General features: G+C 41.2%; 5 protein-coding genes across 11 annotated transcripts in view; 3 read left to right on the forward strand and 2 right to left on the reverse strand.

Moving 5' to 3' along the window:
• Positions 1-6,306, reverse strand: part of PPP6C (protein phosphatase 6 catalytic subunit) — a 36,600-nt gene extending 30,294 nt beyond the window's left edge. Inside the window, exon 1 of the mRNA XM_077768221.1 lies at positions 6,186-6,306. Coding sequence (XP_077624347.1) covers positions 6,186-6,260 — 75 coding nt within the window. The 5' untranslated portion in view covers positions 6,261-6,306. The remainder of the gene's footprint in view (positions 1-6,185) is intronic.
• Positions 6,307-6,557: 251 nt separating this feature from the next.
• RABEPK (Rab9 effector protein with kelch motifs) lies at positions 6,558-29,785 on the forward strand. 2 transcript variants are annotated; one of them, XM_077768223.1, is made up of 9 exons: positions 6,558-6,581; positions 11,181-11,461; positions 13,547-13,605; positions 16,028-16,185; positions 19,788-19,940; positions 23,999-24,160; positions 26,671-26,820; positions 28,755-28,904; positions 29,465-29,785. In XM_077768223.1, exons 3-9 carry the CDS (start codon positions 13,553-13,555, stop codon positions 29,755-29,757), a joined length of 1,119 nt encoding a protein of 372 aa, XP_077624349.1. In that variant the 5' UTR covers positions 6,558-6,581; positions 11,181-11,461; positions 13,547-13,552; the 3' UTR covers positions 29,758-29,785. The 2 variants fall into 2 exon arrangements, with proteins under 2 accessions (XP_077624349.1, XP_077624348.1); XM_077768222.1 differs by lacking the exons at positions 6,558-6,581; positions 11,181-11,461 and adding an exon at positions 11,691-11,769.
• A 1,242-nt stretch (positions 29,786-31,027) lies between these two features.
• HSPA5 (heat shock protein family A (Hsp70) member 5) lies at positions 31,028-35,499 on the reverse strand. Its single transcript, XM_077768224.1, has 9 exons — positions 35,411-35,499; positions 35,110-35,329; positions 34,775-35,006; positions 34,236-34,373; positions 33,813-33,925; positions 33,324-33,714; positions 32,961-33,198; positions 32,481-32,648; positions 31,028-31,800 (listed from the first exon to the last, which is right to left on the reverse strand). Exons 2-9 carry the CDS (start codon positions 35,229-35,231, stop codon positions 31,238-31,240), a joined length of 1,965 nt encoding a protein of 654 aa, XP_077624350.1. The 5' UTR covers positions 35,232-35,329; positions 35,411-35,499; the 3' UTR covers positions 31,028-31,237.
• A 317-nt stretch (positions 35,500-35,816) lies between these two features.
• On the forward strand, positions 35,817-44,906 carry LOC144234885 (hypoxanthine-guanine phosphoribosyltransferase). Its single transcript, XM_077768226.1, has 2 exons — positions 35,817-36,216; positions 41,318-44,906. The coding sequence occupies exon 2, from the start codon at positions 41,410-41,412 to the stop codon at positions 42,064-42,066; it is 657 nt and encodes a 218-aa protein (XP_077624352.1). The 5' UTR covers positions 35,817-36,216; positions 41,318-41,409; the 3' UTR covers positions 42,067-44,906.
• A 3,260-nt stretch (positions 44,907-48,166) lies between these two features.
• GAPVD1 (GTPase activating protein and VPS9 domains 1) lies at positions 48,167-112,461 on the forward strand. 6 transcript variants are annotated; one of them, XM_077768227.1, is made up of 26 exons: positions 48,167-48,194; positions 69,635-69,852; positions 71,936-72,779; positions 74,569-74,655; positions 76,245-76,379; positions 76,496-76,685; positions 80,518-80,678; positions 83,178-83,307; positions 84,659-84,784; positions 87,036-87,209; positions 88,851-88,991; positions 90,059-90,193; positions 90,663-90,782; positions 93,631-93,708; positions 93,843-94,213; positions 95,189-95,276; positions 96,269-96,349; positions 99,898-100,020; positions 101,561-101,690; positions 102,676-102,785; positions 102,982-103,141; positions 104,010-104,197; positions 105,235-105,448; positions 107,421-107,493; positions 108,443-108,640; positions 110,391-112,461. In XM_077768227.1, exons 2-26 carry the CDS (start codon positions 69,668-69,670, stop codon positions 110,529-110,531), a joined length of 4,383 nt encoding a protein of 1,460 aa, XP_077624353.1. In that variant the 5' UTR covers positions 48,167-48,194; positions 69,635-69,667; the 3' UTR covers positions 110,532-112,461. The 6 variants fall into 6 exon arrangements, with proteins under 6 accessions (XP_077624353.1, XP_077624357.1, XP_077624354.1 ...); XM_077768231.1 differs by having other exon boundaries at positions 93,981-94,213; XM_077768228.1 differs by having other exon boundaries at positions 90,663-90,737.
• The last annotated feature ends 9,919 nt before the right edge of the window (positions 112,462-122,380 follow it).

Raw genomic sequence — 122,380 nt, forward strand, 5'->3', positions numbered from 1 at the left:
AGAAGGGGGGGAAAGAGAGAGAGGGGGGGGGGGGGGTGAGAGAGAGAGAGAGAGAGAGAGAGAACACGAGTGGGGAAGGGGCAGGGAGATGGAGACACAGAATCTGAAGCAAGCTCCAGACTGAGTTGTCAGCACAGAGCCTGATGCAGGGCTCAAACTCATGAACCATGAGATCATGACCTGAGCTGAAGTCAGATGCTTAATCAACTGAGCCACTCAGGCGCCCTTATACTTTTTTTTTTTAAGTTTATTTATTTTGACAAAGAGAGCATGTGCCCAAGTTGGGGAAGGGCAGAGAGAGAGGGAGAGAGAGAATCCCAAGCAGGCTCCATACTCTCAGCACAGAGCCTGATACGGGACTTGAACTCACGAACTACAAGATCATGACCTGAGTTGAAATCAAGAGTTGGGATGCTTAACCGACTGAGCCACCCTGGCGCCCCACAAAAACAGAATACAACTAAATTCAATAAACCTTAACTGTTTGTCTATCACATACAAGGCAGTGTTCTAAGACTATGGAGAATACAAAAATAAACATACATGATCCTGGGCCTCAAGAAACTTGTAGTCTAGGGGCACTTGGATGGCTCAGTCAGCTGAGCGTCCAACTGTTGATTTCAGCTCAGGTCATGATCCCAGTGTCATGGGATCAAGATCCATATCAGGCCCCCTGCGATGAGCGTGGAGTCTGCTTAAGATTCTCTCTCTCTCCCTCTGCCTCTCTGTTTGTGCTTTCTCTAATTTAAAAAAAAAAAAAAAAGAAGAAGAAGCTTTGCAATCTAATGGTAGAAACTGATATATTTGCTATCACAGAAGGTAAAGCGGTAAAATGGAGCAATAAGGTGCTATGTGGCAAAGGTCAGTGCAGGAAAAAAAGAACGGGATTTCTTTTTTAAAAATGTTTTATGTTTATTTGTTCTTGAGAGAGAGAGAGAGATACCCACACAGAGTGCAAGCAGGGGAGAGGCAGAGAGAGAGAGAGGGAGACACAGAATCCGAAGTAGGCTCTAGACACAGAGACCGATGCAGGGCTTGAATCCATAAACAGTGAGATCATGACCTGAGCTGAAGTTGGACACTTAACAGAATGAGACACCAAGGTGCCCCAAAAAACAGGAATTTTAATTTTTTTAATTTTTTAAAATGTTTTATTTATTTCTGAGAGAGAGAGAGAGAGAGACAGCATGAGCACGGGAGGGGCAGGGAGAGACACACAGAATCTGAAACAGGCTCCAGGCTCTAAGCTGGCTGTCAGCACAGAGCCCGACATGGGGCTCGAACCCACGAACCATGAGATCATGACCTAAGCCAAAGTCAGATGCTCAACCGACGACGCCACCCAGGCACCCCAAAAACAGGAATTTTTAAGAGCAAATAAATTCAGGTGTATACTCTGCTGAGTCGCTGCAGCAAAACCCACTTAAACTTCATCAAGTCTTGGCTCTAATATTTGTTCTGCCTTACACAACAATTGTGTAAATGATAGAATGAAAATGAAGGTACCCTGAAAACTGTAAGCAGCTACGTACATCCTAATCATTGCTAATAATTCTGACTGTGGAATCCAGGAGCCCTGCATGGCGAAAGTAGCATCTAAGCTAAAGCCCAAAAGGGGCAACAAGGGCACTGTATAGAGGAAATATGAGTGGTAGTTATAGATGTGAACCCTAGACCCAGACTACCTAGGTTTGAATCCTAGCTCCTCCACTTACTTCCCAGCTTTGTACCTTTGGAAAGTTACTTAATCTGTCTGTGCTTCAGTTACCTGTCTATAAAATGGACCAAACATTATACATAACTCATAGAGTATGAAATGAGTCCATATTTGTGCTATGTAAGTATTTTAAAAGCAGGTGATAGAAACAGACTGAGCAGAAGCAAAGGAGGAGGAAAGTTCAGAGCGTGTTGTCAGAAGAGAGCAATCCAATGTGCTTAGAATGGAAACTAAAAAGAAAAGTGATGAAGTGTAACACGTACCTAGAAAAGCGTGCTATTTGTCATCCTAAAAAGCTATTAACTGCATCAGAAAAAGAGCTCTCCTAGGGAGGCTTTCCAACCTAGTTCATTGATTATGTGTACATCCTTAGGCAGATCATAAACTCTATGGAGCTCAGTACCCCTCAGTGAAGTAAGAAGGGTACAGAACTAGAAGAACTCTGATTTACTCTTAGCTCTGAAATTCTAGAAAAGGGACTAGAGAGTCATTAGAGACACGCACTATCCCATAGGACACCTAGAGCTACATGTAATTAGTCCAAATTGGGATGTGTCATAAACGTCAAATATTCACATTTCATAGACAGTACCCAAAAAAGGGTAAAATATTAAATTAATAATTTTTTTATAATGTTTTATTTATTTCTAGGAGAGAGAGAGAGAGACAGCATGGGCAGGGGAGGGTCAGAGAGAGAGGGAGTCACAGACTCTGAAACAGGCTCTAGGCTCCAAGCTGGCAGTCAGCACAGAGCCCGACGCGGGGCTCGAACCCATGAACCGCAAGATCATGACCTAAGCGAAAGTCGGACGCTTAACCGACTAAGCCACCCAGGCGCCCCTTAAATTAATAATTCTATATTGATTACATGTTGAAATTGAGTTAAATAAAATATTACTAAGATAAATGAAAAAGGGGAGTACCTGGGTGGCGCAATCGGTTGAGTGTCCAATTCTTGATTTTGGGTCAGGTCATGATCTCACGGTTTGTGAATCAAGCCCCTCGTTGGGCTCTGCACTGTTAGTGCTTGGGATTCTTTTTCTCCCTCTCTGTCCCTCCCCTGCTCGCTCTCTCCCTCAAAATAAATAAATACACTTTAAAAAAAAAAAAAAAAAGATTGATTTCAACTGTTTTTTTTTAACGTGACCGTTTGAGGCTCATGTTTCTGAGCATTTTATTTCTACCAGACAGCACTGCTGGAGACTATTTTCATAAGACATAGGAGAATATGATTCTGTGGCCAAAAAGATAAACAAAATGGCAGGTATTATCAGAAAGGGTCTTGAAAACACTGAAAACACTTTTCTAGCCCTATACAAAGCCATAGTGTATTCCTAACTGCCGCACTAGGTTCGATTTTCTTTGCAATACTTGAAAAAGATACAATGAAAAACCAAACTCAGGTAAACAATGATCAATAAAACAAGCACTAAGGTGAGTGACTAAACTAATGGGTTGAAGACTACTGTTTGTAATGAGAATCTATAAAATCAGAGTTCAAAATGAGGAGGTACAAAATCTCAGAAAAAAGCCAGGCAGAATTTTTTGAAGCTTTATGGAAGTATCTGAAATAAAGGTACAACTTTGCAGACCAAGGAGCCTATGTAAAAAACTCAGAGATGGCTCAAACTAAACAAAAGTGAGTTCCAAAAATATTACATTAACTATTAATTCAAAAAAGTGATTGTTATGGAAATGCACAGTTCCTTGTACAACTTCCTTACTTATATGTCACGTTTAAGAACCGTTCAAGAGATCAATCTACAAGTTATAGAATCCCTACTCCCCCAAATTCTTCAGTAGTCAGTAAACCTAGCTTTATCATTCATTCTTCCTCTTGGCCAGATATAGAATCTATATCTCCTATGATCCTCTCTGAAATCTTTATTGTAGATGAGAACCACATGAGCTCTTTTATAAGAAAAATTATGTTTTCATATATTTCATTTATTCCTACAAAACAGCTTTGAACATTCAATCTAATACTAGTGATCTGACCACATTCAATTCAAAATAGAGAGATTGTGATTAGATCTAAAACATCCTATGCATTTATTATTTTATTTAGTGCCTCCAACTTCTAGTCAATTTGAAAACACAGGTGAGGGGTGCCTGGGTGGCTCAGTCCGTTACGTGTCCAACTTTGGCTCAGGTCATGATCTCACGATTCGTGGGTTGGAGCCCCATGTCGGGCTCTGTGGTGACAGCTAGCTCAGAGCCTGGAGCCTGTTTCAGATTCTGTATCTCTCTCTGACCCTCCCCTGCTCACGCGATCTCTCTCTCTCAGAAATAAAAAAATTAAAAAAGAAAGAAGAAAACACAGGTGAATTGCTGTCTTCTTTTCTACCAGAACAAATCTCTTCCACACAAATATCCATTAAGTAGCCCCAGTGATTTGTATTCTTCCTCTGACACAATCTTCTATTTTGGCTCTAAAGCCTCAGAAAAGGTGCTCCTGGAATACTTTCTTGGCTTGTCTAATTTTAGTTTCTAATTCATGCCAAGAAGTAGAAACAAAATTAAATTTTTTTAAAAATACTCCAGACATGAACAACACAAGTACATTAATCTGGTCAAACCATTTCCAAGACAAAGAAGAAAAGCCTCCACTTAAGAGAGAAAAATTCAGAATTCTCTTTTCCCAATAGTTGCCCAGAAGATTAAAAAAAAAAAGTATTGAAACAGATACACACTAAGTACAATTTAATAGTATCACAAAGAGAAATGAAATGGTTTGACACTTATACTTCCTTAAGATGGGAAGAAAATCCAATGTTTATTAAACTAAACGGTCTGAAGAAAATCCAACTGATTATCTTTCAAATAATTTCAACAGCCAATCTCAAATTAATATCAAAACACACTGTAATAATAAGCAACGTTTTATTAATTATATACACAAAGCTTAAAACAGCTTTACGCGTGCTAAAAAAAAAAAAAAACCAAAAAAGTCCACATCAAATCGCTGGTATGAAAAAATCAACTTCATGTAAGGAATTAACAATGCCACCACAAGACATCTGGTTAGTTTTCCACTAATTAGGGCCCAATCTTGGTTGTATCCTCATTTCCTTAAAAAAGCATGTAACAGAGGAAGCCACAAAACTAATGTCTGAAGGACTCAGATGAACATAAATAAAAGCTACATTTCTAGTACTGGCTTTGTCCCCATTTTGATCAAATTATCCTATGAAAAAGGGGGAAATGCACAAGAATGACTCCCCCATCAAATGGCACATACAGCTAACATGTAAGTACACTTAACTTACATCCACCAGAGCTGATGTGACCTTAAACATTTTGCATACTTGTTGACTGATGTTAAATATCAACTTCCTGTATCAACAGAGCAGAAAAAAAAAAAGTAGTATCTTCCTTAAGAGAAAGAATTTACAAAGATACATTGCTTTAAATCCACAGATGGAAGGGAAGAAAAAGAACTCAAAACTAGAAACAGTTTACCCACTTAGCACACAGTAAATCGAAGTTAATTGAACAAGTGAAACAGGCACTAGCACTCATGGCTAAACACTGTCAGACACCTTAGCACTGGTTTTAACAAACGCAAGGGAGGACTTGTCAGAAAAGCAGTACACCAAACACTGACATTCCTCCTCGCTTTCATCCATTCCTTTACCCACACATACCTGCACTGTCACTTGGACTAAGCAGTAACAAAGAGCTCATCTCCTTGGGGAAACCAAGAAAATGAACTCTTGAGTTAAAGGATTATAAGGAAACAACCTCAGGGGCAGAAAAGTATTTGTATGGAAGGCCTACTACTTTATCCACTGAAATTGGCTCAACAGCCTACTGGGAAACGGTTCATATCTGAACTAGAAGTACAGCAACACTCGTACCAAGGAATTGGGACGCCGGGTACGGAAAGAGGGACGACCTGACGCTCTCTGACATCGCTACCCGACCGCTCTGGCCCACCGTCTCCCCGTTCCGCCGGGACCTAAACACACTGGGACTGCGTTCCGGGAGCAGGTGGTATCTCCTGTCAGACGCCGGCCACCCAGCGCTCTTGTCACCACGTCTGAGGGATGACCCCATCTCGAGGGCACTGTCCACTGGGACTCGGTCGGCCTCCGGGAGACCGGGGTCGGGGTGAGCGGAGAGGAGTCCTCCAAGCAAGGCTGTCAGGGGTCAGAGCCCTGGGGTAACCCGAAGGCCAAGAGGGGCAACCCCGGGGCAGAGGCCGCGACATCCCTCGGGATCCCCTCCGAGGAAACTGGAACGGCATTCGGGGGACTCGGGCTCTCCCCACCCCACCCCACCTCGCTCTCCACGTGACGCCTAGTCTGACCGGGTCGCTTCGCCCCGCAATAGGCCCTCCACCGGAACCGGACCGGACGGGATGCCGGCGGGGGTCCCGCGGAGAGAGGAAGGGCGGGTCGGCGGGAGCCCCACAGCCGGAAGGGGCGAGCCCCGCAAGCAGCGCTCCCGTCCCGGCTGGACTCACCTTCAGGTCGTTCTCCGGGAGGTATTTGCACAGCCGCGCTATCTCCACGTACTTGTCCAAGTCTAGGGGCGCCATTTTAGAAATAACAAGCCCCGACGGCGGCGGCGGCAGCGGCGGCGGCAGTAGTNCAGCGGCGTAAAGCTTGACCCGATTCTCCCCGCTGCCTCCGCACTTTAACATCCTCTCTCCTAGCTGAACCCAGGCTGCAGGTCCCTAGAGGCGAACCCTGGTCCAGACCGTGAAATCTGCTGGGACCCGTAGTTGTCTGCAGCGTGGAGTTCTGGGATTTGTAGTTTTCAGTAGTGGCCCGCTACTCCACTTTTTCCTCCCCTTCCCTTCCTTTAGACTTTCACTTCTGTCGGCCCAGCGAGGCTTTTCCGATGCAAAAAATACAAAGTAGGTGACTCTAGCCATTCCTTTGTTTCTCACTTCGACCCTTCTAAGCATTCTTTCACCAAAACCTCTTAAATTAAAAATTGGGTAAGCCTGGCCGTAATAACCTATTTGCACGTCAAGCCCTTGTGAAAACATTGTCTAAGCCTGTCAGAGACATCAGGCTACCGATCTTTCAGCCTTGAAGGAAGGGATACAGTGATTAAGCGTTTTTTATGCTAACTGCTATATAAATGCTGTTTTTCCGTTTAATTCTCATAACAATTGATAGGAAACCGAGGTTCAGAGAGGTTAAGTAACTTGCCCCCAAACTCACAGGAATTAGGCATGGGAGCAGAGATCGGAACATAGGTGTAGCTGGTTTAAGTGTACTTCAGAGTGAGTCTCATAATGGCAGGGAGTCTTTTGTTCTACTCCCAGCGGGGGGAAAAAAAAACAGAACCTGGCACTTAGTATAACCAACAATTGTTCATTTAACAGCTATTTCTTGACCGCCAGATACTGTTGCAGGCACTTAGGATATTTAGCAAGCAAAATAGACGAAGATCCCTATCCACTATCTGTAACTACGTTCTAGAATAGGAGACAGAACATAAACAACATAATAAATAACTACAGCATTTTAGAAAATGATAAGTGCCGGGGGGGGGGGGGGTTAACAGTATAAGGGAGATGGAGTGATGTATTTCTAAGAACCAACAGACTTAGGGGAGTTAGCCATTCAGACGCTAGACGGCAATTATAGGGAAGAGGCTGACACAGAGGCCTTAAGATGGAAGCATGTCTAGATGGAATTTTGGAAATGGAAAGATTAGTGTAGTTGGAGCAAGAGGAGAGAAGATGAGAAAAAAGAAAGGTTTTACTTTTAATCTAATAGGGATTTACTGCAGGGTTTCAAGCAGAGGAGTAATATGTATAACTCATTTTAAAAGGATCACTCTGGCTGCTGTATGAGACTGTATTGGGCAATGTTTGCAGTTGAGACACTACTTACGAGACTTGTAAAATATAATAGTAGCAGGTGCTCAATATTTGTTGTTCAGGTGGCCCTTGACCGGATCATCTTGCACTAAAGTTTATTTGGGGGGACATTTGACTAAACTTTAATGAGATCTCCAAGTGAAGTTCTTTGCAACTATTCTGTAATTATAAAATTGTTTCATAAAATTAAATTTTTTAAGATTTAATTTTTAAGGAATCTCTACACCCAACGTGGGGCTCACACCCACAACCTCAAGGTCAGGAGGTACATGCTGTAGTGACTGAGTTAGCCAGGCACTCCTAATTGATTTTTAGTTTGTTGCAGGGCGCCTGGGTGGCTCAGTCTGTTAAGTGTCTCACTCTTGGTTTTGACTCAGGTCATGATCTCACGGTTCTTGAGTTTGAGCCCTGCATCTGGCTCTGTGCTGACAATGTGGAGTCTGTTTGGGATTCTCTCTTTCTTCCTTTCTTTCCCCTTCTGTGTGTTCTCTCTCTCTCAAAATAAGTAAACTTAAAAACATTTTTTTATGTTTGTTGCAGAATGAATGATGCCCACAAGCATACATTTCTTCATTTAGTTATATAGCATTTATAATGTGAATGACAGATATGATTCTTGCCCTCATGGGGCTTACAGTCTGACAGAGAGACAACAATATACATATAAATGAGCAAATACTTAATTATAGAGTGTTATTTGTGCTAAAAAGGGAAAGAAGGGGTACTGTAAGAAAAATGGAGTAGAAGAAGCCTACTTTAGGTTGGCAATATATATTTTTTTAATTTATTTTTGAGAGAGAGAGAGAACAAGCACACTGGGGAGGGGCTGAGAGAGAAGGGGAGAGAGAGAATCCCAAGCAGGCCCTGCACTGTCAGTATGGGCCCAACTGGGGGCTTGAACTCACAAACCGTGAGATCATAGCCTGAGCCAAAGTCAAATCAGATGCTTAACCGGCTGAGCCACCCAGGAGCCCTAGGTTGGCAATATAGTAGAGGTAACGTGTGCAGACTCTAGCACCAGATGGCCAGAGTTCGAGTCCAGGCTCTATTATTCGTACCATGATTTTGGCAAGGTTATTTATCCTTTCTGTGCTTGATTTTTCTTGGCTTCTATATGGAGATGATAACTGCCATCATATCATATGGAAATGATAAGAATAATACTTACTGTATAGACTTGTATCGAGGTTTAACAGAGTTAATATATAGAAAGGATTTAAAAAGATAACATGTACAGAGTGAGTGAAATGTGACTGCTAGCTCTTATATTAGGTGAACAGAAAAGGCCTTTCTGAAGAGGTAACATTTGAGATTTTAGGGAAAAAAACAACATAAGGAGGACATGCTCAGAGTTTCTTGGAAAAAAAATTCCAAATGAGGAAAAGATGCTATTGTTTTTGACTCTTTAAAATTATTATTATTTTTTTTTTTACAAATAGTTTATTGTCAAGTTAGTCTCCATACAACACCCAGTGCTCATCCCCACAAGTGCCCTCCTCCATGCCCATCACCCCCTCTCCCNTTGACTTTTTAAAATTATTATTACAGTCCTCTTTAGAAAGATGGCAATTCACTTTTTGGCTCTGAACCTCAATAACTGGGAATTAATTCTACTCAAGATACTTTCTCAGAAGTGGGAAGGAAGGCAAGCAGGGAAATGGACATGACTGTTCTTTATAAACCATAATGTGCTTGAAAGGAAGATGTCATCAGCATCACTGCTTCCCTTGCTGATAAGTCCATGAACAGGTAGATGATGAAAGCACATGGTATCCCCTGGCAGCAAAAGCAGGTGGCAGTCACGACATCACCAACTGTCTGGTTGACTCCCTCCTACAGCCCCACCTCATTCAGTGACCCTCACTCTTGATATCCACAGCAGAGAGACATGAGGAAAGCATTCTTCAGAGTGTTGGATGAGCTCTTAGATGATAGACACATTGGTCATTAACTTTGAAAACAGTATACAGAACTTGCTGACTGTAAAGTGTTCTTTGTTTTTTGTTTTTTGTTTTTTTTTAAGTAGGCTCCTCACCCAACGTGGGGTTCAAACTCAGGACCCTGAGATCAAGAATGGCATACTCTACTGACTGAATCAGCCAGGTGCCCCTGGAATGTGTTCCTAGTCTTCTTCTGGCAAAGCAGGAAATCCAGGCTTCCGTTTCTGCCAATTTTGTAGGCTAGTTATTTGTCAGTTCTCTGGGCCTCAATTTCCACTTGTTTAAGTTTTTTTTTTAATGTTTATTTAATTTTGAGAGAGAGAGAAAGTACAAATGGGGAAGGCGCAGAGAGGGAACCAGGCTCACCCAGGTGCCACTTACTTTCCATTTTAAAAATAGATCTCAAAATTTCCTTCCAGAAATTCCTGAAATGTGATTTCTAGTGTAAAGCACAGGTCCCACAATAAAAATTGGTTGCCATTTTACCCACAGGCCTCTTCCAATTTTTCTTGTTTATGTGCAACTCCAGTTTGGCATCTTGAAATGGAGCTAGCCAAGACACAGGGCCAATCAGAGCATTACGCAGCTCTGAGCAGAAATCTCCATCAAGATGTACATGGACATATGGCAGAGCCAACTTAGCTTTGGTTTTCCTTCCTGAAGGAGAGCAGAATGACTGAATGTGGTAGACAGCAATGGGGATTTTTCTATTAGTAATGGTAACTCATAAAGGCTCCAGGTGTTTGAAGTCATATATTTGAGCACCAAGGAGAGCTGCAGACCCTGAATTCCATTTTGTCAATAAGTTCCTGTTATGGGGTAGCCTGAGTGGCCCAATGGGTTAAGCGGCAGACTTCAGTTCAGGTCGTGATCTCAGGATCCGTGAGTTCAAGCCCCACATGGGGCTCTCTGCTGTCAGCACAAAGCCCACTTCAGATCCTCTGTCCTCCTCTCTCTGCACCTCCCTGGCATGATCTGTCTCTCAAAAATAAACATTAAAATAAATTTTTTGATGTTAATGAATTCCTGTTATAATTTCAAGAATTGGTCCTCAAGGTATTACAATCCCTATTCAAGAAATGAGGAAAGTAGGGCTCAGAGAGGGTCATGAACTTGTTAAATATCAGGGCTAGATGGTTGTGCTGGAGCCTTGATTTGAACCCAAGCATGGTTGGTTCCCACTAGACACTTTATACTTCAGGAGCTCCTGAGGTCTCCTTCCTTAGCTTTTTCCTCTATTTCCTATGACATAACAACTGGCCTCAGCCCTCCTAAGTGTTTGTGGGATTCTCTGGAACATAAACATAGGTGAGCCACTTCTCCATTTTCAGGAAGGCTGCAGGGAACCTATGCTTATGGAGACCAGAGGTAATGCAGATGAGCAGTCTAGCTCAGGACTAGTGTCTAGAGTTCATTTATAGCTAGGAATAGCATTATACTTTGAGGAAGACCAACCCTAGGCTAGCCACTGGCAACTGAGCGTTTTATATTCATTAGCTCATTTATTCCCCGCCATAACCTTGTGACAAAAGTCTTACCAGCTCCATTTTACTGATGGGTGACACTGAGGCCCAGAGAAAAGTAACTCCCCAAGAATACTCTCGTTGATGAACATTTTATTCCTTGCACTTTTTGCAAATGTACCTAGTTACTTGTTTTTCTGTTTAATCTTCCTCTCAAGTGAGACTGTAAACTCCAGGAGGCAGGGGCCACGTTTGGTTCCGCATAGTGCCTGCGGAGTTACAAACGCTAATTATGGAATGAGTCACCTGTTTAAGACACCAAAGCACGAACGGACCTGAAGACCGCACACGGAGATTTCACACCTAGGAAAGGGTCTTTGGAACCATCTCAAAAACCATTTCTAACAGCCGCTGGGACTGAAAAGCTCCTTCAGGAGAGCCCAGCTGCCAAAGGAATTTGGGTCGTCTCAGCGGATGTCCAACCCCCTGCACTTCGTTTGTAAGTCGTTTCCAAGTAGCCCTGGCTTATTTACTCCGCTGGGGAGAAACGGCCCCAGGGACGGCCGGCCTGTTTGGTTTCCGAGGCACGCACAGCCAGGCCGACGTTCCTGGCGGGGAGGAGCCCCCCACCCCACCCCACCCCATCCGCGCCCCCCCCCCTTTCCAAAGGNGACCCGGCCCACGATGCGGGGAGATGGCTAGCGGTTGGCCCTCGCGCTCTTCCGGGCCTGGGGGTGGGGCGAAGGCACAAACCCCGCCCATGTTAGGGGCGGAGCCATAGCCCGGGACCGTCCTAAGCTGCCGCAGGTAATGCGGTTCGGGTCTGGGGGTGTCCGGGCGGTGGGTCTGGCGCGATCCTGGGCGGGAGCCACCGCATCCTTTAGGAGAGTGGGCCCGGGCCGGGTGAAGAGCCCTGGGGAGGGCGTGCTCGGGCTCCGGCCGGCCTCACTGACGGAAAAGAACCAGCCTGTTCTCTCCCGACGCTGTCTCCTATCCTCTGTCGCTGCCACGCGGGGATGGGACTGGGGGATGGGACTGGCAGAGGTAGCTGCAGTAAGTCCCCGCTCACACGAAGTTTACCCACTGGGATTTGGGGGCCGCGGTCAGTGGCTAGCCCAATGGTTGGATTTATCCGTTCATCTCCCAGAAGTCTCATCCATGTTCTTTCTTCATTCACTCATCCCTCAGTTCTACTGTAAGCCAGATCCATTGGTAGGTTCTCTGAATGAATCTGAGAGGTCCGGCGCTATTAGACTTTAGTCTGGAATCTAATCTAGGGACTTTTATTAAATAATTACATTCAGAGTGATCCCTGCAATGATGGTGACTTAACTGATGACCTTCAGAGGGAGAAAGAAGTCACTTGAGGATGTAAATGGAAAGCAACAAATCAGGGAAGGTTATACTGAGGGAGGGAGTTCTGAACTGGGCTTTGGAGGCTAGGAGTTCCCTAGCTGACAAGAAGGGAAGGGACATTTCAGGTACAGGAAGTAGCACAGGATGTGAGATATGAAAGGGCCTGACATGTTAAACAACAAATATATCAAGACCAGCTCACTATGCAAAAAACTGTGGAGGTGAGTCCCTGGGAAGAAGGTTGAGTCCAGAAGGCTTTGGATGCCATGCTGAAGCCTGGATTTATCCCAGACAGCAGTATTTTGGAACCTTTTAAAATATTTTATATTTTGGGGTGCCTGGCTGGCTCAGAGAGATGAACATGTGAGTCACAATCTCAGGATTGTGAATTCGAGCCCTGTGTTGGACGCAAAGATTACTAAAATAAATTAGTAAAGCTTAAAAAAATAAAATATATTTTATCTTTTGATGAGTATAAATATATTACGACCCTTGAAAATATTTTTTAATGTTTATTTCTTTATTTTGAGAGAGAGAGAAAGAGGCAGCGAGAGAGAGAATGAGCAGGGGAGGAGCAGATAGAGAGAGGAGGAGAGAGAATCCCAAGCTCTGTGCTGTCAGTGCAGAGCCTGACTTGGAGCTCAATCCCCCCAACCATGAGATCATGACTCCAGCCAAAATTAAGAGTCTGGTGCTTAACCCACTGAGCCACCCAGATGCCCCACCCCTCGAAATTTTTTTGACATATATCTGTTCTCCATGAAAATCACAGTCATACAGAAAACTTTAGCCAAAAAAAACCTCTGTAATTGGGGACCCCTGGGTGGCTCAGTCAGTTAAGCATCAGACTTCAGCTCAGGTCATGATCTCACAGTGTGTGAGTTCAAGCTTGGCATTGTGCATGGCGATCTGTGCTGACAGCTCAGAGCCTGGAGCCTGCTTTGGATTCTGTGTCTCCTTCTCTCTCTGCCCCTCCCCTGTTCTTGCTCTCTCTTTCTCAAAAATAAATAAAACGTAATAAATAAAATTTTTTAAAAACCTGTAATTGTGTCAGTAAAGTTGTGTTATATTTGCCTCCCAAATTTAAGTTCATATCAAAGGGTTGGTAATGCTTATTCAGATTAATCAAGCCCTGGAAATTGGCACATCAAAAGGAAAGTTTTTTAAAGAAGGAAGTGACCTGATTTGTTCTATGTGTCTAAAAAGTGCCTTTCTTTCTTATGCATAGGACACCATGAAGCTGCTGCCAGTCTTGGAGCCTGGAGACAAGCCCAGGAAAGCAACATGGTCTGTAAGGAAGGATTCAGACAGAGAAAAACATGAGTTTTTGTTTCATTTATAAGTAGTTTACTAACATATTTGATCATCTCTGAAAAAGGGTAGAGACGAAGCTGTAGTTGCTGGTAATTAGACTCAAACTGTCGAAAAGGCCTTCAGAGGAAAGATAGTGGGGCAATAATTATCACAGAGCAGATGTTGATTTTATTAAAATCCATTTATTAGGAAGAGTAAGGCACTGACCATCTGGCATCCACAGCTCCAACACTGTGTCTTCCCTCAAGCTGTGACTCATTTTTAAGATTTTGAGGGAATTGGATTTGGATTAAACTGGCCTTACTGTTTCTTAGTTGTTTGCTCAACCAGCCCTTTAGTCAACTAACAATGGCCTGACAGGGACCGCTGCTGTGTAAGTGCCCAGGGTACAAAGGTGAAGAGTCTTCTAGTAGTGCAGGTTACAAACTAAGCAGGTGATGGTGATGAGTGTGATCAGTACTGAAGGGGGGTGCACAGAAGGCTGTAAGGGGGAGACAGTGCTTCTGAGGACCTTGGAGAGGAGAGTCTCTAGTTTGGCTCTCCCATTCCCACTCTTGCTCTCAAGCCAACGTAAAATCTGTTCCTGGCATTCCCTGGTTTAAAACCCTTTTGTGCCTCTTTGATCTTAAGATAAAAACCAGAGTCCTTAGAATGGCCCACTGGACTCTGCATGATCTGTCCCTGCCTGTCTTTCCAGCCTCAGGTACTCTTATTCATCCTTTGTGCTCTTTCTCATCCTTCACATGCCTGGCACTGCCCATTCAGGTCCTGTATGTGCTGGTCTCTACCTGGGTCACTCTTTCCCTCCATCTTTCATCCCTCTCTTTGTCCAGCTAACTTCTGCTCATACTTCAAAGCTCAGTTCCAATGGTGCTTCTTCAGGAAGCCTTCTCTGACGCCCTCCCTCTCACACCTTTCCTTACAGGCTAAGGTCCCCTTAGGATATGCTCTCATAGTATATATCCCTATATATATCCTGTACTCCTTTATAGCACAATTAAAATAAAATGGGTATTTGTAAAATTACCTGTTTAATGTTTCTCTTCCCAACTGGTCTGTGAAGGCTCTTTGTCTTATTCACCATGTATCTGGGTGGCTGTGTGCTCTTGGGTGAGTTACTTAACCTAAGTCTCGGGTTCTCAGTTGTAAAAATCAGACAATAGTATTGTCAAAGGGGTTTTGTACAGATTAAGGGAAACCAGGATTGTAATGAAGTTAGCAGCATGCATGGTACATTGTTAGTAATCACCCTGGTGATTATAGGATTTGTGAATCTGGTTATCAGAAGAGGAATCTGGAAAAGAAATTGAGACTGAAAATTGCTGATGAGTATATAGATGGGTGGTAAGTTGAAACCATCGGTGCAGATGAACTTGACGGGGTAAGCAAACATGGATTGAGAAGAGAATCCCAGCATAGTGAGGATTAGGAGAAAACTGGTAGGAAAGGAGTCAGAGCAAGAAAACAGAAAAGAGCAGCCAGAAAGATGGGTAGAGAACCAAAAGGAAGGGATGTGGGGAAGCCAGGTGAGGAGAAAGGTACAAGAAAGAGGGAAGAGTCAGGAGTTCCAAATGCCAGAGAGGCCTAATGAGCCAGGGCTTGAAAAATAGCTACCGAATTTTCTTTTCCAACCAGGAAGTTGGAGGTATGTTTTTTGGTTGGCATTCAGAATGACTTTAGAGAATGAAATGAATGGATCCTGTATTTCATTTTTTCAGAGTCCTAGCTCTGGCTTCCATCAGGTCAAGCTTTCTGAGTAATCTGGAAAAGCTCTTAAAATCAATAAGTTTTGGAGAATATTGCTTGACAAAGCATCATGGGTTAGTGGCAGGGCCAGCGGGGCCGTAAGTTCCTACGTGAGCGGCCATAAAGCTCCACCCACCATTTACTGAGTCCTTCCCTCCACTTACAAGACTTCATCTTACCCTTCCCAGTGAAGAACTATGGCCATCCTCACTTTCCAAATGAGGAAACTAAAGTGCAGAAAGGTTAAATGACTTCTAAAAGGACACACATCTCAAAAGCACCTGAACTGGGGCTCGAACCAGGTCTGCCTGAATTCCCAAACCATATTCATGAGTACCATCTCATGCCAGGACACACCACTGAACTTTTCTGGGTATCAGTTTCCCTGTCTGCCAAATGGGGACAATTATGAGTCCAGTGCACCCCCATTAGGTTAATGTGAGCTACAAGTAGTGACAAAATTGAAAAGTCAAAGTTTATGTGCAAATGGAAGGGACAAGCAGGGAAATACTGCTTTGGTGGATACAACTTAAAGTGGGTGTATGTATAAGACTCTTCCTTCTAGTGAGTATTTCATGAGGAGTAGAAAGAACACACGGCCCCATTTATTCTCTGCTCAGGTCTCCTGAATACATCCTTCCTTTGGCAGGTACACCTTGACTCCCCCTGGAGACAGCCCCTGTGCTCGGGTTGGCCACAGCTGTTCATATTTACCCCCAATTGGTGATGCCAAGAGAGGGAAGGTCTTCATTGTTGGGGGAGCAGATCCATACAGGAGCTTCTCAGATGTGCACACCATGGATCTGGGTAAGACCAGCAGCTGCGAAGCACATGCCCTGCGGCCAGAGAGCAGGCCTTGTGCTACTGGTCATGACCAGACCATTCAAAAGAACACCCATTCAGACCAGAGAGCAGGGTTTTCCTCTAAGAAAATGAACATCACTGAGAGGACCCTAAGGTCTCAGCAGGCATCCACCAACCAATACCTCATTTGGGGCGGGGGGGGGGAGGGCAAAAAGTCTATATAGAGCCCTGGACATCCAACCATTCCTTCATCAGATATTTCTCTGGGAGATATTGATGGCTCCACCTCCTCTTCCATCCACATAATTCATTAATCACCAAATCCTAAAAGTCTCTATCTTCATCCACATCTGTCCATTTTCTATGGCAGCCCAAGCATTATTAGTTCTCTCTCTTTTATTTTAAAGTTTATTTTTTAAGAATTTTTTTTGTTTCAAAATAAATGTTTATTTATTTTGAAAAAGAGAGAGCAAGCCAGGGGGAGGGGCACAGAGAGAGAGGAGAGAAAATCCCAAACAAGCTCCACATTGACAGTGCAGAGCCCTTTGCGGGGCTCGATCTCAAGGAGCATGAGACCATAACCTGAACTGAAACCAAGTTGGGCACTTAACCGACTGAGCCACCCAGGTATCCCTAAAGTTTATTTATTTATTTGTTTGTTTGTTTGTTTTGGGGGGGGTGCAGAGAGAGAGAAAATCCCAAGCAGGCTCTGCACTGTCAGCACAGAGCCCAATGAGGAGCTCGAACCCACAAACAGTGAGATTGTGACCTGAGCCGAAGTCAAGAGTCAGACACTTAACCGACTGAGCCACCCAGGCACCCCTAAGCATTATTATTTTTCAACCGGACATTACAACAGCCTCTTCTCTGGTCTCCCTGCTTCCAAGTTTACCCTGTAAATGCACCGTACGTGCATTTTCCATACCTAGACAGAGAATATTGTCTAAAATACGAATCTGACCAGGTTATTCCTACATTTCAAACCTTTCCCAACTCCTTTCTTGGCTCCCCCAAACCCATATCTGCTACCCTGAGTATCCTTCAATTCCTTGAACACGTCTTAAACCCTGGCCCCCAAGCCTTTGCACATACTGTTCCCTCTGCTTGGAAGGCTCTTCCCTTTCCTTATCACCTGGCTACTATTCCTCTTTCAGATCCCAGATTAACTGTCATTTCCATCAGGAAGCTTTCCCTGATACTTCTGGACTAGTTTAGGCACTACCCCTGGAAAGGAGAAACCCTTCTGTCTTCTACTCCTGTCTCTCCTCCCAACACTAGTCTCAATATTTAATTTCTGGCCACCAAATGTCTGAGAGTCTTTCCCCACACCAGACAATTCTGCAACACCCTGCTGAGTGTCCTACAACTCGATTCAGTTCTGACAAAATCCACCTGGACTTAGCATCATGTTCCCACAGGTTGAGGGCTCAGTCCCATAGAACTTTCCTGCCCTTGCCCCACTGTAGATGCTAACCTCAGGTCCAGCTGACCTACCAGCTATAAATCGGAGATTCCCATGATCCCTACGGGTTCCATTAATTTGCTAGAGTGGTTCACAGAACTTAGGAAAATAGCTTACATACTAGATCACTGGTTTATTATAAAAGGATCTAATTCAGGAACAGCGAGATGGAAGAGATGCTTAGGGAAGGTATGGGGGGAAGAGCATCCATACCTCTGAAGGTGCACGATCCTCCCAGTACCTCCACATGGTTACCGACCTGGATGCTCTCCAAACAGCTTCTGGTTTTTTCTGGAGCCTTCTTTACACAGGCATAATTGATTAAATCACTGGCCGTTGGTGACTGATTCAACCTTTCTCAGAGGTGGATGTGGGAGGCTAGGTGAAAGTTCCAACCCTCTAATCATATGGTTGGTTCCTCTGGCAACCAGCCCCCATCCTTAGGGCTTTCCAGAAGTTACCTCATAAACATAAACCCAGGTGTGGTTGACGGGGGCTTTTTACAAAAGATACCCTTTTCAATTTTATCACTTGGGAAATTCCAGGGGTTTTAAGAGCTCTGTGCCTAGAACTGACAGAGATCACATATGTATTTCTTTCTTTCTTTCTTTTATGTTTTTTATTTATTTTGAGAGAGAGATGGGGAGAGGGAGAGTCCCAAGAAGGCTCTGTACTGACAACCGATGTGGGGCTTGATCTCAGGAACCGTGAGCTTGTGATCTGAACTGGAATCAGGAGTCAGATATTTAACCAACTGAGGCACCCAGGCGCCCCAAGACCACATATATATTTCTTAATATAAACCACAATGTCTCAACCACCGTCTATATTTCCATAGTATCCTGTACTTTCTCATCCTTATTCCACTTCACAACTCTTACCACATGTGATTGTTTCTTGTATGTCTTCCCCACAAGAGTATAAGCTCCTTGGAAACAAGGAACATGGTTATACTACTCATCACTGTATTCCCAGCTACTACCATAGCACCTGGCACAGAGTAGGTGCTTTTTAAGTATTTGGATAGATGGATGATGAATGGAGAATGAACGAATGGTGAACACCATGTGCTCTGCACAATGGCAGACCCACATACGTGTTTTGTTAGGCCCATGCAATGTTGCTACTATTATTTTAATCTAAGTTGTTTACCAACCAAATGTACAAGGGTCTACATATACAAATTGAAATGGTTTGGCTTCTCTTGATGATTTTGGAAGATCTGACCTCACTGGGCTGTATGTCTACATGGCAACAGGTTTTGGGCACTGAGCTGTCCCGCCTATCAAATGGGGTCCTCATCCCCTAATTTGCCCCATCCCCTCCTATGTGGCCATTTGAATTTCTACACCCTGCACTAGGAATTCAAAGGCAATTAAAATTTCTTCCAGCCTTCAAGGAACTCACTGTCTAGCCCACTTACATTTTTGATGTGACCTATTACTAGCTTTGTGATTCTGGCTAACCTGTCTAAACCATTTGGGCTTTAGTTTCCTGTAAAATGGGGATACTATCTTTCTTCCTTTAGCAGTTGTAAACTTGTTTTAGCTAGAAATCATTTAGTTGCAGGTAACAGAAACTCTGAAACCAATAAAAAAAGGAAGAATCCAAACATAGGAGATAGAGCCTAGACACAGGAGAGAGGAGAAGCAGGAATTGGAAAACTGTCAGAGACCATCTACTTCCTCCCTCACTCTCCAGGGAAATCTTTATGGAGATGTTTCTTTCTTTCTCTTCTCCATACTTTGGCTTTAGCTGCTTCTCCATACATGCGAGAAGAAATCCAGAAATCTGTTTGAATTCCAGATTCTCCAGAGGGAAGATCTTATTGACCCATGTTGGGTCAAGTGACTACCTTTGACCTAATCAGCTGAGACCAGAAAGTAAGGTGTTATAGTACTAACAGATCTTCTGGGACCTCTACCCTCTCACTTTCCACAGCAGAGGGTTTATGGACTAGGCAGAGAGACCCTGAAGTTCTATTATAGAACTTTTGGGAATTTGGCCATATTCCCTGTAAGTGATCTGATGGTTATGCACTTATGCTTTTGACTTTTTCCTCCTCACTACCCTCACCTAAGTTTGTCAACTGGCATAAGCAGTTGACAGTCCCAGCGTGGGAATGGAGTGAAATGTTTTCCAGGAACACACCAGTGGGATTTAGCCAACTCGGAAGGCCTCTTGCCCCGCTATGAGCACGCCAGCTTCGTTCCTTCTTGTGCTCCTCATACCATCTGGGTGTTTGGAGGTGCTGACCAGTCAGGAAATCGAAATTGCCTCCAAGTTCTAAATCCGGGTAAGTAGCCAAAGGGTCTTTTATTTACCTAAATAAAGAAATCCAATTCTAATTCCTGTAGCAAAACTCATTTGGATTGTAGCAAATAATCTGTTTTGCTTGCTGGCCTCATAGGACACAGGAATTTTAGCTTCTAACAGAATCTGAAAATAACAGAGTTACATTTACCCCACCTCCTCATCTCATAACATGTACAAGTATCAACTTGTTAAAAGCCAAAGCTGAAAGAAACTTCAGAGAACAGTTATGCCAAGTGGGCGACCGAGGTCCATGGGAAGTGACTTTCTTAAAGTCAGTCCTTAGCTGAGTCAGTGACTAACCTAGCCTAAAACCTGTCAGCTGGATCGGGGGTNTTTTTGGTGATCAAACATGGAGCATAGGTAGTTGGTACCGGCATCTAGTAGGCAGAGGCCAGAGAGGCTGCTGTCCCCTCTCTTGCCCAGAACAGCCCCCACCCCCCCCACCGCCGCCACCATAATAGCAAATTATCTAGTCTCAAATGCCAAAAGTGCCAAAGTTAAGAAACCCTGACCTAGATCCTCCTATTATATTATGTTTCTTTTAGCCAAATAGTGCAAAGTTCTGGCCCAGTCTCACTGGCAGTTTTCCCACTGACAAAGCAGTTTAGGAACATCTCTTCTGAGAGATTGCTGCTGAACCACCCTTGGGAGGTGGACTTGTCTTTTTGTTACAAATTGTAGTCAAAATTTTTTGTTGCTATTTTCTTTTTACAAATATAATAAGGGGAGCCTTGGCAGCTTAGTGAGTTGAGCATCCAACTCTTGATTTTGGCTCAGGTCATGATCTCACAGTTGTGGGATTCAGCCCCATGTCAGGTTCTGTGCTGAGTGTGGAGCCTGCTTAAGGTTCTCTCTCTCTCTCTCTCTCTCTCTCTCTCCCCCCTCCCCCCTCCCCTCTCCCTCTCTAGCGTGGGCGCTCTCTCTCCTTCTATCAAAATAAAATAAAGTAAAATAAACACAATTCATTTTAAAATATTTGAAAAGTGTGAATAAGTGGACAAAAGGTATATACAATCCTATGACACTAAGGCTATTGAGAACATCTCTCTGTACTTCCTTTCTTTTATTTCTCTGCATTTTTGTAAACCTGAGTTCATACTGTTTCAACATCACACTATTGTACCTTTTTCCTTTTAAATTCATAATTACTGCAGAAATTATTTCCTATTCACTGGGTGTTATATGGAAACCAACTTGACAATAAACTATTAAAAAAAATTATTTCCTATTGACATTGCTGTAACATCATTTTTAATGGCTGCATGATACTCCATTTTACAACAATACCATAATTTAGTTGTCAGATTTTTACTATTATAAATAACAAAGCAGTGAACACCTTTGTTCAGAAGTTATTGGCAATTATTTGCTTAGAATTCATGCCTAGAACAAAAAGACTATGTAAAACACTGAGGCAGATAGCTCTTCCACTGCTGTCCTGCCCACCACTCCATTGTGGCATATTCAGTAAACTTCTGTCTCCTTTGTTCTTCTAAGACAAAACAAAGCAAAGCAAAGCAAAACAAAACACTGAGAACTTTAAGACTTTTGATACATGCTACCCAATTGCTTTCCAGAGTTTTCCACTGCTTCTCTCTCCAGCTGTGTTTAATAATGCATTTTCACTCCTGGCTGCCTTTGAAATTATCTTTTTTTATTTAATGTTTTATTTTTAAGTAATCTCTATAGCTAGTGTGGGGCTTGAACTCACAACCCCGAGATTAAGAGTTACACTCTCCATTGACTGAACCAGATAGCCACCCCTGAAATTATCTTTTTTTTAAGCTTATTTATTTATTTTGACAAAGACAGAGAACAGGGAAGGGGAAGTGAGAGGGGGGCTTGTGGAGAGAATCTCAAGCAGGCTCCACACCCAGCATGGAGCCTGACATGAGGCTCTGTATCACGACCAGGAGATCATGACCTGAGCTGAAATCATGAGTTGGATGATTAACTGACCGCGCCACCCAGGCGCCCTTGAATGTATCATTCTTAAACACTGCTAATTTGTTAGCCCAAAAAGCTTAAATCTAATTCATTAAATATGCATTTTGTTAATGATTAGCAACCTGGGCATTTTTCACATGCCAGTCAACTCTTGCCCAGTGCTCTATCACTAAGATGCTTGTTTGCAAACCATTGATCTGTCATTTTCGGATAGTAATACTTCTTACCTTGTTAAGTTTGACAAGGATTTAAATTAACTCAATTTCTGACGCATAGTTAATGCTCAATAATTGTGGTGGTGGTGGTTGATGTAGCTATAGCTTGGCAGATGGAAATCAGTTCTGGAACCTTGGGCTTTTGACTTCCAACGATGGCATCCATTTGAATAAAATACAGAGAATTTGGAAAGCGTCTGCAGGGGACTTCATTTTCCACCAGATCCCTTTTCTCTCCTAGAGAGTATAATTTGACACCATGCCTGAAATATAGGAAAAATGTGAGTGAATCATTAGGCGTTTTTTTACTAAGGCCGGTCCGGCAAATGGCTTAGGAGTCCTTTGTGATTATTTGTGCTAGCGTTTGACTTGGCAGCAACACAGTCCCAGGATCTTCTGATCTTGGAGGTTGAGAACCATCTAACCCTTCTCCCCCAAGATCTAATAGCTCTTCAATATTTATAGACATAATGACATTTTGCTATAGACATAGATTGAGACTTGTCTCATCTCCAGGTTCATGGTTGAGTCCCATAGGTACTACAGACGCTTCCTGTGGTACTCACAGGAAGGCACAGAAATTTACAAAAGGCACAGAATTTTCCTAGGCACGAAATAATTCCTGGTGTGTGTGTGCACGAGTGTGGGAGTCTTGACAGATCTTGAGTTCAAACCTCTGCTCTGCTACTCACAAGCACTGTGACCTAGGGTAAAGAATTTAAATGTTCCAAGCTTCAGTTCCCTCATCTGCAAAACGAGGATACTTTTGAGCCACCTGCTAGAGTTGAGTGGGGATGATAAGGTAGAAGGCTAAGGGCAATGGTTCTGCATAAGGAAGGTGCTCAACTTAATGCATCTGTTTCTATAAAACTCATGATTCACTCTAAAAAGAAATAAGCTTCTTTGTACCTCCCCAGGTAGTGAAATTTTTATTCTCAAGTCAGAAGAGTGGGAAATACCTAGATCTTAATGTTATCCAAGTGGAATCTGAATCCCAAGTCAGCCATTTATTAGTCATGTTCCTTTATTTTTTATTTTTTTAAGATTTTAGCTTTAAAGTAAATCTCTACACCCAACACTGGGCTCAAACTCACAACCCCAAAATCAAAAGTCACACACTCCACTGACTGAGCCAGCCGGGCACCCATAGCCATGTCACTTTAAACAAATGACTTCATCCATCTCTGCTTCAATCCCCTTATCTGTAAATTGGAGTAACTAATATTTACTTAGCACTTACTATTTAGAGGGAACTATTATTATTACTTCTGAAACTGTTATAACTTTGTCTACTTCCTTTTAATGCCACGTATTCTGGGTAATCTGGCACATTTAGTTCTCGCCTCTAGCGGGGATGCATTTTAGCAGATGCTGGGCTCCTCTGAATGGGCACAGGGCAGGGTAGTCAGCAACGTAGAAGGGCGTTCAGAGAGGATGTTTGAAGGAAAGCCTCCAAAATCAAATCGACCTCATTCTTAATTGTGTCTGTGACTTTTCAGTCTTGGGATTTGCCTCTTTCAAGGAAAATTCTTTAAAAAAATTTTTTTTAATGTTTTATTTATTTCTGGGAGAGGGGAGACAGTGTGAGCAGGGGAGGGTCAGAGAGAGAGGGAGACACAGAATTCGAAACAAGCTCCAGGCTCTGAGCTCTTAACCGACTGAGCCACCCAGGCGCCCCCTTTCAGGGAAAATTCTAAGTATCTAAATATCACCTGCTACCCCTCCTTGACTTTGGTGGCACAAGAACCCTACCTAGGCCTTTGCTGTCCCCTTTGGGGTTAAGGATATGGAAGGTAATCCTGCCTGGCCTCAGAGTCAAGATAAGAGGCCCATCAGCCTGGATAATTTAGGTGCCTGCTTTCTCTCTCTGAACCAGAAACCAGGACTTGGACCACGCCAGAGGTGACCAGCCCCCCGCCGTGCCCAAGGACATTCCACACATCATCTGCAGCCATTGGAAACCAGCTGTACGTCTTTGGGGGAGGAGAGAGAGGCGCCCAGCCGGTGCAGGATGTGAAGCTGCATGTGTTTGATGCAAGTATGGACTGGCGGGCACCCTAGGGTTGCCACTTACCAGGTCAGAGCCACATTGGCCTATAGCTTACCAGATGTAGGATGAAGAGGTTAGAAAATGACACTTTAGGGGTGCCTGAGTGGCTCATTTGGTTGAGCGTCTGACTTTGGCTCAGGTCATGATCTCACGGTTCGTGGGTTCGAGCCCCGCGTCAGGCTCTGTGCTGACAGCTCAGAGCCTGGAGCCTGTTTCAGATTCTGTGTCTCCCTCTCTCTCTGACCTTCCCCTGCTCATGTTGTCTCTGTCTCTCTCTCAAAAATTAAAAATTAAAAAAAAAGAAAATGACACTTTGGGGGCACCTGGGTGGCTCAGTCAGTTAAGCATCCGACTTCAGCTCAGGTCATGATCTCGCAGTTCATAGGTTCGAGCCCCGCATCAGGTTCTGTGCTGGCAGCTCAGAGCCTGGAGCCTGTTTCAGATTCTGTGTCTCCCTCTCTCTCTGCCCCTCCCCTGCTCAAAAATAAATAAACTATAAAAAAAATTTTTTTAAAACATTTAGAATTGTGAGCCCCCTGGTCAAGTTTTTGTATAAGGAGCATTTATTTGCGTTTCTTCCGCTTACTAGCAGGCATTTATGAATAGTAATTTCATACAAACAACATGTAACAAAAGTAGTTTTCATGTGTATTTTTCATGAGAGATGTAGCCTTTTTTGAAAAGATGCAATAAGCAAAATTTCAAACTTACAAAGTGAAATTGGAAGAATGGAGATGCATCACAGTATGACTTTTCTCTTTTCAGAAAGAATGGTGTTTGCAATTCTTTTAAAGCAGTTTTTATTTATAAAAACATTTTTTAAGTTTATTTATTTTGAGAGAGTGAGAGTAGGACAGGGGCAGAGAGGGAGAGAGAGAATTTCAAGCAGGTTCTGCACGTGTGAGTAGAGCATCTTACGTGGGGCTCGAACTCACAAACTTTGAGATCACAGTGACTCTTAATCTTGCGGTTGTGAGTTCAAGTCCCATATTAGGGGTAGAGCTTACTTACTTAATTTTTTTTTTAAATAGTCGAGATAATTCTATATGTAATATTTGTATCCTGTATTTTTCACTTAAGTACACTTTCACTTAACTACACCTGTGATCATGAAGTCTTCAACAATTATATTTATTTAGTTTGTTTGTTTGTTTATATTAAGCAGGCTCCATGCCCAGCGTGGGACTTGAACTCATGACCCTGAGATTAAGAGTCACATGCTCTACCAATGGAGCCAGCGGGGCACCCCAATGTTTAACTTTTTTTTTTTGCCTTTTTTTTTAAAGTTTATTTATTGGAGAGAGAGAGAGAGGTGGTAAGCAGGGAAGGGGAGAGAGAGAATCCCAAGCAGGCTCCTCGCTACCAGTGCAGATCCTGACACGGGGGCTCGAACTGGTGAACCTGTAAGATCATGACCTGAGAGGATATCAAGAGCTAGAAGCTCAACTGACTGAGCCACTCAGGCACCCCTCCAATGTTCAACATTTTAAATAAATGCATTGTATTCCATCATGACTGTAGCAATAACAACTATTTACTTGTCTGTGTACTTAAGCTATTTTCAATTCTTTATAACAAACAATGCTGTGATGAACGTGTTTGTGTATAAACCTTTTTCAGATTATTCCTTTGAACGGTGGGGCCCCGTGCACGACCTTCAGGCATGCCACATGCAGTAATTCTCACACTCTCATGTATTGAATACTTTCTCTGTGTTTATCTCATTTGATCCATACTTCAACCCTGAGAAGTAGGTATTATCTTTATCCCCATTTTACAACTGTAGATTCTAGAGCTTAGAGAATTAACTGGTGCAAGACCACAAAGTTATTCGGTGAAATGAGCCAGTTTTTTTCCCCACACTTCCAGCAAGTTAATTAAGGGTATTGTCTTGGGAAAAAAAAGTCTCTAAAGTCCTCTCACAGAAGAAGCAGACTATTTTTTAAATTTTGCTGCAGTTCCAGGTTGAAGCTTAAAAGAGGTCTTTTTAAATTCAAAGCAAGGAATGGTTTCCTAATGCCTGGTAGAAGGGGCATGCCTGGTAGGTAGTGAATTCTCTGGCCCTGGAAGTGTCCGAGCAGAGGCTATAAGGATGTAGAAGGAAGGAGGCCTGGATTGAGTTGGCAACTTGGAGTGAATGACCCCAGGTCACTTTCTGCTTTCAGGGTCTCTGCTTGTTGGGGAGTGAAGCTTGGGTGTATTTCTCATGTCCCTGCTTCAACACTTTTTCTTTTTTTTTCCTTTTTTTAAAAACTTTTTTATTTATTTCTGAGAGATAGAGACAGTGTGAGCAGGGGAGGGTCAGAGAGAGAGGGAGACACAGAATCCGAAACAGGCTCCAGGCTCTGAGCTAGCTGTCAGCACAGAGCCTGATGGGCTCAAACCACCAATCGTGAGATCATGACCTGAGCCGAAGTCGGATGCTCAACTGACTGAGCCATCCAGGTGCCCCGCTTCAACACTTTTTTCATCTGATGTCAATGAATTTGTTTTTCTAGACACTCTGACCTGGTCACAGCCAGAGACACTTGGAAAACCTCCATCCCCCCGGCATGGTCATGTGATGGTGGCAGCAGGGACAAAGCTCTTCATCCATGGAGGTTTGGCAGGGGACACATTCTATGATGATCTCCATTGCATTGATATAAGTAAGTAGGGTAGTGGGCATGGGTGCATATCTGCTTAAAATGAAATAAAATATGCTTTGATACAATATAGCCTTGCTCTTAAGTGTGGGTAACTTGATCAGCCGGCAGAATTTTGGCTAGATTTCTGGCAAATGTGCCCTGAATAATAATAAATAATACCAATGAAAGCAATTCTTCTGAGTACTTCCTATGTACCAGCCATTAGTTATCTCTTACGTCTCCAACAGCCCCGCTCTTTCATTAAACTTCGTTATGCTTTGTGTCCCCTGACTGGCATTAGCCATTAACCCTCTGCCCATGAGGGACATGAACAACTCAGAGTGTGTCTGGAAGTTGGTGACCAGAATGGTAAATAACATCCAGGAGAGTTGGGGAGAACGTGAGAATTGTCCTTAAGTGTCTGAGGGCTGTCGTGTCTTAGAGATCCTAGACGCATTCTGTGTCATTCTTTTATTAGATGATGAGCTCCCTTAGGGCAGAGGCCTTTTCTGTTTCCCCAGTATGTTTCCAGCACTTAACAGAGTGTCTGGCAGATTGCAGGTGATGAGTGTGTATCTTGGGCGGACGGACAAGCAAATGAACATATTCTGCATTGCTCCAGACTGTAAGAATTAGAGCCGTGGGCAGAAGGCATGAGAACTGCTATGCAGTGTATCGGGTACCTTGCCCAACAATGAATTCTGTGGGTTGGTGACATCTGAGGCCAAGTGACATTGGCTGGAGTTTTGGCTAGGCTGAGTGATTCTCCCTTCCAACCCTGAGATGCTGGGCCCTTGCCTTGAAGTGGCAGATGGAAAACATCTTCACAGAAACGTTCCCTGCAGCAGTCAGCAGGGGTTTTTAATGCTTATTTTTAAAAAAAGAAAGAAAAAGAAAAAGGAAGAAATTTTAAAATAATAAAAATATAAATAAATAAAGTCCTGGGGTGCCTGGGTGGCTCAGTCGGTTAAGCATCCAACCCTGGATTTCAGCTCAAGTAATGATCTCACCAATCACGGGATCAAATCTGCAAGGCAGATAGCAAATCGCTAAGCCTGCTTGGGTTTCACTGCCTCCCTCAGTCTCTGGTGCTCCCCTACTCATGTGTACTCATGCGCCCACACACTCTCTTTCTCAAAATTAACTTAAAAAGAAAAAAGAAAAGAAAGTTCTATTTCCTTGTGTTGAAGAACTACTTCCTGGTTATTTTTCTTCCTTTCCTACTCTGGTGATTCTCTAAGCCTAAATTCCAATAATATCTTCAGTCACTTCAATGTTTGTTTGGAAAGATGCAAGATCCTTATATAAATAGGTTGGGAGTAGGTGCTCGAGGCAGCACACGACAGTGCAGAGAACACAGGTTCTAGAATCAGACCTGAGTATCGTGCTAACTGTGCTTCTTGCTAGCTGTGGGATCTCAGACAAGTCTCTCCCTCTTTGTTTCCTCATGAACTTGACAATAAACTATAAAAAACAAAATTCTGTTTCCTCAATGGTAAGAAAGAGGGTAGGTAGAAGTAATAGCAGTTTCATAGGGCTGTTATGAGAATTAAGCAAGCAGATATTTAGTGTCTAGCCAGCACTCACAAAGTTGCTAAGGAACTGCTAACATTTAAAATGCACACACGCAGACATGGAACCCCCCTCCTCTGAGCTCCCCTATAGTAAATGGTGACAGTCACCAAAGATCGTATCACTTAGTGTGCTCCAAAGACCACTTACGTCTGAATCACCTGAGACGCTTGTTAAAACTATAGATTACTGAGCCTCTCCTCCCTCCCTGGACTCCCCAAAGAATCTCGAGCTCCCCCAAGTGATTTCTGTGCACAATAAACCTTGTTTTAATACCTGTCAGAGTGCTTGGTGACGGAGTTTCAGTGATTGGTTTGCATACTACAAGTAAGGTTGAATCTAGATTCTAGGCCATGTTGTACCCACTCTCTTTCTCTTGGCAGGTGACATGAAATGGCAGCAGCTAACTCCCACTGGGGCATCTCCCGCAGCCTGTGCTGCACACTCAGCTGTGGCTGTGGGGAAACATCTGTACATGTTTGGAGGGATGACTCCCACAGGCGCACTGGACATGATGTACCAGTATCACATAGGTGAGTAGGTGTTCACTGTGGATCTTTAAACTAAGGTGACCATTCTTTGAAAAGTATCACAGTGCTTTGGTTTTTCATTTTGGTCCCTCCACGTATAAATCTAAAGGAATGAGGGGCGCCCGGGGGCTCTATGGGTTAAGTGTCTGACTCTTGATTTTAGCTCAGGTCATGATCTCAAAGTTTCAGGAGTTTGAGCCCCGTGTCAGGCTCTGCACCGACACCACAGAGCCTGCTTGAGATTCTTCCTCTCTTCCTCTGCCAGTCCCTGCTTGCAGCCTCTCTCAAATTAAAAAACAAAAACAAAAACAAAAACCCTAAAAATTATCCCTCTTCCTCAGCCTCAGCCCCTCCCCTGCACACATGTATGCACTCTCTCTCAAAAAAACAAATCCAAAAAATGAACACCAAACTTCTAGGAATGACATCATGAAAGCAGTAACTCTGCCAGTAGATTTTTTTTCACTATTTGTTAGGACTTAGTGACAACAGCCAATCACTAAGCATTTCTGGAAATTTCTTAACACAAAGCCTTTGTGTATTTTGTTTTTTCTCTGACATAGAAAAGCAGCATTGGACCTTGCTTAAATTTGATACTGTTCTCCCCCCTGGACGATTGGATCATTCCATGTGTGTCATTCCATGGCCAGTGATGTGTACTTCTGAGAAAGAAGATTCAAATGCTCTCCCTCTGAACTGTGACGTTGAGAAAGGGGATTCCACTGACAAAGGAGAGACGCAAGGTGGTGACTCACATGAGCAAAGTCAGACTGACACACTGCTCTGTTTTGTGTTCGGCGGGATGAATACAGAAGGGGAAATCTATAGTGACTGTGTTGTGACTGTAGTTGACTAATAAATCCCACATTTTTATTAAATGACAATTTTTCAGAGAAGTTCAATGAAACCTTAGCTATTTTATACCTCCAAAGTATTTTCTGCGCTATATATCCCTCTTGCTCTTACCTAATTTGGTAGATGAAGAAACAGAGAACCCAATGCAAAAACCTCTATTATATAAAGGGTTTTACCAGCAACACAACCTAGGTGGGGTGATTGATAGGTCAAGAATATTGATCACAAAAATGTTGCAAAATTAAGCTGTAGAAATCAGTGTGGACATTTACAGGTTGAAGCTGATCTTTCTAGTACTCAGTAGTCACTCTCCAAAAACAGGTGCAGCCTGTTGGCATCTGGTAGTGAGAGCCCCTGGGGACAGGGATGAAGCCTGGCACTTGTGTTTCCTAACAACCCGCTAAAGCCACAACATACAGAACTGCAGGTCACTTTTAACCTTTGTATTGAACTTGGCCTGAAGACCCTTGGTATTACACTCCATGCTTCTGGGGCACTGCAGCAGGGGTGTGGGCCTCCAAATAAAAATAATCACGCCATCAAGTTCCAGTTCTGCCACAAGTTAGCAAATTATTCTTTTTAGCCAGTTGCTGACCTATCAAATATCTGTCCTCAGGCAGTACTGGATTTCATATTAGCACCAGAGGGCCTGCCCTTTATTGATCACACAAAATCATTTAGATCATCCTTTTCCCTCAGGAAGGCAATCCAAGTAACCGTGAACCTCCCTTGATACAAAGGACCCTTTGGTCCACAGTTGTAATAGGGCTTAAAGTAGTTTCTCACCATCCTAGACCCCACTCCAGACAACTAGTGAGAAATTTCAGAGATGAAGATTCTGACATAGTGGAGGTTTAAAATATACTTTTATAAAAAATATATATATACCTTTATATACTAAAATTATGAACTGAATCTAAGTGTATACAGTTAACACCAGTGATCCATCACTTCAAGCAAGTCTTATGGAATTCTAGGAGCTACAAAGCATTATTAGTAATAAAAGGCCACCCAGAAAGTTTTAAAGGTAAAGGGAAATTGGAAATTTCAACTATGTTCAAGAAAATTCTGCTCTTGGGCACTATGAAATGGCTCTTGCCTAGGATAAGGATGTTTCTTACCTTCCCCACCCCTTTCTTAAATTAACATTAGGGCAAGTTCTCTGAAACCACTAAAAAAAAAAAGGTTTTTTCACCTCAAAACCCCACCCCACCAAGTGAGAATCTGACCTTGAAGCAAATGACTTAATTAGAAGCTTATCACAAAATTAGACCAGTGTAAATAACAAACATTTATTGGTGTCACTTATGGTAGAAAAAGTTCCTACACCAGATGCACATGACNCTTGGGCTATAGCATTTTCAACTCCACTCCAAGGTGAAGATTCCAATTACATTCGAGACTTAAGTTCTCTCAATTTTCTCCTAACGAAAGTTCCTGAGTCCAGTATTTACAATATTACAGCACTAGCAGAGCAATGTCTACAACTCATCTTTATCTGCTGGTTCTTCATCACCAGTTGGGGGAGGGCCTGCACTTCCATAGAGTTTGCTGATAATTGGCTGAACAATTTCTTCTAGTTCCTTCTTTTTAGCTTTGAAATCTTCAATGTCAGCATCTTGGTGACTTTCTAGCCATTCAATCTTTTCCTCTACGGCTTTTTCCATGGTCTCCTTGTCTTCAGAAGAGAGTTTACCTCCCAGCTTTTCTTTATCTCCAATCTGATTCTTTAGAGAGTAGGCATAGCTTTCCAACTCATTTCTAGTATCAATGCGCTCCTTGAGCTTCTTGTCTTCCTCGGCAAACTTCTCAGCATCATTAACCATCCTTTCAATTTCTTCAGGTGTCAGGCGATTTTGGTCATTGGTAATTGTGATCTTATTTTTGTTACCTGTACCTTTGTCTTCGGCTGTCACTCGAAGAATGCCATTCACATCTATTTCAAAGGTGACTTCAATCTGTGGGACCCCACGAGGAGCAGGAGGAATTCCAGTCAGATCAAAAGTTCCCAGGAGGTGATTGTCTTTGGTCAGGGGTCGTTCACCTAGAAGGTACACATACAAAAAACTTGTCAGTTGTTGCTACCAAACATCACTATATCTGGATCTTTCCATTTCAGTCTGTTAGAGCTTACAGTGGCAAAGGCATGCTTATCAAGCTAGAAGGGGGCCAGTTATTGCTCTAAGGAATTTCAAGTGGGACCAACTGTTAAGTTACTACCAACTCAATTTTTAATTGAATTTCATCTACAGCATTATAAACTTTTTTTTAACAGTGTAAAGGATGTTACTTTTTTAAATATTTTTGAGACAGAGACAGTGCGAGCAAGGGAGGAGCAGAGAGAGAGAGAGGGAGACACAGAATCTGAAACAGGCTCCAGGCTCTGAGCTGTCAGCACAGAACCTGATGCGGAACTCGAACCCAGGAACTGCGAGATCATTACCTCAGCTGAATTCGGACACTTAACTGACTGAGCCACCCAGGCGCCCCTATAAACTCTATTCTTATTGTATTCTAGGAGCCAGCTCAGAAGTCACTTTCAATGGCAAAAAATGCTAGCTAGATGAGAACTATACTTTAGGGCTGACTCTACCAAATTCAACACTACTTAAATTAGGGACCCCTGTCTGAAACCAGCAGATTATTTCTTTCCCTTCTCACTTCAATAAGATATATTAAGAAGGCACTTTCCATAAACATACTGTGTCATTAACAAAGTATTACCTTCATAGACCTTGATCGTAACAGTCGGTTGATTATCAGAAGCTGTAGAAAAGATCTGAGACTTCTTGGTGGGCACCACGGTGTTCCTTGGAATCAGTTTGGTCATGACACCTCCCACAGTCTCAATACCAAGTGTAAGGGGACATACATCAAGCAGTACCAGATCACCTGCAAAGGTAAGTTGACCAAGGTTAAGTTCTAATTTGAGTCACAGGAGCACTACGAAGTAGTGTCCCCATGGATTTTAAAACTTTATGTTCTCCATCTTGCCATTTGATGAGAGGTTGTATGCAAAATCATTTCAGAAACAGTGAATGAAATGTAGTTGTGAAGGATTTTGAAACTGAGCCAGGTCTTGTCCTCACTTTACCCTTTACCAGCTGTATGACCTTGTTATTCATACTCTCTTGCTTCCTAAAGCAACAGCTCTTTCTATCAAGCTATTGAAATATTGTGGAAGATGCTGGGACATTGACTTACCTGTATCTTGATCACCAGAGAGTACCCCAGCCTGGACAGCAGCACCATATGCTACAGCCTCATCTGGGTTTATGCCACGGGATGGCTCCTTGCCATTGAAGAACTCTTTAACCAGTTGTTGAATCTTTGGAATTCGAGTAGAGCCACCAACAAGAACAATTTCATCAATATCAGACTTCTTTAAGTCAGAATCCTCCAGCACCTTCTGGACAGGCTTCATGGTAGAACGGAACAGGTCCTAGAACAGGAAACAATTACTGTGATAATGCCTGTTACACCTAGATATGGTCTCAGTATCTAAATGCAAAGTCCCAAACAAAGTCTAACTAGATATTGTTAGCAAAGCAAAAAACAAGAACATACCATGTTTAGCTCTTCAAATTTGGCCCGAGTCAGAGTTTCAGAGAAGTCTTCTCCTTCATAGAAAGACTCAATTTCAATTCTTGCTTGATGTTGAGAAGACAGGGCCCGTTTGGCCTTTTCTACCTCACGTCGGAGTTTCTGCACAGCTCTGTTGTCTTTCCTGACATCTTTGCCAGTCTTCTTTTTGTAGAGCTTAATGAAGTGTTCCATGACACGTTGATCAAAGTCTTCTCCACCCAAATGAGTGTCTCCATTAGTAGCCACGACTTCAAAAACACCATTATCGATGGTGAGAAGAGACACATCAAAAGTTCCACCACCGAGGTCAAATACCAGGATGTTCTTCTCCCCCTCCCTTTTATCCAAGCCATAAGCAATGGCAGCTGCTGTACTATTAAGAGAATGAAAAAGGAAAAAAAAAAAAAGCTTAGTTAAGTTTACATTACCCCTATTTGGCTAATACACCATAATTCTGAATTTAACACTTACGGCTCGTTGATGATTCTCATAACATTCAATCCAGCAATAGTTCCAGCATCTTTGGTTGCCTGGCGTTGGGCATCGTTAAAATAGGCTGGTACAGTAACAACTGCATGGGTAACCTAATAGAAAATTAAGTGTATTTTATCACACTGTTTAACTCTTACGTAAGTTGCACTCAAACCTTCACTTTAGTTTCTAGCACAGTTCGTTAGTATATGTAATCTTCTACTCATGGATGTACAAGCATTAAGGGATAACACATGAAAAGTCCCTAATATTTTGCTTGGTCTACAGTAAAACATACAAGCAATTAAAACTGAAATACACAAATTATCATTCGGATTCTAATTATTAAACCCATAAAAGCAACTATACAACACAATGGGTAGTAAAAACAAAATTACTTAACACTGCTCTAGAAATATTTACCTTCTTTCCCAAATAAGCCTCAGCAGTTTCCTTCATTTTAGTGAGAACCATGGCAGAAATTTCTTCAGGAGCAAATGTCTTTGTTTGCCCTCCTCCAATATCAACTTGAATATATGGTTTAGTTTTCTTTTCAACCACCTATTTTAAAGAAGGAATTATTTTTAGACACAGAACATTTAAAACTCTAAATAAAGAGGATGGTCTGAGACCCACTTTCTCCCCCTTATTTTGGTTTCCTTTGGTTGCTTGGAGCTAAATATCCACCAGAAATACTTAATGAGTATGAGCGCCTTACAAAGGCAAGCACATTCAGTTTTAATCAGGCTATCAATCCTAAACGGTGTAGTCGGAAGTTATGTGTGACATCTGTTTGTCAAACTCACTTTCAGCAAGTTTTGTAACATACCAAGTTTACTCAATGTTATATACGCCATGTTCCTATGCCTTCTGTTACCCCAACAGTTTTTCAGTAACTTATTACTCGTAAATGCTCCCACCGCCACCCACTTTCTAACCGGGTGACAAAAACCCCGTCAAACCTTGAAAGGCAAGAACTTTATGTCCTGCTGCACAGATGGGTCGTTCCATGTGCGGCCGATGAGCCGCTTGGCGTCGAAGACAGTGTTCTCAGGGTTGGAGGTGAGCTGGTTCTTGGCTGCATCGCCGATCAGCCGCTCCCCTTCAGGAGTGAAGGCCACATAAGACGGCGTGATGCGATTGCCCTGATCGTTGGCGATGATCTCCACGCGGCCGTTCTTGAACACCCCGACGCTGGCATAAAAAATGACCAAGAACGGAAGAAATCAGCACTGCGATTCTCACAGTAGCCCAGGAGACCACGCCCCATTCCCCCCTTTCCACAAACCCCACTTACCAGGAGTAGGTGGTCCCCAGGTCGATGCCGACCACCGTGCCCACGTCCTCCTTCTTGTCCTCCTCCTCGGCCCGTGCCGCGCCGAGCAGCAGCAGCACCGCAGCCACCAGGGTCAGCTTCATCTTGCCGGCGCCGTAGGCCACTCGGTCAGCAGGGAGGAAGGACGTCAGACGCAATCCAACCACAGGCCGCCGCACGGGAGCGCACCGAGCTTACTGATCTGAAGATACAGGGCCCGGGGTGAGCAGGAGCATCGCAAAACGCGAAGGGCAGGTCCGGAAAGCCAGGCCGCGGCGCTTACCTCTCAGCCTCACGAAATCTCCCAAGTCGTTGAATCTGTGATGTCTCAGCCAAGCGTCGACCGCGCCGTCGCCGAGGCCGCTTATATACCCTCCCCCCAGCCCCGTCGTGGAGGCCACCGATTGGCGAAGGCCCTGCTTGTTGGAGGCCGCTGATTGGTCCAGGCCACCAAGCTGGCCGCTGCCGATTCGAAGCGGCCTCCTCCGCAGCTAACGTCACCGCTACGCCCCCCCGGCGGGCTCATTGGCTGCTGGCCGCGCCCAACAATCACCAATGGGAGACAACATCCGCCCCAGGCGTAGGCCCCATTGGTTCAGCAGCTGCCTGTCCTTCATGCGACCTCTCAGCCGGAGGCCGTTTCCGCCGGTGATCGCAGAAGTCCCGCCTTCGGGCTGGGCCCCGGGGGCCCTGTCCAGTCTGGAGTGCGTGATTCCCCCGAGGCGGTGGGGTTTGAGTCCTTTGCTTCTCCGTTTTCTCTGCCCTCTTGTCCGTTCTTCGTCCCTCCTTTCGAAGCGGAAAACGGCTCTTCTTACCTCCAGCCTCCATCCCGTCCCAGGCAGGCAGGTCTCAGCGTAGATGCTGTGATTACCTCAGAAAAAAATTTTCTGTCCTTTATAGCCACTACGGTTCTGGAGTGTCCGAGCCTCAGGGCCTATTGTTGCTCTCCGGCCGCGGCCCTTGAGCGGAGGCCTGGCCGGTGCACCGCCCAGCTGCGTATCGTGGCTCCTAGACAGTTCTATCGGCCCTGCTCTCCCTAGCCAGATAGTTTTATCTATACCAGGTTTCTCCACATTGCCCTGCCCCACGGTAAGTCACAGGCCTGGCCAAAGTAACTGCCTCCTCTCCCTGAGTCCCCACCCTAGTGTGGCAACCCTCTGCTGAAGAGCTTACTAATGCCATCCCCTGGCACCCCTTGCTTTCCCCTCCTCTGCCCATCATTTTCCTTTGTGGCCTGGGTTATCATTTGCAAGGCCTTCCTGAGCCTTCAATCTTGATACCTTTCGAACTTCACACCTCCTGAAAGAGGTCAGATTGTGCTTAAATCCATCTGATAGAGATGTCTTGATACTGCTTTACTCTTGTATAGCATCCTGTAGCAAAAAATAATAGAGGCTACTGTTCACTCTAGGCTTACTATGTGCCAAGCATTGTTCTGTTTCCTGTGTCTTTAGTATAATACTTGGCATTTCTCATTTTCCAGATGAGAAAATTGAGACTGAAATATTAAGTTATTAGCCTAAAGGTGTAGAGCTGGTGAGTGTTGGAGTTGAAATTGATATCCATGTCCGCTTGGCTCTGCAGCCAATGCTCTTAACAATTTTTTTTTTTTTAAGTACTTAATTCATTCAACAAATCTTTTTGGAGGACCTGCTATGGACAGACCCAAAGGCCTGATAACAAGATATTTTGAGATGCTTACAGAAAATGCATGGGACGTTGTCATAGTCAGGAACTGAGGACTGCAGTAGTTTACCCACTAGATGTATTTTTGAGATTCATGGGTATGCACAATACCATGTGCACACAGCACTGTAGACATCTTACACACAGATTTCCTAAGATGCTGAGTCTAGGAGTCAGTACTCAAGAATTTTCCTTTCTCCTTCAGTGCTTCTCAAAGGTTATGCTGGTGACTCAGAATCAACTATAGAAGTTGCATCACCCATCTTACAACAGGGCTTGTAATACTGCCGTGACACTGACCCTTTGTAGGTTGCATCAGTTCATTATCAAGATAGAAATTAACATTCAGCCACAGTACAGCTTCATACCATACCATTCCCAAGCAAACTTTGTGTGTATAATATCCATTTCCCTTAAAAACAAAGCTCCCAAGGGGCGCCTGGGTGGCTTAGTCGGTTAAGTGTCCGACTTGCGCTTAGGTCATGATCTCGCGGTTCGTGGGTTCGAGCCCCGCGTCGGGCTCTGTGCTGACTGCCAGCTCAGAGCCTGGAGCCTGTTTCAGTCTGTGACTCCCTCTCTCTCTGACCCTCCCCTGCTCACGCTGTCTCTCTCTCTCTCCTAGAAATAAATAAAACATTAAAAAAAAAAAATTGAGTAAAAAAAAAAACCAACAAAGCTCCCAATTTCAGCCTTGTCCTTGATTGATGGGAGTAATCTTCGGCAATTCTCTCTTTTCTAAGAGAGAAGTGATATCTGACTAACTTCCAAAGGGAACGAGTATATTGGTGGTTGTAGTATATTCCAAATTGTGATCATTTATGGGTTGAATAGAAAAGCACGTAAGTAAATCTAGTTTCCTGACTGATAAATTACAGTAATAGTATTGTGCCAAATTATCAATATTTAAGTACCAGACGCTGTGCTAAACACTTTATGTGCATTATCTCTTTTAATTTTTATGAAATCATTTTTTAAAATCCTTATTTTAGAGCTAAGGAATCTGAAGCCCCAAGAGATAAAGAAACTTGCCCAGGAGTTCACATAGCTGAGAAGATAGGTAGCCAGGATTTGAAGCTTTGGCAATTTGATTTTTAATTTCTGTAGTCTAGTTTGTCATCCTGAGCTTTGGGTTTATAAGACTTGTATCTTTTTATTAATGTTTATTTATTTTTGAGAGAGAGAGAGATTGCATGCACACATGAGCAGGGACAGGAAAGAGGCAGAGAGAAATTCCCAAGCAGGCTTCATGCTGTCAGCACAGAGCCCCACTTGGGGCTTGATCCCACAAATCCCACAAACTGTGAGATCACGACCTGAGCTGAAATCAGGAGTTGGACGCTTAACTGACTGAGCCACAAGCACCCCAAGTTTTATATCTTGCTTGAGATATAAAGCAGTTACATAGTTTGCAAATATTTTGGTAATGAGAAATAGACAAATGTAGGTTTTTATCAGTAGTTTAAACTAGCTCATTTCACTTGTGCTCCTATGGACAAGAAAATAGATTTCTATTTTCCATCTGATATCAGAAATCTAAGCAGAGTTAGGATTGATTAGGATTGGATGTCATTTAGTTTCTAAATCTTCCTATCTGAAAGGGAATTAAAGGCACAGAACAGGAAGGAAAAGGAAAAGGCTATGTAACTGACAAATTGAATGTTTAGACCCTGATAATTGAGAATTTTCCACATCTGTTGTTGGAGAGAATATTCAGCTAAGAGCTAAAGCAAATAACCTTGGAAAAAACTAACCTACCAGAGTCTCAGTTTCTTTATCTATTGAATGTCAGAGATTTCTGTCCTGTCTTCTTGGTTTGTTTCAATGATCAGATGAGATACTGTATGTGAAAGTGTTTGGAAAGTTGTAGAATAATGCTATTAATCATATGAAAATACTATGAGAAGAAATTTTATGGTTTTTTTAAAATGTCTTTTTAACCTTATTTATTTAAGTAATCTCTACCAACATGGGGCCTGAACCCATGACCCCAAGATCAAAAGTCACTTGCTCTTCTAACTGAGCCAGGCAGGCACCCCTGTGAGAAGAAACTTTAGAAGCCCTTCAAGAAAACCATCTCCTGAAGGTCAATTTTCAAGATTTCTGTCAATGGAAAATAATGTTTGGTGATTTATGTTGAATTGGACAGATTTTTGGAAATGCTTTTAAAAGTGCTGTATCTAATAAAAAAAAAAGTGCTATATCTAATTTCTTTCTTATACTGGCCACATAGATGCCTCTTTTAATAAGGGACTGGGAATAATCCCTCAACCTTCATTAAACAACTCAGGAGTAAAACAAAAGTATCTCCCTAACACCTGAGCTAAGAACAATACTAGGTATAAATCATGTAGCATTTTTTAGTGCTTTTGAAAGTGTAATGTGCTATTCAATTAAGTCTCCTTCTTTGTATTGACTTTTTATAATTAATAGGGGACCTTCCCCACACAAAATGAAAAGTTACAAATAGTGCATCTTCTATTCTTCACTTTTTTTTTTCTTTTGGTGGAAGGCATGTCCGAGGGCATCCTGTGTCAGATAGTATGATAGAGAGAATAGCCCATGGAATTTGGAAGCTTAAAAACTAGAGTTCCAGGTCTGTCACTTAACTAGTTATGATTTAGGGCAAGTCATTTAATCTCTCTGAGGCTCTGTTTACAAATCTGTAAAGTGTATGTAATTTTGCCTCCTCACAAGGCTGTTGTTATGATAAAGGTATTTGATTACTTGTAAAGACTTTGGTTTTATATGTTAAATGCGCTAATTCTTCTGTTTTAAATTTTCTTTTGAAGTAAAAAAGCTACTAAGTGTAAAGAGCTACCTCTATAGAATTTGAGTGGTAATATTTGATTATGTATCCTAAATTTTAAAAATTTTTAAATAGGAAATATAGTGGCACCTGGCTGGCTCCATCAGAGGAGCACACGACTCTTGGTCTTGGGCTTGTAAGTTCGAGCCCCACATTGGGTGTAGAGAATATTTAAATAAGTAAGTACTTAAATAAATAAAAATAAAATAGGAAATATAACTACATAGTATAAAATTAGAAGGGTACAACAAGTAATACACAATGAAAATACATCTGCCTGCCACCCGTCCCCAGACTTGTTCCTCTACACTGGTAAAGGTAACCAGTGTCACCACTTTCTTGTGTAGTCTTCTAGTGCAGTTTTATTCAGATTCATATACAGTATGTATATCCCTGCTTTAAAACTAGTGATGGAACATGCTACACACATGGTTCTGCCTCCATCCAGTTAGCTGTATTTCTTGGAGATTGTCATAAATCCACTGCCTCTCTCTTTTTTTTAATGTCTATGGTAGCTACCTTTAATTGAGTATCTACTATGTGCTGGATGTTTTACATATTTTAAACCTTTTTATTATAAATTACTATGTGAATACAGAAAAGTACATAAAATGCAATTGTACAGTTTAGTGAATAATCATAAAGTGAATCCCTAGGCATTCAATATCCAAGTCAAGAAAAAGAATGTTGTCAGCACCCAGAAGTCCTCACTTTTTCACCTCAGCTGATCCTAATTTCCTTTTCCATAAAAAAGTTAACTTTTCTTTATTGCTATAGTCTTTAGAATTTTACCATTCATCATATTAGCTTCTGTCTTAATTACTATAGTTTGATATCCAGCAGAACAGGACCTCCCACATTGTTCTTCAGGAGTGTCTTTGCTATTCTTGGCACTTGTATTTCCATAAAAATTTTAGAATTTGCTTGTCAAGTTGGTATAACAAACCTATTATATATTGTTAAGTAAGAAAAGTAGGTTATTCAACAATATGATAGTAGTATATATTTATTTTTATTAATTTGGAGAGAGCATGTGTGCAAGCAAGGGGAGGGGGAGAGGGAGTAAGGGAGAGAGAGAATCCCAAGCAGGCTCAGCAGTTAGTGCAGAGCCCAGCTCGGGGGTTTGATCACACAAACCCTGAGATCATGACCTGAGCTGAAATCCAGAGTTGGATGCTTAGCCAACTGAGCCACCTAGGCACCCCTACTATACCATTATTTTTAAATAAGCTTTACAAAGTCTGACATCTTAATTTCTGTATTCTAGAATTTTTTTAATTGCATGAGTTTAGCATTTAAAATTTATCAGGAATAAACAATTTCCATTTTGAAATGATAGATTGATACTTCAGTATGATGAAATATTGTGTAGCTATTAAAATTGTTGCAGTGCCTGGGTGGCCCAGTTGGTTGAGCGCCTGACTTTGGTTCAGATCATGATCTCCCAGTTTGTGAGTTTGAGCCTTGCAACAGGCCTGTGTTGACAGCTCAGAGCCTGGAGCCTGCGTCAGATTCTGTGTCTCCTCCTCTTTCTGCCCGTCCCCTGCTCATGCTCTGCCTTTCTCTCGCTCTCTCTTAAATAAACATTAAAAAAATTAAAATCGTTGATACCTGTTTTTCAAAGAGTAAATTGTAAGAATGTTACTTTTGAAATCTACATTTTCTTGTTATTAAAAAAAATCCCTGTTTATCTGTCAGGAATTTACCAAGCTTGAAAAACTTTAAGAACTTAAAACTAAAAGTAATACAGAAGAGAACTGCCCTCAGTCCACGCACCAGCAAGCTCTGCTATGGCAACGCGAAGCTCCAGCATTGTGATTAGTGATGATGAACCAGGTTATGACCTAGATTTATTTTGTATACCTAATCATTATGCTCAGGATTTGGAAAAGGTGTTTATTCCTCATGGATTAATTATGGACAGGACGGAACGGCTTGCACGAGATGTGATGAAGGAGATGGGAAACCATCACATCGTAGCCCTCTGTGTGCTCAAGGGGGGCTATAAATTCTTTGCTGACCTGCTGGATTACATTAAAGCACTGAACAGAAATAGTGACAGATCCATTCCTATGACTGTAGATTTCATTAGACTGAAAAGCTACTGTAATGACCAGTCAACAGGGGATATAAAAGTAATTGGTGGAGATGATCTCTCGACGTTAACTGGAAAGAATGTCTTGATTGTTGAAGATATAATTGACACTGGCAAAACAATGCAAACCTTGCTTTCCTTGGTCAAGCAATATAATCCAGAGATGGTCAGGGTTGCAAGCTTGCTGGTGAAAAGGACTCCTCGAAGCATTGGATACAGACCAGACTTTGTTGGATTTGAAATTCCAGACAAGTTTGTTGTAGGTTATGCCCTTGACTATAATGAATATTTCAGGGATTTGAATCATGTTTGTGTCATAAGTGAAACTGGAAAAGCAAAATACAAAGCCTAAGTTGAGTGTTCGAGTTTGGAAACATCTAGAGTTCCCTTGAAATCACTAGTAAAATGATCAAATGTTCTAGATCTGTGGCCAGCTGCTTAGTAGACCTTATTGCATGTATCTTCTACTTCTAAGAATTTTATCCATTTGCTATGTTTGTTAGAAATATCATCTGCTGCTTTCCTAAAGTCTTTGTTTGTACTGTGAGCCTATATAGATTATTGATTCCCTTTGGGTGGATTGTTGTTTGACTTGTGTAGGAAAAGTCTCTTACACCACACCACTGTTGAATGAAAATACTGAAATTGTATCTGTAGGAAATATTTAAAGAGAAGATATATTTGTTTTTTAATTGGTATTTTAATTTTTATTTATTCAGAAAAAAAGTTATTGAATATTGTTAACTATACCACTGTTTGTTTAGAAATGAAGCAGTTCATGTTTGTTTCAATGACAGGATTTAAGAGGTACTGTTTTGTCAGACAAACCATGTATCCTCGAATTATTTACGGTTTCAGTAGTATTAACTATATTTTCCTGCTTGTTCACATTATTTCTGGTGAATATTTGTCAACAGTTTCTTTTAAATACATATCAATACATCCTCTAGAAAACTTAAAAAGTAAATAAATAAAAGTAATATAGGAGAACAAAAAAGCTTGTCCGTGAAAGATGTGTAAGATATAATTACATTAAAGATATTTCATATAATTAGTCATAGATTAAATCAAATACAGATAACACCAAAATTTTATGTTGTATTAGCACGATGGCTCACATCACTGTGGACATCCTGGTACTAGTAGCAAACTATGGTTTATAGTAGATTTCACTGGGCTGAAGTGTGAGTTGCATGATTTATGACTGTTCAATAGGAATCATTTTCCTCATTCTCTGTATTACTAAGTTTTAGGCTTTTATATGTTGTCCTCAGTGTAGCCAGTAATTAAAAATTCTTTGGCACATGTCACAAATCCATACTGACTGTGAATTGCTTGGGTCTTAGAAGGATCCCCAGGCGAATGAGTGGCCCTAAATCATGCTTCATAGCAAATCCTCCTCTGAGTACTATTTCTGAGCCTGCCAGTGGGGGCCAGTGTAGGACAACCAAGGGCCCACAACATGGAGTAAGACCATGACTGTAGTCTTATCCTTTACTTTCAATTGGGATGTTCCAAAGAGCAAAATGTATTTTATAAAGGAATACTTTCTGCCACCTGTGTATAAAACAGCTTCCATGCATGTCTTTCTGGATTCTTGTTTGTTTATAGATTGCCAGAGCTTTAGAAAATTTTTACCTTAAAAATATTTTAATTATGTTAAAAAAATAACGTAGTTAATTCATGTGTATTTTTCGTTATTCAGAACATACAGTCAATCTAAATGTCCATCAATAGGGGATGCTAAATCAACTACGATAGGTAATTCTATGGAAATACTGTGCAAAGTTTCAAAACAATGAGGTAGCTTTTTATGTATTGATATGGAATGAAGCTCAGGCTTTATTTATGATATTTTTTAATGTTTATTCATTTTTGAGAGGCAGAGAGAATAGAGCATGAGCAGGGGAGGGACAGAGAGAGAGAGGGAGACACAGAATCCGAAGCAGGCTCCAGGCTCTGAGCTCTCAGCACAGAATCTGACGTGGGGCTCTAGCTCACAAAATGAAATGACCTGAGCTGAAGTCAGACGCTTAACTGACTGAGCCACCCAGGTACCTCAGGATTTATTTTTTAAATTTTTTTAAATTTTAATTTGAGAGAGTTGGGGGGAGAGGGATGGGGCTGGGAGAGACAGAGAGAGAGAGAATATTAGGTAGGCTTCATGCTCAACACAGAGCCCAACTAGGGCTCAATCCCCTGACCTTGGGATCATGACCTGAGCTGATATCAAGAGTCAACATTCAACTGATTGAGCCATCCAGGCATGCCAGGACTTATTTTTATTGTATTTAGTTATTTATTTATTTATTCTTAATGTTTATTTTAGAGAGAGAGAGGGAGAGACAGAACATGAGCAGGGGAGAGGCAAAGAGAGAGACACAGAATCTGAAGTAGGCTCCAGACTCTGAGCTGTCAGCACAGAACCCTCTGTGGGGCTTGAACCAGTGAACCACAAGATCATGACCTGAGCCAAAGTTGTATGCTCAACCAGCGGAGCCACCCAGGCGCCCCTCAGGATTTATTTTTAAATGAAAAGAACGAGTTACAGAACACAGAACTGTGCGTAGAACATGATCCTATTTAAATACCACCTTCCCCAAAATCTAAACAGACACCTATCAAATTGACAAGAGTGGCTCCCTCTGGGTGGAATTGGATGGGAATCAAGAGGAATTTTTGACTTATTTGTATTGTGTATATATATAAGATCAAGAATGCATTTCTGTATTACTTGTTTGAAAATGAATTTTATTTTATTTTATTTGAATGTTTTTTATTTATTTCTGAGAGAGAGAGAGTGTGAGCAGGAGAGGGTCAGAGAGAGAGGGAGATACAGAATCTGAAGTAGGCTCCAAGCTCTGAGCTGGCTGTCAGCACAGAGCCTGACTCAGGGCTCGAACCCACAAACTGTGAGATCATGACCTGAGCCAAAGTCAGACGCTTAACTGACTGAGCCACCTAGGCGCCCCGAAAATGAATTTTAGAAAAGCAATATAATGTAATGGCTTAGTTAGCTTTCAGCATTAAATGTTTGCCTGCTATTTGAGTTTGAACTATGTCATAGCATAACAGCTTACATTTGTTTTGGTTTGTGATATCCAAAGCTTTGACCTGCCTTCTTTTGCTTTTATCCTCCTAACAACTGGATGGGATATATATAGTTGGTGACATTTTTGTTTTACAGTTGAAAATACATGCTTACAGTTCATAGTAAAATTATGAATTCTCTGTTGTATTGGTTTGTTATTGCTGTATTTATTGCCTTGTTTATAATTTAATTGACTTAGATGAGACACTAAGACTAATCTTTCCACAAGCTGTGGCTTTCCACAGGCAAGCAGTACTATCACTTCAAAGTAACTTATTTCCCATACTGTGTGCCAAGTAGAAAAATCAGATCATAGGTGAGGTCCTTGTTTCTACCCCTTAATCTTGCTCTTCCACTTCCTAATCTTCCTTTCTGGATATGACCCTGCTTTTCTTTCAGGTATGGTTTGCTCTCAACTGACATATTTCTTTCCTAAGTATAGGTGCATACTATGCTAAAATGTTATGTTTCCCAGGGCCATGTATTTTTAATTAGGATTTTTTTTTTTTAGAACAATCTCCAAATTCATACAAACGCAAGTGTTAGATTAGATGATTTCTGAGACTCAACTCCTTTTTTGTTAATTTTTATTTATTTTTTAATTTTTAATGTTTTATTTATTTCTGAGAGAAAGACAGCATGAGCAGTGGAGGGTCAGAGAGAGAGGGAGACACAATCTGAATCAGCTCCAGTCTCTGAGCTAGCTGTCAGCACCGAGCCCTATGCGGGGCTTGAACACACAAACCATGAGATCATGACCTAAGCTGAAGTTGGACGCTTAACCGACTGAGCCACCCAGGCACCCCGAGACTCAACTCTAATATCCATGATTCAATGTATTTATACCAATGATGACATTTCAGGATCCTTTCACAGACCTAAGGATAAAATATTTTTGTCCAGAAATACTTGCAAAAGGCCTCTCAAATCACTTGGCACAGCATCTGCTTTCTGGGCTTACCTCTAAAACTGGCTGTGCACAAACAGAAAGAAAGAGAAGAATTTTTTTTAAAAATTCTGAGTTTGTCACTGCTCCCTGATTCTGCAGCAGAGTAATCTAATGGAGAGTAGAGAGGAATCTGAAGAACTGAGCTCTATACAGTATGAATTTCATAACTATGGATAAGTATCTTTATATCCTTGTAAATAAGGGGTTGGGTGTCTGACTTCGGCGCAGGTCACGATCTCACACTTCGTGGGTTCAAATTCCTGCGTCAGGCTCTGTGCTGACAGCTCAGAGCCTGGAGCCTGCTTCAGATTCTGTGTCTCCCTCTCTCTCTGCCCCTCCCCCACTCATGGTCTGTTTCTCTCTGTCTCAAAAATAAACAAACAAAAAAGGAAACAAACAAAAACAAATATGTATTACATCCTAGGCAGCATGCCAGGTTCCAGAAGGACAGTGGTGAATAAACTGGGGTTCTCTGCCCTCAGGGAGTACTATTTTTTGTTTTTGAGCATCTTTGCAACTCTCTGTTTTTAAATATATATTTTTAAGTTTCTTGAGAGAGAGTGAGAGTGTGTGTGTGCGCGTGTGCGTGCAGGGGAGGGGCAGAGAGAGCACAAGAGACAGAATCCCAAATGGGCTGTCACCATCGGTGCAGAGCCCATTGCAGGGCTCCAAACTCAGGAATCGTGAGATCTCACGGTTCGTGAGATCATGACCTGAGCCAAAGTCAGATGCTTAACTGACTGAGCCACTCAGGCGCCCCAAGCATCTTTTCACCTCTTCAGTTCACTTCTTCATGTGTAAAAGGTGTTAAGTACACTACCTACTACATATTCCACAAGAACTACTGTTGTGGTGATCCACTGTTCTAATGTGCGGGTTGTGTTCTGGAGTGTGCTAGGTGGGGAAAAAGTTGAAAACCTTACCTATTTAGTTAAAGCTCTTCATTTATAGATGACAGAGTAGGGCTCAAAACAACTGACAATCCCAGTGCTCTTTTCACGACCCTCAAGAACTTTTTGCAACTTTTGGGGTCCTTTTCTTCCTCTCCTCCATGGCGTGTGTGCTCCAGCCCAGAGTTAAGTGAAAGCAAACTGTGTTCATTTACACATTCATTTTGCTCAGCATGGGTTCTTCCTTAGCAATCCTCACATGCTATCTCCCTTCTTGAAATCCAGCCTTCCAATAACTGCCAAATGTCATCTCCTTCTTCTTACAGTCATGGCCCCTCAACCTGATGAAGCTTTTCTCAGGGATTCTCATAGAACTTTATACCTTAGCTTATTATTATGATCCTTAATCTGTGTGAGTTACCCTCTTACCCTAGATTGTAAACTGTATCCTGTGGCTTTTTTTCCCCCTTCATTCTGCTGAGAGTCTCAGCAATGCTTTCAAATAAAGCTGATAGTCTTTGATTGAACTGAATTCTTGAATCAGTTGAATGGCAATATGACAGCGATAATACCTGAGTAGCTAACTATAGAATGCTATCGTAATAAAATGAGGCAATAAATATGAAACAAATTTTGGCAATTTTTAAGAGTAATATATCAGAGAGAATGACTAAGTGTAAAGCAGTCTCAGAGCTGATTCATATTTGAAATAGTTGGTAAACTATTGTTATTTTTATTATTATTTTTTTGCCTGGCGTCTCTCAGTGTTGGAGGATATAATCATTGTTTTCAATGTTTTGAAAGGCTGTCATGTGGAAAATATTCTATATTGCTCTAGGCATAACTACTAGCAGTGGAAGGAAGTAAATCAGTTCACACAAGCCAGAACTTTCTAACGTTTAGAGCTGTCCAACAGTGGAGCAGGCCGTCCTATGATTGTGAGATCCCTGAAATTCGAATTGATGAAACAGAACTTGGAAAACCATCTAGCTGTCATGTACAGGAGCGAATTCCTGCCTGGGCAGAAGCTGGACTAATGACCTTTAAGGTGTCTCTCAATTCTAAGGCTTCTATGACTGTTCAGCTCGGTTAACTTGACATTTGAATGTATCTGAACTTTTTTTGTAAAATGATAAGTCAGTCAACTTAAACTGTATGGTCAAATTTACAAAGTAAAACGATAAAATGAGGACTGGGAACTCAGGTTTAAACCGCAAATCCAGATACCATTGAAGGCAATTTGCGATAGTTTTAACAGATAGGGAGAGGTGGGGTGTGTGTGTGCGCGCGCGCGCGCTGGCGTGTGTGTCCTGGGCAAGTGACACTTGTTAACTAAAACGTAAATGCTCTAAATTGTCTTACTTTACACGTATCTGTTCCTGCGGGTTTTTCACATCCAGCAGCACCGTACGCGGCAGCAGACGCCCGCGTCTGGGGAGGAACAACTTTCCGGAAGACGCTTCTCGGTACCGCAGGCGCCCACGACCACTCCAGCCAGAGGCTGGCCGGCCCGGCAGAGGCGGNGCGCCCTCCTCTGTGTGATCCTTTTGGTGAGTGCGCGTCTCCGGTTAATCATCGCGGAGTGCGCGGCTCGCTGCCTGGCAGCCGGGCTACTCTGGCCTAGGGCCTCAGCCTGCGCCTAATGGCCGGGCCGCCCAGTCCAGCTGACCCCTGGGCCCTGGGCCCTTCCCTCTCGCGTCGGGAGAAGTGAGGATTGGGGGACACACGGTCAGGCCAATGGGAGAGATCCCGCGGCGCGCAGGGGCCAGGGCGGCCTGGGGCAGACAGGAGGGAGGGACGCGTGGGGGATGGGATGGGAAGGGACCGGAGAACCGCGGGGCGGCTTCGGGTGGGAGCCACAGGCGAGCGACCTGGCAGGTAGAGAACTGAGTATAGGAGGCGAGAAACGGGTGGAATGTCTTCTGAGTGCCGCTGGTGAAGATGTCATGCTTCCGGGACTCTTGACAAGCTGGACTCACGGGTCTGGGGGCAGCCCACCTCTGAAAAACACACGTTATACTTGGCATCTTTTCACTTGCTGTTGGATGTCTTGGAAGTGAGGGACTGGTGGTTGCCTCTGTCTCCTTTCTTTTAACTTCACCTTTTATTGACTGCCAGAATTTAAATGGGTGCTGGAAATGGAAACCATAGAAATAGGGTTCTGTGTATAAGTCTGCGGAAAAGCAGGCATGGTGATTACGTTCAGATGAGAGCTAGGTCCAAGGAGGAATCATTATTTTTATATTAAAATTTGTAACAGAAGTCCATTTGAGCACGGCTTTGCACTAGAAAGGATTTCTAACCTGGGATTTCACCATTTGGTGGGTAGACTATAGGGGATCTTTGAATTCTAATGGGGCTAAAATCCCATTTATTTTTATTATCTGATAACTAGTTTATTAGTTCCTTCATTATGAATGTAGGCAACAAACCATAGTAGAATTACCAATGCCTGTGACTTTGTCACCAATAAAAATTACAACAATTTTTGTGTCATGTTTGCAGTTTTTGCAGATATCTCAAAATACCATTTATAATGCTTATCTCTTCTTCGAATTTATGGTATTAATAAACACAGTTAGATCTTGTTCTTTAACGTGATGTTAAAGTTGTACATACATAACCGAATTATGATTTTTAATTTGTTTTGCTAATAGTTCAGTCCAATTGGTTTCTTTTGTGATTTTGAGTATTTAATTATGCATTTAAAAGCAATCTGAGGGTCACCTGGCAGGCTCAGTCAGTAGAGCATGCTACTCTTGATCTCGGGGTCGTTAGTTCAAACCCCGTGTTGGGTCTAGAGATTACTTAAAAATTTATAAATTAATTAAAATAAAATAAAATAAAAATAAAAGCAGTCTGAGAGACTNTCTCGTGGATTTTTAGCCCTGTGTCGGGCCCTGTGCTGACAGCTGAGCCTGGAGCCTTCTTCAGATTCTGTGTTTCCCTCTCTCTCTGCCCTCCCCTGTTCACAATCTTTCTTTCTCTCTCTCTCTCTCAAAAATAAAAAGCATTAGAAAAATTAAATACTTTGAAAAAAAAAAGAAGACAAAGCAGATAGTATTATAAATGAAAGAGGGAATTTTGTAAAATAGAGAAGTAAAAGAAATGATTTGGCTGGGTCAGGGTAATAATTTTGAAAAATAGACTGCAGATATTTCATTCAGGGTACTGGGGAATCAGCAAAATAATCTTAGGAAAAAAGGGAAGTGAACACTTTGGCTCTTCAATTTTTCTAGTAAGGCACCTCATAGTTTTAAATGGTTGAAGCCTAAGCACTTGGGTAAGCCTGTGAAAGGAGATTTTAATGCATGCTGGTTTTCTTTAAATGATGTAGGTAGTGTGGCTTTTGAAAGAGGGATATTCTATATCTTTTATCCTTAAGTAAAACCTACAAGATCTCTCTTCAAATATGTTTTCCTATTGCTATTCTTTTCATATATGATAGAAAGTAAATGTGCAGGTGATACAGTTGGAGAATTGGTAAGTCGTTTTCTTGATATTCTATTTTATTTATTTTAAACATTTAAAAAAATTTAAAAAAATTTAAATTTTTAAGTGTTGTTTTTTTTTTTAATTTATTTTTGAGAGAGAGACAGCATGAGCAGGGGAGGGTCAGAGAAAGAGGGAGACACAGAATCTGAAAACAGGCTCTAGGCTCTGAGCTGTCAGCACAGAGCCCGATGTGGGGCTTGAACCCACGACCCGTAAGGTCATGACCTGAGCCAAAGTTGGACGCTCAACCAACTGAGCCATCGAGGCGCCCCTAAAAATTTTTTTAAAATATTTATTTATTTTTGAGAGAGGGAAAGAGAGAAAGAGAGAGAGAGAGAGAGAGACAGAGAGAGACAGTGCAGGTGGGGGAGGGGCAGAGAGGGAGAGGGAAACAATCCAAATCAGGCTCCAGGCTCTGAGCCGTCAGCACAGAGCCAGATACAGGCTTGAACTCTCACAAACAGTTCAGCTCCATTTTGGCATCATACTTCTTACTGACAAATCAGTTGTAACATTTCTTTAGAATATGTGTGACTTGAAATTCTCACCTATTTGTAAAGCACCTGTCAGTATCTTGTGTGAATTTTTTTCCCCTGTAAAATAATAGCAATAATGGAAAAGCCAGTGCAGCAAACTTTTTTGTTTTGTTTTGAGAAAATAAAGGGGGAGTATGGAAAAGTAAAGAAGAGTATTTTATGAAACGATGTTGGTGCTGAAATATTCTATGTTGAATTGAACACACCATATTACAAAATCACTGTCTTGGTGAGGTCTCGTCTTGTAGTGGTCTTGCCTGGTGGTTTTTTGTGTACTTATGCTGCCTCCTTTGTCATTCTTTGCCCCCTGTCCCTTCATTTTTTTATAGAATGTATATGATCTTATGTTATTTGTATGTTAGTATTTTTCTCTCCCCATTAGACTGTTAGCTCTGTGAGAATGGGGACTTTGTGTTTGCCACAGTGCTAGAATAATGGCTGGCACATAACAGGTATGCAATAAATAGTTGCTGAATAAGTACATGGATGAGTTAATTTATAAGAGCTAGGTTACTTCTGGGAATAAAACAAATCTATTTTTAAAGTCTTCCAAGGAATATTATGTATGCTGGGTTGGTTGAATTTGAATCTTTTCTTCTTACACTTTTTAAAAGACACATTATTTCCCAAACATTATATGGTGTTTTTGTGGGCATTTGGTTTCAAGTGGGGACTAATCGTTCTTAATACATGCAGCCGTGTTTGATTATTTTTAACTTTCTGCAATGATGTGATAAAAGGAAGGGTCTGTGGATGAAGGTCTTTTTTTATTTTTTAAGTTTATTTATTTTGAGCACAAGCAGGAGAGGGGCAGAGAGAGAGAGAAGAGAGAGAATCCCAAGCAGGCTTCGTGCTGTCAGTGTAGAGCCCAGTGTGGGGCTCGATCTCACAAACCATGAAATCATGACCTAAGCCAAAATCAAGAGTGAGACGCTTAACCGACTGAGCCACCCAGGCACCCCTGCTGATGAAGTTCTTATTTTGCTAAGCCTCTTTTACTTATTGTAGATTGTTATAAATGACACCAAATTGTTCACATCAAATCGATAACAAATTTTAATGTCTGATGGTATTAAATATTAGTGAAGAGGTCACTGAAAATGGTAATTTAGCATCTGCTAGTGGAGTTTAAATTGGTACAGCTGTCTTGAGAGACAATGTTTGCAGTAGTAAAGTTGAATATGGGCATACTCTACCCATAAATTCCCAACTTCCGGAAGTCAATAAGAATGGGTGGAGGTGATGGCAAACGGGATGATACTGTAATTTTTCTTGAAAGACTAAAAACTATGATGATGTGAACAGTAAATTCTGGGAGGCAGAATACAAGTGCTAAATCATCTTTGCACCTTTCCCTATTTTCTGTTGATTTTGTTGTTTTGAATCCATAACTTTTTTTTTAAGTAATCTCTACACCCAGGGTAGAGATGTTCTTCTCACTGAGCCAGCCAAGCACCCCTGAATCCATAACTTTTAAATATTGTTTCCCAACTCTTTGAAAAAATTCTAAGCCTACAGAAGAGTTGCAACAGGAATGTCTTAACAACACCTTTGTACTCCTCACCTAGATTCAGTAGTTAACCGTTTGCTATGCTTGTTATGCACTAGTAGACACATTTTTTTGCTGAAGTATTTGTGAGTTATATATATATATATATATATACCATCACGATGCTTTATGCCTAAATGCTTTTAGCATATATTTCCCAAGAACAAACACTTTCTTCTATATATCTGCAATTCAGTTGTCACCTTCAGGGAATTTAATGTGGATATTATTCTTTAATGTATAATATATATTTGAATTTCCCCAATTGTCTCAATACTGTCCTTAGATATTTGGTTTTGTGTTTGCCCCAAGATTCATTTAAGGAGCTTACATTGCATTTAGTTGCCGGCTTTAATCTGGACTGGTTTTCCAGCTTTTTTTTTTTTTTTTTTTTTTGGTGGGGGATGGGAGAGGTCTTTCCTAACAGTAAGTATCCAAGTATCCAGACCAGTTGTTTTTTAGGATGCCCCCAATTTGGATTTGTCAGAATATTTCTTTATGATCTGATTCACGTTAAACATTTTTGGTTGGAATGCTGTGTAGTTGATTTTAGGTCTCAGTGTATCACATGAAAGGTACCACACATCAGTTTCATTACTGATATAATTTCGTCATTTGAATAAAGTAATATCTAGTAGATTTATATTGTAAAGGCACCCTTTTTCCTTTGTAGTTAATACGTAATCAGTGGAGTGATTATTTTAAAACTTTCTCAAACTCACGAGTTATTAATAGAGGTACCAGTACAAAGGGTCAAGAAGATTTAGACTGGAGATACTACTGAACGGGAGAGTGGAAGATTAGGGAATGCTCTGTGAAAGAGATGACATTTGAACTGGACCAAATATCATAGATGTAATTGGTACTAGGGCTATTGGAGAAGAGCTACAGGTGTAGGGAACAACTTGAGCAAAGAAGAGGAGTTTGTAAATTAGAATATCCAAGTCTTTTTCCCTTTTCTTTTTCTTTTTCTGGCTAGTGTATTAGGTCTGTAAAATGGAAAAATGGGAGGGAAGATTGTAAAGGTAATTTGGGATGAAGAAATACTGAAAAATGGGAGTTACCCAGAGGATAGTATGTGATCATTTGCCCACAGGTATATCACTCCCTTCCTAGTGCTCACTGCAGTGAAACTGCTCACTGGGAGCCTGAAGTCAATATTCTGTAAAAGCCAGAGAGGCAGCACAGGGAAGTGAAGAGTGTGGACTGTGAAATCAAACAAATCTAGTTTTGAATTCTCTGTTGAATAATAGCTGAGTGATTTGTCAGTAAGTTATTTGACTTTTCTAAACCTGATTCCTCATCTGTAAAGCGGAGGTGATAGGATTAACTAATAACAATACCATATGAAAAGCATCAGGAAGTAGTAGCTTTCATTCAGTAGCTGCTAGTTCATCTTTTGATGCTCCAGCTCTCAATCTTTCACTTTTCCTCTTTGGTACCACATCCCTGACTTTAAAACAAACCTTACTCTTCTCGTGTGTTCTTGGACACTATCACAGTGCTGTCACTTCTCATTTCTCCCAGTTGGCTCCACTGTGAGTTTGTGAGCTGCTTTCCAGTGATGGCACGGGGCACTTCCCACCTTAGAGGCGATGCTGCCTGATAATGGTATTCTGAAAATTGCAGCAAGTTAAATTAATTTATTTGGAAAAATTACCCCTAATTTTTGTAGAAAATTGAAGAGGGAAAGTGACTATATTCCAAATAGTGGGACGTTTCATATTATTTAAAAAAAAAATTTGCCGATGCTTGGATGGCTCGATCAGTTAAGTATCCAGTACTTGATTTCAGCTCAGGCTGTGGTCATACAGTTGTGAGATTGAGCCCCTCCCCCATGTACACACTCAGTCTGTCACAAAATTAATAAACAGACATTAAATTTTTTTAAAGGATTATATTCAGCCAAGTTGATTACTCATTACTCTAGGATTCTCCAAGGTAAAGTGTGATTTTTTTTTCTTTCTTTTTTTTTTTTTTTGTAAAAGGCTTATACAAACGAAATCCCTCTTATTTGCTATGGAAAGACCAGTACTTGAAAAAGAATTTCTCAAATAGCTAATTCATTTTTTTACCCTTTCAATTTTTTGTTTTTTTTCACACATGTAATTCCCTCTCTGGAATTCATTTTTTCATAGGCATAAAGGATTTTAATTATGTATTTTTTTGCATTTGAACTGCTTAAACTTTTGTTTTCATAGAATTATTGTGACTTTGGAGCACCTGGGTGGCTCAGTTGGTTGAGCATCGCTTGATTTCAGCTCAGGTCATGATCCCAGGGTCGTTGGATCAGGCTCTGAGTTGGGCTCTGTGCTGAGCATAGAGCCTACTTGAGGTTCTTTCTCTCTCTCTCTCTCTCTGCCCCTTTCCCCGCGTTTGTGCTCTCTTTCTCTCTCTAAAAAAAAAAAAAAATTATTTGTGGCTTTAATTCTGTAAGTAATCCTAATCAATGTATTTTCATTCTTAAAGGAATGAAGCCCAATAATTTCTATATCATGTATACATTTCAGAAGAGGCCTTAGGGACTGAGCTGTTTGATTTCTTGTTTTTAAATTATATTTCATTAAAATTTCCTTATATTTAACCTACGTTTTCCAATTTTGGGGGAGTATATTTCAATATGTATTATGATTTTGTAAAACCATTTTCTTTGTTATTTTTTTTTTAATGTTTATTTTTGAAAGAGAGCACCAGTGGGGAAGGACAGAGAGGGGGAGAGAGAGGATCTAAAGTGAGCTCCAAGCTGACAGCAGCAATGCAGGGTTTGAAATAATGGACTATGAAATTCTGACCTTAGCTGAAGTCAGGATGCTACTATCCCCCAATTTTTTAGTTTTAAAAGCATTTTCAGGGGCGCCTGGGTGGCTTAGTCGGTTAAGCGTCCGACTTTCGCTTAGGTCATGATCTCGCGGTTCGTGGGTTCGAGCCCCGCGTCGAGCTCTGTGCTGACTGCCAGCTCAGAGCCTGGAGCCTGTTTNTAAAAGCATTTTCAGAAAGGCAGTTTTTCACTGTTCCTAAGCTGAAAACCAGTTTTGTTTCATTTTAAAGCTTTATTTATTTAGTGATTTATTTATTTTTAAAGTTTATTTATTTGAGAGAGTGTGTACACACACAATTGGGGAGGGGCAGAGACAGAGAGAGAGAGAGCGGGAGAATCCCAAGCAGGCTCTGCACTGTCAGCACTGAGCTGAAAGCAGGGCATGAACCCACAAACCAACTGTGAGATCATGACCTGACCCAAAATCAAGAGGTGGACACTTAACTGACTGAGCCGCCCAGGCGCCTCTTATTTTGTTTTTTAAGGTTTTTTGCTTAAGTAATCTCTACACCCAACATGGGGCTCAGAACTCATGACCCAGAGATCAAGAGTTGCATGCTCTTCCAGCTGAGTCAGCGAGGTGCCCCTGAAACCCAATTTTGAACTCTGCAATATAATACTCAGAAGTGGTGAATATCTGTTGATACTTATAGTTCAATATATGTAAATGAAAGGTTAAGTAAATGTTTAAAAAGAAAGTATAACTTAATGCTAACAGTATAATTTTATATATAAATATATCTATACATATCAAGCCACAGTTATCTTTGTATACACCTTTTTGTATGCCACTTCTAAAATATAAGGCTTTTTTTTTTTTTTTTTTTTTTTTTACATTTATTTATTTTTGAGAGACAGTGAGACAAAGTGTGAGCAGGGGAGGGGCAAGGAGAGGAGACACAGAATCCGAAGCAGGCTCCAAGCTCTGAGCAAGATCATGACCTGAGCCGAAGTCAGACACTTAACTGACTGAGCCACCCAGGCGCCCCGAAAATATAAGGCTTTAAGCACAGTGCTGTAACTGTAAAAGCAGGCAAGATGTCTGCTCATTAATCTGTCCGAAAAGATGCTTGCTTGGTCTTGCTACCATGTAATAATGCTGGTACACCCACGCTAGAGATTAGTGGGAAGCATGTCGTCAGTCGTGTTCAGTTCTTCTTCCTATTTTTTGCTTACTAATTTATGTTTTCAGTTTATTTTCTGTGAATCTTTGAAATGATTAAAATTGGAAAATTTTAAGGAAAAAATCTTAGCCTGTTTCTCTTTTTATAGGATCAGAGTCAATTTCTCTTCCCAAGCAATCTGAATTTTATCCAAATACATGCATTTTTAAAGTTTTTAGGACTTAGGCTAAACTCATCTATTTTTAACCCACTCTGAACTGTCTCCTTTCACTTTCTAATGCAAAACTCTGACCCATCTCTTGATTTTACTTCCATTACTTATAAATCATGACTAGCTGATAAAAAATACATTTGGTCTAAAAATCATACGGCAGAATTGCAAAATGTTTATAAATACAGATTTTTGTACCGGAAAAACTTAAGGCATAGGTGAATTATTTTTGCAGAATTTATTTCATCTTGATTACCTCCTTTACAACCTAAGGAATTTCTGAGTCTTCTAAAACCAGGTGTTATTTATTTATTTATTTATTTAAAATTTATTTCTGAGAGTGAGACAGCGTGAGCAGGGGAGGGACAGAGAGAGGGAGACACAGAATCCGAAGCAGGCTCCAGGCTCTGAGCTAGCTGCCAGCACAGAGCCCGATGCGGGGCCAGAACCCACAAACTGCGAGACCATGACCTGAGCTGAAGTTGGATGCTCAGCCATCTGAGCCACCCAGGCGCCCCTAAAACCAGGTGTTTTTAAATAAATATCTAACTATTCAAGGTTGTGATGGGCCAGCTTGGATTCTGAGAAAGTGACCTATTAAGTGTCCTTATGATTAAGTTTCTGTTCCATCATTAATGATAATAATAACTGGCATTTTTTGAGTTCTTTCTCTCTTTGTAGGCATTATATAAACTAGTTAAAATTAGGAATTCCATAATTCTGTGGAGGATTCTTCATGATTGATTTCTTTTTGAAGAGCTATTTTAGCTAATTAGATTTATTTTATTTATTATTTATTTATTTTTTATGGTCCAGGAGGTTCCTTTTAGGTAAAACGTAGTCAGTGGTAATAATGCTGCTTGAAGTTTGATAGTATTTATAATTTTATGGGGCACCTGGGTGGCTTAGTTGGTTAAGTGTCCGACTCTTGATCTTTGCTCAGGTCATGATCTCATGGTTCATGGGTTTGAGCCCCACATAGAGCTCCATGCTGATAGTGCAGAGCCTGCTTGAGATTCTGTCTTCCTCTCTCTCAGTCCCTCCCCTGCTTGCTCTCCATCTTTCAAAATAAATAAAAATAAACTTAAAAAATATTTGTAATTTTATGAGATACTATTCTGGTAAATCTGATGAAATGGAATGACAGTCTGCTGTTTATTATACCTTCCCTAATTTTGAGGGTGGACTCTTGGATCTTGAAACAGGCTTTACCAGTATTACAGCTCAGCAAAAAATGCAGCTGAAGCTCACAGTTCTCTTTCTCTTTGGTTGTTTTGTTCACCCACTGTATTTATGGAGGAAGCTAAGTTTATCCAGGGGACCAAAGCTTCCTCAAAGCATGTGAGGTGGTGAAATCTTCCTCTCCGAAGTTCTCAAAGGGCTCTTAAGGATTTTATGTTTGTTTTTTTTTTAGTTATATAGTTTATCTTGAGCTCAAGCTTTATGTATGTCTAGTGAGTTGTCATTAGAGATTGTTGAATAGGAAGAAATTACATTTGGTGATATTTAATTTCAGACTAATAAAATTAATGGAGATTTATCTAATGGTGAAAATTCCTGATACCCATTTCTAGATTGGTGCCATTGCAGTTCTGCTTGTTGGTGTGTAGATTGTTATTGTTGAACTGTGTCCAGAAGTACTGTCCTTTTTGTTGCACTTGAAATTTTTCACACTTATGGGACGCCTGGGTGGCTCAGTTGGTTATGTGTCTGATTTCAGGGGCACCTGGGTGGCTCGGTTGAGTGTCTGACTTTGGCTCAGGTCATGATCTCACAGCTTGTGGGTTTGAGCCCTGCTTCCAGCTCTATGCTGACAGCTCAGAGCCCAGAGCCTGCTTCGGATTCTGTGTGTCTCTCTCTCTGCCCCTCCCCTGCTATCACCCCCCCCAAAAAATAAATAAAACATTAGAAAAAAAAGTCCGATTTCATCCCAGCTCACAATCCCATGGTTCGTGGATTCGACCCCTGTGTCGGGCTCTGTGCTGACAGCTCAGAGCCGGGACCCTGCTTTGGATTCTGTGTCTCCCTCTTTTTCTGCCCTTCCCCCACTTGTGCTCTGTCTCTATCTTTCTTAAAAATAATAAATGTTAAAAAATAAATAAAAATTTCATACTCGTAATATATTATTATTCATGGAATTTATCTGGTCCTGAGTGTTTAATTGCACTAGCAGATCTTTCAGCAGGGGGGAATCTTAGTCCCAAGTTTTTATTATGTTTTCTCTTTTTTTTTAATTACAAAAGTAATGTTTTTTGTTTAAAAAAAAATCTAAAAATAATGCAAAAAATTAAAGCTTTTCTTCCCCAAATATATATGCACATACTATATGTTTTTTATTTTTTTCCTCAGAAATTGTTGTCAACACTTAAAGTGCTTTACATATATTAACTTACTAAACCTTTACAACCCATGAACATACTGTAGGAAGTAGTTCTCTTTCATATCCTTTTGCAGGTGCCCGTCAACCATTACCTTTTATAATGCAGTTTTAAAAAGTTTGCCGTTAAATGGAAATTAGTATAAAAACAGTCTTTTCTTAAACAGTTCTGGCTAGGAAATAAACATATTTGCTTTGCTTCAGTTGACCAGGAATTAGTGCAAAATGTAATGTACATATGAAAATTTTGTTACGAAGTTTCTGCATTTCACTTCTGATCACAGTAAACAGAGAAAATAGTTTAAACACTGGAATGTGTTGAGGCACCTGGCTGGCTCAGTTGGTAGAGCGTTTCGGCTCAGGTCATGATCTCATGATTCGTGGATTCAAGCCCCGCATCAGGCTCTGCTGACAGTGTGGAGCCTGCTTGGGATTCTCTTTCTGCCCCTTCTGCGTGTGCTATCTCGTTCTCTCAAAAACAAATAAATGAACTTTAAAAAATTTTTAAATTTATATATTTTTAGAACAGTTTAAGTTTTACAGAAAAATTGAGAGGGTAGAATAAGGAGTTCCCATATACCTAGCACCAGGTTGCCCCATCACTTACATCTTACCTTAGCATGGTATATTTGTTAAAATTAGCAAACCTATATATATATGTATATGTATATATATACATACACACATTTTTAAAATGTTTTTATTTCTGAGAGAATGGGTGGGGGAGAGGCAGAGAGACAGGAGGACAGATTTGAAGCAGGCTCCACGCTTGATGCGGGACTTGAATTCACAAGATCCATAAGATCATAAGATCATGACCTGAGCTGAAGTCAGATGCTTAACCAACTTAGCCAGTCAGAGGCCTCAGCGAACCAATATATTGACACATTATTATTAATTAAAGTTCATGTTATTTAGATTTCCTTTGTTTTTACCTGATGTCCTTTTCTCTTCCAGGATCCCACTTTATTTATTTATTATTATTATTATTATTATTATTATTTTAACATTTTTTTAAATGTTTTATTTATTTTTGAGAGAGAGATAGAGACAGCATGAGCAGCGGAGGGTCAGAGAGAGAGGGAGACACAGAATCCAAAGACAGTCTCCAGGCTCTGAGCTAGCTGTCCGCACAGAGCCCGACGCAGGGCTCGAACCCACGAACTGTGAGATCATGACCTGAGCTGAAGTTGGATGCTTAACCGACTGAGCCACCCAGGTGCCCTATTTTAACATTTTTATTATTGAGACACAGAGAGAGACAGATCATGAGCATGGGAGGGCCAGGGAGAGGGGGAGACACAGAATCTGAAGGAGGCTACAGGCTCTGAGTTATCAGCACAGAGCCCAGTGCAGGGCTTGAACTCACAAACTTCTAGATCTTGACCTGAGTCAGACGCTAAACTGACTGAACCACCCAGGCACCCCAGCCAGGATCCCACTTTATATGTAGTTGTCATTATCTCTATAATTTTTTAAAAATGTGTTTATTTTTATTATTTTTTATTTTATTTCTGAGAGAGAGACAGAGCTCGAGTGGGGGAGGGGCAGAGACGACAGACAGACAGACGGAATCTGAAGCAGGCTCCAGGCTCCAAGTTGTCAGCACAGAGCCCAGTGTGGGGCTCAAACTCATGAACCACAAGATCATAACCTGAGCCAAAGTCAGATGCTTAACCAACTGAACCACTCAGGCGCCCCTATTTATTTATTTTTAGAGAGAGAGAGAGAGGGAGGGGCAGAGAGAGCGAGAGACAGAGAATCCCAAGCAGGCTCACCACTGTCATCAAAGAGCCCAGCATGGGGCTTGAACTCACAAACCGTGAGATCGTGACCAGAACCAAGATCAAGAGTCAGACAGTTGACGAACTGAGCCACCCAAGCACCGAGAGGTTTTTTTAAAGATGAAAATTAATAGCATGTTTATATATTGGTGAGAATATCCAGTAAAGAGGGAAATATGGATGGGGGGATGGGGTAGTTGGAATTATTACAGTAATATTCTTGAGTAGCTAGATGTGAAGGGAGGAAATTAGCATAAAAGTGAGGGTTGGCTTTGATCATGAGAAAGGCAGTTCATTCAAAATAAAAGATACACACACACACACACACACACATTTGTAGTTACTTGTAGTTTACTTGTTCCTGGCATCATAGTTAACTGAACTTTATGAGGACAGAGGCTGTGTGTGTTCTGTCCTGTACTATTAGTGCCTGGTACAATAAAGACATTCAGAAAATATTTGTTGAATTCAATTAAATTGGATAAGATCGCTTTTAACAGGCTTACCAATTCTAAGATTCTTTAAAAAAATTTTTTTAATGCTTTTTATTTGAGAGACAGCACGTGAGTGGGGGAGGGGCAGAGAGAGAGGGAGTCACAGAATCTGAAGCAGGCTTCTGGCTCTGAGTTGTCCGCACAGAGCCTGAAGCCGGGCTCAAACTCATGAGATCATGACCTGAGCGTAAGTTGGATGCTTAACCGACTGAGCCACCCAGGTGCCCCCCCTTTCTTTTGTTAATGCTTATTTTTGAGAGAGAGACACACAGAGCATGAGCAGTAGAAGGGCAGAGAGAGGGAGGGAGACACAAAGAATCTGAAGCAGGCTCCAGACTCTGAGCTGTCAGCATAGAACCCAGTGCAGGGCTCAAACCCATGAACCATGAAGTCATGACTTGAGCCAAAGTCAGACGCTTAATTAACTGAGCCACCCAGGCGCCCCCACTTTTTTTTTTAAAGAGAGAGCATGAGTTTAGGAGAGGAGGAGAGATAGAATCTTAAGCAGGCTTCACTCTTAGTGCAGAGCCCGACGTTGGACTCAAACCCACCACTCTGGGATCATGACCTGAGCTGAAATCAGGAGTTAGATACTCAACCGACTGAGCCACTCCAGCACCCCAGATTCCTTTTTGATATTAAGATCATAGAGGAAATAAAGAATTTAAGCTCAGCCAAGATGTGAGGGTTGGGGTCACTTTAATTTTTATTTTTAAAGTTTTATATAAGTAATCTCTGCATCCAACATGGAGCTTGAACTCCATGACCCCAAGATCATGCTCTTCTGATTGAGCCATGCAGGCACCTCAGGACACACTGTATTTTTAAATTTTGTAAATTTTTTTTTTTTTTTTTGAGAGAAGGAGAGAGAGAGCAAGCAAAGGGCAGAGGGAGAGTGAGAGAATCCTAATCAGGCTCCCTGCCTAGCTCAGAGCCCAATGTGGGGCTTGATCTCACAACCATGAGATCATGACCTGCTTAGAAATCGAGTTGGACACTCAATCGACTGAGCCACCCAGGCATCCTTGGTGTCCACCTATATTTTAAATGAGTGTAAACTCAAATGAAGTAGATACACTAGAAGCCAGTTGAAGTAAAAGCCAATAGATAAAAGGAACTAACTCTAAGGAGTCAGTTATTAGCAGAACTGAAAATTAAGGTAAATATGACTGACAAAATGTCTAGAGTAGTTGGTTGATGGCAAAGGCTACTCTTTAAAATTTTTTAATGTTTTTATTTATTTCTTGGGGTGGGGGGAGAGAGAGACAGCGTGAGCAGGGGAGGGTCAGAGAGAGAGGGAGACACAGAATCTGAAGCAGGCTCCAGGCTCTGAGCTAGCTGTCAGCACAGAGCCCGACGCCCAGGAACCCTGCGTGAGATCATGACCTGAGCCGAAGTCAGACGCTTAACCAACTGAGCCACCCAGGCGCCCCGTGAGCAAAGGCTATTTTTTGAATCAGAACTGAGTCAATGTGAATTTTGATGTAGCTACTTGCTAGGTATATCAACCCTTTTCTCAACTTAAAAAAAAATTTTTTTTTAATGTTTTATTTATTTCTAAGAGAGAGAGAGAGGCAGCGTGAGCAGGGGAGGGTCAGAGAGAGAGGGAGACACAGATTCAGAAGCAGGCTCTAGGCTCTGAGCTGGCAGTCAGCACAGAGCCTGATGGGGGTTGGAACCCACAAACCATGAGATCATGACCTGAGCTGAAGTCAGATGCTTAGCCGACTGAGCCACCCAGGCGCCCCTCAACGTTTAAATGAAGTTAATGAGAGCACAGTCACCACACGGTTATAAGGATTCAATGAGGAAAAAATAGCAGTGCCTAGAATAATAAAGTTCTAAATAAATGCTAGCTTGATATGAATATTGTTATTGTTTGATATTGACAATGTCATTACTTTTCAGGATACTAACTTATTTGCAGATGTTTGTACTTTCCTGTTGTTTTCAGTACGGTAAAATTTCCCCACTTTTAGTTATTTCTGCATGTATTTTATTTAAGCTATTTTTCGGTAGCTGTTAACTCTTGTCTTATAGGGTGCCTTAGAAGACCAGAACAACTTTATAGGCTTTACTTTTTACATTCTCAAACCCTCTTTTGGCAGCTGTTTTTTTTTTTTATGTTTGTTTATTTTTGAGAGAGAGAGAGCATGAACAGGGGAGGGGCAAAGAGAGAGGGGGGACACAGAATTCGAAGCAGGCTCCAGGGTCCGAGCTGTCAGCACAGAGCCCGATGTGGGGCTTGAACCCACGAACTGTGAGATCATGACCTGAGCCAAAGTCAGATGCTTAACTGATTGAGCCACCCAGGCGCCCTGACAATTGTTGTTTTTAAGCAGTGACCAGTTAGGTATTATTATGTATGTGTGTGTGTGGGGGGGGTATTATGTTTTCAGAATGTGTGCACTAATAATCTTGCTGCACCTGATTTGAGTTCACTCAACACGATTGAGCTCCTACCTGCCATCAGCTATGTTAGGACACAAAATTGAATTCTTTCCCTCAGTGTTTACCGTCTAAGAGGAGAGAGAGAGATATAATATCATTATACTCCAGTGTGTGGTACATGTTGTATAAAGCAGTATTCAGATACAAATTTTATTTAGGTAAACTGGACAAAAATATAGGTCAGAGTTAATTAATATTTTTAATCTCTTACATTTTACCCAGTGGTTTACTGGCATTTTCTTATGTTTATGTGGTAATGAGAAGATTATGGATTTATATAATAATGTTTTGAAAAGTATCATTTTGTATGGCAGGTAATCTATTACCTGTTTTCTGTCAGCATTCAGGCCAGGTTATTATAGAAAGAAAAAGCACTAAAACAATTCTTGAACTTGATGAAAGAAGAAAATGTTTAGCAAGTTTGTCTAGATTTACTTAAAATATCTTTGATTTGGAGCTGCTGAAGGATTTAGAAGATGAATTCTTGTTTGGATTAAGTGGAGCATTACTTTCATGTGTTAATTTTTTTTAAAGTGAAGCTATATTTGAAGGTTTTAAGTGAAGCTATATTTGAAGGTTTTAATTTCTGAATTGCATAAATTGGTTCATATTTTGCTATGTCATTGGAAACATTTTATGTGTCCTATCTTGAACAGTATTTTCGGTTATAATTAGACCATGAGCTCCTTGAGATTAGGGGACCTGGCTAAGCTCCAGTAAAGCTCAGTAATATATTTGTTGAATTAGATTGTATTAAAGCAGTAAGAAGGGCACAGTTTGAGAATTTCTAAAATATTTTTTCCTGTTTTTTAATTATGAAAAATTTCTTTTTTTTTTTTTTTAATATTTTAATTTATTTCTAGGAGAGAGACAGCGTGAGCAGGGGAGGGTCAGAGAGAGAGGGAGACACAGACTCCAAAACAGGCTCCAGGCTCTGAGCTGGCAGTCAGCACAGAGCCCGACGCGGGGCTTGAACTCACGAACTGCGAGATCATGACCTAAGCGAAAGTCAGACGCTTAACCGACTAAGCCACCTAGGTGCCCCTGAAAAATTTCTAACATAACTGAAATTGTTGAAGGATAGTACAGTGATCATCATCTACCCTTCACCTAGATTCAACAGTTGTTTACATTTTGCTGCATTGTTAAAATCTCATCTTGAGGCACCTGGGTGGCTCAGTTGGTTAAGCATCTGACTTCAGCTCAGGTCATGATCTTGCGGTCTGTGGATTCGATTCCTGTGTTGGGCTTTGTTCTGACAGCTTGGAGCCTGGAGCCTGCTTAGGATTCTGTTGTCTCCTTCTCTCTCTGACCCTCCCCCACTTGTGCTCTCTTCGCTCACTCTCCTCTCTCTCGCTTTCTCTCAAAAGTAAACATTAAAAATTGTTTTAATCTCCTCTTATTTTTTTGCTGAACCATATGCAAGGAAGTTGCAGATATCCTAACACTATATTTTTATATACTTGAGCATGCATCTCTTAAAAATAAGGTATTCTCCTGAGTAACCACAGGATTTTTGAGTCATTCTTGTAGGGATCAGGGTAATAATAATAATAATAGTGTACTGGCTCTGTCATTTACCTACCAGTTGTATGGCCCTGAGCAAATTACTCAACATCCCTGAGCCTCAGTTTCCTGAGCTGCAGAGCACTTGTTTCAGAGGGATATTATGAGGAGGGAATGTGTAAATTTCTTAGAAAGAAGCACACGAAGCACCATTTTCAGTTTATAACCTGTTTCCCCATAGGATACTCAACTGTGGTGAATAATACCACACCTACCCTTGTTCCCAGAGTTGGAAATTTTTACCTTATTTTCCCCATTTGTGACTAACCAATCTTGTATTTATTTGTACCTTATAACATCTCAAACTTGTCCTGTTCTTTCCATTGCTACCATATTTCCTGCCTACCAACAACTTCAGTCTCTCTTCATCTAGTTCTATCCCCACGTCCTCATTTTTTTCCTTGAGGAGTTTATGCCCTCAAATATAAATGTAATCATGTTAAATTAACATAACTTAACATGTTAATTTAACATGATAGGCGTTTAAATCTCCTATTTAAAACTTTTCCCAACACCTACAGAGCAAAGTCCAAGTTTCTTAACTCTGGCTTCTGTGTACCTTCTGTCTCTGCAGCCTTATCTCTCATAATACACCCCCCTCCCCAACATACAGACACAGTCCCCAGACTATAGGAAGCCATGTGTAATTCTCTAAATGTACCCTCGTTATGCACCTCTGTGCCTTTGCTTGGTTGGCTCCTTCTGTCTGGAATTCCACCCCACCCACCATCCTCTTTACGTCTGGCAAATACTCATCTCTCCCCCTCTCCAGCTCCTCAACTTGCCTTTTAAGACTACGTGCAGGTATCTAACTCCTCGGTTGTTTCTTTTTTTTTTTTTTTTTTTTCTGTCCCCCCTCCACATTGAACAGTCTTCTAGCATAACACCCATAACATTTTTGGACAGCCATTTGCTTGCGCGGCTTCCTCATTCTGCTAGGTTAGGAAGTTCTTGAGGGTACACATTAGATTTTATCCCTTTTTGTATTCCTGATACCTAATATGTTGCTTGTGTCAGGATAATAAATGTAGATATTGTGTCCACATTTTATGGGTGAAAAAAATCTGAGATTCAGAGAATATGCTTTATGTGCCCAAGTAATAGTACTAATTAGTGAAGTATTCAGGTCTTTAAGAGCCTATTTCAGTACTGTTTTCATTAACTATAATACTTCTTATAATTGCAATCGTTTATTTAGTGATTCTGTTCTTAGTCTGTGGACCTAGAGCCCCCTAGAGGATGTTAGACTTCCCACATGGAAGTCTACAAAGTCATTTATGAATTTTCTATAAACTGAATTAATATGATTTTATAAGAGTAATGTTTGTACGTCACCAGTTATTTTTTGAGTGTACCAGATACTTTTGTTATTAACAACGAGTCATCTTAGTGGACATACTTAATATCTTTTGTGAGGAGAGCAACATGAGAGCCTTCATGAGACAGGAGATTTAGAATAACAGCTTCATGTGGTTTGCTAGGGAATTGATAAGGTACAAGAGAGTGGTCTTTGGAAGCAGTAAGACTCAGGTTAGACGGTAATGTCTGAAATTTTCCTAGTCTTCAGTAGTTCATTCAAATAAGAAAGTTTAAAAATTCCTGAAATGAAACTTAATTATAAATTGCTAAACCTTTTTATGTCAGACAGCTTTAAAAATATTTCCTGCTACTACCATAATGTTTAATTCTGTTTTTTTGGTCTTAGCACCAAAAAAGATTATTTCAATATATGAACAGTTTTTATTGGATCTCTAAACATATTTAGAGTTCTGAGATCTGGGTTGTCATCTTCATTAAAATCTGAATTCACTACAAATTGTATTGTTTTATCAATTCCAAATCTGTTAAGGTCACTCATGAATCTGATTGGCTGGAACAACTTTTTTCCTAGCTTTGTTGAGATATAGTTGATATATAACATTGTGTAAGTTTAAGGTACATACTGTGGTAATTTGATACATGTATGTATTGCAAAGTTTAGTAAGGTTAATTAACACATCCTTTACTTCATGTAATTACCATTTTATTGGTGTAGTTATGGTAAGGACATTGAAGCTCTACTGTCATGGTAACTTTCAAGTGTACAGTCATAATGTTAATTCTTTTTTTGTAAAGTTATTTATTTAATATTCAGGAGAGAGAGCATGAGCAGGGGAGGGGCAGAGAGGGAGGGAGAGAGAGAATCCCAAGCAGGCTGTGCATTGTCAGCGCAGAGCCCTATGTGGGGCTCAATGTCATGAGCTGTGAGATCATGACTTGAGCCAGAATCAAGAGTCAGACACTCAACTGACTGAGCCACCCAGGTGCCCCCATAATGCTAGTTCTTAATAGAATTATTTTTCTAACTTATTGACAGTGTGCTACCTGGACACACAGTGTTGTATTGTATTATATGGGCCACAGGCACTTGTGTCGTTGATACACATCATTTGTGGTCTGGGGCTATGCTGATTATTATCTTTGATATAAAACATCATCACTGAGGCTATGAGCTGAGTGCTTTGTGTCATTCTAACCCATGTTCCCTGGGAAGGTTTGAGACTAGGGCCAAAAGTGGCCCTAACAGGGTCCTCCCTGAGTTTTGGGGAGGTGAGCAGGTCTCTGCTTGAGGTCGGACTGGGCAGGAGATGCCCTGGATCCCACCCTTGGGGAGGAGGCTGGCAGATGCCTCCTTAGCTGGAGCTTGGAACAACAAGTGAGTTCAATGGCTGAGCTGAGGTACCCTGCCCAGGGGCCTCATAACCCAATTCAGGCTACTCTTCCCTGTTTAAAAAAAAATGTAGTCTGGCAAGCCTTCTAGGTTCAAGAGTATAGCTTACATAATAATGCTTTAAAATATGTGTGCCATTCCTATCGGTTTGTTTAGCTACTAGATAAACAAGAATTGTGTGATTTTAATCCTTTGGCAAATATTTGTTCATTTCTTTAAAATTTTTAAAAAATTTTTTAAGTGTTTTTTTATTTGTGTGTGAGAGAACTAGCGTGAATAGAGGAGGGTCAGAGAGAGAGGGAGATACATAATCTGAAGCAGGCTCCAGGCTCTGAGCTGGCTGTCAGCACAGAGCCCAATGTGGGGCTCGAACCCGTGAACTGTGAGATCATGACCTGAGCCGAAGTCGGTGCTTAACCGACTGAGCCACCCAGGCGCCCCCAGAGTTTTTTCAATTCTGGGGAGAGGGGCAGAGAGGGAGAGAGAGAATCCCAAAAAGGCTTCACACTCAGTGCTGAGCCTGACACGGGGCTTGATCCTACCACCCTGGCATCATGACCTGAGCCAAAATCAAGAGTTGGATGCTCACACAAATGAGCCATCCAGGCGCTCCAAATATTTGTTCAAGCCTTGCTATGAACCAGGTCCTCTCCTCAGCCCTGAAGTTGTGAATGTGAATGAAACAGACAGACAGGCCTTGGCTCTGGTAGCCTTTACCTTTAAGTGGGGGAACCATACATATTCTAAGTATAATGAACATGCTAGTAGCTATCTATAATATAATGCTAGACAGGGGCAAGTACTTTTTAAAAAGACTGGAAAAGGAAATAGGAAGGGATAGTTTCTATTTTGGGAGTTATCTGAGAAGGCCTTTCTAAATAGACATTTGAGCAGAGAGACCTAAATGAAAGTACAAGCCTTGCAAAGATCCCTAGAGGAATCTAGGAATAGCCTTCCAGACAGGGATCATCAGATGCAGGGGCTTTGAGGAAGGGGTATGCTTGGCCTTATCAAGCAAGGAGGCTAGTGTGTCTGGAGCTGTGTGAGCAAGGGTAGAATGGAAGGAGATGAGGTTGGAGAAGTAGCCAGTGGGTAGACCTTCAGATTTCAGTCTAAATCTAAAATAAGGCTTTGGGTGGTTTTTAGTAAAGGAATAAGGTGATCTGACTCACTTTTAAAGGCTGTTCTGTACTAGGTAGAGAACAGACTCTAGTAGTACAAGAAAGGAAGCAGGCAAATCAAAGTTATAGGTTATAGACCTTTGGGTAAGAGATGATGATGGAGGAGGTGGTGGGAAGTTGTCAGATTGGAGATGTGTTTTAAAGATAGAGTCAACAGATTATGTTGATTACAATGTAAAAAGGAGCAGTCAAGGAAGCTCTAGTGCTAATAAATAGACACTAGATTTGAAGGATATACACAAGGTTTTTACCGAGGATGTCTCTGAGCGGTGGCCTTACTAGGAACTTTTCTTTTTGCTTATCTGCATTTACCAGTGTTTCTATACTGAACCTGTAATGCTTCTGCAATAAATACATAGAATATTTTAAAATTAGAGTTAATCATAGCACTAAATGTAGCCTAATTCTTTTTTTTTTTTGAGAGAGAATGAGTACAAGTTGGAGGGTGGCAGGCAAACAGAGAGGGAGACAGAGGATCTAAAGCAGGTTCCATGCTGACAGCAGAGAGCCTGTTGCGGGGCTTGAACTAATAAACTGTGAGATATGACCTGAGCTGAAGTCAGACACTTAACTGACTGAGCCACCCAGGCAACCCTAAATGTAGCCTAATTCTTAATGTATTCTTCTACCCCTTTTGATTTTGGAAAACAATTTAAGTGACATCACATTTTTAAACTTGTCTTTTTACTCTTAGTGATTAGCCTTTGTACCTCATCTACATTTGAAGATGGTGAAGCTGGATATTCATACTCTGGCCCATCACCTCAAGCAGGAACGCTTATATGTAAACTCTGAGAAACAGCTCATTCAGAGACTGAATGCAGATGTGCTTAAGACGGCCGAAAAATTGTATCGTACAGCATGGATTGCTAAGCAACAGAGAATTAATTTGGACCGGCTTATCATAACCAGGTAAAGAAAAGGTTTTATGAACCACTGTAGTTCTGTGCTCACTGCTAACTGTAAGTAAGTGAATCTATTTGTAAATAAATGAATCTATTTCCAACAAAGTGCATGCTTTCAGATAGTTTGAATCAACATTAAGGTGAAATTTTATTTTGTCTACTAAGCACTATTACAGAGAGTTATAACTTTAGTGTTAATATTTTATACCACATCAGTTAATTTTGTATTTTTATGTATATAACGTTTTATTGTTGCTGAGAGTAAATTATCTTGTGTTTTCCTTTTTTTTTGTTTTTTAAAGTAGGCTCCACACCCACCATGGGGCTTGAACTCATGACCTTGAGATCAAGAGTTTCATTTCATGCTCTACCAAGTGAGGAATCTAGGCACCTCTCTACCTTCCTAATATTACTGCTATTATTTTAGAGATAAAAAATTATTTTTTGTAAGTTTATTTTGAGAGAGAAAGAGTGATTGAGCTTGTGCGTTCAAGCAGGGGAGGGGCAAAGAGGGAGAGAGACAGGGAGAGAGACAGAGAGAATCCCAAGCTGCTCGGAGCCCAATAAGGGGCTTGATCTCAGGAGCTTAAGCTGAAATCAAGGGATGCTTTTTTTTTTTTTTTAATTTTTTTTTTTTAATGTTTTATTTATGTCTAGGAGAGAGAGAGAGACAGCGTGAGCAGGGGAGGGTCAGAGAGAGAGGGAGTCACAGATTCTGAAACAGGCTCCAGGCTCTGAGCTGGCAGTCAGCATAGAACCCGACGCGGGGCTCGAACCCACGAACCGCGAGATCATGACCTAAGCGAAAGTCGGACGCTTAACCGACTAAGCCACCCAGGTGTCCCTGAAATCAAGGGATGCTTAACCGACTGGGCCATACAGGCTGGGGCTTTAACTCACAACCCTGAGAAGAAGAGTTGCATGTTCTACTGACTGAGCCAGCCAGACACCCCTTTTTCTCATAATATTTAATATACAGTTGGCCCTTGAACAACAAACAGGTTTAACCTGGGCGGATCTACTTATATGTGGATTTTTTAGAGTAAAGTACTATAAATGTGTTTTTCTCTTCCTTATGATTTTCGTATTTTATTTTCTTTTTTTAGCTTATTCTATCGTAAGTATGTAGTATGTATAACATACAAAGTATGTGTTAATCGAAGTCATCTGTAAGACTTCCTTCTGGTTGGTCAACAGTAGGCTATTAGTAGTTAAGTGTTTGGGGAGTCAGAGGTTACACAAAGATTTTCCACTGCACCCGGGGTCAATGTCCCTAATCCCTGCATTGTTTAAGGGCCAACTGTATACATTTCCATGTTTTGATACTGTTTATCTACTTCTCAGTTTAGAAACCTCATTTTTCACTGTGTGAATACCTTTTTTGTTATTCTAAGAAGCAGTTTTCAATTCCAGAAGTGTGGTGCTGAGGTATAATGTTGAGAAAATAAGCCAGACACAGAAAAGTACACACTGGGTGATTCCATTTATGTGATATTGAAAAAAAGCAGGACTAATCTTTGATGATAGAAATCAGAATAATGTTTGGGGCACGCTGTCTCTCTCTCTCTCTCAGAAATAAATAGAAGACATTAAAAAATTTAAAAAAATCAGAATAATGGTGGGTCTCCTGGGTGGCTCAGTTGGTTGAGAGTCAACTTCGGCTCAAGTCATGATGTCACAGTTTGTGGGTTTGAGCCCTGCATTGGGCTCTGCGCTGACAGCTCAGAGCCTGGAGCCTGCTTCAGATTCTGTGTCTCCCTCTTTCTCTGCCCCTTCCTGCTTGCACTCTGTCTCACTCTGTCTCTCAAAAATAAATAAATGTAAAAAAAAAAAATTTAAATCAGAACAATGGTTATTTTTTTGATACTTTTCATTGGACCCGATTTAATGGGAGGAATTTGTCCTCCTTTGTGCTTTTTGGTTTTGCCTTTCTTTACACATTCAGTTGCTGGTGGCTGAAAGAGTTGAGCAGTTTGGAGTGATCTCATTGCTGGGACTGCAATCAGTCTACGTTTCCATGCTTCAGTGGAGTTGATGTGTTGTATTATTGTCGCTGATTTTGTTGTTTTGCTTGTCTTCTCATTTTTTAGTGCTGAAGCTTCCCCTGCTGAATGTTGCCAGCATGCCAAGATTTTGGAAGATACACAGTTTGTTGATGGATATAAGCAATTGGGATTTCAGGAGACTGCTTATGGAGAATTCTTAAGTCGGTTGAGGGAAAATCCTCGTCTTATAGCCTCCTCTTTGGTTGCTGGGGAGAAGCTTAATCAGGAGAACACACAAAGTGTTATTTACACAGTTTTTACCTCCCTCTATGGCAACTGCATTATGCAAGAAGATGAAAGCTACCTCCTTCAGGTTTTGAGATACTTGATTGAATTTGAACTTAAAGAAAGTGACAACCCCAGGCGACTTTTGAGGAGAGGAACTTGTGCCTTCAGCATCTTATTTAAACTTTTTTCTGAAGGACTGTTTTCTGCCAAACTTTTTCTCACAGCTACTTTACATGAGCCAATCATGCAGCTGCTTGTTGAAGATGAAGATCACCTGGAAACAGATCCAAACAAGCTAATCGAGAGGTTCTCCCCATCTCAACAGGAAAAACTCTTTGGAGAGAAGGGTTCAGATAGATTCAGGCAGAAGGTTCAAGAGATGGTAGATTCCAATGAGGCCAAACTGGTGGCTTTGGTGAACAAATTCATTGGTTATCTCAAACAGAACACATACTGCTTTCCACATAGCTTGAGGTGGATTGTGTCCCAGATGTACAAAACCCTCTCCTGTGTAGATAGACTGGAAGTTGGGGAGGTCAGGGCAATGTGTACTGATCTCCTTTTGGCCTGCTTCATCTGTCCCGCAGTTGTCAATCCAGAACAGTATGGAATAATTTCTGATGCTCCTATTAATGAGGTGGCAAGATTTAATCTGATGCAGGTATGCTTTTGCTCTTATTATTAATGTGGCATTCAGTTGAAAATCATTTGGTTAGGTAGTGGGATGGGATTAGAAAATATGATAATATTTATATATTCTTAACATTCCTTTGCCTCAAACTGTCTTAAATGTTTGCTTCTTAAGAAATAAAAGCAGTTATTATATTGGGGTCTTAAAATACTGTCAAATATTTTAGTCATAAAATATTTTGTGTTAGGTTTTAAATAGAGTCTTCACAGATTTGAATGTATAGTTGGTTAGATTGTCTAGAACAGGGCCACCATCCCTTTCCCATGATTTCAAAACCTAGCATGATTGAAAATCTTTATACATCATCTTTTATACGTTGTTGGGTAGCAAAACTTAACCTGAACTCACATGAGGCTCTTTATCATTGCTATTCCATTTCCTGTTAATGAATACTCCTGTTTTGGAGTAACAAATTGTAACATTTGTAGAAATGTTAATATATTTGATTACAGGATGTCACCCTTAATATTGGCTGTGTTGCATGTATGCACTGATCAGCCTTTCTGAAATTCCAGATTTTGAAATCTGAAGCTCTTCAGGACCTAAGAGTTTTAAGAAGAGGAGTTTTGCATCTGTATTAGCATTTTCTCCCCTAGTCATCTGAACTATGGAAATCATGTTATTATTTCTTATGAGAATCTTTTAATCATAGCCTATCCTGCAAAAAGACTGTGAAGAAGAGACTGAGTTTATTTGGAATAATTATATCTTTGGATGATTTTATTTTTAAATGATATTTAATTTTAAATAATTAGCTTTTTTTTTTCATGGTTCTATTATATTGGTATGTTTAGCAACTAACTATAAAGGATCCCCAAAATAAAATTTAAAAACTTTTATCATCTGTGAAACACTAAATTTATTCTTAAGATAGTGTAGTTGTAGTTTTATTTTTGTCATTCCAAGAAAGATTGAGTCACTTATTTTCAAAATGAGTAAAAAGGGGAATTGTCCCAGATATTAAGACAATGTTATATGATATTAGCTTTCCCCAAAGTGTCTTTTTATTTTTATTTTTTAATGTATTATTTATTTCTGAGAGAGAGAGAGAGAGACAGACAGTGTGAGCAGAAGAGGGTCAGAGAGAGAGGGAGACACAGAATCTGAAACAGGCTCCAGGCTCTGAGCTGTCAGCACAGAGCCTGATGCGGGGCTCAAACCCTCTAACCGTGAGATCATGATGTGAGCTGAAGTTGGACACCCAACCAACTGAGCCACCCAGGCGCCCCCCTCCCCCAAAGTGTCTTTAAAGAGAGTAGATTAACAGTTCTCTCTTACCAGTAAGGAACTTGCTCTGTGAATTAATATTTACTTTCCAAGCAGCTGTGTTCTATAGGATTTTTAAATCTAGAAAGAAAAAAAATTCTACCTTGAGTATTTTGTGAACTATTATCAGGGGAAAGCACTTCATATTAACTTGAAGTAGTTTGAATTAACTTTTGCAAATATTATGCTTTTTCATAATATCAGAAACAAAGCATAATATCAGAAACAAAGGTGTTGCATTTTTATTTCATAGTGTCAGTATAATGTATAAAGCAAAAATTTCTGTTTAGTGTCCATAACTCCTAATCTAAATACAGTAAAGGCTGATGTAGAGAAGATACACATTTTATTTGGGGTCCTCTTTTGCATGTGTGGTCAGATGGTGTGAATGTTATTATGAAACAGATTTTTTAGACTAGAATGGAAATGCCTTCATAGAGAAGAATCCATAAGTATTTATACTGTGTCTCCCTGCCACTGCTTTGGTTTGCAGGTTGGCCGCCTTTTGCAGCAGTTGGCAATGACTGGCTCTGAAGAGGGAGATCCCCGGACAAAGAGCAGCCTTGGAAAATTTGACAAAGTAAGAATGAATTCTGTCTCGTGTGAGTTACTATTTATAGACAAGTTTGCCAGAGTGTTCGTGAACCTTAACTACTGTCTTTATTCTGGTCTTTCATATTCTTGTCTTAAATTTTCATCTCAGTTACCCTTGGTATAGCTATAGAGGATACAATATTGGATCAGCGGCNCATGAGAGAGAGAGAGAGAAAGAGAGAATCTCAAGCAGGCTCCACACTCAGGCCGGAGCCTGATGCAGGGCTCAGTTCCCACGACCCTGGGATCATGACCTGAGCTGAAATCAAGAGTTGGACGCTCAACTGACTGAGCCACCCAGGTACCCTGGATCAGCAATATTAAAAGGAAGATGTTACGGGGCAGCTGGGTGGCTCATGCTGAGCCTGGAGCCTGTTTCGGATTCTGTGTCTCCCTTTCTCTCTGACCCTCCCCTGTTCATGCTGTCTCTCTCTCTCAGAAATAAATAAAAAACATTAAAAAAAATTTTTTTTAAGTTTAAGGCATCTGACTGGTGCAGTGGATAGAGCATGCAACTAGATCTCAAGGTTGTGAGTTCAAGCACCATGTTGGGTGTAGAGATTACTTTAAAAAAAAAAGAAATGTTTAAATAAAGAAAGAAATAGTTTAATTTCTTAAAAAGTCACTAAAGTGGAGTGCCTGGGTGGCTCAATTGGTTAAGTGTCCAACTTTGATTCAGGTCATTATCTCACGGTTTATGAGTTTGAGCCCTGGGTTGGACTCTCTGCTGTCAGCACAGAGCCCACTTTAGTTCCTCTGTCCCCCTGTCTCTTTGCCCTTCCTCTGCTCATGCTCTCTCTCTCTCAAAAATAAAAAATAAAACATTCCACTAAAAAGTTACTAAAGCAAACGAGAAATAATTGTATAATTTTAAGTGTATTTCATAAGTATGTTTTACGATATTGTTCACTTAAATTAGATACTGATCATACTCGAGTAGGCTGTACATTCAGCTTGTTTAAAATACAAGTCAAATTCTCCTCATACCTCTTATCTTTAGCCTTTATTTCCTCCCCAAAAGGTGGTTCTTTTTTTTCCCTAATGTTTGTTTGTTTAATTTGGGAGAGAGAAAGCACGGAGAGGCAGAGGGAGAGGAGAGAGAGAATCTCAAGCAGGCTCCATTCTGCCAGCACAGAGCTGGATGCAGGGCTCAGCCTTATGAACGTGTGAGATCATGACCTGAGCCAGAATCAAGACTCAGATACCTAACCCACTGAGCCCCCCAGGGGCCCCTCCTCCCCAAAAGGTTCTTGATATTCTCAATCTTTCATGTTTTCTTCAAGAGGTCTATATGTAAACAAGCAAACTCCTACATATATTTTCCCAGGCACCCCATCCCTCCCTTTTCACAAATCATGGGGTACTGTGCACTGCTCTGTGTCATGTTTGTTTCACTTACCAGAATTTCATGTAGACAATTCTATATCAATTCATAAAGAGTTTAGTTTTTTTAATGTTGGGTTTAATATAATTTTCAAGAATAACTTTTTGCATGTTTGTCCCCCTTAATTAGACTTTTTGTTCCCTTATTTTAAAGGGGAAATATTTCACTGTGATCTTTTCCCTGTTTAACAGAGCTGTGTTGCTGCTTTCCTTGATGTTGTGATTGGGGGCCGTGCAGTGGAGACCCCTCCAATGTCCTCCGTTAATCTTCTGGAAGGATTGAGCAGAACTGTGGTTTATATAACCTATAGTCAGCTTATTACTCTGGTAATGGCTTTATTCTTTAATAGGATTTTCTCAAAAGTCATTTATCTAGTGTGAGAAATAATGTATTGTATTTGAAAAATTGATCTCACTAGCTACTGTACTTTTACTTCTGCCAGGTGAATTTTATGAAGAGTGTGATGTCTGGAGATCAACTAAGAGAAGATAGGATGGCTCTTGACAATTTATTGGCAAACCTGCCCCAGGCAAAGCCAGGAAAAAGTAGCAGTTTGGAAATGACTCCCTATAATACTCCTCAGCTTTCTCCAGCAACCACTCCAGCAAATAAAAAGAATCGATTGCCTATAGGTAAAGAGAATTTCTCATATTTAGGCTTTCCTTAAATTTAGTCAATTTTTTTTTGGCTTTTGTTTTTGTTCAGTGTTTTGGAGTATGGTTTTAAATAATTTGGGAAAGCCTTTCTCTTAAAAAACATTAAAAACTGCATAATGCAGTTTTTAAAAATTGCATACTAATGCAGTTTTTAAAAATTGCACCAATTAGTTAAAGTTATGAGTAGGCTCTAGCTTTATCTTGAGATCATACCACCAACCGTATACTTTGATTATATTTTAGTAACTTTTCTTGGAAAATTTGGAAGTGCCATTTGTTATAAGTAGTCAGTGTTTGAATTATGTAGCCCTTTCTTTTGTTCAAAGTTCTAAATAATATAATAAAATAATAACTTAGAAGGTTCTATCAGTAAAGTGGGAAATATAGTTACTATTTTTCCAGTATTGTTAGTAATCTTTTATCAAGTGAGCTAAGACACCTTTGTTATTTTATAAAATAAAGAAAAAGTTTTTTTTTTATGTTTATTTTTGACGGAGAGAGAGAAGAGAGTGAGCAGGGGATGAGTAGAGAGAGGGAGGGAGACACAGAATCCAAAGCAGGCTCCAGGCTTTGAGCTGTCAGCACAGAGCCCAGTGCGGGACTCGAACTCACAAACTGTGAGATCATGACCTGAGCCAAAGTCTGACGCTCAACAAACTGAGCCACCCAGGTGCCCCAGAAAGAGTTTCTTTTTATTTAGTCAAGCTTATTTAAAGAATTGGGCTTAATTTTTATTCACCTGGGAAACATCTATTATCTATCTATGTACGCACACACTCACACAATTTGAGCCTTACTATGTATCAGACTCAGGATGAGCACTTTATAGATGTTTCATTTAATTCATGCAAAAAAATCCATACAAAAAGAGTAGGTGTAATCACTACTCCTGCGGAGTAGAGGTGGGGGTACTGTGTTAGGCCATGGGAATACAAAGACCATTAGGATATGCTGCTGATCTGCTAGTTGCTGATAGTCTATTGGGGAGAATAAGTGGAGACCATTTCCCTTCATTACGCCAAGTGTCTGATGGAGACAGGTGTGCATGCGGGCTTAGGGGACACCCATGTTGGCCAGGTGGTGATGGTGGCAGGAGATGATCTGGAGCAGGTGAAGCTTAAACTTTCTCTTGAAGGATGAATGGGAGACGAAGTAGCCAAGACAGGGAGGGGAAGAGCATCTAGCCCAAGAGAGCAGTATTTTAGTGCCAGTTTTTTAATCAAAATGAGGAGCTCAGCAAGTTAGTGAACATGAATAGTTACTTTATTTTACACATTTTGAAGAACGGGATTTCATTTTTAAACTTCCATGAGCTGATTTGTTAAGAACTGACCATTTTTTTAACTTTTGTAATGTATTTATTTTGAGAGAGAGAGAGAGACAGAGTGCAAGTAGGGAAGGAGCAGAGAGAGAGGGGGACACAGAATTTGAGGCAGGCTTCAGGCTCTGAGCTGTCAGCGCAGAGCCAGCATGGGGCTTGAACTCATGAATTGCGATCACGACCTGAGCTGAAGTCACGTGCTTAACAGACTGAGCCACCTAGGTGCCCCAAGAATTGTCAGTTTCTTAAAATTAATCCATCTTACATTTAACAGAATAATATCACCAACAAGAATGTGACATCATATTCTTCAAGTCTTTGGCTTTCATCATCCTAAAATGTCAATTTTCCAATTGATGAAAATTTAATGTTGGTAATGATGAAAATTTAATTGATAAAATTTAATATTATAACCTATTTGTGCTTTTAACATGAAGAAATGAATGATTTTTGGTAAATCAGAGATTTTTTTCCCTCCATTATTCACTCCTGCACATGAGTTCTTTCATTTCTTGTCATCTAGAAGTGTCATTAAATATGGGTATAATGGAAAGTAAATATTCAGATGTTTGCCCAGTATTACTTTGTATAGTCATATGACTTGGTCACTGAGTTTATTTCATATTTTTTAAAGACCTGTCCATTATTCAGAGGGTTGATTTTGTTTCTGTTTAATGCTTTTGCAACCCAGGACAACAGTTAGCAGCCATCACTGCCTGGGATTCCTCAGCCACCAATCTTTCTGCTCTTATTACTCTAGTAACCCCATTTGGTGGGTAATAGGCTGTTGTTCCTCTTATATAACTTTCATTTAAGAAATAGTTTATAAAACTGTGCTCCGAGTGCATGTTGCTTTCGCTTTATGTAAATTGCTACATGGATTTTGATTACTTGCGTTTTTATAAATTATAAATTTTTTGCTTAAGATTCATAGAAGTTGTTCATGAAATTGAATTTAATTTCACAGGTCATTAGAAAACAGTGAGTGAGGGTCAGCAAATAAAGGTGGGAGTGAACCTGTGTTACACTTTGGGAAATTGATGTGTGCTCTGAATTTTGAAAGTAAGAGTGATTAATGAACACATTTACAGCATCATGTAGGGAGGATTCTTTATATTTCTGTCTTCAAGTAGGTCAGCTTTCCTTCAAAGTGAGGTTGAAAGACTTTTGTTGCTATAGAGTGTTTTTGCTTTATGTCTGTACTTTTGATTATTTTGCACTGAAATAGAATTTCTATTTAGTATTTTAGTTGTACTGAATGTTATTGCCCTCTGAAAGAAAATTGAACTTATCACAGAAGACTTAAGCTTGTAGAGAAATTGTCAAACTAAATTTTTCAGTGTCTAAAAGTTCTTGTAAGAAGTGTGGGATGGATTTTTTTTTTTTTAAAGTTAAATAGAAAGAGCATAGGCAGAGCAAGCGGGGGAGGGGGCGGAGAGAGAGAGAAAGAGGGAAAGACAGAATCTCAAACAGGCTTCCCCCTGCCAGCGCAGAGCCCTGCTTAAGGCTTGAACCCATGAACTCGAGAGATCATGACCTGAGCCAAAAACCAGAGGCAGACATCCAGCTGACTGAGCCACTCAGGCACCCTGATGGATTATTTTAGAAAAAAGTATTACTTGTTCACTTATAGGTGGGGGGGGAAATCCTAAAATAATTAGATTTTTCACTAATTTAGAACGTTTCCATAAAGCAGAAGGGAAACTTCTATTCAAACACAGGAAAGTCTTTTTTTCTGCATCTTTGGGAAGAAGTTAATACATTTCAGGAAAATCAGTGTTTTCAAAAACATTCTGATTTTGTCAATGATTGTCTAATTAGTATACATTATATGGTTAGCAGATTTATATATGAAATTTTTTTTTTAATGTTCAGTTTTTTAGAGAGGGAACGTGTGTGCGTTGGGGGGAGGGGCAGAGAGAGAGGAACACACAGAATCTGAACCAGGCTCCAAGCTCCCTTGTCAGTACAGAGCCTAACATGGGCTCAAACTCCCAAATCATGAGATCATGACTTGAGCTCAAGTCAGACACTTAACTGACTGAACCACCCAGGGGTCCCTCTATATGAAACTTTCTAATGATTGTAAGTTTAGTTATTAGTATGGGAGACCTGAGGCAGTTCAGTAATTTTCCAGGAGAAAGAATTGAAGGTACACTAATAAGAAATAAGGTAATGCTTTTCTTGTCACCCCAAGCCTTCAGTTGAGAGACGTGTTTGCTGTTCTGCCGGTGCACTCATCTGTGTGTCAGTCCCTGGCAGGTGCACATAGATTGTTGTTTCTATCAGTTTTGAAGGAGGATCTGTGTTATCAGCAGAGAACTGGGAAGATGGAGGGTTTTGTTTTTTTTTAATTCATATTCTCACCACCCTTTTTTTGTGCATGTGCAAATGTCCTACATTAACAGAATATATATTTTTCTGTTTAGTGTACTGTTTTCTTTGTCTTGTTCTCTAAATTATCATATTTGAAAATCTTTTTAATAGCACCTCGGAGTAGAAGCCGCACCAATGTGCTAATGGACTTACATATGGACCATGAAGGATCATCTCAAGAAACCATCCAGGAAGTACAGCCCGAAGAGGTGTTGGTTATTTCCTTAGGGACAGGTCCCCAGCTCACTCCAGGGATGATGTCGGAAAATGAGGTATGAATGTATTGTTACACTCAACTTACAGCCATCAGTGTTAAGAAATTTAAATTCTTTTTTCTAACTCATGTTCTCTTCTATAAGTCAGTATGTGTTTAATGAATGCATTAAATGCCAAATTCCCGATGAACAGTACAGGGGCCTTTATTATTGGTGATTAGGTCCACACCAGGAGGAATTTCCTAATAGTAGAGACAGGAAGCCAGGAAATTGTGGTATGGACATTGTTGACCTGTAGGAAATTTTTTTTTTCTTTTCTTTCTAATGATAACCTAGTGGTATTCCTGCTTTAAAGAGGCAGACATTCTTTAGAAATACTTTATGTTCTTTGGTTGGTTAGAAAGAAATGGAAGAGATAACTGAAAACTAAGAAAGTAAAATATTTTGAAGAAATGGAGTTGGGGTGTGGGCATCTTTTAAGATATTTGTAAACAGAAGAGCGTGGGACAGACGCAAAAGGAAAGAAGAAATCAAAAAGAAGCATCATTTTATATTCAACAGTGACTGCTTATTAATCAAGAAAATCTATTCCTGGCCTGGGATAAAGGGACCAGTTAAAGTTGTTGATAAAGTGATGATGGTGGTTGGGAAGCCTGTGTTTGGGACTGTGGCGTGACCCACACGAAAGAATTCTGTCAAACTCCAGAACTCTGTTCTCACACACACATGCATGAGCTGGCAAAAGCTGTGAGAATCCACTTTTTAGGAACTCCAGAATATAATAAAAACCATATAAGAACCAGGGGGATGCTGAATGAGGAAAAACAACCACTGAATTTCAGTCAGGGAGCTCTGTGGCACTCTCTCTTCCCCAGCCCCCAGCCCCNTAGTAGGAGGAGCCTTTTGTTTGCCGTTAATCACATCGCTCTCTAGGCCTCTGGATAGATTTTTCCTGAAGATTCTTTGCACATTGCTCACTATGAGTTTAAAGATCCAAGTTATCTTAAAAATACAAAATGTAAAATTTTTATGTCTGCTTTTAATTTCCAGCAAATAGGAAAAGAATTCTATTTTTAAATGACTTTTTATTTTTTATTTTTTTTTTTTTTTTAAATATTTTTTTATTTATTTCTAGGAGAGAGAGAGACAGCGTGAGCAGGGGAGGGTCAGAGAGAGAGGGAGTCACAGACTGAAACAGGCTCCAGGCTCTGAGCTGGCAGTCAGCACAGAGCCCGACGCGGGGCTCGAACCCATGAACCGCGAGATCATGACCTAAGCGAAAGTCGGACGCTTAACCGGGTAAGCCACCCAGGCGCCCCAAATGACTTTTTAAACGCATCACATGAGTAAAGGTATAGAGCCATTAAAAGTCCTTTAATTTACTCATTTAGATGCAGGGCCAAAATAGTACCTAGAGGGGTTGGTTGGTTGTTTTTTCTTTTTAAGTGAGGATACTGTTCTTCATTCATATTTTACCAATAGCCTAGGAGCACGGTGGCTGTGATTTCAAGTTCCAGGTATGCTTAAAACATGCTCTCTGACTTCCAGCAAAGCACTCAATTCTTCATTCAGTTGAAGATGCACATATAAAGCTGAGTTACGAGGCTTGTGGGGAGTGAAAAGTAATTATGTTATTTGGAAATCATCTAACAAATAGAAAACATTTTTGAAAGGCTATCAGCTCTAAGCTAGAGATGGCTTTGAACTCACACTGTAGCTTCTGGTATGGACTCGTGTGGCTGTGTATATGGTGTCAAGGCAAAGTTCACAGTAAACGGATTGAATTCTGATGCCTACAGGATAATTTGCTCTTATGTTTTCTTCCTGTTGAATTAGTTTATTAAGTTTAAAAAAAATTTACTGTCAGTTTTACCATGCAAAATGCTTTCTGTGCATCTTTTTATTTAATCCTCAACAACTCCATGGCATGCATACTGTTACTATCACTGTTTTATAGATCAAGAAACTGAGGTTTAGGGTAAATAAATTTACCCAAGATTACATAGTTGGCATATGGCAGAGCCAGAATGACCCAACTGCTGATTCTGAAGCCTTTTGATTCTTATGATCCTACCCACAGCTCACTGATACCTGATTGTTCAGTCTCTGACACCGGGTGATGGAAAGGCTTAGGTTCGTTTTTTTTTAAACTGATGTGCTTTTATTATGGGGTTACTGAAAATCTTGATCAGAACCTCATAAATGGATTTTTATTTATTTATTTAAAAAAATTTTATATATATATATATATTTTTTTAATTTATTTTTGAGACAGAGAGAGACAGAGCATGAGCTGGGGAGGGGCAGAGAAAGAGGGAGACAGGCTCCAGGCTCTGAGCTGAAACAGGCTCCAGGCTCCAAGCTGCCAGCACAGAACCCGATGCAGGGCTTGAACCCACGAACTGGGAGATCATGACCTGAGCCGAAGTCGGACACTTAACCAACTGAGCCACCCAGACACCCCATAAATGGGTTTTTAAATATGCATTTGCTGTGGTCTGTTTTCATATCAGTAATCTTTCAATTGTGGTAAACCAAAAGCATTTTATTTTTCAGATCCTAAACATGCAACTTTCGGATGGAGGACAAGGAGATGTCCCTGTCGATGAAAACAAACTCCACGGTAAACCTGATAAAACCTTGCGCTTTTCCCTCTGCAGTGATAATCTGGAAGGAATATCTGAAGGTGAAGGGTTACTTCATTCAGAGTTGTGTGATTCAAGTAATACTTTGTTTTGCGATCTTTAAAGGAGCCTTATAAATTATAATTATACCATCTGTTCCTCTCCCTGGGGAGAGTAATGAAGTTTTCCTCTAATGATCTTGAACAGTTGGCTATAAAGATTGTTTCTGGAATAAATTAAGATTTCAAGAAAGATACTTGAAAAAAAAAGATTTTAAGAGACCTTTGATTGTATAAAATGGAGAAGATATGTCTTCACTGAGACTTGAGTAATACCAAGTTTCTCTGGTATTAACGTATACCAAAGCTTATAGAGCTCCTTTAGAGGATATGATGCATGTCTAAGTGGGAAACAAATGGACTCACGAGTATTTCAGGATGTTGTGTATACTTTTAATGTTCTGTATTTCTTTATTCACACACTCATACCTTGATGAATCAGGAAGATACAATGGAAGTAGGAATAAGACAGAAAGTGAAAAGCTAAGATTGAGAATTTATCTTTTCATGGATGAGGACAAACTTTTTTTAATGAGAAAAGTCCGGTTTTACTATCATTTTAAACATAAAATAGTAACTTTTCCTTTTTCTCTAACTTTTCAGAATAGGTAATCTTCATTTGTTTTAGAAAATGCAGAAAGTAAATGGAATCATCTGTAATTTTACCATTCTATTAATAACAGCATTTTGATTTATTTATAACAAGATTAAGTCTATGTTGTTTTGTAAACCATTTTTTGTTTAACAGTAGAGCAGTGACGTTTCTCTTTGTAATTTTTTTGTTTTACATTTATTTTTGAAAGACAGAGACAGAGCATAAGTGGGGGAAGGGCCGAGAGAAGGAGACACAGAGTCCAGTGCAGGCTCTGGGCTGTCAGCACAGAGCCCCATGCGGGGCTTGAACTCACAAACTGTGAGATAATGACCTGAGCTGAAGTTGGATGCTCAATCGATTGAGCCACCCAGGCGCCCCTCTCTTTGTAATTTAACATTACTAAATAACCTAGTTTTTAAGTTTCTTTTTCTTTAATTTCAAATTGGCATAAATTACTTAGTCTTCTGTGATTAAACATATAGATTGCTTCCACTTTTCAAGGATTGTAAGAAGCCCTTCAATAAGCAACCTTAGATGAATTTTTGAATTGTTTTCTTAGGATAAATTCTTAGAAGCACAATTGCTGGCTTAAAGGGCATTTATATTTTTAAGGTACAAATTCAGTATTAAAAGCACCTTAATAAAAACAAACAAACAAAAGCACCTTAATCCATCTGTTGTCTGTTATCAAGGCATGAAAAGTTGCATGGTGGCTCATGAATTTTAAAAAGGTCACTCACAGTTTAAACATTTCTCTAGGTCCTTCAAATCGCTCCAATTCGGTATCTTCTTTAGACCTGGAAGGAGAGTCTGTATCAGAACTTGGAGCAGGACCTTCTGGGAGTAATGGAGTTGAAGCTCTACAGCTATTGGAACATGAGCAAGGTAAAGTTGAACACAGTTGCTCAAGTAGCAGAGAATTTACCTGGCTGCAAGATAAACTGTGTTTCCATGTAGGCTAGCTATGTTCAGTAAAAGAATAAATTTAAGTTGATTATATAATGACCATTAAACTTGCATTTATTCATCTTTCTTTCGGTTCCTAAAAATGTTTTGTTGGTAAATGAATTTTTTAGGCTTAAATCACATAGAATAATTAAAATGAATTGCTTGAATTCTATAATATTTGGCATTTTATTTCTGGAGTACTGACATTTTAAGGGATACAAAGATAAATACTTAGGGCTTAAGGAACTTAGAAGAGGGAGAGGATGGTACACAAAGGATTAAAAATTTCATGAAAGTGCTTTAGCAGTTCTGAATTAGAGATACATGTGGCTGAAAGTGTAGGGAAAAACTTAGTGGAAAAAAATGCTAGCCTTAAAGTCCACCTGGCATTGTGTTGGCAGAAACTAAAGATAGGGCGTTCTAGGTGAAGAAATAGAATCGTATAAGCAATTCATAGAGGTGAGAAACTGTGGTACTTAGGAACTATCAAGTAGGGGAATCATGTGGGGAAGGATTGAGAAGTAGATGGATCCCTTTTGTGCTTTAGGAAGATTAATTTGAAAAAGTTCTTTGGTATTGTTCATTTAAAGATCATGGGGAGCCTGGGTGGCTCAGTCAGTTAAACATCCGATTCTTGATTTAGGCTCAGGTCATGATCTCACAGTTCGTGGGATCGAGCTCCCACCTGGTCTCTGTGTTGGCAGTGTGGAGCCTGCTTGGAATTCTCTTTCCCGCTCTGTCTCTGTCCCTCTCCTGTTCATGCTCTCTTTCTCTCTCTTTTATCAAATAAGAAATAAATAAACCTAAAAAAAAAAGATCACTGATGGCCTTCACAGGAGTATTGAGGACAGATCATTTGAGTCTGAGGCAATAATTCTGAGACCTGAGCGAGCATAAATATTACCTGGGGTAGGGCAGGGGAGGCCATTACCCATATCTCATTTCCAGAAATCCTGGTGAAGTTCATTTTTAGAAAGGAAAAGAGCATTGCCAGTTGGGATATGTGTGGCTTGAATAAATGTAATGTTAATTTTTACTGAATTATTTTGTCCTTGTATCAATTAGGATTAAATTATCTGCAAATAAGAGAGAAACCGAAAATAGTAGCTTAAGACAGAAGTTGAAAGATTATCACTTTTTTTTTTAGTTTATTTATTTATTTTGAGAGAGCATGAACAGGGGAGGGGCAGAGAGAGAGAGAGGGAGAGAGATAGAATCCCAAGCAGGCTTCACACTGTGAGCACAGAGCCCAGTGTGGGGCTCAAACCCACAAACTGCGAGATCATGACCTGAGCTGAAACTAAGAGTTGGACTCTTAATTGACTGAGCCCCAGGTGCCCCAAGAATATCTTTTTAACAAGCCCTTGAAATGATTCTGATGTTGTAGGTGGTCTACATTTTGTGAACACTGGGTTAAGAAGTAAATTGAAGCAAATTATAGAATGCTTTTCATTAGTCAAGGGAAGAGAGAAAACTCTACTATCAGGAGGATGTATTCAAGTCAAATGAAAAAAAATTTTTTTAAGTATGGGTTTAGCAGTTGATTATTGCCAGGGTAATGCTGCATAACAAATCACCTCAAAACTTAGTTACCTTACAACAATAAACATTTATTTGTGCTCTTAAGTCTGTGGGTCAGCTAGGAGGTTCTCATTTGGACTGGGTGAACTCATGTATCTACAGTTCCCAGTAGGGAGCTCTGCTAATCTTAGCTGGGGGACAGTTGGCCAGAGAGGAGCTGGCTGCTCTAGGGTGACCTTTGGTTTGTTTTGTGTGGTCCCTCATCCTCTAGCAGGCTAGCTTAAGCTTGTTCTCGTGGGAGAAGCAAGGGTGAAAAGAGAGCAGAAGTTTATAAGGTCTTGTAAGGCCTCATCTTGAAACTGGCACACTTCCTCTTTACTCTTTTGGCCAAAGCAAGTAACAAGGCTTTTGTAAATACAAGGAGAGGGGAATGTTTCCCAGTTTTGTATCAAAGTCCTACTGCAGAGATTGCCCCACTTAATCTACTGGACATGGGGCTACTGCTGAACTGCGTTCAGAAAGTGAAAGAGTACATTTATAGGGGAATGATTCAGTGTTTTGGTACTGCATGCTCCGTGTTAAGGATAAAATATGTATCTTCAAAGTTGACTAAAAAAAATCATAGCTGTGCTACCATTTTTAAAGTGCTTAATTTTGTTTTTGATAGCTACAACACAAGATAATCTTGATGATAAACTAAGAAAGTTTGAAATACGTGACATGATGGGACTGACAGATGATAGAGATATATCAGAAACAGTGAGTGAGACGTGGAGTACGGATGTCTTAGGAAGTGATTTCGACCCTAACATTGATGAAGATCGCTTACAAGAAATTGCAGGTGACTGCTGTTAAATTTCCTTGGAAGATTGGTATTTAGTTATTCATATCCACCTGCCCTTCATGGGTGGGAACTTCAGCCTCTGACAGACATGGTGTGTATGTTAGCACTAACTGGGGAACTGAGAAAACTGTATTTAACAAGGCACTTGTGTATTTTTTTTCCATACCTAAATATAGGTAATATTTTCCCTGTCTGCACTTAACTCCCCCTCCCCCACCGAAAAAGAAACCAATCATCTGAATTAGCTTCTTATTTTCAGGACATAGTATAAATTCTTAGGATATTCTTTTGAGACTGAGCACCTTACGGGAAGATGAAAATTCTTGCAGATTATAGCCATAAAGTCTTTCAGAATAACAGAATTATCGAGATTCTCTAAAAGTTTAATTTAACGTGGCACCTGACTGGCTCATTTGGTAAAGCATGTGACTCTTGATCTCAGGGTCATGAGTTCAAGCCATAGAACTTACTTTAAAAAAAAAAAACTTGTTTCTGGAAGGATTAATTCAGTTCCAAAGAGTAACTAATTTTTTCTTTTTTTTAATATCAAGTTTATTGAGGTACAATTTCCATACTTTAAAATTCACCCTTTTAAGATACCATTCTATGAGCTCTGAAAGATTTCATATAGTCTCATAAACACCATCTTCGTTTGCTCTATAAATCATGGAACCTTTCAGGCAAATACAAGAGAGAATAATGAACTCCGTATACACATCACTCATTTTCAGCTATTGGACAGATGCAGGTGGCTGGTTTTGTTTCATCATTTCTCTCACCCGCTACCCTTTTATCCTCTCCCCACCCCAACCCTGTTCTTTTTAGGCAAGTTCCAGATACTATTTTATTTGTAATTATTTCAGGATATATCTTTAAAAATGTAACTTTTACCAGTAACGTTTTGCTGAAAGTTTCTTCAGGCGCTGAAGTAGAATTGTTCTTTTATTAGTCATAATCAGAAGTAGTGCAGCATTCTGAACTTGAGGTTTTTTTTTAATACAGGTGTATTATAAGGTTTAATCCTTTCTATTGGTATTTTTAAGTGGTGTAAATAGACTTCTTAATTGGTTTTGCATTACTTTGCTTCAGGTGCCAAATTAGTATTTTTCCTGGCAGTAAACTCTGTTTGAGCAATAAGCTGTATTTGCAGTTGAGTGGGTGCCCTGGAAGATGTGTATTTTCCTGCAAATATATTTTATTGCTCTGAATATGTGGCTAATGTGCCAGAAGAAAACATATTTGGCCAGTATACCTTTCTGTGGTTAAGTGTCTCCGTTTGAGTGGTTTTAATCCCTGTTAGGACTATACATTTTAGATATTTAGGGACACATGTAAAAATTTGCTACAAAACCAAAATGAAAGCTAGCTGCAATTACTTGATCTAATGATGTGTGTTTTCTCTATGGAGAGTCCAAGGTGAACAGGAGGAAACTGAGGAAAAAGAGCATGTACCTTTGTGGCCAGAGTGGGAAATTTGTGATTTTAGTGGTGTTATTGATTGAAATCACACTTACCTTGGCTTCCTTCTTGTGGGTAGAGTAGAGATCATGTGTTGGTTTAGTGTTTGGCCCTTCTCCATTATCACTGCTCTTTCCATCAGGATCTTTGTTAACCCTTTGCTCCCCACTGGTTATACAGGTGCAGCAGCAGAGAACATGTTAGGCAGTTTACTGTGCCTGCCAGGTTCAGGGTCAGTGCTTCTTGACCCCTGCACTGGTTCTACCATATCAGAGACAACAAGCGAAGCTTGGAGTGTAGAGGTATTGCCAAGTGACTCAGGTTAGTATGCCGTCATTGTTTGCTTTTTGATTTGCACAGAAGTTTTAAATGTTAGGTATCTTAATATATCTATTATGTACGTTTTGTCAAGTGTGAGGCAGTCACATTGGTAAGAATTTCAAATGGATAATTAGGTTAAGGCATTTTCTGTCCATCAAGCAAAAATGCAGTGTTAGATGACATAGGTGAAGATGGCAGGTGCTTTTTGACTCTGTGTTTAGTTATTTGTAAGCATTTGTTAGCAACTCACCAGAGTACTGTGTGGGACATTGAGTTTAGTGTCTCCCACTAATTTGTCACAAAATAGGAATAGCAGTACAACTTGGACCCTGAACAGTTGGATATCTGGTAAGCATGCCCAGATTTATCCTAGGGAGAACTTGACTCTTTAAAAGATACCTAATGTATTTTTGATATGTACTGAAATTGAGACTCTCAAGTCCTGAGAATTATTTTGTGCAGGATTATAATAAATGTATGTGCTTTCTCTTTTCTTACATATTGCATTTCTACTTTTCTAATTATGAAGATAAATCTTTGCTTTCAGTTAAATGTCAGCTACCAAAATGCAGACTTAAGTAACTGTATGTCTGAGTTACATTCTTTGTGATCTACTTGGCTCAAGAATAATTGTTTCTCATATGTGTCTTATAATATTAATGCATTCAGACATGCTAACCTTTACATAAGAATTGACAGTAGGATTCGCTTATGATCTAGTGAGCATCCATAGGAGTTATTTTTTAGAAAATGGTTGGTTTAATGCTAAACTATTCTGTATTTTCTGGTTGAGTTTACTTGTTAACCGACAGCATACTTTAGGAGATTAGTGATCTACAGGCGGAGTTTTCACCTTGGCACAACAGACTGGCCTATATTGGGATGAAAATCACAACCTCAACTTCTTTAACACTCGATCTGATCAGCTGTGCTAACTGGCCCAGACTTAGAAATCTGTTTACAATGATTTCATTCATGCTCTGGTAGCTTTCCTCATCTGGGTCACAAGCTGAAATTGTGGCATACTAACAGAATCACTAATGTGGCACCTTGTGTCTTCTATTTAGAGGCCCCGGATCTAAAGCAGGAGGAGCGTCTACAAGAACTGGAGAGCTGTTCCGGACTGGGCAGCACATCTGATGATACGGATGTCAGGGAGGTCAGTTCCCGCCCCAGCACACCAGGCCTCAGTGTTGTGTCGGGTATGTCTGTCTTGTTTTAAGGAATAAGGATTGCAAGGTGTGTTCCCACCTCCCCATTTATAAGGTTGATAACAGAGAGAGATGTTTTATTTAAGAGTTGGGGAATTTCCAGTTAACAAAATTGTTCTGTGGGACCTTAAATCTGTGAGAACTTAATGTGTGGCTCTATAGAGCCTATCGGACTAATTGGCAAACGGTCTGTGTGTTCTCTCTCTAATTCTATCTGTTCTTGGTAGCCTCTGCTACTGTATTTAGATACCACATGATACTTGTGATTATGTTGTACAAATGAAGGCAAACATATTTAGGTAGTAGTACAATAAAAAGAATATGGTCCCCAATGTCTCACATGTGTAGAACTGGGACACAAAAAATTTGAGAATACTTACCTTTGTCCAAACTTCATATACTTTTTGTGTGGTTATTTTGTTCTTCTTGCTATTAATTTTTTACTTTATTTCTTTTAAAGGCATAAGCGCAACCTCTGAGGATATTCCCAATAAGATTGAAGACCTGAGATCTGAATGCAGCTCTGATTTTGGAGGTAAAGATTCTGTCACTAGTCCAGACATGGACGAAGTAACTCATGGTAAGAAGGAGAAATGAGAGTGACTTAAAAACAATCCCATTCATGGGTGGCGCTGGCAGTCTTCCATGTCTGCTGGGGATAGTACCAGATGTTCTAGCGTGATTTGGCAGTATGGATAGAAGGCCTTGAGAATTCAAAACTAAATGGGGTTTGGTTAGTCCCCTTTAGGAATGAGTCGTAAGGAGACAGTTCCATGTATGCAGAAAGTCCTGTGCTACTACTGGCATTGATCTGGTGTTGGTGTTCTCCATAACATTGACACTGGTGTTCTCCGTAACATTGACACTGGTGTTGTCCGTAACATTGACACTGGTGTTGTCCGTAACATTGACACTGGTGTTGTCCGTAGCATTGACACTGGTGTTCTCCATAACATTGATTTGGCAGAAAACAAGAAACAAGCTGAGAATTGGAAACTAGAATTGCTACATGCATTTTGATGCAACCACTCAGAATTTATGCAACTGGATTTTTAATCCTCTAAAGCATGTGAAATAACTTGAAACTCTAGAAATACTAGAACATAAAATCTCTTAGATTTATCCTAAAGAATTTCTCATATAAGATAATGAAACATTCAAAAACTGATCATAGAGAAAGCACAGGAAAGAAGTACCAAAATGCTAGCAGCAGTTTTATGTACCGAGTACTGGGTTTTTAGGTTCTTTTTCTTTTTCATAAAAAAATTTTTGTTCTAAACCAAGGCTTCTGATCCTCAACACTATTGGCATTTGGGGCCAGGCAACTCTTTTGTTATGCAAACCTGTTCTGTGCATTATAGGATGTATAGTGGCATCTCTGGCCTCTACCAGGAGCACAGCACCCCTCTTCTTCCTCTGTGGTTGTGACAACCAAAAATGTCTCCAGATAGCACCAAATGATCCCTTGGGGCATCAAGTAGCCCAATTTGAGAACCACTGTTCTAAGTGAGCAGTTTTGGGAGTATAGTCTCCATGGACCACTAAGGGCCCTTAGGAGGACCCTTTGGGGGTTGCAGGGTATGAGGTCAAAACTGTTTTCATAAGAGTAAAAGGTTGTTCTTTTCTCTTTGTTGACATTGACACTGATGGTACACAAGCAAAGGTGGGTTAATCTGCTAGGGCCTTAGCATGAAGCGGAGCAGTGATAGCAGACTGTGTTAGTTGTCACTGTATAGTCTCACAGACAAAGAAAGCTTTACTTACAGTGCCTTTCATGAAGCAGTAAAAATTATTTAATTACATCTCAGCCCTGAGTACACATCTGAGGAAATAGGAAATACCCCTAACACATTTCTGCTGTTCTCTATAAGCACTATGATCCTGTTTTCTTTTCTTCTCTTTTTTTTTTTTTTAATTTATTTCTGAGAGAGAGAGAGAGAGCGCGCATGAACAGGGGAGGGTCAGAGAGAGAGGGAGATACAGAATCTGAAGCAGGCTCCAGGCTCTGAGCTGGCTGTCAGCACAGAGCCGGACATGGGGCTTGAACCCACAAACCGTGAGATCATGACCTGAGCTGAAGTCGGACGCTTAACTGACTGAGCCACCCAGGCGCCCCTGTAAAAGTGTCTTAAGACCAAAATTTTAGAACCGATTTTCTTAGCTGCCTTTTATAACAATACACTAGTTTTATAATTTTGATAAAGTAAGGTAAATATGAAGACATAGAACAAAAGAAGAATCAAAAGGCATAAAATCCAAGTACTAGCTTCATTATCATGAAAGAGCTCAGACTCAAAAAGTTTAGAATAATAATTTCTTTTATATATTTAAGGATTTTAGCCTCTGCATACTTAACTGTTTTAATATTTTCTGATTTTGGCTGTGTGGACTTATGCTTAGAGGAGCCATACTTACTCTGTAGCTGAAAATACTTCCAAGTTTGTTTTGTGGTGTAATGTAGTATTATTCATTTTTGTTTTGAGTTCTTTTATAAATTGTCATTTGCTGAGAGCAATATTAGAATTTCAAATTTTACAACTTTTTATTTATACTCCTAGGTAATATTGCCCTTATTTTTATAGGTAGGAGGAAGGTGAGGCTCAGGGCAGTTGTGACGTTCTGAAGATTTTGATGTGATTTACATTTTTGGCTCTACTCTTTGCATTAAATATAATCCAGTTTGGCCACTAAAAGTAATCAACATGTGGATGCTAGATCACTTAAATGTCATTAAAACCCCATGTAGGTAGATAAAAACATAGGATGAATTTGAAGTAATCAGAATATGTTTATTAGATTCTTTTTTTTCTTTTTTTAAAATGTTTATTCATTTTTGAAAGACAGTGTGCATGAGCAGGATAGAAACACAGAGAGAGAGGGAGACAGAGAATCGCAAGCAGGCTCAGTGCTATCAGCTCAGAGCCCAAAGTAGGGCTCGATCTCCCAAACTGCAAGTCCATGCCCTGAGCTGAAATCAAGAGCCAGATACTTAACCACCTGAGCCACCCAGGTGCCCTGTCTTGTCTTTTTTTTTTAAAATGTTTGTTTGTTTGTTTGTTTGTTTGTTTAGAGAGCTATAAGAGAGAGAACCAAGCAAGCAAGGGAGGAGAGAGAAAGAGAGAGAATCCTAAGCAGGCTTCTCCCTATCAGGGCAGAGCTCAAAGCGGGGCTCAGGCTCATGAACCATGAGATCATGAACTGAGCCAAAATCCAGAGTTGGATGCTTAACTGACCGAGCCACCCAGGCACCCCACATTCTTTTTCTCTTTCTTTCTTTCTTTCTTTCTTTTTTTTTTCTGTTATGCCCTTCAAGTTTTATTTATCAGAAAAGGAAAACTATGCAAGAATTCTAGAACCTTTTTCACTGTGTAGAAAGTCACTGAGTGATGAGTTCTGATTTGGTCTTACGGTTTGCCTGTTTGTTTTAGGCGCCCACCACCTGACCTCTCCTCCTTCTCAGTCAGAGTCTCTACTTGCCATGTTTGATCCACTGTCTTCACATGAAGGTAAACTAGTCAAATGAGCTTTTTGACTCTTACCCTGGGCAGGACAACAGAAGCCAAATCCTTTGTTAATGCCTTTTATGGCATTATAACGCCTAGTTCTGTCTCAGCTGCAAAGTTTTTTTCCTCTGTTCCAGGGGCTTCTGCTGTGGTAAGGCCAAAGGTTCACTATGCCAGGCCATCACATCCACCACCAGATCCCCCAATCCTGGAAGGAGCTGTGGGAGGAAATGAGGCCAGGTTGCCAAACTTTGGTTCCCATGTTTTAACCCCAGCTGAGATGGAGGCATTCAAGCAAAGGCATTCGTACCCTGAGAGATTAGTTCGCAGCAGGAGCTCTGATATAGTCTCGTCTGTCCGGCGACCTATGAGTGACCCCAGCTGGAACCGACGTCCAGGGAACGAAGAGCGAGAACTCCCTCCAGGCGCAGCCATTGGTGCTACTTCTTTGGTGGCTGCACCTCATTCTTCATCTTCATCCCCGAGTAAGGACTCCTCAAGAGGAGAGGTATGGGACACAGGCCATATTGAAGAATTTTGCTGATTGTGGTCAGCTTTAGAGTTCTGTCTGTCTGCCTGTTTTGGTGTCTGAAATTAACGTGGTATATATAAATCTAAGAGGAAGGATAGACAGTAGTCATGACTAAGGGTGATCTGTCTGTCTAGTTTGTCCACAGCTGTAGTCCATGGGAAACCTGTGCTATTTTGCTTTTGTAGTAATGTATTTTGCATTTTTATGACACTTTTAACTTTTCTGCAAGAATTTTTTATCTGATTTCATTTAAACCTTATAGTTTCCTTCTGAGATGAGAAAGTAAGTGATTTGTCTAAGGTCACATGATAGGCCGGTTAAGGAATTAACAGTCTCTGCTCTTTGACATGTGATCTTAATAACTCATAATTTGTGATCAAAACATGAACTTTGAAGTAGGTAGGATCTGGGTTTGAGTCCCAGCTATGCCATAGGCAGACTGTATAACTTTGAGGAAGATGGGGAGATCACCTTTTTTAGCCCCTTATTTCTCATCTATAAAAAGAGCATAATAGCAGTATTTATCTCCTAAGGCAACTCAGGTTTAAATGAGACAATATATATCCATATACTCAGTATTTGTCACACAGTACATACTCAGTTTTATTACTTCTGCCACTGCTGTCATCTCTACTACACCTCTAGACTTTATTTGCATTCCACTTAACTCCTTCCATAAATATTTATTGAGTGCCTACTGTATGCTAGGCTGTGTTTTAAGGTTTCAGTTTATTAACAGTAATGAGATAGTACCTGCCTTCAAGCAGATCATAGTCTGGTGCTTAAAAGGTGTACTTCCGTGTTTCAGAAGTTGCCTGTACAGCAATAAGAACAGTTTGCTTTTAAGACAAACAAGAGTGGTTTTTGTATTTCACAGACAAACTGAAATCCTTTTCATAGTAATTTATCCTGCTGTCCAACTCCAAATAAAGCATCAAACTTTTTCTACAGACTGAAGAACGCAAAGATAGCGATGATGAGAAATCAGACAGGAACAGACCTTGGTGGAGAAAACGTTTTGTTTCTGCCATGCCTAAAGGTAATTTTATAAAATATTAGAATTATATTAGCAACGAGAAGCAAAGCCCCCAAAACTCTTCCAGAGAACCAATATGTCAGCTCCTCTGTGAGGCTTGCTGGGCCTAAGTTTCTAGCTGTTTTGAGGGTATAGAAAATGGTTTCACTCCGGAGAATGCTAAGGCAGACCTTTAGAAATGATAGTTCTTGTTCTTTGCATGAAGTGGTAGTGGTTTCATACATGGAAGTCAGGCAGGTGATGGTGTTTAAATATATATTGTTGAAGTTAAAGATAGGACATTTGACATATGTGTTGCTAATAATTATTGCAGGAAAAAGGGATGCTATTGGTAATTAAACATTGAAAATTCATCCTTTACCTTCTTGGAATAACTCAAGCTTCTTATGTTTATGTTCGTTGAGAATGTTTATATCCTGAATATTAGTGAGTGTTTATTTTGGAAGTCAGTTGTATAAAATCGTTTTATTTGCCTTTTTTTTTTTTTAATGTGAATAGCCTGGCATTGTACCAGTAGATACTGAGAGTTGAGTTGGCAAAAGCATCTCTTCCTGCAAGGAGAGATCCTCCAGGGGTAAAGCTAGGGACTTCTGAAGGCCTCTTCCCGGCACTGGGGTGCTCAGGAGATGAGGAACACTGCTTTCACGCCGCACTCAAGCCCACTTGATAAGGAGAGAATGAGACTCAGCTTTGAGTGTGTTGTTTTTGAGCAGAGGTTAAGAGGCAGTGGTTTTGATTTAGTCCCAATAAATTCGAATTAAATCATTCTTCCTGTGGCAGATGACCCCAGAGCATATTCTGCAAGCTTCTGTAGGAACCGTCAATGCTATCTTAAGAACAATTATCAGTTGACACTCGGGATTTCTTAGCTTTTAAACTTTTCACCTTCCTTTCACTTAGAAATGTTGGCACCAGTTAATACTCCAAAATGACTGCTGTCTTCCGAGTAGTGCAGTATGTTATGTGTCACACTACTGACTTTATTTAATTTCCAGCTCCTATACCATTTAGAAAGAAAGAAAAACAAGAAAAAGACAAAGATGATCTGGGGCCTGACAGATTCTCAACACTCACAGGTTTGTAGACCATGGACTTCCTGGCTCCTTCATTCCCAGAGCACATATTTCATAACACTTTTTCTTGGGTGCCATAAGCGTTGCCTTTTTAGAAGAGTGTGTTTGTGTGTGTACAGTGGGGAGTATGTTCTTCATAGCTCTGTGGCACCCAGCTGGTGGCCGCAGTGAATCTCAGTGTGCTCTTCTGCAGCCTGCCTCCACCATCATCATCCTCATTATCATAACTTCTGTTTATGACGAGGCCCCTGATCCTGGGCCTCTAGGCACACTCTGCAACTCGACATGTCAGTGGGATGATGACACACAGTGCCTTTTAGGAAAGTGTGGTGATGGTTTTAGTGTGATGCATGCCACATCTTTGGAACATTGCGTAGTATTCTCTAACATTGATCAGACAATTCTAAATTTATTTCCATCTATAGTTCTTGATTATTCAGGATCATAGTGAAATTCTGCTTTACCTAATCGTTTCCTTTTTGTGTGATAAAATGTTCAAACAATATCATAAATTTATAAACTTTGCCAATTTTTTACAGCTTGAATCCTTTTCACATTGCTATCTGGCCCAAGGAAAATACACCTAGGGGTTGGGTTCTTACTTTATTCAGCATTTGTATTTTTGCAGCTTTCTGTTTGGCACATTATGAATGAACACCCTAAAAGGAGTGAGTTTGAGAAGTAGTGTCAATGTCCCAACCTTGAGTCTGATAGCTTTGTACTGTTTCCAATGACTGTAGAGCATCTAGAGGGAAATTAATTTCTCACCTCTTTTATTTTCTTACCTTGATTTTCAATTACGTTATCCCACTAAGTTAAAATAAAGATTTTTTTAAATTAAAAAATGGAATAGGTTTCCAAAGAACATCCTCCTCAGAAAGCTCAGCATAGTACAGGTAGAATCCCATTTTAATGCATTTTATTCTAATATCCAGTTCCCTGTGGTTGGATGTATTTCCATGGGCTAGGGTACCCTCTGGTCCCGTGACTTCCTGGAATGAAGGGTTTTGGAGAGAAGGAGCTGGGCTTTCAGGCCATCACTCTGTGCTGACAGCCACCAAGCCTCTCTTATTCAGTCAGCAAATGCTTGTTGAACATCTGACTCGTGCCAGGCACTGTGCTAAGTGTTGGTATTTACTAAGTCAAATCACATGTCCCTATCTTCTTCAGGAACTTAAGTCTGCTTGAGAAGAATTGGAAACATTTATGTTTCCTGACCATGTTCCTAGTGTTAGAACACCACCAGTGTATATGGAGTGAAATTCTCTTAATGAAATCTCGCGTTTCTAAGATGTCAAATTAATAATTGGAGGAGTTATAAATTATTTTTTACTTGCATCTTTGGGCAAATATATTTCTTGGTTCTTGGTGCCTAATCTAGAAGCTAAGTAGGGTAAGTTTTTTTTCTGTAAGATAGTTCATTTTCTTTGTATTTGATTCAAGCAATTTAGATTCCCTACTCATGTAGAAATATTTCTACCCAGTCCTAATTAATTACCTGTTGAAATTATCATTAAATCCATTTTTAAATGTCACAAAAGGAAATTTTTTAACAGTCTTTCCATAATCCAGACTATTCTTTGTTTTTTCCCGTGTTCTTTCCCAGTCTTTCCATATTTGTATGTGGCTTTTTTCATTACTGAATCAGAGTGTGTATGTAACTTTGTACCCTTCTTTTACCAAATGTGATTTCATAAATCCTCTCCAGTTCCTACTGACTTGGTTGGTTTTTAATGATTTATATGGACTCACAGATGATCTGTCATAACATTTTATGGCAGTGTTCTCTTGCTTTTGGATACTTACATGGTATCCTGTTTTTCACTGTGAACATAATGCTCACAGCTTCGTATATATAGCATTTTTTGTTTGTTTTCATTATTTTCCTGGGATAAATTTTTTTTTTTTTTTTAATTGTTAATGTTTGTTTGAGAGAAAGAGCCAGGGGAGTGGCGGAGAAAGAGGGAGAGAGAGAATCCCAAGCAGGCTCTGCACTGCCTGCCATGGGGATTGATCCCATGAACTGTGAAATCATGACCTGAGCTGAGGTCAAGAGTCAGACGTTTAACCTACTGAGCCATCCAGGTACCCCTTCCTGGGATAAAATTCTTAAGAATGGCATAGAAATAGAGGTTATAACTGACATTGTGGCTTTCCCTTTGGTTAGCCAAACTTCATTGTCCCTTTTTCAGAATCCTCAACAGCACTCAAAACCAATAGCAAAAAGGTACTCCCCTTCCAAAGAAAGATTTTGTAATAAATGTTTTACCAGTTTACATTTTGAAGACCAGATTATATTAGAACTCTTTTCTCATGAATTCACGTACCATTACAGCAGAAAGATTTAATTACTTTGGAAATCTTCTTTCTCTCTAATTTACTGCAATTATACAGAGACATGGATACTAAATTTTATTTTCCATGGAAACAGAAGAGCCCATGAGCATATACTACTTAACCTTTCTATATACCTGATTTCCTCCTCTAAAGAATGAGGGTGATAAAAGTACCTCCCTGTAGGGTTGTTGTGATGATTGAGATTGTTCATATAAGGTGCTTAGCACAGTTCCTGGCATGCGGTAAGTGCTCAAGAAATGTTAGCTGCTATTATTATTAGCTGCTGTTAGACACACATATATATAATCTAGTGATTTTTTATGTGCTATGAGAGTTCTTGAAAAATGGGATTCTACCAGAACGTGGACATTTGTGGTTACCTGCTTGATCTAGATCTATCTCAGGAGTTTGCGTTTCACTATCGAACTTTTATTTTGTCCTGTAGACCTGTAGCAGCTCTTTGCTTTGATGACTGTTAATTAATGACTCTGCCATCTAGGCTCCAGAAGCACATTTTGATTTGCTGATTGTGCTGTCAGGATAATGGTCCTGAAAGTAAACAGTGCTACATCTGTGATTGTGATAAGCTTTTCCTCCATATACCCCGGGTACAATTCCAGCACTCTCCAAGTGGCTAGATTCACAAAAGTGCTCTCTTTCAGCGGCTTCAGTGTCGTGGTGAGATTTAGTGAGACAGGACATTAATATCTAAGTTTTGAAATGTGTAGAGAGAAAATGTCATACAGCAAGAATGGAGGAAGACATTTTTTATTATTTAAAAGGGATTAATTCTAAATTTGATACATATTTTTTTTACCCTTCAGCATGGAGATGTCTGAATAAATGAATCTACCTATAAAAATGCCTTGTTGGAAGTTCTGTTAGCATGCATTGCTAATAACAGTGACTTGAGTGTAAGCACTTTAGAAACCCATCATCCATTTAGTCTGCACTGAATTTCTTAACACTGTCATGCAGAATTTTGGCGATGATGAGAAAGTGGAGCTAATCCTCCCAATTGTGTGCTTTGGCAAGGCTCTCAGACCTAGAAATGGGATGTGCAGCTGCATGGTGCCTCTTAACATTGAGATATGTGCTCTTTTTAAGTCTCACCTCCTAATCCGTCTTTGGGATTATGCTACTGGTGTCGTACTAACATCAGAGTTGGTGCAAACCAAGGGGAGCTAATTCTCTCACTATCCTTTCCCCTGCAGATGATCCCAGCCCTAGACTCAGTGCACAAGCTCAGGTTGCTGAGGATATTCTGGACAAATACAGGAATGCCATTAAACGAACCAGCCCCAGTGAAGGAGCAATGGCAAACTATGAAAGTACAGGTGATGATCATGATAAAGGCTTGAATATAGTTAATCCTGAACACCCTGGGGGTTGGGGGGGGTGGGAAAGGGGGTAGGGGCACCACCCTCCCGCACAGTTAAAAATTTATATGTGACTTTTGACTCCCCCAAAATTTTACTGCTAATAGCCTACTGTTGACTGGAAACCTTAACAATAACAAATAGTCAGTTAACACATATTTTGTATGTTACACGTATAATATACTGTATTCTTAAAGTAAGCTAGAGAAAAGACAGTGTTGTTAAAATCACTGTTAAGGAAATACATTCACAGTACCGTATATATTTATTGAAAAAATCCATGTAGGGGCGCCTGGCTGGCTCAGTTGGAAGAGCCTGTGACTCGACTTTGGGATTGTGAGTTTGAGCCCCACATTGGGTGTAGAGATTGCTTAAAAATAAAATCTTGAAAACTAAAGGAAAACAAACCCATGTATATGTGGACCCATGTATTTCATACCTGTGTTCAAGGGCCAACTGTACTAACTTTGTTATCACCGTGGAAAGGGGGAGGTCTCAATAAAAAGTAGCTTTTTAATAGCTGCTTTGAATAGCGGTCAAAAAAATACGGTATAATCCCCACGATGAAGTAAGAGGAAAGAAAAACATATAAAAGCATAAACTGTATGCACATGTGTTTATGCTTATATGTGCACAGAGTGTTTCTGGAAGAGTATCTGACAAACCTGTAATGTGAGCTGGCTTGGGGAAATGCATAGGGAGCATAATGGGGAGCCGGAGTAGAGGAGAACTTCCCATACTTATTCTGAAAAGTTTTAAATAACAGAAGAGTTGAAAGAATAGTACAGCGAAGGTCCATAGTTCCTCTACCTTTATCAGGTGTTAACATTTTGCCACATTCTGTCTGTATTTTTTCTTTTTTCCTGAAGCATTTGAAATTATCTAATAAACATATTTGCCCTACATAAGCACAGTATCTTTATTATATTAATGAACTTTTGATTTTATACATGAGCATATTCTCTAAATTGGTTAATTAGAAACATAAAAACAGCTGCAGGAACCACAGATCTGTTTCTGTGTTTGTCCCAGCTCATTCTTGGGTAGTGGGAAGGGCACTCAGGTCTCCTGGACTCCTTACTAGGGCACGTGGTTCACCTCAGCCACCAGCCAGCCCAAGGCTTTACAGGAAGCTGCTTTCTAATTGGGTGAGACCCCATGTCTATAAAATGAGAGTGTTTTATGAAGAATGATTTTTGAGGCCCCTCTTAGTTCTGTGGTTCAGTGAATCTGATTAGAGCATTATCTCTTAAGGCACAGACTTCTATTGTTTTGGGTTAAGAGTGGTACAGAAAGTAAAAATTTTATTCTCAACAACTGCTCTCTTGACCTATTGTCATTTCTATTAGCTTGTATAAATGAAATGTTTTTCCTTCTTTCTTGAAGCACTCTGGCTGTAGAGCAGAGTGCTAACTTACTGTTGAGTTGCTCTGAACACCTATTACTGCTAGACTCCTAGGTTAACCTGCTTTTCCTCTCTGGGGGTGGGTTTGTATAGAGGTCATGGGTGATGGTGAGAGTGCACAGGACTCTCCTCGTGAGGAAACACTGCAGAACATGTCAGCCGATGACCTCCCAGACTCCGCGAGCCAAGCGGCCCACCCTCAGGACTCCGCTTTCTCATACAGGTATTTCTCTGATAGGATTTCAAGTTTGTGGGTTTGGACTTTCCATCAGCACTGCAGTCACTGCAAGTCACAGGATTCATTGAGCCACCTGGCGGCATCTGGGTGGCTCATTTGGTTGAGCATCTGAATCTTGATTTCAGCTCAAGTCATGATCCCGGGGTTGTGGGATTGGGCCCCACATCAGACTCTGTGCTGAGTGTGGAGCCTACTTAAGATTATCCCTCTGGCCTTCTCTTTCGTTTGTGCTCACTCTGTCTTTAAAAAAAAATTTTATATACATATATGCATGCAGAGAGAATGAATGAAATGCGGTTTCCTGAGAAACCTTTGCTTTACTTTAGATGCCATACATCAAAGACTTTAATTCTTGGGTGAAAAAACAACCACCTTGTGTGCTCACAGGGACCACATAAGTCCTTTAAATGAAACAAGTGGCAGTGCCTTTGCAGACCCCAAGCTCCCCACCCACGTGGGAAATACTGGGGGAGACGGAGCGGGCGTTAGGGTCAGTCGCACTTTGAAGCAGTAGAGCGATAGAAAGGGCTTCTTGTCGAGTAGTGAGCTTGTCTTGTGGCAAGGTCAGCCTTTCTCAGGAGACATAGTGGACAGCGTTCTTAGTTTGGATGGTGAGATGGTTCTGGTAACTTCTTTGGTCCCTCCTGACCCTGGCATCATGGCCCTTTCTCATTCTTCTCCCGGTGGCCATTGTGGGACTCATATATGTTACAGGGTCCAGAAGGATTTATTTGATTCTGGTGACTACAGAATGGTCGTTGCCCAGAGCATTTTTACAGCCTTGCTCCTTGGGTAATGAGGAAGCCTGTTCCTTTAAGTGAGGTGTCAGTAAATGAAAAATGAATCTTTTATTTATTTCTGCTTGAAATATCAGAGCCTTGAGGTAACATATTAGTTTGTATAGTGAGTGTTCATAAAATGTGACCATCTCTGGATAAAGAAATTAAGATACTTTTGGTTCATTCTTCAGAGATGCAAAAAAGAAACTGAGACTTGCTCTTTGCTCTGCGGATTCCGTTGCTTTCCCAGTGCTAACCCATTCAACAAGGAATGGTTTACCAGACCACACAGACCCAGAAGGTAAGTTTTTCATGTATTTATAGGTTGGAACATATGAAACTACCTATATTCCTTCGTATTTAAGCTACGTAGCAATTCCACGTGGTTTAGTTCTGCTGATCCGTGGTGGCGCAGAACCGGACATCCCAGAGGCTGCGGGATGGTATACAATGGAAATTCTCAACCATAACAGAATTCTTTTTGTTTGTTTGTTTAGATAATGAAATTGTTTGCTTCTTAAAAGTTCAAATAGCTGAAGCAATTAATTTACAAGATAAGAACTTAATGGCTCAACTTCAAGAAACTATGCGCTGTGTGTGCCGCTTTGATAACAGAACTTGTAGGAAACTGCTGGCCTCTATTGCTGAGGACTACAGGTAATTACCCAGCTTCTTCACTTGTCAGCCTGTTTTCAGCTCCAAGTATCTTTTTTTATTTCACAAATGAATCTGGGCTTACTGCAAGGAGTTTGGCTGTTTATCTGGATGTGGATTTCCCAGGAACGCATTTGGATATTTATCTGGAAATATAGTTGTAAGTGAGCAGTTCTCACTAACAGAGAAGTTCATTTTCCTTCAGCTTTGCACAGAAGCCGTGTTAGCCGAGGTGGGGCCAGGATAACTAGGATGTCCTTCTCCTCTCCTTCCGGGTAACAGGAAAAACTATTTCCCAGAGTAGGGAAGGAATAGCCTAAAAATTGCTGCCCTCTCTCTGTGGTGCTGCCAGACCTTTGCTAACAGTTTAGGAGAAGAATGTAGTAGAGATCCTTGCAAAATGAAGAGGCCCCCAGACTTAGGGAATGGGCGCTCTAATGACTGTTACAATTAGACTATATGAGCAAATAGTTGATGATATGTTTAATGATCGAGTGGTGAATTAACCTATATTTTGTAGTTATTTTAGTCTTCTGTAGCACTCAATTTCCTGTGAAGTATGAGGTCCTATCCTACCAGCATGGAGACTGTGGGCCAATATAAAATAGACCAGTGATTCCAAGGGACTTAGTGACATTTAGGGAGTCAGGTACCTAAGTGTTCAGCCCAGGAGATGTTATTCTTTACAGATATGCAGAATGGCTCTGTTTCTTGAGCAGGCAGCATTATTAGTCCTTAAGACAGTTGTGTGCCGCCTGACGTGGCTGATTTGTAAAACCAAAGTCTGTGAGAGAAAGAATTAAGATTCCTAGTCTCCAAGAAAGTGTGCACTGTATGTATGTGATGGCCTGCAAAGTGTATTTTCTTTTAGGAAAAGAGCCCCCTATATTGCTTATCTCACTCGCTGTCGGCAAGGACTGCAGACCACGCAGGCTCACTTGGAGAGGCTACTGCAAAGGGTCTTGCGGGACAAAGAGGTGGCCAATCGATACTTTACCACCGTCTGTGTGAGGTTGCTGCTTGAGAGCAAAGAAAAGAAAATCCGGGAATTCATTCAAGGTAACTAAAGACCTTTAGATGAAGCATCTCTTTAGCCATGGATTCATGGGACATTTGGAAATTTTTGTTTTGCTAATTTGAGTATCTGCACGTCTACGAGTAGTCCCTTAAATTCCCATGTGTTTTATGGATTCTTAATAATTAAACCTTGATGTCCAACCAATATATTCCATTTTTATTCTGGGTTGAATATCGATAGTTTATACAAAACTGGGGAAATTGGTTAGAGTTTTGGATCCTGTGTATATTTTTCTCATATTTAAAAATAAAGCATATTTGGGACGCCTGGGTGGCTCAGTCAGTTAAGCATCCGACTTGTGCTCAGGTCATGATCTCATGGTTCGTGGGTTTGAGCCCTGCGCCAGGCTGTGTCCTGACAGCTCAGAGCCTGGAGCCTGTTTCAGATTCTGTGTCTCCCTCTCTCACCCTCCCCTGTTCATGCTCTCTCTTTCAGAAATAAATTTTTTTTTTAAGTATTTTTTTTTTAATGTTTTTTATTTATTTCTAGGAGAGAGAGAGAGACAGCGTGAGCAGAGGAGGGGCAGAGAGAGAGGGAGTCACAGACCAGAAATAAATTTAAAAAACATTTAAAAAAATTTTTTTAAAAACATCATTTTTAAAAAGTTTTTAACTTTTTAATTTTTATTTTTTTAATTCCAGTCTAATTAATATGTGGTGTTTAATATTCGTTTTAGGTGTACAATGGAGAGATTTAGCAATCCTATATGTTAGTCAAAGTATGTCATTTTTATATCGTTTTTGAAATTTTATCTTTTTTCTTAAATTAAAAAAAAATTTTTTTTCAAAGTATGCCATTTTTATAACAAACTCCTTATTCTTAAACTTTTGCCTGTCTCTTACCTTTCTCATGATTTTAATGATTTGGCCACATTCTCCTAAAATAAACGATATCCGTACGCTTTTTTGCCATTAAGAGCATAGTATCTGCAGAGCTAGTGATTAAAATGATTTCTGTAATTTCCTTTTTAAAATTACTCAGATGGTGTATTTAAAAAAATTATTATTTTACCTTGGAGACTTTCAGAAACTCACAGCAGCTGATGATAAAACTGCTCAGGTAGAAGATTTTCTGCAGTTCCTCTACGGTGCAATGGCCCAGGACGTCATATGGCAGAACGCGAGTGAGGAGCAGCTGCAGGACGCTCAGCTGGCCATTGAACGAAGTGTGATGAACCGGATTTTCAAGCTTGCTTTCTACCCTAACCAGGATGGGGACATACTTCGTGACCAGTGAGCATTCCCATGTTTACTGCGCCCATGTTGACCATGTAGGGCTATGTCAGCCGGCCCTGTGTTTTACAAGGGCTGTGCATGGAGACTTGGTGTGTGCCAGTAAAGGCAGTGCGTGCTATCCTTTCCCCCCATCTGAGTGACAAGGTCAGAAAGAAGAATAACACTCTGTTTTCGGGGAGTGGGGAGTTAGGCCAGGGGCGTCTCAGTAGGTATGGCCTTTCTGGAAGGCCCTGCCTCTATTCTGCCTCACCTGTTCTCCCCTTCTTTCCTCTTCTTGCTCTTCCTCATCCTTCAGATCTTGACTGTAGCATCACTCTCCTGACCTTTCCGACCAGGTTCCGTCCCTGGCAGGGCTCCCTCGGGCCTGTGTACCTTTCTTTAGCACTTGCCACTGTTGGGGTTTCAATTTGGTAGAGTCACGATTCCTTAGCCTGGTACTACTGACCCGTGGGGCCGGGTAACTCTGGTGTGGGAGGCTGCTGTGTGCCTTGCAGGATGTTTGGCAGCATCCCTGGTCTGTACACACTAGATACTAGTTGTTCCCTACCAGTTGTGAGAACCAGAATGTCTCCAGACACTACCAGATGTCCCTGGGGGGAGTGGGGGGCAGAATCACCTCCTTCTTGATCTCCGCTGTGTGTGGTCATCTGGTGGATGCTTCTCTCCTCCGCTAGATTGTCGCCTCCATGAGAGCAGGAACATAATGCTGTTATTCACCATCTGTCCCAGCATCAAGCATAGGGCTTGACTTCTGTATGCTCATTATTTATTTATTAGGAATGAAAAGCTATATGTTTGAATATCAAAAAATATCTGGAATTCTATGGTGTATGAATCGTATCTCAGTAAAGCTTCTTTTAGAAAGTAATCCTAAAAAAAAATTTATCCTGAAAAAAAAAAAACTAAAAAACCCAAAGTGGTAACAGTGGTTCTATTTGGGGTAATTAGACTGTGGGTGATTTCTGATGTTCATTTTCCTTCTCTTTACTTTTTTGAGCACTGCTTCACATCCCTGTTTCTGCCCCAGCTGTGTTGAGGTGGTTACTGTGTCCCCAGCAGTAACACTGGCTTACTGTGCCAGTGACTCTTAAGGGGTCCATGTGGTAGGACCTCAGGGTGAGTTATGAGTGGTTAACAGAAGCTTTCTTTCACGGAAATGCTAAGGTCTTGCATGTATGTTTGAGAGCACTCTTCTGTGAATGGGTTAGGATTGTTGTAGCCTGCCTCACCCACTCGTTGATAGTCTAAGAGGCACACCCAGGCCTCTGTACTTAATTTACCAAATGGAACATATTTTCTTCCCAAAGACCAGTTTTTAGCTTCGAGAGTGGGATAAGGAGTAGGGACATTCAAACTATATTTCCTGCAAAGAGCAATATTAGGTGCCCTCTCCTTTGTGGCATGTCTTCAGGTTTTACAGAGTGCACGGTTAACCAATGTTCTGGAAAGAACAGTAGAAGCCAGGAAAGCTGGGTTTAGCCCCTGCTACTAACCCTTGTGTGACCTTAGGCAAATCTTTCACCCTCCTAAGCCTGATTATTTTCATCTATGAAATAAGAGAGAGGTTGAGTGTTCTCAAAGTCCCTTCTCTTTCTGAGCTTCTGTGATCTTTGGTTTCTGGCTTTTAATCCCTCTACTTCCTCTGTGCTTTTTACTCACTGTTGTGTTCAGGTGGCTTCTGGGCTAGGGCTCTTCCCCCTTCTCACTTGGACTGCTGAACTGGGCTGGGAAGGAAGGGCTTCCCTACTCTTCCTGCCTCCCCTCAGCCACTCAGCATTTCTAAGGAGATCCTGAGTGTGAGACTTTTTTGGGAAGAGGGAATACTTACAGCTAAGAGAGTCTCAACTGTAATTGTAATCTGTATCTCAAAAGAAGTCTTAGTTTTAAATGTTTTCAGAAAAACCAATTACGACTCTGTGTGTGCCTTTTTTCTGAACTATGTATTTACATATGTTTTTGGGGTTTTCAGGGTCCTTCATGAACATATTCAGAGATTGTCTAAAGTAGTGACTGCAAATCACAGAGCTCTACAGATACCAGAGGTAATACAAGTTTATGTAGTAGTTGCTTGATACACCATATGCATGTTACCAATTTTCCAAGGAAACAGAACATAGTAAATGAATCATAAGACACAATTTGCATTTGATGCATTTCTAACTGTAAAGTTCTCAGAGGTTCTAGATTAACATATCCTGGCATGGAAGGGGCTCCGGTGGGGAGAGGAGGAGGAGGGCTGCACTGAGGGGCCCCTGACCGATGCCACTTGGCCTGCAGGTGGGGCTTCTGTCCACACCAGCTCCGCCTGGGGCAGCCCTGCTCTCCAGCGGTGTTTTGGTAGCCAGGTTTCTGCAGAAATGTCCCATTCGAGTAAGGGATCTGGTGGCACTCCACAGAATGTGACAACTGTTCGAGGGGAACAAATCGAATCTGAATGTGACGTCAAAATTACCTTTTAGTGTCATATAACTTTTACAAAATAATGGAAATTTTCAGGTATTTGAGTTTTCTGGTTGTTTTATTAAAGTCCCTTCAAATGAAATGTCAGCATAAGTTTATAAATTACCTTGATTTTTTAAATCTATTTTTTCTAGAACTACTGCAACAAATGTACATGTTTTTAGAATATTTTCCTTCAGAAGTAGTTTGTGCTTTTGGAATCAGCCATTCCATGTAGAGAAGTTCCATTGTAGCTATTTAAAAAGATAATTGTTTGACGTCTTATGAGTTCTAGGTTGGGTGTTATCATATGCCCTTTCCTCCATTAATGGATATCTGGATTGATTGATTTGAAAACGCAAAGCAAATTATTTAAAAGTTTAAAAGTTAAGCGTCAGTCTTATTGGAAGGGAGGGAACAGCAATCTGGTTTTACTGAAGAAAGGAAAAGGCACCAGGCTGACCCTTCTGCTTCTTGACATGGAGGTTGTTGTGATCGCTTCCTGTAGTTGCTGCTGGAGTCAAGATCTGATCTGTTTGTGGTCTCTCTTAGGTTTACCTTCGGGAGGCACCATGGCCGTCCGCACAGTCAGAAATCAGGACAATAAGCGCTTACAAGACGCCCCGGGACAAAGTGCAGTGCATCCTGCGAATGTGCTCCACGATCATGAACCTCCTGAGTCTGGCCAATGAGGACTCCGTCCCTGGAGCAGATGACTTTGTCCCCGTTCTGGTATTTGTGTTGATAAAGGTGGGCCCCTCACTACTATTAATGAAGAACGTTTATTTGGCAGTTCTGAGCACAGTGGTGCGGGGCTTCACATGCTCAAGAGACCTTGGCTCTTCCCAGGCTCAAGCTCTGTGTTACTTAGAAAGGAAGTGTCTGATGTGAAGTCTTGTTCTGCCCAGAAGTTAAGATTTTCAAAAGAAAGGATAGGAGGACCAGATTCCTAGATGAACATTTTCAACTTTTATGTGCCTGAGGTTCTTGTTTGGGGCTCAGTATGTAATTACTGAGTGAATGAATGAGGGAAAATTCTTTTTATTGTGCTCTTCCCATCTTCTTCCACATTGAATTCCTCATAGTCCTGGTCACCTAACCATCAAATTTGCCAAACACCTGTCTCGTTTTAGCCTCTTATTTTGTAATTGTGCCATGTTTATTTTTTAAAGATTTGTTTATTTATTTACTTAGAGAGAGAGAGAGAGAATGTGAGCCAGGAGGGTACAGAGAGAGCGGGAGATAGAGAGAATCCCAAACAGGTTCCAGGCTGTCAGCACAGAGCCTGACGTGGGGCTTGATCCCACAAACTGTGAGATCATGACCTGAGCTGAAATCAGGAGTTGGATGCTTAGCTGACTGAGCCACCCAGGTGCCCCGTGCCATATTATCTTAAAACGTACTGACGTCTCTTGCCGTTTTTTTGACTTTAAAATTGAAATGTCATCATTTAAACAGTTTATTGTTTTTTGGGTTTTTTTTGTTTTTTTTTTTAATTTATTTTTTTATTTTTGAGAGATAGACACAGCATTTATTTTTGAGATAGAGAGACAGCATGAGCAGGGGAGGGTCAGAGAGGGAGACACAGAATCTGAAGCAGGCTCCAGGCTCTGAGCTAGCCGTCAGCACAGAGCCTGACATAGGGCTCGAACCCACAAACCGTGAGATCATGACCTGCGCTGAAGTCAGATGCTTAACTGACTGAGCCACCCAGACGCCCCTAAACAGTTTATTGTGAGCATTTTCAGGGGGACTGTGCAGTTTGGCTGCACACAGCCACCAAGTGACTATATCATTTGTGTGTTCCAGCAGCCCAGCCCATCTGTTGCTGTCTAAAGTGTATTTGACATCTGTTTTACTAATTCTTGATAGTGCGGTATTTCTGCAGTCTGAACTCTTAGCTCAGTCAGCAGCCCATAGGATCAGTGTGCGGTCAGCCTTCCTGACTCCTGCTGTTGGCCGCCGCCTTTGTGTCTCCCAGGCGTGAAGTGTCTTGTTCCTTGCGGAGCCAGTCTGAGCTCGTTCTGAGGCACAGGCCTTGACGTGTCCTCCCAGCAACTTAAAACACCCGTGTCCTTTCTCTCCATGTGAAGGAAATGAAAAGCAGGAGATGTTCTGTGTTACCTCTGGCAACTTAACTTTTTAGTTTTTTTCCTTTCTCAGTTGGTGTACAGCATTTATTTCCTTATCTAACATTCTGGAATCCTGGGATGTGTTGAGTAAGTCCATAGGGATTAGTTCAGCTTCCTTAGGGACCAGCAAGCTTCACTGACTTAAAAGGATAGAAAGCTCTAGATGGTTCAGCTGGCGTTAGAACCTGGGTTGCCTTTCCAGTATACTCACAATGGCTAAGGTTTATAAATTACCTCCGAAGAAGAATTGGGGGATTATTTTCAAAAGGACTGGTGTCTCTTCCACAGGAAAACATTTGAAAGTATTAACTTAGATGGTTTTTGCGGAGTTATACATCTGAGTAATTGACTCTTTTTCACTTCTCTAGGCAAATCCACCCTGTTTGCTTTCCACCGTCCAGTATATCAGTAGCTTTTATGCCAGCTGTCTGTCTGGAGAGGAGTCCTACTGGTGGATGCAGTTCACGGCAGCAGTGGAATTCATTAAAACTATCGATGACCGAAAGTGACCAAGACCACGGCCCACCAAGGCAGCAGACTGTTAGGCGGGCAAACAGATCTCTTAGAAAATGTACCAGCTGCTTTGAAGGCTGAAGATTGTTTTTTGTATAATATTGTACAGCATTCAGACATTTTAAAACAGATCTTTACTAAACAGATTAATGAGCTAACAAGCAGGTTCTCCTTTCTTTGGGCTCTTTTCTTTTCTGTTGCATATTTGGTTATTTTCTTGTCCCAAGTAGAGAATAGTACTGCAAAAAGGGACCACAATTTTCAGGTATTTTAAAATATTAAAAAACAGAACAAAATCTAGAAAATTCCTAGATCCCCATTCATGAATACCCATTCTTTCCTTTTATTTAACAAACAAACAAACAAACAAACAAGAAAAAGAACAGTACACCTCTTTTTAGATGCTGCCTAATCTTCTATGCATCTAATGGAAGGAAAATAGCAGTTGCACTGAGGATTATAATAGTGGTGACATTAGTGGCATTATCTATAAATATACTCACCTAGATTGAAAAGCTACGAAGGAAATGTAAATATAATATATATTTATATTTGATGTAATATGGACATCTTCAGATTCTAATAAACAAGGAATATTGCTGATAGGTTGTGACGTACCCTCTTGTGAAATGGTTTCCTTGACAGAGTTTAAGCCGAGCTTAAAATCAACAAACAAATACACAGAAATATTTATTAAAGTGTAAAACAGTTTCTTGAACTTTCTAGGTGTGGAGTTTGATGCACAAGTCTGCCTTTGATGAGGGGTCTAACAATCACTTAGATATTCCTCACCACGGACGTCTTCGAGCCTGCAGGAAGAAGGAGGTGGACTCTGTAATCGCCACGGATTACATAGAGAGGAACAGTAGATACCTAACATGTTACTGTGGTACATACTAAATACAGTGTAGACACCCCAAACAGAACGCCTTTTAAACCTTTAATTGTAATATATTTTTGATGATTATTCACATTGAATGACAGACCAGGAATTCAGTGAATGTCATTTTTTTTAAAAACTAATTTGTATTGTCTGCTCTAGTGATACAAGTTTTACTAGTGATAAACTATTTTAATCAACCATATTATTCTTACGGAAAAAAATCTATTTTGGCAGGTTTCTGTGCCTTTATTTCCCTCTTCTGAACAAAAGTCTATGTTTCAGTATTTTGTTTTGATTGTATATTGATAATTAATCAGGAATGGGTGTTGGTGTGTGAGAGATTGGCTAGGGAGGCACACCAGAGCTTCAAGCACAAGTCTGGTACCTAAGTTGTCGTCGATGGCTCTCACTCCGTATGTTTCCTAAACATGGTTAGCTTCTTTTATAACGAACTCCGCCCCAAACTTTGAGTCCCTTGTTGCTAGCAGCCTTTCTAGGCATTTCTAAGGGAACTGTGACGAACAGCGGTGAGCAGGTGAATCCAGAGGCTGTCTTCTTCTCTCCGCGACCTCTGTGTTTAATTGTGCTGGGGAAGCTGGTTTTCTTTATGCCCCCATCTCTTCTCATGCATTTATTTTAGAATACCGAGATAACAAGTTACATAGGAGTGCGGGATGTGGTTTCTGCCTTTTAGGGAAAGATCAAAATTAAACTAGTACTACAAAATGTCCTTTTGAATGTTAGGTCAAGAAATCTGTGTAGAGTTCTGTGCTTCATGGGCTGTGACTGTCAAACCTGCCTACATAGTAGAAGTCAGATCCTGTCATTAAATACTTTACAAGACAAACAGTCTGACACGATTTCTAAGACCCAGGGCGAGTCCATTTACTTGCGTATTTGATTCAATAAATGTTAAGTCAATAGAAGGCTTGGAATAGTTGAAATTCATTTTTATGGGCTTTAACAATTTTTTCCCCTCCAAATGGTTGCTAAATCCATTCTGTGTCATCACTATGGAAATAAATATGAAGCTGTGGACATTGCACAGGGCTCTTTTCTGTGGAGAAGGTGGTGAGTTGTGGGTGTAGGGCTGCGCTGGAGGCAGGAGATAAGAGCCCGGCAGTGCTGGGGGGGCAGGGGTGTGGCGTGAGGGTGAACCCTAGGGATCTGGCATCAAATTACACCTCTGAGACAGAGGCCAGAGCTTGGGAGAAGCACAGCCCAGCTGTTTAAGGAGCAGCTGTGTTTCCCTCTGCAAACACGTCTAGGAGCAAGAACTGATCAGCATCAGCCATTGCTGGCTTGATTTCCCGGCATGATTTCTTATAGTGTTGATTTCTGAATTTAGGAATTGGCAACTATCTGCATGGCGGCAGTAGTGTGGGAGATGGAATAATTTGATTTCACTCCTCTGGGAAGGACGAATAGTTGTTCCTTGGTTCTTATTACACTTCCTCCCAGTTCTTATTTTATATGAGGGATTAGTGCAAAAGTATAAAATCACCCATAGGAAACATTCAGGAGCCACTGAGTATTATGTGGAATTTACAATGATAATGTTAAATGGAGAGAGAGCGGCTCAGTTCACCAAAATCTTCTACAATTAACTTCTTTAATGAAAAATCAGTTTGTATTTTTGTGTTAATATTCTGCTTCCTGAAAAGTAGTAGAACTACAGATTAAAGATTGTCTTTCTTCATAAAATTGTTATTTTTCTAAAACCTGGTAAACATTTTTGTTTTCTTTCTCCGCTTTAGTTTACATCTCAGCCCCAGGAATTGCTGGCTTTTGCTTTTTCTTTTTAAAACCTGCTTATGAAGGCTTTTTTTTTTAATATAGATATTAAATCGCTGTAGTAAGAGAATTAGGCTTCATGAGGGATTGAAAATAGATACGATGCATGGTTTTCCCTTTTCCAGTTGTGTCTTGGAATCCTTTGTTTAACGCAGACTTTCAATACACACGCTGCTGAGGTGCTAAAGAGAACAGGAACCTGGCCATTTTTGTGTGGCCTGCCATGTGGATTCCACTTTGGGCCATGTTTTAAATGGGTGAGGCTTTAAAGATTCCATTCTCTGATATGAGTGAGTGTGGAAAGGGAAAGCAGGACCACACTTGCTCAAAATTACTAGTGGGTTACATAGGATAGAAATATAGCGGGGTTAGCTTCTTAGGTTTTTCTTCCTGCTTCTCTGTTCCTGCTTTATTTCTTTAAGGAAAAGTCTATATTTGCCCTCTTTTTAGTTCTTTTAAATCTAGTGAATTTATTCTGTATTTTATTGCCATAATTCGGGGGGTGGGGGAAGTCAGAAACAATCTTCTTGAAGCTCAAAGAATTTTTATTAAGTAGATTAACAGTGATGAGGTATTTTAGATATTTTGAATGCCAAAATGCTTGAGAATTTGCCAGATTAATATTTAATATATCTTAGAATGTAGGTTACCCAAGAAGTAAGATGACCGGGAACGGCTTTATTACTCCGGAGAACACTTAGAGAAAGGAAAACGTAGTTTGCGCAGTGTCACGGTCGGTGTAGTGAGTTATGGAATCAATGGTGGAGCTCATTGGCCTGTGCTCAGCACCGGTTAAGTTCTAGAGTGGGGAAATCCTCTCCACTTGGTTAATGGCAGACAGTGTGGGCAGGGGCCACACACGCCTTAAGAATTCACCCCTGCTGAGTTGACAATTCTGTCTTGTTTACCATATCCTTGTTCTTCTGTACTAAAAAGCTTTGTACTGCCTCTCCTCTTGAAACTGATAAAACCTTACCTAAGCCTCAGTTAATGAGCTTGCACAATCTTGTATATGTACAGGAGACTCATCCTGTCTTCTAATGTGATCACTAATGTACAATATCATTCTGTAAAACATTAAAAAGGGAGAGCAGTTGAATTCACTGGGTTTTATGTTTCCATCATCTGTTTTGTACACAGAAGCATTTCTGAAAGTTTCTTTGACTTCAAATATGATTAATGTTCTCCATGAATTCACACTTGGCCTTTTTTCATCTGAACATCTAAGGGTATTTGTTAAGTGTGGTCCAGGAAAGAATTAGAATGAGCTAGCAGTTACTAACGAGATTGTGAACATTTACTGTTTTAACACGGTTCGTATCTGGCCCTTGTATTTGGTAGCTGTTCATCAGCTTTAGTTCTGAGAGCAGAAGTCCTAATCCAGAATTCCCTGAAGTCTTTATTAAGGTTTTCAGCTGAGGGGAGGTGCTATTAGGCAAGGAGCCTGTGCCACAAGCTCACTCTGCAGGCTTCCCTTTTCTGGTGGGAAGGTGCTTTCCCTGTATGGATGCTCCTCATTTAGAAGGAAACGTTGAAAAATTCGATTAGGGTTCGGTTTTCATTCAGTCTGTTCAGTATTAAAGTTAATGCTATCACTGGCCTAAATCTAAAAATAGAATCGACTCTCCTTGCCAACTTGTCATTACCTGTGTGCTTGGACCCCCCTGTTCTATTTGTACCCACTCAGTCCTCTCCAAAGAAGTGGCTTTGTAGCTTTTCCCAAAGGATGCTGAGCCAGTGACCCTGCTTAGCTAGGCCTCCATGCAGCACGGCCTGTAAAGCGTCATGATCCTGAGAAGGGAAATCCTTTCTCAGAAGCTCCTCTTGGCTGTAAATGTGTCATCTGCCAAGAGATTTCTGTATCCATTGAAGAGCTTTTGCTTCGGTCATTTTATCCCAGGAGAATCCTTTTCCATCTTCTTGTGGTACCAAAATGTGGTACATAGACTTTTTAGAAAATTGACCAAAGAAGCTGGAAAATTTCTGGTTGTGGGGATCCTGAAAACATCTTCCACACTTGGGAATAGTGCTCAGTGCCAAGTCATTGAACCTGTTGTGGATGGTGAACATGAAAACCACGGTAGACTTATTTCTGTTAACTAGGAAGTCAGCACGTTGCTGATCAAAACCATTAAATTTTATGTTCCTGTGAAAAGAGTATCTGATGTGATTTTTTTGAAGTAAACTCTATGCCTAACGTGGGGCTTGAACTCAACGACCTTGAGATCAAGAGTAGCCCGCTCCACTGACTGAACCAGCCAGGTGTCCCTTCTAATGAGATTTTTAAAAATACGGGACATTTGCACTTAAGCTTTCCTTACCCCTCTTAATTTGTAAGTTTGATAAAAGCTTTTTTTTTAATGTTTTATTAATTTTTGAGAGTGAGAGATCACGAGTGGAAGAAGGCCAGGGAGAGAGAGAGAGAGAGGGAGACATGGAATCAGAAGGAGGCTCCAGGCTCTGAGCTGTCAGCACAAAGCACAAAGCTCGACGCGGGGCTCGAACCCATGAGCCGCGAGCTCATGACCCGAGCTGAAAAGTCGGATGCTCAACCGACTGAGCCACCCAGGCGCCCCTAATAAAAGCTTTTTAACCAGGGTTGTTGATTTATATACATAGCTGCTGATGTTTCTTAATCATTCCTGGTGAACTGAGTCAGGGGCTCTGACTCCCTCTGATCAAATGAATTCTAATCTCTGGGATTGGGGCCTACAGTTGTGCTCCAGGGAGTTCTGTAAACATGGTTTTCCGAACTTCCCTGGTGAGAATCACCTGAGACTCTTGCTTGTAAACTCAAATTTATTGAGGATGGAACCAGCAATATTTACATCCTCCAGTAATCCTAGAGAGTCAGGAAAAGGCTAAAGATTAAATTGTAAAAAGAGAAAGAGAAAAAATAGAAGCCATATTTCAAAGACCTGTATTACAGGTACTTGGACCAGTTTTTAAAACCTGAGTCTGAAATAGCGAGCAGCTTTGTTCTTGAAAGATAGCTGAGTTGTGTGTATTGCCAGGGCAAGTGGGTCGGGACCCTGTCATGAGACTGGTGGAAGAAGAATGCCCAGTCCAGTGTTTTCTCAAATGAGGTGTGATGAGAGAAAAGTGGAGCATTCCAAGTGGGTGACGACCACATGGCACAGGATGTCATTATTCCAAGCAAGTTTCAGAGACGTGGCCGTATATGAAGAAGGGTCTCAAATTTACGTGGAAAGGGAAGTAGACTATGGTGAATTCACAGGTAAAATCGTGAAAGGTTACAAGGAGCAACAGCATTGGCTGGTAACATTCTAGTTCTGAGTGACCAGACGAAGACATAGGACGGACAGTTCTTATTTGGCCATTGTTTGGTCGTCTTATTTCAAATCATGTATAGTCTTTATAATTTAAAAAAAAATTATGTTTATTTTTGAGACAGAGACACAGTGTGAGCAGGGGAAAGGCAGAGAGACACACAGAATCCGAAATAGGCTCCAGGTTCTGAGCTGTTAGCACAGAACCCGACACAGGGCTTAAACTCAACGAACCGCGAGATCATGACCTGAGCTGAAGTCAGACGCCCAACTGACTGAGCCACCCAGCTCCCTGCCCCCCTCCCCCCCAAGTCTTTATAATTTTTAAGGGCAAGCATGAAAGTTTTATGTAAAAACAAAAGTAAGTCCTCCAGGTGACATCCTCAGAGGAGTTTGAGAAGTGCCATGACACCAGCATTTCACCACGTATGAACGAGCAGACCACCTGCACTGCCTGCCAGGCGATGTCCATCAACTTGTGATCTCACCCCATAGCCAACCACTGAATTAGATTTCTGAGGGAACAGGTCCAAGAATCTACATTCCTAGCAAGCTCCCCATCTGGCTCTGATGCTTGTTATAATTCAGGATCCACTGCAGAAAGTGTTCAATTTTTTTTAAATATTTTTATTTATTTCTAGGAGAGAGAGAGAGACAGCGTGAGCAGGGGAGGGTCAGAGAGAGAGGGAGTCACAGACTGAAACAGGCTGCAGGCTCTGAGCCGGCAGTCAGCACAGAGCCCGATGCGGGGCTCGAACCCACAAACCTCGAGATCATGACCTAAGCGAAAGTCGGACGCTTAACCAACTAAGCCACCCAGGCGCCCCGAAAGTGTTCAATTTTTAAAGGCTTGGCCCCACAGCCTAAAAGGATGACAGGTGTGAGGAAAGCAGACCCGGGTGGCTCAGTTGAATGTCCGACTTCAGCTCAGGTCGTGATCTCACTCTTTGTGGGTTCAAGCCCCACAGATGGCTCGATCCTCTGTCTCCCTCTCTGTCTCTCCATCTCCCCTGCTTGTGTTCTCTCAAAAATAAATATTTTTTTAAAAAGCCAAAAAACTTTTGCTAGACAGCCAGTCCAATTTATCCTGTAAAGATAGCTCTTTTTATTTGCTTAAATACAAGTTTTTTGTTTTTTGTTTTTTTCTCATAACCAGGGTGGTTATATAAAAACTGTCACTTTCCTAAATCTCAAATGGCTGAACATCTCCAGGGGACCACAGTGTTCAAATTTCTTTTTTTTTTTAATTTTTAAAAAACTTTATTTCTGAGAGAGTGAGACAGCGTGGGCAGGGGAGAGTCAGAGAGAAAGGGAGATACAGAATCTGAAGCAGGCTCCAGGCTCTGAGCTATCTGTTAGCACAGAGCCCGACGTGGGGCTTGAACCCACGAACTGCGAGATCATGACCTGAGCCAAAGTCAGCCTCTTAACCAACTGAGCCACCCAGGCGCCTCTCAAATTTCTGCATGAAGAAAATATTTGCCTAGCCTTCTTCCTTATAATCTTCACTGTTTCACTTTCAAAACGTCTGATTTCTGTTGTGTTTTGTTTCTGCTTAACAGCCTTAGTTCTAGCAGCTCCTGGCTTCTGACTTGACTTTCCTCTATTTCCAGTCCCCTCAGTCAGTCCATGGAATCCAACTCCTGGGCTTATTGACCTCCCTCCTGCCCACCTCACTTCTTGATCACCAGCAACCCCGTGCTCCCCTTCTTGTGGCTATTGCTTATGAGGAGTGAGGCCCCCCTGGGGTCGAGTGAGGAGGGAGCCAGCTCCAGGAAGCAAGGGGAAGGAGGGAAGAGCCTAAGAAAGTGACAGATGACAGAAAGGGAAGGTGGTAAGGGCCTGCCCCTAGCACTTCCTCCATTGCAAAGCTGGACCACACCCACCAGCCTGCGAGGTGTTTTCTCTCCCTGAAGGTTCCTGCCACCTACTGAAAAGCCATAGTTTTGAGCAGTGTGTGGTTGTAGTACAGGCTCTGGGAACCTGAAGATGCTTCTGATCTTAGCTTTGCCATGAACCAGATCTAAGGCAAGTGACAACTTCGAGGGCCTGTTCCTGGTTGAGTTCTATTATCTCAATGACCCTTCTAGTATCTGTTTTTTTCATATGTATATTATGATTATATATATAAAATCTTGAAATATTTCCCCTGTGCTCTCGTTTAACTGAGGGATGTAGCTGAAGTGCACTGACACCGTGGAGGTCACTGAAGATGGGCAGCACTGGCTATGCCCCTCGACATTCCAGGCACGCATGAACAACCCGTGAGCACAGAAACCACTCGAAAGGAACCCATTTTTATCTGAAAGGCTCTGTAGTCAACCTACATCTTGGGTGCTGTGGTCATGAATGCTAACTAGAGTGGAACAATTTCTGAAGCTTTTCCTTTTTACCCTTCTGGATTTGGATACTTCAGTCCATAGGCGCCCTGCTTCACTGCCCTCATCTCTGGATCACCCAACCCTCCTGAAGTCTCCCAAGCAAATTCTCCTGAACGTGCGTCCAACTACCAGAGCCGCTTCCCCGCCACCTCCATTCCCACAACCGCCTCCCGACTCGTTCCAGGCCCTTTCTCCTGGGTGCCCTTAGAATCAATCAAGTCTGATAGGATTCTCTTTCTGCCTAAAATCCTCTCTCTTCTATTTTGGCTCCAACCTACTTTTCAGCCATATGCCTCTCTGTTTCTTCTCCTTCTCCGACTCCACCTGGGGCCTCAAAATGCTCACCTCTACCCTGAGTGTCATGCTTTGCCTGCCTATCAGCCTTTGCCTTTGCTGGGTCCTTCTGGCTTCAATGCCTTTCCCTAAACACTCCTCCAGCTTCAAATGGCCCTTCCGGAAGGAAGCCTCCCCAGATGCCCCCATCTTTCCCTCTGTCCCCAGTGAGGCCCCATCCCCTGTACACTTCTCTACAAAGCAATCATCTCCTGGGAGCCGGTCCTCTCCTAGGGGACTGTCCCATCCCAAATTTCAGGTGTCCCCAAATGTCTGCAGATGGGAGTGCAGGAGAGGACAGACAGTAGCTCCTCAGCAGTGGGTTTCTCTTCCTTCCCCACCTTCACATCTTCTGCGAGGGCACCCTACCCTGAGACCATGGCTTCCACCTGGTCATTGCGTAGGTGGGTGGACGCTCCTCTGCAGCCCCATCTAGTGGAGGAATTGATAAGTGCGCGCACAGCTGTTCCAAGTCCCGTCTGTGAGGAGCTTAGGCTGCACCTGGGCCTCTGGACCAGGGTCAAGGTGTGCGGGCCCTGAGGGTCAGGGTAGGGGCCCAGAACACCTGGGTTCTCCATCTGCACCTGATCCTCAGGTCTGGAGACAGCAGGGCATTTGGCTGGGCTTCAACATCTCTTGCTGTGTGCCCCTGGCCGGGCAGGGGGTCCCCGGATTCCAGACTGCGGGCTGCCCACTCTTAGGGTGGTTCAGTTGGGGTTGCCCCGGGGACTCCAGGGCCGGGATCATACCCTTGCTCCCTGTCTTCCCCATTCCAGACCCAGGCTGCCCTGCAAAGAATTGGTGTGGGTCCTGCAGGGCCACGTGGAGCTGAACACCAGGAAGATGGAGTCACCAGGAAGAGGGAGCCTGGGGGCGCAGAGGATGTGCTCTTAGCATGTACTTCCCACACCTTCCCAAGCACGCGGCAGGGATGGAGGATGTCAGGTACCCTACTGAGCACCTGCCCCAAACGCAGCCAGTCACACCAAAGTGTGGGTGTGTTGGGGCCACCTTCCTCCCCGCCCTTGTTCCCCGGGCACTGTTTACTACTACTTTGTGAGGTGGGAATTGTCCATCTATTAATTCAAGGCAGGGAGTCTATAGAAACTAGTGTTCACTGGAGGCAAGTGTCACGTCCTGCTGGATGCCCGGGACTTGAACTCCCTGCAGCATGCCCACCTTTGCGGGCTCTTCCCCTGCGGCTTCCCAGGGGTGGCCGTCCTGTGAGAACGGCCAGGGTTTGCTGTTTCTGGGCTGGCGCTGGGCTGGCCAGTTTCCTCCCAGGCCCCTGCTTTGCTGTTCCTTGGGTGACATCTTGTGGCCAAGGACAGGTACAAACCACTGGCTGAAAAGTCTTCCTGGGGGAGGCCCCCATCAGGCCCCTTTGGAGGAGGGGTCAGGGTGCCCAGAGAGTGGGAGGCTCCAGGACACAGAAAGGGCCAACCAGTCCCCCTTCATCGGGCCTTTCACCAGTTCTAGGTGGACCCCGGGACTCCTTCGTGCCCCCCCACCCCCACTAGACACACAGGTACACCATGGTCCTCCTCCTTGCCCGCCCCGTGTTACAGCAAACAATAACCATTATACCCGATCTAGAAAGTGTTTTATAGAAAGGTTATTATTCCCATTTCACAGATGGGGCAGCGGCCCTCAGTCACATAGCCAGCGAGTAACCAAGTCAGGACTTGAGCCCAGCTCTGACAGGATCCAAGACTAGACGATCTCACTGGACACGGACTAGTTCTCAAACCCTGAGGACCCTCGCACCCCATCCTTGGGGGAGGTTGCACCGAGGGTGCACATATTGTTAGTCACAATAATGCCTCGAGTTCTGGGACCATCTTCATGAGCCTGGCACAGCGTTGAGGGCTTTTTATACACCATATGTCACAGAGCCCTCACCTGTGAGCTGGGTAGTATTATGAGCCCCATTTTACAGATGAAGAAGCTGAGGCTCAGAGAGGTGAGGCGGTTTATCCAAAGTCACATAGAAAATAAACAGCAGAGCTCGGATCTGATCCAGGTCTAAAGGATTTCCAAGTTCTTGTTTTTTAGTTACTTAGGGGTCCTGTCTGCCCCTCTGCAAAATATCAGCCCGACAGGATCAGGGTGGGGGGGAGCTTCCATGACGTGGGAGCAGAGGAGTTTTGCAAACCCCTTGAGGATGGTACCTATGATGCTGCTTTATTATCCTGATCCCGGTGTGTGCTCTGTGCTTGAGACCCTCCTGAGGGCAGGGCCGGACACTGGTGCCCCCCCAGTGTCCATCAGGAAGCCTGGCACCCAGCAGGCACCAGCAGATCAGACCAAATAGGATTCTATGGAGCCGGGACAGCCTACTTCCCCCTTCCCCACACACAGCCAGGTCCACTTTGCCAGTGTCAGGGCCACGGCAAGGACAGACGAGCGTCTCCTGATTCGCCTTGTTTAGAAGAAGGGGTGACCTTTGCCTCCTCCTTTGTTGTAACAGGCTGGCACCTGGAGTCCCATGCGGGGACCGGTGGGGGGAGGGGGCCTGGTTGCTGGGGACCCCTCGCAGACCCCTGAGGAAGCAGCAGGGCGGGCGGAATATAAATGCGGCTGTGAACGCAGAGGAACAGATGAGAGAGAGCCTCCAGGTGACTGGGTGGAGAGGACCCACCAGGGCAGCCGCCTCCTCTCTGCGCACAGATTGAGCCCATGATGAAGACGAATGGAAACCCCTTTGCTGGAAAATGTGGAGGCAATCAAGACGGCTACCTGTGCCGAGGGGCCCTCCCACCAGCTCTGAGCAGGGAAATGTTAGGATTCGGAATTTCAGCAGCGGCCACGTGGTTAGCACGGAAACCAGGCAAAACTCGTGACAAGCGGCCCCAATTACAGGATAAATGATACAGGACGCCCGTTAGCTTGGCAGGAGTCAGCAGACTCAAACAGCGGCTGCGGGCGGGTATGGGGCAGCCCCCGCAAACAGATGACAGCTTGCACAAAAGAAAGGCAGCCCAGATTGGNCCGAACTTGTCGCTTCCAAATCCCACACTGGGAGGCAGGACTGATGAGGACACTGTGTCTTCATCTTTCCAGGCGGAAAAATCCCAATTTTTCTCAATATGTCCACTGCAGAGCAATATGTGATCATTCGGTCGCATGCACAGTGGATCAGGAAGAAAGGTTTGCTGAGTGAA

Source organism: Crocuta crocuta, unplaced genomic scaffold, assembly GCF_008692635.1.
Source record: "Crocuta crocuta isolate KB4526 unplaced genomic scaffold, BGI_CrCroc_1.0 scaffold35, whole genome shotgun sequence".
In the NCBI taxonomy this organism is placed as follows: Eukaryota; Metazoa; Chordata; class Mammalia; order Carnivora; family Hyaenidae; genus Crocuta; species Crocuta crocuta.

Coding starts and splice junctions, on each gene's coding strand:
- HSPA5 (XM_077768224.1), bottom strand. CDS start 35,231: ATGAAGCTGACCCTGGTGGCTGCGGTGCTGCTGCTGCTCGGCGCGGCA. Junction 35,007..35,109: donor CTGGGGACCACCTACTCCTG/GTAAGTGGGGTT, acceptor TTTTTATGCCAG/CGTCGGGGTGTTCAAGAACG. Junction 33,199..33,323: donor AATTTGAAGAGCTAAACATG/GTATGTTCTTGT, acceptor TTCCTGTTCTAG/GACCTGTTCCGTTCTACCAT.
- LOC144234885 (XM_077768226.1), top strand. CDS start 41,410: ATGGCAACGCGAAGCTCCAGCATTGTGATTAGTGATGATGAACCAGGT.
- GAPVD1 (XM_077768227.1), top strand. CDS start 69,668: ATGGTGAAGCTGGATATTCATACTCTGGCCCATCACCTCAAGCAGGAA. Junction 74,656..76,244: donor GCCTTGGAAAATTTGACAAA/GTAAGAATGAAT, acceptor CCTGTTTAACAG/AGCTGTGTTGCTGCTTTCCT. Junction 105,449..107,420: donor GGGGACATACTTCGTGACCA/GTGAGCATTCCC, acceptor TGGGGTTTTCAG/GGTCCTTCATGAACATATTC.
- RABEPK (XM_077768223.1), top strand. CDS start 13,553: ATGAAGCTGCTGCCAGTCTTGGAGCCTGGAGACAAGCCCAGGAAAGCA. Junction 13,606..16,027: donor AAGCCCAGGAAAGCAACATG/GTCTGTAAGGAA, acceptor TTCCTTTGGCAG/GTACACCTTGACTCCCCCTG. Junction 26,821..28,754: donor TCTCCATTGCATTGATATAA/GTAAGTAGGGTA, acceptor TTCTCTTGGCAG/GTGACATGAAATGGCAGCAG.